The 143,556-nt window shown below is 38.1% G+C and overlaps 3 protein-coding genes and 1 pseudogene across 10 annotated transcripts in view; all 4 read right to left on the minus strand.

Moving 5' to 3' along the window:
• Nucleotides 1–19,746: 19,746 nt before the first annotated feature.
• On the minus strand, nucleotides 19,747–44,050 carry LOC149799910 (uncharacterized). 6 transcript variants are annotated; one of them, XM_089959362.1, is made up of 5 exons: nucleotides 43,779–44,011; nucleotides 39,199–39,320; nucleotides 38,609–38,755; nucleotides 23,017–23,054; nucleotides 19,747–21,930 (listed from the first exon to the last, which is right to left on the minus strand). In XM_089959362.1, exons 3-5 carry the CDS (start codon nucleotides 38,655–38,657, stop codon nucleotides 20,851–20,853), a joined length of 1,167 nt encoding a protein of 388 aa, XP_089815488.1. In that variant the 5' UTR covers nucleotides 38,658–38,755; nucleotides 39,199–39,320; nucleotides 43,779–44,011; the 3' UTR covers nucleotides 19,747–20,850. The 6 variants fall into 6 exon arrangements, with proteins under 6 accessions (XP_089815488.1, XP_089815490.1, XP_089815492.1 ...); XM_089959364.1 differs by lacking the exon at nucleotides 38,609–38,755 and having other exon boundaries at nucleotides 43,779–44,010; XM_089959366.1 differs by lacking the exons at nucleotides 38,609–38,755; nucleotides 39,199–39,320; nucleotides 43,779–44,011 and adding an exon at nucleotides 44,021–44,050.
• Nucleotides 44,051–60,912: 16,862 nt separating this feature from the next.
• On the minus strand, nucleotides 60,913–120,744 carry LOC149799911 (uncharacterized). The gene is made up of 3 exons (XM_089959368.1): nucleotides 120,710–120,744; nucleotides 65,567–65,604; nucleotides 60,913–62,960 (listed from the first exon to the last, which is right to left on the minus strand). Exons 2-3 carry the CDS (start codon nucleotides 65,600–65,602, stop codon nucleotides 61,881–61,883), a joined length of 1,116 nt encoding a protein of 371 aa, XP_089815494.1. The 5' UTR covers nucleotides 65,603–65,604; nucleotides 120,710–120,744; the 3' UTR covers nucleotides 60,913–61,880.
• On the minus strand, nucleotides 76,989–77,107 carry LOC149799912 (5S ribosomal RNA; annotated as a pseudogene).
• A 14,252-nt stretch (nucleotides 120,745–134,996) lies between the features above and the next one.
• LOC149799913 (pseudouridine-5'-phosphatase-like) overlaps nucleotides 134,997–143,556 on the minus strand; it is a 28,528-nt gene continuing 19,968 nt past the window's right edge. For all 3 annotated transcript variants that reach the window (XM_089959372.1, XM_089959371.1, XM_089959370.1), the window contains 2 exons: nucleotides 142,068–142,300; nucleotides 134,997–135,475 (listed from right to left, as the gene is read on the minus strand). In XM_089959372.1, the coding sequence (XP_089815498.1) occupies nucleotides 135,293–135,475; nucleotides 142,068–142,300 (416 nt within the window). In that variant the 3' untranslated portion in view covers nucleotides 134,997–135,292. The remainder of the gene's footprint in view (nucleotides 135,476–142,067; nucleotides 142,301–143,556) is intronic.

The following is a 143,556-nucleotide window of genomic DNA, read 5'->3' on the forward strand; positions in this document are numbered from 1 at the left end:
TTACAATTTTTATGAATGAAACAGATTTTCTGCAATACGACTGGCTGGAAACGGTCACGTGATACTGACCTGGAATGTTTTACACATCGATAAATTCTGGGACTAATTTTGGTTTTTGTACTATTTGCAATATAACTAAACACTGCACACACGTCATTGTGAAAAGATTGTTTCATCTTTTAACTTTTTATTAAGCAAATAAATACAAATTATACCCTTTTTATTCTTTTTCGAATATTATTTGATTCAACTGCATAGTTTACAATTTGGCGTTGGTCTGCTACATAGCTGCGCAAAATGGCCAATTACGGTGATTTGTCACTGCAATTTTCTGCGGATTTCTTTTTTTTACACAATTAGATGACAAGGAGTTAAAAGAAATAATATCAGCGATTGAAGCAGATGAAGATGGATTTGAGGATAATGCGATAGATGTGCCAAACGCTGAAAATGAAACAGAGCAACAGAGACTGATACATTCCCTCACACAGTACCCCATGACCTCAGTCACACTAGCCATACACAACAATAATAGCGTGGGAACTCGGCCAGTCAGTTTTAAGACCGCTGAGGGATATAAACCAAGATTCAAGAAATTATCTGAGGAGGACTTAAAAGCTATTGAATTATGTCAGTTCTCAGAGGCTACTTAAACGAAATACAAATGGGGCATTAGCGTTTTCATTTTTTTTTTTTTGATCGTTGTGCTAGTTTTGCGAGCAACTCTACATTTAATAACCGCACATTTAATTTCACATTAGATACCTGAAAGGGTCCTGTTAATCGTTAACGCTGATGAAAAAGATATAAAATGTTATTCCTGTACAGGACATGCTAAAATTAAAAAAGAATGTCATTTTTTATATGAAAAGAAATGTGCTCACACCACGGGTAGCTATTGCCTAAGATGTAAAGTATGAAGATGCCGAATACACGTAACTATGACAGTAGTTACATTTCATGTGACATTAGATACTTAACGGGTCTTCACAAGAATTAACGCTGTTGAGAATGATATAAAATGTTATTCCTGTATAAAATTTATTTAATTGTTGCATATATCTTAATAAGGCATAACATCATCTTGTTCATATTTAAATGTTGTTCATCGATAAAATCCATTATGATTTACGGTTTTATTGGAAAGTTAATCTAGCACACTTGTACATTCCGTATCAGCTGTTATTATGTAAGGTCATAGTCATATGACGTAGCAGATGGGACTGACTAAAATTGAACAAGACTTGTAAATAAGCTAAATGTGTTGAAATCACTGTTCTTGGACCGGTTCTCTTCATTCTATACACTCAGCCACTTTCAAGTGTCATAGATCATCATCCAGTGTCTCACCAATTATACCCTGATGACACCCAAATATACAAATCTAGCCACCCAACTGAAGTTGATGCTACCATCCAAGGTGTAAAGAGGTGCATTTCTGATGTGAAATCATGGATGACATGTAACAAGCTGCAGATGAATGATGATAAAACTGAGGCCATTTTGATCACAACACAAAGACTTTCTCATTCACATCCTTTACCTCAAACAATAAATATCAGCAACGTCAACATTAAATTCACACAATCATTACGAAACCTTGGTGTTATTCTGGACAGTACTTTCACATTGCACCAACATGTCATGAACATATGCAAGGCTGCATATCTTGAGCTCAGACGCATCAGCTCCATTCGCAAATATCTTTCAGCTGATGCCACTAAAACACTTGTGTGTTCATTAGTACCTTCAAGACTGGACTATTGTAACAATTATGTCTGGTTCATCTCACAATCTACTCCAGAAACTTCAAAAAGTTCAAAACAGAGCTGCTCGGATTATACTTACAGTACCACGATCAGAGCACACCTCCCCGCTGCTCTGTAACCTACATATTGAGAATCAAACACAACATGTGTTTTCTGTGCTACGTTTCACTGACGGACTCCAGTCCAACATACCTATCCGACCTCACCCATGTGTACACACCAGCAAGATACTTACACACCTCTTCTGACAATCGTATATTCATTTTTCCCACTATGAAAACAAAGTAATTTGGACAGCGTTCTTTCGCATATCAGGGCCCAGCAACATGGAATGAATTATTCACTGAACTTAGACACAAAGACATAGTGATCCCATTTAAGAGTGCTCTTAAAACTCACTTATTTCGACTACAAGAAGAAACTTAAAGACCTAATAATGTTTCCTACCTTAAATATTTCAGCATGTTTTTTTTAAAATGTTTTCTGATTTTATGGTGTTTGTTTTTGTAATCATATAATTATGTCTTTTATGTTATAGATGTTTTCTAATGTTGTAAAGCGCTTAGAGCTTCTACAGATTAAGCGCTATACAAAGACCTCATTATTATTATTATTATTATTATTATTATGTGAAGCGGCGAAATGGAGGAAAGTACGCGCTACTTAAACTGGAATGCGTTCTTGATGGAGTAAGTTGATTTGACGAAAGAAAGGACGAAATTGGAATTATACGGATTAAATGATCATGGTAGTGTATTTATCGATTTGTAAATTTTACCTAATCACTCACAAAGTTTACATAAAGTCCTTCAAACTTTATTTCATTTGTGAGTGATTAGGTAAAATTTACACATCGATAAATACACAGCCATGATCATTTGATCCTATAATAAAAAGTCGAGTTGCTTATATACTATGTATTATCAGAAATAGTTTTAAAAATAGGTATTATGGCTGTTCTAACATTATCAGGTCGTTTTTACTTTTAATTCTACAATTTGTATCTCTCTAATTGTACAATTTGTATCTCTCTAATTGTACAATTTGTATCTCTCTAATTGTACAATTTGTATCTCTCTAATTGTACAAAACCTACTTCTAACTCAGGATTCACATTAAAACTTTTTCCAACTTTTTCCAACTTCTCAGATTGATCTTATCGTGAAAGAAAATTAAATGATTTTTATCAACGCTGAAATATTTGAAAACAGTTAACGATTTTGGGACACATCCCCTAACTCCAACTGTGGTCAGTCCGATCGATTAAATACAGTTTCTTCTTGGTATAATTTGTAACAGTGCATGCTCGTTAATATCTTAGTCCTCGCCCGGTAAATATTGTGTACATGCATAATTTGAAGTTTTTCATTAGTTAATCCTCGGAGTGACATCTAGTCTTTTTATTTTCGGCTGAAACAAGTGATGTTACAAAAACTCATTTTCATGATGCATATTGATTTATCGGCATACGGAAGTGAATATTTAATGGATATACTTTAGCTGGCAATTCTCAACTTCAAAGAACATTTTCGAGATAAATAAGAAATAAGGCACTTGATGACTGAAACACACACACACACACACACACACACACACACACACACACATATATATATATATATATATATATATATATATATATATATATATATATATATATATATATATATATATATATATATATATATATATATACTCTCATTTGATGGTCTCAAACTAGTGTGGTAGTCCTTTGGTTCCTGTGTTTTATAATCCTGTGGAGTTTCTGACAGTCTGTTTTGTTCGTGCCGTGGCAAGGGGTTGGGTAAAATCGTTAAGACTTTCCTTCTCAAGAATGAGCGTCAGAATTCGACGAACTTCGTGCATATCAAGCGTGAATAATGGATGTATTTCGGTTTATCTTTTTCTCGAGTGGGCTACAACCATGCTATTTAAATCAAAGGCAACAATAGAGTAGTTTTCAGTTAATTACCGGGTGACCTTAGCTATTGAGACCAATCTAATAAAAGTTTATCGTGTATATAATTTACTTTACTATATCCATTACACTATCAATCTTCTGTGACACTTTTCATGTGTCATATCTAGACTCATGTTTAACTCTATCATTCTCTCTATGACCATGAATGGTTTAGCAGCAGAGGGGGCGAATCGGACATTTTGTCCAATCGTTATTTTGCTTAATTATTACTTTCTGCAACTCAACGATCTAGTGTCGTCAGCGCCTGGTAAAAAAAAAACGACGACGTCGTTGGGGGATCGTCCAATCGTCATTTGGTTTAATTAACACCTTCTGCGCGCCGATCCCCAGCGTCGTCAGCGTCCGGTAAGCACGTCGACGACCGCGTCGATGTCATCGCCCCCCTCTGCTGCTAAGTGGTTATTTACAATGAAAGTCTTTATGATCTTACAAACAGAGTGATCACTAACTCCTCCTCTTGCAGATCAATTAGGTTATTTGACTGATCGGTAATTCTAAAATTAATTCTCGTTAAAAACCGATTATGGCATCTCATATAGACCGGATTAATCGGACTCTCAACGATTAAAAATCCCGGAGGGGCTGTTGGTGAAAACGAATAAAGGATATACCCCTGTTGAGCTTGATTTGATTGCTTGGTATTTACCTGGTAACTCCCTTCGATAACATCACACACTAGATTAATCGCTATCACCGATGCGATATTTACGTTGTACGGGGCGATATGCCTACCACCATCTCCGTTATCGTGTTTGAGGATATAAGTTGATGGACCGAGAAAATCATTAAGAGATTTTCTTAGTTCTGGTGCGTTGTATCCTGAAAACTTTAAATCGGGTAAATCGGCTTCTGTGATATTATACTCGGTTAGGAGTTTTTGTTTATTACCATCGCTGTTATCGGATATTGTTTTAACGATTCGTTCATTGATATATTCCATGTCTGATATAAGTTGATTTAACACCTCAACGTGTTTTCGTGCTTTTGTTTGCCGTAGCTGTTCTAGTTGTGAATGGTAAATACGATTAATCTCGGCAAACGCATTAGTGATATCATCTAAATTAACTGTTAATACGACGATCGATTCAGGGGTTTTGTCATACTGAAAATACCACTGCATGGCGTCCATGTCTTGAAATATAAACCTGCTGGGTAATGACGTGTTTTTCATAATAGACAAATTATCTCGATACCCGGGATTAATCTCATGATACGATTTCTCATTCGTGTGCAAGTCCGCGGGTGGATTCTTAGGCCAACCTAGTATGGTTCTTATTGAACTGTTATAAATATCAACCATATACCCCGGTGTGTTTATTTCAATCGTTGACGATAACGTCGGTTCATGAACCGTAATAGCGATTTTTGATTCTTTTCCTGTGATCGATTTTATCCTGCGTTGAAATTCTTTATTGATTTGTTCTATTTGGTATGACCCAGTTGGTATTGTAACCTCATTCCAGTCTGGGGTCCCATCGGGCTTATTTGTCCATGCAAAAACCAGCGAGTTATTAGGTTGTTGTCCGTTAAATGCGTCTGCTCGAATATTAGGCCAACTGTGATATACTCGCAATTTTGCCAGCGCTATTTCCTTCACTGGAACCGGCGATGGGAAGTTCACACTGAATTCGGGTTTCGTTGATGTTATCGATATCATACTTGTTTGTACCGGAGTGGTGTTCTCCGCGATCCGCTGAAGTAATTGAGACCCTTCGGGGTTCAGCGACATTATTATTATTCGTTTTCTTTAGTGTCTAATTTCAACAACCAGGTGGTTTCGGCTTCCAGTTGAAAATCCTCGATTTTTGACATCGCGGAGCTATACAACTGGACCATCGTGGAGAATTCAACATCGGATACGAACAAATTATCAATTGACAACGAGATCAACCCGGATAATTTCGAGTACGCGTCGGATACTATTTGATGTTTTACTGTATACTCGTTGAGTTTTTTCTGAAAACACGATGATATCTTCCTAGTGATTGCGTTGGCAATTCCAGCAACTGTTGTCATTGCGGAGACAGCGATTGGAACAGCGATCGGGGTTATCGTGGTCACCGTGGATAAAATAACACCGGCGCCAGCTACTATACCCGACACCGAGTACACGACCGCGTCGATGGCGGTTATTTTACGACGGTATTTTTTTATTTTTACACGGTATTGTTCGGAAAGCGTTTTCAAATTCGCGGAAAATTCTTTTGCGGTATCGAATCGATATTGATGTGACGTCGGTGATACCTCTGATTCAATTTCCTTGGTGGTCATTTTTATTTTAAAAGAGCTAGTGTTTTTAATTACTTAGATTCGCTACAAATTCCACATACCATGTAATGTCTGCCCTAAATATACTGCTATCAACGGCCTTAATCACAAACCGTTCAGTTGCGTCCTTGTCTATAATTGTTGATATTGTATTGTTAAACCCGGATGAACTCGACGATGATATACTAAACTGCATCGCCGAAATCAATGTCAATCGATAAATACCCTTAACAGTTGCGGTGATATCTACTGTATTCTGTGTAGGAGTCCAATCGAATGATCCATGCTGAATTGTGTATACTGTGTTGATGATATTCTCATGAGGGATTTTTATTTTTTCGGATTTCTCTGTTCTCAATAGTTCTTTTCTAATCGCTTCAACAGTAAATTTGATTGTTTCTGTTTCCTGTCTATACGCAGTGATATCATTTATAGTTATTGTGATTTCATCCGGTTTGATATTTTTTTTACCAAAGAATTTATCAACGGCGTTATCAATCTTGTTAACATTTTTTCGTAACGAGGATAAATTGGCTGACATCGCCGTAAACTCCAAAATAGCATCTCTTATTGTTTCAAGATTTGGTTCGGTTATCGTCGTGGTTCCAAAAAAACTACTGATAATGAATTGCATACCGACGACAGATACTTGTACCTCCTCGAACTGAATTGCTTGTATGTTAAATTTGTATAATAAATTTTTTAACGAATCCGACATGGTTATATAATTGTCGCCAAGTGTACTTATTTTTCCATTTATTATCGATATATCTTCACCCGGTTTGAGTCGTCCGTCGCCGGTATACAACACGATAGCGTTCTCGGCGGCATCACGCTGTCGTATTAAAACGTCATTCAGTGACACATTACTGGATTTCAATTTACCCTGGCGGTCTTGAAATACAACTATTTCGCCCGGGTCAACACTTGTTAGATTCAACGTATCAGCGATTTCATCATCGATTAGTTTTTTTATGTCATCAGTGGCGACTGTTTCCGTGGGTTTTTTCAGCGCCGAAACCGGTCGTCCCCAAATATCAATCATTATTATCTAATGTAATTGTCTCTAAATTTCCCACTAGTGTATTCGTTTACAACCACATGAGGTGGTTTTCGCGATGATGAAATCGCCGCGAGTACGTTCAATACCTCACGGCCACATATCGGTGGGTCGCTTAATCGCTGTGTTGGCAGCGTGGAATAAAAAGCCCGGGCTGAACACGCCCGGGCTGAACACGCCCGGATATACCGCATGAACTCTTTCGGCGGGGCTAACCCGTATGAATCAAAATAGACGATTGCACGCGGATCAATCGCGTACGCAACCCAATGAGTTCCCGCTCCGGAGGACCCATCGAGGTTAATTATGCCGGTTTCAATATTCCTTGGGGCCGCCGGTAATTGATCCCTCATAAAAACACCTCTGAAGTTTTTTATCGCTAACGCGTTTGCGGCGTCTATTAAATCAAAATTAGACATAGGAGTCATAGACTCAGGAGTCATTGACTCCCGAGTTAATAAACGGTTCCCGGTAGTCTTAGACCCTTTCCCGAGTACCATGAATACGGGGTTCCCGGTAGTCTTAGACCCTTTCCGGCCACGGGTCGTTTTTTTTTGTAGCCTTTCCCGGTTGCCTTCTTCAATGCCATCCCCGCCGCGGTACCAACGGCTCCTAACGCCGCCGCCTTAGCCACTGCTGGTGCGGCCGCGGCAATCAACGCTGGAATCGCAGCTAACAGTGGAAATATCCCACCGGTCTTTTCCATGTTTTTAATTGCTGCGGCGGAAAAATCTATTTGAACACCCTTTTTATTCTTCATCGCGTCATTGAAATGTTTTATTTGACGCGCCGTCAACGATATCTTATGATTACCACCTGCCATCTGCGACGGCTTCAGCGTTATTGTGGTCCCGCATTGTTTAGCCGACTTTGATCGTAATTTCTTGACTTGACCATCAGTCAACTCTACACTGACGACACTATACGACATTTTATTGTAAACGCGTTTATGCTTTCAATTACATGTTTTCCACTGGCGCATCAACGATTCTCATTCGTCCACCAACACCTTCTAGCAGCATTGATTTATCGCTGAGAATGACAGCAACCGCTCTATAATTAACATTACCCGGGGCTATACGAGCTCGGAAGTGTATATCAACGACGGATTGTCTCGTTAAATCAAGATGTTCCAACGAAAAGTAATAAATCGGATACAGGTTTTTAAAATCAAGTTGTGATATTTGCAAACCGGTGTCGACGTTTTGATCACGACCCATATACGACAGCAATCGATGATACACACGTGCGATATGGTTGTCGCCGTAATTAAGCTGTATGTCCTCGGATGGTTCCTGTTGTCCGTTTATTCTCAGCGAAACATCCCTGACTCCTAATTGATCAAATATCATATGGCTGTGTTCTTGACTACCCAATCGATTCCTATTCTGCAGCGCTATGAATATATGACGCGGGGCTGAAACACCCTGTTTTGATGCCAGGTGCCATGTAAACGTATCGGCGACGTTATCCTCTTTAGCATCAGTTGTTACCGCTAGCCAACTCAACAGCGATTTCCCTCCCTGTTCCATAAATGCTAACAATCGTGCTTCCGTGGTAACTGATGGAGTCAGCACCGGCATCCACAATGCCATTTTAGTTAAAACGACTTTACCGGCAGCGACGCCAGCAGTACGCCATATTGCATTGTTATCATCACCCCTTCGCGTCAGCGCGATTGTATGCTTAGTCCCATAGATAACCTTCCTGACATTTCTGCAGAATCCAAATATGTGATGGAGTGGAATCGCGCATGAAAACTTTCGGCGTGGTCCTTGCAACATTCCTACTCGTGTTGCGAATCCTAGATTGAAATCATTGTTGGTGCTTTTTATAACAGTGAAATTGTCACCTGGTTTTGCTCTGCGGTCTGGGTTAGCTGCTTCATCCTGGTCAGCTGCGGTATTTCGTGGTGTCAGCACGTTGATGTACTGAATGTGATCAGCATTATCGGCGGCGTCCTTCGCAAACATCATAGATGGGCCCGCCGATCTTGTATAATCATCCGAGTATCTAGCTAGCCCAATTATCGTCGTTGCAACATCAACCTCGCGTTCTATTGATTCAATTTCTCGCCCGTCAATAAGATATCTGGCACTCTCAAATAACGCCATGATACCGTTATTGACAAAACCAACTCGAACACGATGGTCATCTGCGTATGGTGCATTATCGGCAGCATTTGTCACGAGTTCTCCCTCAATTTCGATAAACGCTTCACACGGCAGAAAGTATTTACTGGTATCTTGGACTTGAAGTTCAATTCGCGATCGTAGGTCAGGTTGCGCTGCATAATAAGAATAATACTGATAATCACGGACAGAATCATCCCTGCGCACTGGGGCGTCCATATCAAACGCGGGATCAGCGGTACGCGCAAACATTCTATTATTTATCATGTTCATGTTTTCAATTGCGATTTTTTCGTCGTAAATTCTTTGAATTTAAACCACTCCCCGCTATCGCGTTCATGAGCGCGTTGGTTGCCGCATCGGCGGATGGCTCAGCCATTGATGGCTTCGTCGCCAACGACTGAGTCGTCGCCAACGACTCTAGTTTTTCTTCCACGGCGTTATTTATTACTTTACTGACATTTGCAGGCATCACTGTCGTTGATGGCATTACCGGTGGTTTCTGTTTTTTTCTCCTGGATTTCACCAATGACATTAGTTTGTCTCGTGCGGCAGAAAACGCCCTTCCGGCAACATCTCCAATGGCACTAATACCCTTATCACGAATAACATCAATAGCCTTCATTCCTAATTGTTTGGCTAACGGCGCTACTTTTGGAGCCATTCTTGTAAATAACCCCGCAATGGTGCTACCGAGACCATCTCCATAGTACGCGCGGTAAACAGGCAATCGCGAGTTTACCACGTAGACGAGTACTGGTTTATCGTGGTTGTAGTGTATGATCATCTTTATTATAAAAACACCGGTTTTTCAATTAATCATCCACGAGCTCGTCTATGAGCGTTCGATATGCATTAATGTTCATAATACCGCCTGCAAATAACCGCTTGCAAATATCAGCGGCTTCATTGATTATTTCCGGAGAGTTATTTCCGGCTCGTTTTCCTCCAATTAGTACCTCTAGCCGTGATATATCACTGAGAACACTACCAGGACAGGTAACGCCGTAGGATTCTTTACCAACAGAGTATCCTTTTCCTTTTTTTGGTGTTATACTCTTAACTTCCTTGTGGAATTCATCGTAATCGGGATCACCACGATGTGGTAATGCTTCTTTATGTTTACTCGCTAAATACACTATTCTTGTCCAGTCCTTTAACGATTTTATATTTTTCTCGTAACCGCTATTGATATGCTTCTTATCTCGTATGCTCTTAGCAAAATTGTTGGCAGCAAAATTAATTAATTCTTCCCTGCTGCTGAAGCCTCTAATTTCATCTATTGTGTTCTTCTTGAGTACAATACGGGGTATATTCCTCTCTTTTTCTTCCGGTATTTCTTCTTCTGGTATTTCTTCTTCTGGTATTTCTTCTTCCGGTTCTTTCGCAGTAGCACCTAGTTCTTCTTCATCGGCCATTGTAACATAGGGTTCTTGTGGTTCGGTTATAGCGAGTGGTGGCGGCCTCCGTGTTGTAGCAGCCGCTATTTTTGCAGGAAGTGTTTCTAAAGACCTTTTTGTTTGTTCGGTCTGAGCCGCTATCTTTTCAAGCGCATCGAGGACGGGTACAGTTGCCGCCGTAACATCTTTGGTCGCTTTAGTTACCGGGGCAAAGAGTTGTTCGCTTCCAACAGTAAAATCGGTTTGTAGTTGCTGCCGCGTTTGAAGTTGCTCTCGGACCCTGTCTCGTAACGGTATGAACTTTTTAAGCGCCGCTAGCCGCTCTCTGGCTAGCCGAGTAGTAAGTGATTCGCCTACCATTATTGCAATTGCGAAGCAATTTCTAATTTCTCGCCGGAGTTTTCGTCTATAATCCTTCTAATGTTTTTGATCTTGCTAGAAATCTCCCGGCGTCGTTCATAAACACGTCCGAGTTTTTTTCGTATTATTTCAACGGCAGTAAATAGTCCAATGAATGCATTTACGTCATTGTGGTACAAGTTTTCATTAATCGTATGTTGTAATCGTTTTATAAAAAAGTACTCGCGGGCCAGGGTAAAACGCCCCCGTTTTGATTGCTCGTTAATAATTTCATAATCGGATAATATTTTTTCACTGTCGAGACCATCAGATAATTCAATTCCTTGATTTTTTAATTTTGAAATCTCGGCTAATATATTATTGATGTCTTCGATATTCATTATTCTTATAAAACATCTTGTTTTTAAATAAAAAAAATGAAAACCCCGTGTATCAATTCCGAGGTGTTCATACTTTGTTTTCTTCCGGAACAGACAATAACGTTTCACACTGTCATGGTGGCCTTGTCAGCGCCATAGGCGCTGGTGACCTTGTCACTCGCTAATTTCTGTTATATATGAAAATCGAATTCTATGCCCGGTCTTTTTTGAGATTGCTGTTTGACATACTCGTTCTGCAACAAATCGCACTGCGGGCATACAAATATCAAAATATTTTCCTGCCGCATTCATGGAGTGAAATGTTTTTTCCTCGTGCGTTGTTGTATCAAATGACTTTACGGGTTTTGCTTTCTTTGGGTATTTACCGGTTTGGCCTTTTTTGGTATTTTGACTCTGCGAGACAGCTTGCAGGTTTGTAAGAGAATTATCAGTCTTATTACTATTAATATGATCAATCACAAGTCCATTCTCGATTAATCCGTTAAATGCTTCAAATACCACCCTGTGAACAAGATAAATTTTTCCCCCGGAACTAAATATCAAATACCCGTGATTATTTACGGTACCAACCGGCTTCTTCAGTTTGCGGTTTCTAACAATGCCGTCGCGAGATGCCTCGTAATTGACGAGCACAGGATGCGGCTGAAATTCTTGGTCCATTTGTATAATAATACTAATTGTCTAATTTATTATTTGGTTTAATTATGAATCTTTCAACGTAGTCTTGGGGGGTTTTGATGACGAAGTCTGCGGTGGGGTCAATGACGGCGTTTTTAATTCGCTTGTCATAATAGCGTTTTAGTTCCCTGTATCGCTTTCCGCCACAATTAATACACAACTGCGATTTTCCTCTTACACCGACGTGACAAACCAAGCACGGGAGGGGGCCAAGAGAACCATTACGAACGCTTTGTAAATGATATCCGCAGAATTCACCTCTACATGATTTATTGCACGGGGTTATCGACCCAATCATCAACCATTTGCAGTGATTCATTATACTATATTCTTTCATTTAAATACTTGTTTTAATTATATGGATGAGTTCGAGAGATTAGCAGCAATTAAGCCCCGGAAAAATATTAAATTCAATCTCGATAGAGTCCTCAAGGACACACCAAAAGCGTTAATAAACGATAAAACCCTGTTGAATAAAATACGCGATTGTATTAATGAATTCAAGCGTGATGGCGCATCTCATAGTTGGTCAACATTTCGAATTGATGGTGTTGTTGATGCTACCATGAACGACAACCGCGCAGCAATGATAATATCACAACTTGACGGTAAAAGATATTTCTTCAGAGTAAAATTTATTGTCCGGGTGGAATCAGGCGATTGGATCATACGTGATAAATTTGAACCAGTTCTCAGCGACATGAAAACAGTCACTGTCAGCCGCGACTCCAAGCCGGGGTTGTTAACCGGAGTTGACAGACCATACTATGAACGAGCGTATCCTGAAACAGCAGTTGTTTATGGAATATACCCGTTAAATAAGAAACCTGATATCGGAAAACTGAAACCGATGAAACAGTCAACTGGGATAAATTGTGTAGCAGAACGAATAATAGAGCATTTTACAAATGCATGTCGAGGAAACAAATTGACTGATTTACGACGTAGCAAAATCAACCAGTGGGAACTAACCGTAAAAGAGCGTGGAGCAACCATCAGCGACATAGCGAGATTAGAAACATCGCTGAGATTTCCAATAACCGTTACAACGATAACCGGTGAAGTATTATACGAATCGAAGTATAAATCGAAGGGAGCCCCAATCAAAATTATTGATCATAACGAACACGCATGGACGCCCGCGATCACAATATTTCCACGGGATAGAACAGTAAAGTATATACCCGAAGAATTCCTGGGAGAACAATTCTCCAAGGACGGTTTTCTCGCGGAGAGGAAACTATTTGATGCTATTGCTTGCTTGTGTAAAAACGACCCTGTATCAATGTGGTTACTTCGCAGCGCTGAAAACGATGCGGATACCTTTGATCAGTTTGTAAGACCAAACGGCGAATTATATCGCACTGAAGCATTTCACAACAGGATGAAAAAAACCGCCATAGAATTTGAGGAGCATGATGAACAACTGCTAACAAATTGTTTTACGATTCCATCGGTTGTAGCTCATGTTGCAGCAAGGAAAAATGCGTGGAGACCAACGCGCAGGGAATTTCTACCGGATGTACAATCCAGTTGTTTGGAATACTATCACGGTGGACTATGGAACACTGAATACAACCGCGACGCTATGATCTCGGTTGATATGGTTGCCTGTTATCCAGCGAGTTTTCTCGGGTATGGATCCGCCGCTGAGTACTTTAGACGATTTGGACACCCCAGTCATGAAATGACTCGTGTTGCTATTAATGGACCACTGCCTGATTTTGATTTAACCGGATTCGCTCGCATAGTATCATTTGAATTCGCGGCAGGACTCCATCGCTGTTGCTATATTTGGATCGGTAGACACATGGCTGAAAAGAAGTGGCTGCCAATAGCGCTGCTACGGTATATGATTGATTGTAGCATGCTAGTTTCGTTGATTGTCAGTGACGCGATTATATCATACCGGGCGCAGACTGAAGTCTGGTTACCAGAACCGGAGCGTCTAGATAGCATAATTGACGAGTCCAGAAAACACATCGATGCCGACGAGGAATATATCGTCGAATGGTCCAGGAGGATATTCAACCAACGAAACCGCGAGGCAAAAGATCTCGGTAGAAGAATAATTGGTAAGTTCACACAAGGTGGAAAAAACTGCGACTACAAACGATATTGCTCACGGCTGATTATAGATGACGCAGAATATGATTTCGTAATCAAGGACGCAGTGGCAAAAAATAGATACGTGAACTGCAAAACAGCTTTCTTGTCCAATGGAACAAGGTTGGGTACAGTTGTTACCTACAGCGACGGAGACAGCCCGGCGTATCCACATTTGAGGGCGTCTATGCTGGGTTATGCCGCTATCAATTTATTCTCGATGATAAATAGATTCCCCGATACCGCGGTTAGAGTAGCCGTTGATTCGTTTTATGTTGACGTAGCGTATAAGGGAAACGTAGCCGAGTTTACTAGTCCGGACGAGAGTTGGGGTACATGGAGAATTAAAAACGAAATACGACGCGATTATTCCCCGTCAGCAGATGTCACCGTTGAGAACAACTACTTACGCGGTGATAAATTGTCAGAATGGTCTAATGCACCATCGTGTTCTGATCCAATTTGTAGACACAAGACGGTTTATTTAAGCGGCTGTGGCGGGTCAGGAAAGACGACTCGGGCAATTGAATTATTTCGAACGCGGGCAAGTATAATCGTGCTTACACCGACCCATAGACTAGCGCGAGAGATAAAACAACGAAATGTTGACGCCGTTACTTATCACAGCTTCTTTCGATACAGCGGCGGTGAGTGGACTCCTGATCGAATGGGTGAAAAATTTATTCCCGACATTATCATCTGGGATGAGATATGTACTGTTTCGTTAGATACTTTACAAATGTTTCTTGAGTGGTTGCTGCGCGCGAATACAGCGGTAATCATGTGTGGGGACCATGGCCAACCACCACCATTTGTCGGCGAGGGTCCACATGATTGGTTAAGGGGTTTTGTGGACTATTATGAAGAAACCGATACTGATTACCGAGCACTTGATGAACAACTGCGCGAGGTTAAGAAACTAATCAGATTACAGCCGGATAGAATTCAATGTGAAATAATCCGCGAGGTGATTCCGGAAACGCCGTTGAATGAATTCTGGGAAACATGGAGACCAAACGATTTGATTGTAGCGAGTAGAAAGATAGTCAGAGACACACTTCAGCGGAAGTTGTTTACGTTGCATAAGGAAAAGTTTCCAACGCGTCCAGTGCCGTTATGTTATAGACCCGCGGACACACGGCGGCAGAACATTGAAGTTGAAATTCCAGCCCCGACAGCGTCGGGGACAAAAAAACAAATTCTCGTGCTGAATGATATTGTGCTCGTTGATATCAGCGTCGTCGAGGACGCGCTACGTGCTGATAAATCCCCGTGGACGCTAGGATACGCAACAACAATACATTCCTCGCAGGGACTAACCATCACGGACACAATTGTTTGGATGGTTGATAATCGCATCGAATGGTCGAATCTAGTCTATCTTGCAGTGTCCAGAGTACGAAGGATAAATCAGCTTCGAAGAATTGTTATTGACGCAGCCGGTGACGGAGTCACTGACGAAGCCGGCGACAAAGTCACCATCGATGCAAGCGTCATTGATAGAAAACTCTCGGGTTACCGCCAACAGGATAAAAAAAAAACAGCGGCGTTTTGATATTGATGCCGAATTAATAATTGCGTTACGACAACAACAGAATAATCACTGCGCGAGTTGCAGTTGTATAATGAGTTGGCGCTATTCGGATAAAGACGCTCGCCAATTTACCGTGGACAGGATCGATAACAGTCTCGGTCATGTCAAAAACAATGTGAGGTTGACATGTCTTGAGTGCAATAGACGCAACGGCGCTAGTTAAGACCACGCGGGGGTAATTGAGTATCGTCAGGTATCACTTGTAGTTGCTCGCGTGTAAATCCGCGCTGAGGAGCAGTTGAATCCAGTCTATAGATCGGTGGTCTACCAGTTGATCGTGTTATCGTTGATATGTTATGTGTGGTAACACTCCAGATAGGATCAGTAGCTCTTTTTTTACCGCCTTCAAGCTCTCCTGGTTCATACAGATATCTAACAGTGACATCGCCGAGAATCGGCTTGGAAACGCTATCTATTTTTGATCTTCCGGGTATATACTTTTCTTTAATCGCGTCGCTGGGCTTCATGTTGATTGCTCGGGTAATCTCGTTATTTAACGCGGCAATTACACCTGGCAACCTTTTGACCCATTCACGAGATCGTTTTTCTTGGATGAATTCCTTCGCGTATTGATATCCAAATAACCGTTCAGCAACAGTCCGATTGAATCGTTCAACAATTGCCTGATCACGATGTAGCGCAGTATGACCTCGTCGTATCGCGACGCTATGATGTTTCAGCGTTGATAGAACAGCGCCGCGAAATTCACTACCGGGATCAACTTGTAATAGATTTGGCCAGCGCAGAGGACCTCTTCGATAAATTCTTTCAAACGCATCGGCTACTTCAGTTGCTGACTTTGTTTTTAACGGCTCCGCTTGTTTATATCGACTCGCAACATCAACTACGGTTAGCGCGTATTTGTAACCGTTGTCATGCGGCAGAAATAGTATATCAGCCTGATGAACTTCATTAGGTACGCTGACATCAAAGCGCGAGAAGTTGATTTGTTTAGGCGGTGGTAGATAAATTTGCCATATAGCCTGTTTGGATAACCAATTAGCCGCGACGGCCCTCGTTACCTTTGCAGCGCTTGCAAGCTTACCAATTGCGGCCTTCCCCTTCCAGTATCCTCTCGGAGAATAATAGATGGATTCCATGTTGTTATTATAAACGCTATCGTTTTCAATTACCAGCGCCAGAAGCTCCGCTTCCAATCATTAATTTACCTTTCATAGCCGATTTTACCAACCATGAGGCCAATTTTTCTTTGACGGATTTATCAGGAATAGCATTTAATGCGTGAATTAATTTTACATCCGCGATATGACGCTGTTGCAGATCGCTACTTTTGTAAGCAACATCATGAGCATGACACGCCTTATCGATAGCGTTTATTGGATACTCACCGGGTTTGGGCTGATTTTGATCATCGAGTCTAATATCTAATCGTGTTCCGGGGCCACAGTAGTTATATCCTGGGAGGTGTTTTTCTCCTGGATACTTTGCCCACGGTGTTCCGGGGAGTTTTGCCAATTTGGCTGCGATGTCACCTCCTCGCTTTTTTTTAAAACATCTCCGGGTCTAATAGAAATAAATCTAAATTTCTTTGTACCGCATTGTACACACTTGCCAGTAAGGGCCGATCTGTTATTTCTTGTCGTAACGGTTGTCATATCATTTGTGCCAGTACGTACTCTACACTTCACACAATATAGATCCATAATTTATGTATAGAGATATGAATATAATTGATTTTTCGGCGACTAAAACAAGAGAACCAGTTAAGCATGTTGCAGCGTTACCAAACTCGATCCGGATGATTATCATCGGACCATCTGGATCCGGCAAGACGCAATTGTTACTCAATTTAATAATGAGATGGATGAAGTGGGATAAGTTGTATTTGGTTGCTCCTAGCGTAGATGATCAACGATGCTACGAGGTGTTGAAAGATTTCAACGAGAATGCATCAGCGATCGCTAAAAAAAATGTTATTGAGTTTATTACGGATATCAATGATGCACCGGGTATTGATGATATTGATGGCGACGTTAACAATCTAGTCGTGTACGATGATGTTATGTTAGACAATCAAAAAAACCCAGCTAGGATATTTTCCAGAGGCAGGCATAAAAACACTGACGTGATATATGTCACTCAACGATACACTCAGATTCCAAAAGTAATTAGAGACAACTGTAATATTCTTGCTGTGTTCAACGGCGTTGATACACACACGCTACGAAATATTTGGCAGACATGGTGCGGCGGTGACATGGACTTTAATGTTTTTCGAAACTTTTTTAGTCATGCTCAGTCGACCCCACATGGATTCGTAACGATAAATTTACATGATCCTCGGACACGATATCGTATCGGACTTGACCAAATATTCGGTTAGTTGTAAATAATTTTCATTGTAAATAACCACTTAGCAGCAGAGGGGGGCGATGACATCGACGCGGTCGTCGACGTGCTTACCGGACGCTGACGACGCTGGGGATCGGCGCGCAGAAGGTGTTAATTAAACCAAATGACGATTGGACGATCCCCCAACGACGTCGTCGTTTTTTTTTTACCAGGCGCTGACGACACTAGATCGTTGAGTTGCAGAAAGTAATAATTAAGCAAAATAACGATTGGACAAAATGTCCGATTCGCCCCCTCTGCTGCTGGTTTATATACCTCATAAATGCAATTACAAATACAACTATCCATACTGCGATAAATAAACAGTACATATGAAAGAAATGATCATTTATTTGTTAGAGTTTCGTCGTTAATGGCGAACGACTAGTTTCCAGTTAATCACAAGATGGCAGTGGCAGTGAACTACTGAGCAGAGTTGGATGAAAATTTCTTTGATTTCATTTTGTTTAGAATTGTCTCTACTATACTAAAACACTTTAAAGACACTTTTGTTTAGAATTGTCTCTACTATACTAAAACACTTTAAAGACACTTTTAATGTTACCTATCTAAATTCATATTTAACTCCAACTACAGACCCTGAAGTTGATAAAACCAATTTAGTTTGAGGTCATTAATTTAATTAATTCTATTATTTTCCAGCTCGTGTCTGCCATTGTCGATATCTGTCATTGTCATGTCAATATTTTCCATAGCTAGTTTTCATGGGGTGCAATTGTAGGCCCTCTTCCCTAAATTCCTTATCCTCTGTTACCAGTAGAGCTAACAATTGTACCGAAAATCAACTGGATGCTGAAAAGCCACACATATTTTCTAGCCTGTCCTTTATTTCTTCATTAAATGTCTCATATGTTCTACCATTTCTCCCTTTAACTAAGGTCCTTAGAAATTTTCAGCTTTCGAGAAGACACTGGTATAGAAGTTAGAGATATTACTAATGATGCAGTTTTATGATGTTTGGGCAAATATATTCGTATGGAGAACCACTATGGCGTTTTTTGTGGATAATGAAATAACAGTATTAATAGTAGTTTCAGACACACTACTTGTGTTCTTGTGGTAGTTATCTAGTATAGAGGATATTATCTAAACTCTGGTTGGAATAAGGTCTCGAGGTCCGTAATTCAAAACGTTTTTTTTTTTTTTAACAGCGTTTATATATTAAGTAGTAGTTTCGGACAAAATTGCTTGTGTTCTTGTGGTAGATATCTAGTACGGGGGATATTATCAAAATTCTGGTCGGAATAGGGTTTAGATGTCCATAATTAAACAGGTTCTTTTACAGTGAGTATAGCATGTGGAGATTTTGTAAGTATAGGATGATGTCAGGTTCTATTTTTCTTATTACAAAACAAAGATATATAAATGAAAGTTATTCTGTTTATCCCGACAAAGACATTAATATAAAATAATTTCAGACCAAATCTCTACGAACGTGTTTGACATACGCGTCACTTTTTACTGATGGGGGTTACAAAAACGACGGAAATTTTCTCCATTATGGTGAAACGTTTTTTAAAGTAGATTTGTAACTCTTACACGATCCCACCTGAGAAGCAATTGCTAGACCAAGGTCACTGAAGGTGAAGTGGAAATCTCACATGTGCTCTAATCCAACGAGGAGAGGAAAATAAAAGGTTAGTCATTTGATCTTGTCTTTCATGAAAATTTGTTTTAATGCTGTTCTGTTTATATGCACTATATTTCCTTAAATACTTGCGCTTCTAAATAAAAGATAATATCGAAGATTGTTCTATTGCTCGGGACAACCAAACATTATTTCGGACAACTAGCATTTGGATCCAACTTGCCTGATGGGGCTAGTGTTTATCCAAATCAATCAATGTTTGGCAAAAGACTTTTACCATCCACATCCCCAAATAGACTAGTGATTCTGACTGAGTTACCTCTAGCACTACTCACATATATAACGGGAAGGACAAGTATAGCGAAGAAAGTTCAATTGTAAGCCACACTTTCAGACATGGAAGCAGTACTGAGATATAAGAGATCGTTTAAGCTTTAACATAAGTTTTTCACAAGGCCCTAGACGAACACAAAGAACACCAATGATTTTCTAATTTTGTGAGCAACCCTTCTATATAATCGCGGCTGCGTTTTACTTGTACTAATACTAGCAAACGTTTATTTTTCTGAAATCTTGTTGAAAAATATAGTTCCTAGATCCACATTCCAACAATATTTATCAACAAAACAAATTGAAGCTTTCCATTCATTTCATACAAAACGGTTTGATCAGTTTTGAATATTCATTATGAGTTTAAGTGTACACTCCAGTTGATATATTTTGTGGATACGGAACAAGGTTTTTGCTTATACTAAAATTCTCAATATTTATCATCAAAGTCAGGTTTCAAAATATCTTGCTTATCGAAAGAGTCCGATAGTTGAGAGATCAAAAATCTTAAATTACATATAACAGGATCGGTATAATTCTAAAGAACCTTAAAACGAGGGAGTTATGGAGTATGCTTGAGTTTTTGAAATCAATTGTCATCTAGACCTCTTTTGTAAAGACATCTGGTGGCCTATCAAACCGCTTTTTATAGTTTGATATGTTTCTTATATGTTCATTATTTCGTTAACATTTATAACAAGACATGATTTAAGTTAGGTCATAATTAAGGCTAGAGTATGGCCTTTTATTGAATTATAAAATGATGTTATATCATGAAGCAAAGTGCAAAAAGAGAAAAATTAGATTCTAAATTATTTCATCTCAGCATAATTATAGAACTGCTTCATGCAGCTCATGAAATACTTCCATACTACAGGGGAAAATTCGATTTTTGAACAAGCAGTATAATCCTTCATTCGTATCCCTTATATAAGCAGCTGTTATACCAAAACTGCTACGCGTAAGCAATAGGATATTACATTTTGTCAGAATGATATGTTCAATGATTGCATTTTGAAAGGCAGTGCAGGATACATTATAATGCATGAATTCAATCGGGCCCTTTATGTCGACAAGTTCATTTTTGAAAAGTTGCCTTGCTTCTTCTTTTGTCTCATTTTTGTCCGTTGCTACATAGATGGCATAATTGGACGAATTTTTGTAGCCGCTGAGAAAATTCCAGATTGTTCCAACTTCATTTGTCTGTGTTCTTATATTTTCAACAGCTTTGAAACCTATTCGTACGTGAGCACATACAAGCGTGCGACCCCTGACCTCTTTTGACATAAATTCTGATATGCGACTTTGCATTTCATCAGATGGGGATAGCAGGTTTCTCAAGACAATCCCGTAAATGTTACTCAGCAAAAGCTTATGCAGCCAGGGGATCTTGTCCGCCGTGTTCATATTCCTCCGAATGGCCGTCACGTAGTCCTGTGTAGTATGGAAATAAATGACGGGTTCGGAAAATTCTTTATCTAGATCAGCTGTTTCAATCATCTTGTGAAATTTAAAGTTGTTTACCTGATCATTGTGCATGTAAAAGTCTCGAGACTTCATGTGTGCTATGTCATGTTTTGAAATGTTCCAATTAATTTTATTGGGAACCATAGTCTTGGTCAGCTCACAAGGCGTATCCATCAAGATGCCATAGGTTCTGTTCGTAATAAGGGAGATAAGATAGGTTGTAACCATCGCTCTTTGTCTGTCTCCCCACCCTTCACACTGGTCTATCCCCGTACATGTATTGATGAGGTAACGATGTGGATCTGGACGATATCCTTCTAAGAAGCTTGTCTTACTGGCAGGTAAGACCTTTTGTGATTTCGCTATTTTGCCTATACTTAGTTTCTGTATCGGTCCAGCATTATGAAGAACAACGACGAAGCATATTGCCATTCCAACTAAGACCTAAGGAAAATAAAAAATGATATCGTGCGAATATTAAGTCATTGATGGCAAATTACAAGTGAAGGACTTTATTTAGGCCCATATCGACAAACGGTAAAATCATGTGCAATTGACACCATTCAATTTCAGCAGAGAAAAGGAAGCATTAAATGAAGACAATACAACGATTGTTTTAAATTGCATTTCTATAAATCTTAAGGATTTAGGATTTATTGAAACTCTTTAAATCAACGAAAAAATAACTTGAAACATTTGTCTGTAGAACAAACTTTGCATCGGGCCTGAAACCATTAATAGGTCTCTACATAACCATGAATAGTATAATACAGTTAACATATAAAGTACTATAGATTTCTGAACATCCGTTCTGAGTCTGTTAAGAGAAGGGCATAAGTTAGATCTTTCTAGAGTAAAAGACCTTAAGTAGGTAGGTGCCCTAACACAGCGAAAAAGGATTACAGTCTCAAGCTATTGGCGAACTCAAGGAGCAATACGTTTATTTAAATAATGGTCTTACATGAGAATAATGGTCTTACATGACAATCAGAAATCTTCGCCGATCTGAACCTTGCAGATTATTGTAATGGCATTTACGCTGAATATCTGACTTGGCTAGATGATTGGAAATTAATTTCTAATGAATATTAGTACCGTGCTTAGTATTAATTTTCAGCTTAAGACATGTAATAAATGTATGTATTACAAGATAAACAAGCTCTTCAAAACTATATTCCATATATGTGTGTATTCAGTAAGTTACTTTCCTTTCTGGCACGGAAATGCTTCCCATCAGTTGGCATTTTGTTATAATGTACCTAGCTGAAAGAGCATTTGTCAGTTAACATTGATTAAAAGCCTACTTTTCAATTAATTGATACAAACGTGTCGAAAATAAAAATAAAAGTATGTTTGTTTATGTTTCACCACATAAAAATGAGTTGATATATTTTCATTAAGGGGATGGTAATTCTTCGATTGAAGGGAAGCTAAAGAGATGATACTTAAAGAGAGTAGTTACATCACCAAAAATGACTATACTACCTAGTTTTCAGTGGAATTGACAATAGACTTTGCAGCCATACTTACAAAGAAACTGATTCTTATTCTATCTCTAGTTGTCATCTCTGAAAAAAAGACAATGCATAAAACTTGTTAGAGACTTTTAACAAGTTGATGGTATCTTCTTTGTAAATTCAAACCAACGGCTTTTTTGAAGCAATGTAGTTTTCCTATATACTTTATATTGAAATTGTATTGCACTGATAGCTTCCCAAATGATGTTATTACCAGGATAACATTATTCCAAATGATGTTATTACCAGGATAACACTATTCCAAATGAAGTTATCTCCAGGATAACACTATTCCAAATGATGTCATTACCAGAATAACACTATTCAACACTTCTTAATAAGCATTTAATTTTTAAAATATTTTATCATAGTTCTTTCTTAAATGGATTACAGACGGTTTGCCAAATTTAAACGTTTGACAGAGATTGGTTTCATTAAAATATAAATTTCCGAAGAATTAAATCAATGACGAATACACTAGCAAGTAGTTTGGTAAATAAGAAACAAAATGAATAAGAAATAGCATTTGGAATAAGCTTACATGCCAGTTTTATCAAATCCGGAAATGACAAATACAATCAGCGGTTGAACACAATCGTTTTCAATATTCCTGAACCTTGCATAAAGTGAAGTCTCTAACATAATCCTTTACCAAGATTATTGTAATGGCATTTACGCTGAATACTGACTTGGCCAGATGATTGGAAATTAATTTCTAATGACTATTGGTACCGTGCTTAGTATTAATTTTCAGCTTAAGACATGGAACAAATTCATGTAGTACAAAATAAACAAGCTCTTCAAAACTATATTCCATATATGTGTGTATTCAGTAAGTTACTTTCCTTTCTGGGATGGGAATGCCTCCCATCAGTTAGCATGCTGTTATACTGCACCTAGCTGAAAGAGCTATGTTGGAAAGGTCAACCACTAAAATGCTAGAGTGCCTGATTCTAAAGATATAACGAGTTCGGTACAAGCCAAACTTTCATGACGGATAGAAGATCTACACATTTCTTAGACCCTGTTCATGCCAGAATCATACTACTTGATGATTATATGCATGTCTCTTATTATCACACCATTATCAGAAATGTCACTATGATTAATATCTTAGTGTATTACTGGCTCAATGTCACAATTTTATGAAGATCTGTTGCACCAACGTTGACATAATGGATCTCCAATAAGAAAAAAATGACATTGTCTTCGTTGTTTAGCCTTATGTATAGTACTCAAACTATTCCGCAATCGTAAACCGTCATGAAAGGTAATGTCAGGAGTCCGTTCTCTTGATTGAATTGTGTAACACGCTTTGGATAGGTGAAACGTTTCAATCCGTCTCGATCCAGTGTTAAGCTATTAAGCTATATATAAAAGCGCATGGTTCCATTGTCTCACCAATTCTCAAGACAACTTAATGCTATATATACAAGCGCATTACTTCATTGTTTCACCTATTTTCAAGGAAACTTAAGCAAAGACATGGACTACTGTATAATCTTATAATACGTTTGTTTCTAACATGCTTTTTAGCCCTTACTACCCAGTCTATGTAAAGACGTCGTGGATTATTTACCCAGCTAAAAGACAGCAATAAGGAAGAGAAGAATGGATGTGGAGTTTCCAGGGTGCCTGAAACGGGTTTTACTCTATGAGATCATTGTGAGATAAGGTATAAGAAAATCTGTCACTTATCTCATCTACATATGATCAACAAACACAGCGGCTTATTAAAAAGCCAACCAGATCTCTATAAACAGAGATCATAATCTTGTTTGACCTTATGAACACTTTTGACCCCCCAAAACCATCTTCACGTTAAACCTATGGCAGCTATCATCAGACCCCAAAGTGGCATCCCCATATAATTCTTTGGCACCATTATTGACCTGATATGACCCCCAGGTGCCACATTTAATTATTACTGTACCATAACAAATGCACGCATTAAAACGTTTGATTTCCACGAACACATTTGAAATTTCTGTGACGAATATGATCCTCAAAAATATGTAAATAACACAAATTCTAAATTCATGAAAACAAATCTATTGACATGATACAATTGCAATAACAGCAGATTAAAATTTCAAAAACAAAAAGAAAAGAAGATAACTGAACAGTTCAAACAATGACTCTGCTTCACATGCGATTTTTACAGATATAATGTTAAGAGGCGTTACGAAACTTCATTACTGAAAACTGCTGTGATAGGGGAATAACACCGATCTGAGACGATGAACATTCCCTTAGCAAAAATTAAATAGCTGACATTTATGTATATATTTGAGGTTTATTTTTTTAAAAATATAAAATATTAGACTTGGGAAAGTATGGCTAAACATTAGACAATCGCAAACATCCCACTTCCGGCATTACAACCACAAATAATGTGGGACAAAAAATGGGGTTTTCCCAACTTGGAAATATCATCCGATGTACAATGTTGATTTTACAATGTTGTGGCGGAGGGGATTTCGGTAACTGAGAACATGTTATTTGATTTTGTTTGCTTGTGTGTGTCGAGGGGACGGTTGTTGGCATTGTAATGTTTTTGTGCTTCTCGACGGCACGTTTAACGTTTGACTCGAGATACGACGAGAAGCTCTTTCAAACGATTGTTTTTATATTTTACAAAAAAACATCAGTGAAAACGATATATATATATATATATATATATATATATATATATATATATATATATATATATATATATATATATATATATAACACCGATCTCAGACATTGAAAACACATTTAGCGTAAATTAAATAACTCACACTTATGTATACATTTGAGGCTTCTTTTATAATTCGAAAATATTAGATTTGGATAAACCTGACTTAAGGTTTGGGAAACACGAATATTTCACCCCTGGCATTAAAACCACAGAAGAATGATGGAAGTACGGTTTTCCCACCGTGGAATGTTGAACTAAATATTTTTTACAACTTCGGGAATTGATTATGATGTTGAATATATATATATATATATATATATATATATATATATATATATATATATATATATATATATATATATATATATATATGCATACAGAGACAGACAGACAGACAGACAAAGAAGTTGAGAGATCACACGTTTTAAGTAAGAGCTGCTTAACAGAGTTGCAATCATATCACCAAGTTGCATGGTTCTATCATAATCAGTGCATGGATATGACAATGGCTTCAAATGTCATGGAAGTTAGAGCCAAAATTCCTTATATGATTACAGTAGAGACGACCAATAGAAAGTTAAGAAAAACAGACTATATATCTATCTATCTATCTATCTACCTATCTACCTACCTACCTACCTATCTATCTATCTATCTATCTATCTATCTATCTATCTATCTATCTATCTACCTACCTACCTACCTAGTATATCTATCTATCTATCTATCTATCTATCAAACGTTGTGAAGGGCCGAAGTTCGATAGAAGTTTTCTTCGCGACTCCATATGTCTTTGTAAACTTATCCAGTCAGAATACGTAGCGACACACGGACACCTAATGAGAATAAGCTACTATAAATAATCCATGCTCGTTGTAATTTACTGGAAGATCATACAACAATCTATGTATGCCCAATAGCAGCTACATCTTCAATACCATCTGAATCATTTCTCTCCATCAATTTTCCGATGACGTCATGGAACGTTTGACCTACTTTTTGGTCTACAAAAAGGAAAGGTTACTTTAAACGAGGCACTGGACTCGTTTAAAGAAAACACATCAATGGAAATTAATTTTTTTAAGTTGCACCTAAACATCAGTAAATGGAAATTAAAATTGTTAAGTTTCACCCAACTGAAATGTGAATATCAATTAAATTAGACGAACTGGATTTAAGTTCCATGTTACGTCTGATAACTTGTGTTTGATTACATGGTGTTGAGAAAATCGAGTGATGATAAAAAAGAAGTTTGTTAGGAAAATATTAGACATCTTAACTCGGAAAATCGGTCCTAGAAAAACAAATGAAGCGTGCGTCCACTGTGTACAAATGAATTTAATTAATGAACGGTTATTACATGTTTGGAAGGCTATTATGGCTTAGCACGACATTCTTGATCCTCCAGGAAAAATTAAATCTGGGACGACTTTCAAATAATAAAGTGTTTTGAAGGGAATTGTTCGGCTTTCAGGACCCTTCCTGATAGAAGAAAGGCAACGAAAGATAGTTTATGTTATAAAATGTGGACAAACTAAACATAAAACAAGGGCAATCATTGTCACAGTTTTTTAATCTTTTTTTCTTTATAAGCATGGCATACGCCAAGTACTGAATATTTCCTCACAATTTCGAAACTTCGTTTTCTCTATATGGCCAGTTAAGCAATAAAATGAAGATATCGTGAAAATATAACTATTTATCTTAAACATCTTTTGCAAAATGGAACTGAACTTATGTCTATAGGTCAGCATTGAGTGTTATACCTCTGTATCAAACTTTAATTTAAGAGACATCTGAACGTTTCCGAATTCAAAAAGCACATACCGTCTAAAATAATTTATCCAATAAGGTTTGTTGCATGCCTGTGGTATATGTACATATATATAGATATATGTTTATAACGTATATTTAATTTACAAAACGAAAAAAGTAATTCTTTCTACCCATCTGTAGACCTCATCAGGTTGTGTCTGCAACTTATAAGTTTATCCTCTCAGTTGCTACAGATTTACACCAGTTCTTTTGTGTGTTTTTGTGTAAAGAAAACTATTTCCGTAGTGTTTCTATCACCGATCACGATGTTGACACATATGCACCATGGTAAATTGACTCACGTAAAGTTCATCAATGTGGTGAAAACATTCTATTTGTTTTTTTTATGTCTGTTTCGATTTCTTTTTATCTTCAGAATAACAAACAAATACCTTACTCGGGAGCAGTTCTTTGTAATGTAAATCACTAAGCGATTCAGCTTCTTTTCTCATACCCCATTTGACCAGCTTGACTGTGAGCGTATAGCATTGGGAGTTAAACAGTAAGAAGTTTAGAGGACGACACCTGGTTTGATTGTTTCACAAAGAAACTGTAAACAAGACCTGGTAATTTTTGAAAGAAACTATGTTCATTTGTTTATTTGACAGTTTAATGGACAAACAAATCTATCTGTCTATCTATCTACATACCTATCTATCTAACTATCTATCTATCTAACCTTGTGAAGGGCCGAAGTTCGATAGAAAAGAAAGGTCTAAGTATATCTTACATACTGCAAAAATGTGGAATGGAGCTCCTACAGCAATCTATCTATCTATCTACCTACCTACCTACCTACCTACCTACCTACCTACCTATCTATCTATCTATCTATCTATCTATCTATCTATCTATCTATCTATCTATTTATCCATCTATCTATCAAACCTTGTGAAGGGCCGAAGTTCGATAGAAAAGAAAAGTCTAAGTATATATTACATACTGCAAAAATGTGGAATGGAGCTCCTACAACAGTATTAGGCACCAGGCTGTATAGCCTTCTTAGCCCATGGATTAATCAGACCATGTTCATAAGCTAAACACCAAAAACGTAGCCAAAGCCAGTAAAAAAACCCCAGCAAATTGAGATTACAGTGACTTTATTTTGTCATTAGCGTATGGTACTAATATAAATGTATACTGTCATAAATATTTACGGAATGCAGTGAAACACGAAATATGGATCATATTGGCCCTCCTTTTAATAAACGTAATACTTATCAATATGCATTCTGCTACAAAGTTCCATCTATATGTTATTCAAAACACCGATTCGGTCACGAGATAAACGCAAAACACTTTCTGTGAATTAATGGAGCACAGGGTCGCCGAGTAGTCTAAAGCGCTCGCCTGTATAGTGTGCTGACATCTCATCTCTGTACGCTTGGGTTTGAGTCTCGTCTGGGCCAACACGAGTATGTCAGAAGGTTTCGCAGTAGCTTCACACGGTGGTTATCACTGGAATTTTCCCGGGATATTGCTCCACCTGATATACTGGCTGCCATGCGTAGTCTATCATGTGTTCAAAAATGACGTTAAATCCACAAAACGAATACGGAATGTCATAAGGATTCAAAACTTTGTACATGCTATCACATCAGCTCTTTACTTGTACATGTAAGCACATGTAGGTCATAACTGCAGCAAATTGCATCTACTTAAGTGAAGCTGACGTAAATATGCAATCCAACGCATAATACATTCCATATATACCTCTTACAAGAATTATTAGTTAGCATAGAACGTTAATTAATGTAAACATAATGGAGCGAAAGCTGTGAATCAAGTTGAAAGGAAATTAAAGCTGAATAGTATTCAAATTCCGTTTGGTGAATGCAGCGATCATTTTCTTTCTGAACCACGTGACTACTAATACTAAGAATATCTTTCAAGAATACATACCAGTTGATTTCCTACAAACTGAATAAAAGGTTTTCTTTAACACACAAAATACGTCGTCGTAATACAACTTGGTTCAAATTGTACCTCTACATTCGTTATCCTTCAGTAACCTGTTGACACCAGTTTACGTCTTTCTATCATCTATTACCTTAATAAAATATTTCAAGTAACTCGAGCTTATAGGGATGTATATGTTTCCACAATATATAACCAGTGAACCGAGTACAGTTTCAAACAGCCTTACCCGCAGTTTGGTCATATCCTTTACGGTTGACTTAAACACGTATCTACTTAACGCACCTCTTCAATGTCTAAGTCACACGTTTAGCCTTTTTACACATACACAGACAGAAACACACACACACACACACACACACACACACACACACACATATATATATATATATATATATATATATATATATATATATATATATATATATATATATATAGGCTGGAACATTGTCTTATACCCAACGCTGATAACGCAATTTTCGGGCATCACTGGCCAAACGTAGGTGTGTGTTTTCTGTGTAATGCATACATTGCAATGAACACAAACTCCACTAACTTGGCATAGGATGAGGGTCTTTTACGTAAGTATAATTTATATTTTAAGAAGGTAAAATTAAGACATGAGAGGGGGGAAGCAAGAGAGATAATCGTTATTTGAGTAAGGATTTGAGTATAACCGAGAGGTAACCTGTAGTAAAAATATGATGACTGTACCAGAAGGCTGTGTGTATTTACAGGCTTATTTTGTACGTAGAAAACATTAAACTTAAAGAAAACTAGGCCCAACGAGGGTCACACGCATATCTTCCAACGTCGACATTTTAAGCTCAGAACTAACTTTGCCCCAAATGTCCTTTTCCCAATCGGAAATACAACCGAGGCACAACGGTGCCGAAGTCGTGCTTTTCCAACTTTGGGAATGAATGCTATGTAGTTTTTGTTGCTGTTGTTTCTGTGCGTTTTAACTGCACTTTGAACACAATATTGGCTATTGCATGCCAAGGAAATTAGTGATAAGTGCCTTTATTTAAAGTACACTGAGACAGAAGACTTCGGCTGGCCTGGGCAGGTATCGAGCCCACGCCACTTGGATTACGAGACCGACGCTTTAACAATTTAGTTACCATGGCGCCCAGCAATTGGAAAAGCTTTATGACGCGGTTCTAACCACATATAGCCACCGCTGGCCATGCGATTTCCCATCGTTGAGCAAACGTGAGTGTGCTATCAAGACGAAGTATGGCAATGAACTATTCATCTGACTTGACATACGATGAGGAGCTCCTGCGAAAAGATGTTTTCATATTTTAGGAAATGAAAAAAAAACGAGAGAGAGAGAGAGAGAGAGAGAGAGAGAGAGACAGAGAGACAGAGAGAGATAACGTCATAAATGTGATTTTTCCATCTCTGTCATGATACTGAGGGTCGCTTACTATTATACATTAGACAATCACACTCACCGTTCTCTGATACTTTACCTGCATCGTAAGCTGAAAATAAGTCTACTTAAGCTTGTCGTTTCCAGATCAGTTCCTTATTATTAATAACGATGCCTAATGCATGATAAATCCGATATAATCATAGTTTTTGTGATCAGGAGAAGAAACAAATGCATGCTTCTGGTCAATAAGTTCTCTCACTCTCTCTCTCTCTCTCTCTCTCTCTCTCTCTCTCTCTCTCTCTCTCTCTCACACACACACACACACACTTTATAAGTTGCTTGCGTGTCAGACTCTTGACAAAAATGATAAAGGTTAATTTGACCAGTCTAGGTCAATTATCATAGTGTGCACCTAGTCAATGCACTTATGTTTACTTGCTAAAAGAAGAGACCGAAAATTCAGAAACTCAGATTGCACTATATCAAAACAGGACAAACTAAACAAACACAACTGATTAAATTTGTTGATTTATGTTATGTCTCTATCCATCCTTCATTCCGTTTAGTTAAAATATCACTGCAGATCAGATCTATTTCACACTTGATTTTCGTTGGAACCTCTCTATGAACATATTGTGGAAAAAATTGCATATAATCTCTATCCCCCCCTCTGTGTCTGTATGTCTGTTTGTACGTCTGTCTCTCTGCATGTCTGTCTGTCTGTCTGTCTTTCTGTCTCTGTCTCTCTCTCTCTCTCTCTCTCTCTCTCTCTCTCTCTCTCTCTATATATATATATATATATATATATATATATATATATATATATATATATATATATATATATATATATATATATTGCCTTTTGCAATTCGTCTTTGAAGGCCGTAGTACCACCTTCAATTTCTTTTACATGATTACCAGAGTAACATGATTTCAGAAACAATCAGAAGGAAGAGATGCTATGTCAGGAAGATAACAACAGCTAATGCTACAACTACCACATCAGTAGCTGAACTAGCTCTTGACCCTGGAATACAGCTACAAGGGTTTTGCCAAATGTATTCATGTTTGTAAATTGTAGTGATTATGTATAGCTAAATGTAGTATATGTGCATATTCTCCATGTTAATATATTAAGAGAGCAAGACTGTGTATGACCTATAAATAGATGCTTACGTATATATTTACGGTTACTAATAATAATATTAGTAACAAACATGGTCACAAGTTTAGTGTTGTTTCCCAGTTGACAAATCGGTCAGGTGGGTTCTTACAATAATTAAGATATTTCTCACTGGATTGGCTAGGTCACGTAGGTTCTTTTGCCAGTCATTTGGATGCATCAGGGCTGTTTTCATATCCATAAATTAAAGGATTTGACACTCATTAGGAGCATTTGATTCTTTTGAACTTGGACTAAACTTTTACAGGGTTATTTTTTATTCATTTTGTCATATCAAACGTTCGTCTTACGTGTTTGCGTACATTATTTGTCAAGGTTTACAAAACTTGCTGGATTTGCTTTTTCTGTTATCAGTTTATGAAAATTGAGTCGTATCATACCATAAATCATAACGAATTATGTAACGCATATCAAACTCAGTTTTCCCCTTTCTTTTCTCTCTTTTATTCTTTGTTTTCTTTCGTTCGATGTCTTTTTCTTTTGAATACATTCGCTGGCATGGGGTCTTCTGCTACAGTTTATTCAACTTGTCTTGCATTCTTGAATATCTTTACTGGTGTTGATTTGTATTCTGTTCCTCTGTTTCTGAAGCATGCGATATCTCCTTACACACTTGAAAGAAAATAAAATATTGCTCCCCTTGCATGCGAACATTTTTCAGTTCAATGTGTTACCAACTAAATCGGTTGGAAAATTCCAACAACAGAACAGTGATTATGAGTTACTGAAAGCGTGATGAACTTGTTGAAATCTTGTTTGAACGAATAACCAAAAGCCACACACTTGCCAAGGAAAAAAAATTATGTCGTGTTTGTGACTACGTTATGGATTTCAATCATCAGTGTTACGTTCAAATGTATGAGAATGAACTTGAGATATGCCGAATGGAGCTTAGACCCCATCTACGACACTTGGAGCGAAGAGAAAATCTAGCGTTAAGTGAACTGTCATCTAATCATTGCAACCACGTCTCACATTTTCTCAGGATAAGACAAGTAATTTCTTTAATCAAATGGATCAAAAATAAGGATTGAAATTCCCAGAAGCAGCCTTGAAAGTAGCCACAATAACTTAAGTGAAAGTAGGAAACCTAAATTTAAGGAATCCGTGACTTAGTTTGCTATATATTAGAAAGGAAATTTTAAAAAAAAAATTGTTTGGGGTGACAGAATTGCCCAAAAAATATTTTTCACACATTTTCAGTACCAATACAAAACGACATGGCATGGCCACACATGTGCCATTGAGTCTGGCTACTACCCTAATGGTATGCACATGAAACGAGTAGAACATATCCAGTCTATTTACCAAACTTACCCTTCAGACTCGGTTGACTCTCAAGAAGAAATATTGAAATATTGTCAATCCAATCAAGACATTGTACGACAGTTTTGTGGAAAAGGTCGACAAGTGTTTCTGGATCATGTTTGTATTAATCCCTTGAAGAGAGATTGTGCCATTGCCAAAGCGTTCGGATTAGAATACCGAAAAATGTTCCTCAGTCCTATCTTTCTGCTTGCCGTTGATACTCCGTCCAAGCTTTGCGTTGTCTCCATTATTTAATGAAACTCAAGACAAGTGAATACAGCTTTCAAGAAACCGTAGAGTAAAGAAACTCATAAGCCTTTTACTGCATTTACCTGTAATGTCCTTTCTCAGAGTACACCTTGGAACGTCAAGGATAGCAAGTGGTCGAAATGTGGGATCATGACTAAGATCGACGCTTCAAAACCAATGCAGGAATTAAATGTTTCATACAATAATACAATAGGTGAATATCGAAAACTTAAACCCACACCGATAGTGTGTTTGGAGGACAGGCCAGCGCGACCTTATTGTTGCGGACAAGTTTCAAGAAATACATTTATCTGTTCCTTGTTGGGGGTGGAAATGTGCTCGATTCCACTCCGGTCGCCCTGAAATGTTGACAGAACACATCGATAAGGAAAACATTTGCCAATACGAAAATTTGATCAAAGGCAAATTTTAACCACCAACGAAATTGTACCATGATAACTTTTACACCATCATTGCCACGGAAAACTGGTGATTCTGTTATGCCCTACGTATGCTGAAGCATGTAATCAAGACAAACCTTGTAGCTACAATGATCGAGAACAAGCATTGGCAGGAATATGGAAGCGTGTCAAATTGTTTCATGCTATAGATCGCAAATACCAACTAGATGAAGGCGACGACTCCAATAAAAGGGGTTTGTTCAGGTAACGACAAGAAATTATAAAACTGAAGCAACAAGCTAACGGCTATCCTTCATGGTGTCAGAGTAAAGAGGCATTCAAAGAACTGTACCGATCCTTGCAAACGTTATGCGGATTGTTCGTGGGAAAAATTGGCACATCTGATCTTGTCCAAAGAGTGAAAACGTGGCATATCCAGGTCCATACCTTAACTCACCGAAGAAGTTGCATTTCGCACCCCCGACAGCCAATGGCCTTTACAACTGCATTATGTCATGAAACATTTAGGAAACTGAGCTCTCTACCTTAACATTGATAAGTCTATCCAGATCGATTGCACTGGAAGCTATTTATCACACACACATCGAAGATGAAACTACCAGCGGTTGGACCGATGAACATCATGAACACATTGTTTACATGTGATGCGGCAAAGTAGTTCGGTTACTAGTACCAAGACTGACAAGGACAACTCCATACCAAATGTGAAGTGAACGGACTGACGTATAGTGCAAATCCAATTGTCATTACTGACTTCATACAATGAGCCGTAAAACTAGATCAAAACTAAGAATTTCGCGTGGATACATTGAACCCTCACAAAATGATACGTTTTCAAATCACCAAATCGTCGACTGACCCATGCAAAAAAGTTTCAGATTGTCTGCCAGAAACGAGTGTGACTTCACAACGGCAACCCTTATATTTCGGACACGCCAATCTCAGTATAAAAATAGAAAGTTTAAAGGCTGAAAGTTCATTCCAAATGCAAAACTTAACCTAGAAGAAGAATTTAATGCAGTAACATTATGCGGAACCTAATTCGTACCCAATGTTCAATGAAACTGAGTGGGATGCTTTTACTTTCGACTAAAGTAATGACATACCCTGTCACATAAACATTATAGCATAAACTTCCTGCTATATTTAGAAAGCGATACTGTGCTTGTGCCTATATAAATGCACTATACGAACTCACAAGTATATCAGCGATGCAGCACAACTTTTCCACTGTACTAGAGAAAGCGATGCGGTGCGTGTGTCAGTCTATGAATCTCAGCCATGCACTCACATGCCACACAGGAAGATGAATGAATGCAAATATTTCAAAAAATTAATCTTTCCTGGAGAATGCCAGATGGTTACCATGATGTCACTGCCTTTCCTTGACGGGCCATGCTTATTTTCCGTATAGACAGTTTACAAGACGGAATATGCATTTTAGCTTTTGCGCTGTAAGAACGCATTTACATCTTGTACAGTTTCGAGTGAAATACAAAGAACGATTACATCCATTACGACTAAGAAGTTGTAGCCACTGGTATCGAATTGCTATTAAGTGGGTTCATTACATTGAAAGGTTCAAATGGTCAGACATTGATCAGCTATTCACAAACAAGAGTTTTGATGCTATGAATTCTGCCTACAATGTTGAAATACTGCAAAGCACTTCAGGAGACGCGGTAAACAATACAAACTTGTAAAAGATGTGCCCGTCAAGAAGAGACTTCTTCACTACGCGTGGAATGCTGTGAGCTAGATACTGGCAAATTTATTTTAAAGTCTTTACCGGTTGATACAGTTTGCAAAAGGTGAGACTCTTTCTCACAAAAGGAAATTCATGTGGATGACTAGTCCTGAAAAGTACATTTATTATTATTAAGTGGAACGCATTTACAAAGAGTTTCTCAAGGTTCGGGTGTAACGTAATGAACAATTGCAAATGGCACGCAGCTTCGAATAATTGGTATCTGAATGTTATAAAGAAAGCTAACGTGTCTTTGAAAATGTTCAATGGTCAGACGTTTTTCGACTGCGAAGATATTATAATGTTTACCATGTACGACTTTTGTTGTCAGTGTAGTGCCAATGTCCATGTAAAGAAGCCAGTGGCAGAAATCAAGACTTAGTGGATAACCAAATAATATTAGAAGAACTGATTCCACAAAACACGTCACGATTCCACTTACTTTTGGACGACGTGCGATGTGTGTTATCGACTACCTTTCAGAGATGTCTTATTCTGGCAGAGTCATTGTAGACAATTTATGAACAATGTACAGCAAGCAATACATACAGCAAATACATGACGACGAATCTTTATCCAAGCACAAAAAAATTCAGTGTGCTAACAGTGTTGCGAATAGCAATGAAAATGAGTTGTTTACCTCCGCGTGAAGAAGAGTTTCATCTTATTTTATCAACTCTTTTTACTTTCCATGAAGTGTGGGAGAGAGAGATGGAGAGCGAGATTTGGACTTTTAACGTAGCTTCAACAATATGTCATTCGTATCGCTACAATGTCTGCAGTGTGGCAGGATATAGTGATGTTTATCACTGGGCATCATGCCGCAGACATGTGACATCATGTCCCGCCCAGTCGCATTATCTTGACACCAAGCCGACCAGTTCTAACACTAACCTCTTAACGCTGAGCTCCTTGCGAAGCAGCTGTTTTGTACCATTTGTATAAGTCTTTGGTATGACTCGGTCGAGGTTCGAACGCGCGACCTTCCGCATTTCATGAACTGTGTATAGCAAGTGGTAAAGCAAACATATTTACGACATGATGTGACTGGAAATGTCTTGGATATAAGTCTTATATAATAATTTGACGTATAACACAATGACATTGACCTTGAGCATATGGCTCACAATGAGGTACAAAACAACCTGCCAATGATAAATGCGTGTATGACAAGCTGCATCCTTTAATCAGAAACAGCTTCAAACTTATTGAGTAGAACAGTGTGATGGAAAACATACCATAATGAGCCATTACAATGACTTTGAAGATAGGACTCCAAATGTAGTATGCAACACGCGTTCTGTTGATGCTGTACAAGTTCCATCCCTTCATCTTAAACAACTGTTATATATAACCAGTGTTAGTGTGACTGTGAAAATTCAAATAAAGCCTGAACTCCCTGATTTCACCATATACTGTGTTGCCTGGAGCAAAGATAATGCCACCCTCCTTTCGGTCATCAGGCTGGCAAATTCTGCATGTACTCACTGTGCACTGATGTGTGACTTATTCCACTACCTACTTCGGGAACATGCTGAGTGAACATAAATAACACGTGACTTTGCTTGCCAATTGAATTGCTTGCAAGAGGACAAATTATCTGACTATGGGGTACTTACAACAATAGTGTAAAATATTAATACTCTTATTTATAGAAACAGGAACTTATTACATCCACATTGTACCTAAGAAAAAACAATCATGTGGTAAAAGAAAAGAAAAGTCATGACTTAAAAGAAAATCCAATATACCTTTCCCTTGAAAATTAAATGGTCAGTTACTAACATGTATAAAACGTTATGACTAGTATGGCCATGGCATGTTTGACACTCCATTAATGATATGCGACTGGAGAAAGTTCCTTTTCCATAACAGTCTTCGGGGAAGTTCGAACAAGTACCAGCCTGATACTGGCCAGTTCAGAGATGAACCTGAATTACATTTGTATCAATTTTAAAGCCCCCACTAAACTATTAGCAGAAAAGACTGCATTAAGATAAGAGCGTACTCCACCTTGAATTGTATGTTAAAATCAGAACAATACTAAACAAAGTTATGCCTTGAACTCACATTTCAGTGAATATCTTCTTCAGGGCTTATAATTGCGAAACAAATCAATTAGGCACAGCCCAATCCAGAACAGGTATCACTTCTTCTACTATGTTGTTGTAATCCTCAATATGTTCATCCTGCGAAGAATTTTTATCTCGTATTGGAACATTACAAGTAGAAGTCGTGACATCAAAGGTCTTCTCAGTAGTAGATAGCTGTTTCAATTCTGGCCGTTTGAACACTTTCAAACAAGTCAATCATCTTATTACTTTCAGTTACCAGTGTTCAAAACGTCTATGTCGTAAAAGATGTAAGTGTCCATTGCGTTTCACTGGTACTGTAACGCTCCTTGCAAATGTGTTCTCAAAGCCAAACTACGAATGTTCTCTTGTGCAATATCCATGAGTAAAGCTTATTTTAAATGATCAAAGATGACTACTTAGCATGATCGACAGATGAGTGTCAGTCCCTTGACTATTCATGCAGCTAAACAATCCACTTCGAGTTTTGGGTGGTAGCTATAACGGTGATGGATGAACATACAGCTATCGATGTCAAAGTGGAACACTCGATCTCCTAGATGTTCTAAGCATCATCCAGTTTTAAACGATGATTGGTTGTTACTTACGCTGCGATAATGACATTTCCAAAGGCGTCGGGTATGAAAATTACGTTGCTTCCTCATACTTCACAAAGATCAAATTTTCACTGACAATTTCCATGCGTTTCATTAGTTTTCCTTTGTCGTCAATAATTGAAAGTAGCGACTAAGATATTACAAGTATATTTGATGAATGTAGAATCATTTGGCCTTGTGGCGCAAGCTGAGGGTGATGGACTAAGCTTACCATCTTCCAAATCACTGGCATGTACTTGGGTTAATACTTCCATTAGCATATGAGAAAACACGGAATGTCATCACCTCTTGGCTTTCCTTTCTGGTTTCGCCTCAGCAAATTGTGATCGTTTCAGCTTCATTCCAAATTCTGATGTCACTACGTTTAAAGCACTTGCTCCATATATATATATATATATATATATATATATATATATATATATATATATATATATATATATATATATATATATATATATATATATATAAGGAGAGTGATAGATAGATAGATATATTGATAGATAGATAGATAGACAGACAGACAGACTGATAGATAGATAGATAGATAGATAGATAGATAGATAGATAGATAGATAAGAGATGGTTTCAGACTGTGAAGTAGTAGATATAAGATATTGCTCGCCTCCTCAGAGGTTTCCAGAGAACCATTCGAATTTATACTTCAGATAAGAACACAGATTACTCTGTCGTTATAAATGTAAAGATACATGCTATATCTGATGAAACAGAGGGTATTATCATCCAAAATGTCCGCAACGGAAAGACAGAAGAAACGAGAGATACCTGATATTATGAATATACCTGATTATAAAGATGTCTGTTTTCATTCTCATCTGTCTACAGGTGTCCTAATAAATCGAACAGCAAGCAAGGGAAGAAATGTTGGGAGATGCGTTCGTCATATTCAAAGAAGAATCCGTATCCTTCAAGGAAATCAAGAAGTCAAGACAACTAGAAGACAATGAAGATAACGAACACATGCTAGTGAAGACAATTAAAAAAGAGACAGAAAGAGAAAGAGGAAAATGAACATTTGTGATGTGTTATGAAATTACCATTTGGATGCAAATGAGAGTATACTAAAATAAACGTAAATACCACTTTGTTGTGATGTTCTGCAATGTGAATAATAGACTTATCACAAACTCATGCACGCAGCACGCCATTAGTAATGGGAAAGTAATTTAGGTTTTACTTGATTGAAAATCACTGAGTATAATCTCTTTTGCACGATATATAAGAGGCTATGGAAAAGACCGTTGGGTGTTGTGGCTTTTGAAAAACAACTTATAGACTTGATAGTATCATCTGTAACTGTCTCAGTCTCTTTGCAAGGCCAAGTATTGCTCTTCTTCCTGTTGCTTCTGCTACATTGGTAGTAGTAGTAGTGATTGCTACTGCCAGCATGACAGTAGCTGTGAACGTTGTTGTAATGATGAACGGTTTAGAAACATTGGCACACAATGGTCTCTATCTCTTACGTGTAGTTAATGAAGTCTTATAGATTTGAGTAAGATACGTTAACTACGCCGAAATGTTTTGCATCATACATAGTGTTTTGTTTTCAATCTCTTCCTTCTGTCCTTCACGCTTCAAAGTTTTCTTTTTATCCTCTTCTTCTCGTTTTATTCGTTCCTCTTCTTGCTGTTGTTGAATAAATTCAACTTCTGCTTCTTTCAGAGGCTGTAAACAGTTTCCAATTCTTCATTCTCTCTTTATCAGAAATTATCCACCAATGGTAACGATGTATAAGTAAATGTAGATGGTACTACTGTTACAGGCAAACATTCTTTAGAAGACGATAGAAAGTCAGCAAAAGCCAAATTAAAGTTATCGTCGTTTGGAAGAAGACTTTTTGTTGTACTACCCGCAGCAGGAACACCACAATACATTGTCTTCGTTGTTTTAGCCATATATATGGTACTCGAACTATTCCGCAATCGTAAACTGCCATGAAAGCTGTTGTTACCCGTCCGCTCTCTTGATCAGAAAAGAGACCTTACTCTCGGACTGAACTTTGTAACGCGCTTTTCGATAGGTGGAACAATTCAACCCGTTTCGGTCCGGTCTTAGGCTGTATATTCAAGCACATTGCCCAACTGTTTCACCTATTCTCAAGACAACTTAAGCAAAGACATGAACTACTGTAGAATCTTCAGTCTTGTTTCTAACATGTTTTATTTATCCCTGACTATCTAGTCTATGTAAATGCGTCGTGGACTACTGCCAGGATAAAAGAGACAGCAATATGGAAGAGAAGAATGTATGTGGAGTGGCATGGGTATAATCAAGAATTCCTTAAGAGTTGCAGCTTATTATAATTAAGCTTATCGATTGCAGATATTGTAAAATATTACTGCAATCGCCCCTTTTTGGTTTAAATTTGATTCTCAAACGTTCGATCGGAAATTCCATTTAATATTATGTTTGCGTTTTCAACTGGTATAATTGTGAAGATGCCATGTGAGTGGATTCCATAGCTTGAAAGAATATATATCTTACTCTGTGAACCCATTGTGAGATAAGTTTAAGATTGTATTCATGATGTGTTGGATCGTTTCTAAAAATGTTCCCGTACAACCCCATAGTTTATTCAACAGAGGTACGGCCTATAACTACCAGAAACTGTAATATTACATTTTCCATTTACTTTATCAATACTTTTGGCCCCAATTACCATCCTCATGTTAAACCTCTGGCACTTATATACTTACGACACGACCCATAAGTGTCATCTCCATATAATCATATGACATCATTATTGACCCGATATGACCCCTAGGTGCCAAATTTAAGTGCTGCTGTACCATAAACAGTGAACGCGTTGAAATGTCGTAGACGTTTGATACAATATTCATAGCTTGCATAGTAGCCGCGCCATCTGATTTTTACGAAAACATTTGAAATTTCCGTGCTTAATGTTTCTCAAAAAAATAAAAATATAAAAAATTATAAATTCATTAACACGAATCTACTTACATGATAAAAGTCAATAACAGCAGAGTAAAATTTCCACAAAAACATTAACTGAACAGTTCAAACAGATCTAATTTCAAGAAGCATTATGAAAAATCATTTCTAAAAACTGCAGTTAAAGGAGATCAACACCGATCTGAGACAATGCAAATGCACCTAGCATAGATTAAATAGCTCACACTTATGTATATATTTGAGGAGTATTTTATCAATAGAAAAAAATTGGACTTGGCAAAAGGTGGCTAACCGTTGGGCAAACGCAAATATCTCAATAACGGCATTACAACCACAGAACAACGATGGCAAAAATGGGATTTTCCCAACTTGAAAATTGCACCCGTTGTACAATGTTGACCTGATTACTTTGTTTAACTGCAGCAACTGAAAATATTTGGTTTCATTTTTTTTGTGCTTGTGTGTATCTTGAGACAGGGTGGGGTAACGTTGGTATTATGTTTTTGTGCTTGTCAACGGCACATTTACCGTTTGACTAGGGATACAATGAGGAGATCATGCATAAATATGTTTTCACATATTTTACAAAATCACCATGAAAACAACAGGGATACATGTATGGATAGAAAATATTAGATTTGGAAACACCTGTCTTAACGTTGGTCAAACGTAAATATTCCACCGCCGGCATTACAACCACAGAATAATGGTGGCAAAAATAGGGTTTTCCCCACGTGGGAATTACACCTGTTGTACAATGTTGACTTAAATATTTTTCCAACTTCGGTAATTGAATATATATATATATATATATATATATATATATATATATATATATATATATATATATATATATATATATATATATATATATAGGGAGAGAGGGAGACAGACAGACAGACAGACAGTCAGAGATGGAAAAATTACGCTTTTTTAAGTCAGTGTTTCTGACAGAGATGCAATTCTATCACTAAACTGCATGGTTCTATCATACTCAGTGCATGAACAGGAGCGTGGTTTCAAATGTCATGGAAGTTTAGTCCAACATTCCTTATATGAATACAGTAGAGACGACAAAATGTATATATCTCTCTTATCTCTCTATTTAATGTTGTGAAGGGCTGAAGTTCAATAGGAAGGGGAGATCTAAATATATATTACATACTGCAAAAATGTTCAATTGAATTTCTACAATAATATTAGGCGTAAGGCCTTATTAACCCATGGGTTAATCCGACCATGTTCATAAGCTAAGCACCAAAACGTAGCTAAAGCCAGTGAGAAAGAGCAAATAGAGATTACAGTGACTTTATTTTGTAGTTAGCGTGAGGTACTAATATAACAGTTTTGAGTCATATCGCTACGATGTCTGCAATGTGACAGTTTATAGTGATGTCTATCACTGGGGCATCAAGCCACAGACATGTAGCATGATGTCCCACCAAGTCACATTATCCTGACACAAGGCCGACCAGTCCTAACACTAACCTCTTAATGCTGAACGCCAGGCGAGGCAGCTATTAGTACCATTTTTATAAGTCTTTGGTATGACTCGGCCGGGGATCGAACCCACGAACTCTGAGGCGGACGCTCTAACCACTAGACCACCGGAGTGGTACTAATATAAATATATGCAGCCATATTTTTTACGGAATGCAGTAAAGCATGAAATATGGATCATAGTGACCGTCCTTTTTAATAAACGAAATACTTATCAAGATGCATTCTGCTACAAAGTTCCATCATTGTAGGTATGACAGTTTGATAGTTTCTATACATTATTCAAGACACCTATTCGGTCACGAGATACAGGCAAAACACTTTTAGTAATTAATTGGAGCTCTGGGCCGCTGAGTGGTCTAAGGCACTCGCCTGTACAGATTACTGACATCTCTCCTCTGTATGCTTGGGTTCAATTCTCGCCTTGGCCAGCACGAGTATGTCAGAAGGTTTCGCAGTAGCTTTACACCGTGGTTATTATTGGAATTTTCCCGGGGTATTGTTCCACCAGATATAATGGCTGCCATGCGAAGCCTATCATGTGTTCAAAATTGACGTTAAACTCAAAAAACGAAAAACGAAATTTTTTAAATATTGAATATACATAATGCCATAGGCATTCAAAATTGTGTACATGTTATCACATCAGCTCTTTACTTGTACATGTAAGCACATGTAGGTCATAACTGAAGAAACTTGCATCTATTAAAGTGAAACTAACGCAAATATGCAATCCAACGCATAATACATTCCATATATACCTCTTACAAGAATCATTAATTAGCATAGAACGTTAATTAATGTAAACATAATGGGGCGAAAGCTGTGAATCAAGTTGAAAGGAAATTACAGCTGAATAGTATTCAAATTCCGTTTGGTGAATGCGGCGATCATTTTCTTTCTGAACCACGTGACTACTAATACTAAGAATATCTTTCATGAATACATACCAGTTGATTTCCTCCAAGCTGAATAAAAAATTTTCTTTAACACACAAAATACGCCGTAGTAATACAAATTGGTTCAAACTGCACCTCTATTTTCGTTATCCTTGAGTAACTGTTTACACCAGTTTACGCCTTTCTATCATGTATTACCTTAATAAAGTATTTTAAGTAAATTGCGCTTATCTATATGTATATGTTTCACAAAATACAACCAGTGGACCGTTTACACCTTCAAACAACCTTACCCGCAGTCTTGTGTTAGCTGTATAATGCATACACGGCAATGAACACTAACTCTGAATTGGCATAGGATAATGATCTATTACGTAAGCATGTTTTATATTTTAGTAAGGTAAACGTAACACATGGGATGGGGGTCGGGGGGGGGGCAGCAAGGGAGATAATCATTATTGGTGAAGGATTTAAGTATAAAAGAGAGGTAACCAGAAGCCAAATTTGATGACTATACCATACCGTAAAACCGTGTATGGGTTCGTACGTCATGGAAGTTTGGTCCAAAATCCAATGTTTGAATAGAAACAGTGGCATCACTCGGGTTGGTGTCACCCAGTGCGGTAGCTCATGGTGTCACCCCCATGGTCCTCCTTCCGTAACAGACCATACAGAATCCTTAGTAATGTCATTTTGGTGTCACCCCCTCTGATGGTGTCACCCGGTGCTGTCCGCACCCCCCGCATCCCCCTAGCGACGCCACTGCTGTGTCTGCTAGTCATGTATTTAACTATGATCAGTTTTCCGCTTATGAAATCCGACTAGACCGAGCAGTGTGTGCTCTGTAAAATTTGCAATTTTTCATTTTGGTGTCACCCCTCTGAAATGGTGTCACCCGGTGCGGTCCGCACCCCCAGCACCCCCCTAGCGACGCCACTGAATAGAAACCATGCTGTCTTTGTATAAAATGTTATTTTAGTAATGCATTTAAAGTAATTGGAACTTATGGAGATTTTACTTCCTTCACGTTATCCTACCCGTGAATCGAATAGCGTCTTAGATAAGTTTGTTTTTAAACGTAAACACATACATTACTGCTGACCTTAACTAACGTGAACAGATAACCGCATTCACCAATGCACCTGTTCTAAATCTCAGTCACTGGTTAACCATTTTTACTTATGTGTGTATTTAGAGGTTTATTTTGTGCGTAGAAAATATTAAACTTAAAGAACACTTGGCCCAACGAGCGTAAAAGGCATATCTCCCAACAGCGGCATTTTAAGCTCAGAACGACCTTTGCCCCAAATATCCTTTTCCTCAATCGGAATTACAACCGCGGCAGAGCGGCAGAACGGTGCCGGAGTCGTGTTTTTCTAACTCGGGAATGAACGATATGTTGGTACTTGTTGTTTCTGTGGGTTTTAACGGCACTTTGAACACATTATTGGCTAGTGCATGCCAAGGAGATTGGTGCTAAGCGCCTTTCTTTAGAGTACACTGAGACAGAAGACTTTGGCTGGCCTGGGCAAGTATCGAACACGAGACGCTTGGATTACGAGACTGACGTTGTATCACTTTAGCTACCATAGCTCCCAGCAATTGAGGAAATGTGGTATGAAGTTGGTCTAACATCATATAGCCACTGCTGACCATGCAATGTCCCATCGATGGGCAAACGTGAGTGTGCTATCAGGACAATGTATGGCAATGAACGACTCAGCTGACTCGACATACGATAGGGATCACCTGCGAAAACATGTTTTCATATTTTAGGAAATAAAAAGAAAACGAGAGAAATAGAGGGGGGAGATGAGACAGAGAACCTCATAAATGTGATTTATCCAAGTCTGTCATGACACTGAGCGTCGCGTACTATTACCATGAAGCCATGATATTGTTATTATGATTTATTCCTTTGTTTCTTTTTCAAAGTAACTCTGAACAATAACAGTCACCATTCTCTGACACATTTCTTGCATCTTACGCTGCAAGTAGGTCTATTCAAGCCTGTTGTTTCCAGATGAGTCGTTTAGTATTAGTTTGGATGCCTAATGCATGATAAATACGATATAATCATAGCTTTGTTTCTGGTGTGATCAGGATATGTTTATAAAGAAACAAATGGATGTTTCTGGTAATTAATTTCTCTCTCTCTCTCTCTCTCTCTCTCTCTCTCACACACACACACACACACACGCGCAAACAAACACAAACACACACACACACACACACACACACACACACACACGCAAACAAACACAAACACACAATTTATAAGTGGTTAGCGTGTCAGATTCTTCACAAAAAGGACAACGGTTAATTTGAATCAGTCCATATCAATTATCATAGTGTGCACCTAATCGGTGCACTTAAGTTTACTTGCCTAAAAAGAGACCGAAAATTCAGAACCTCTAATTGCATTAAAAGAAAAAAGGACAAAACAAGACAAACACAACTGATTAAATGTGTTGATTGATGTTATTTATATGTCCACTCATCATTCAGTTAAGTGAAAATATCACTGCAGATCAGATTTATTACATCTTTGATTTTCGTTCGAAACTCTCTATGAACATATAGTGGAATTCCGTGTAAAATGTTCTCTCTCTCTCCCTCGGATATATATATATATATATATATATATATATATATATATATATATATATATATATATATATATATATATATATATATATATATATATACATATACATACACACACAGAAGTGTTTGCTTTCAATTTATATAGCTATTAACATGAAACCAATATAATGGTGTGTTCCTGACTCGGATATATCCTGTACGTGAATTGATAGTTCTGCTGATTCCCGCGTGTAAGGAGTATTCTGGCTTTTTACGAATTCTTTTCTTCTTTAAAAGCCGTATTATCACCTTCCGTATTTATCACCTTCATTTCCCTTTTCATCATTACCAGAGTATCATGATTTCAGAAAGAAACAGAAGGAAGAATTGTTATGTCATAAAGAAGAAGGACAAACGTTTGCTCAAGAACAACAAGAGAAAAAAGGAACCAAGAAGAAGAGGAGGTTAAAGCTTTGAACAGCGAACAAAAGGAAGCGAATGCAAACAAAACTGTTAGTCTGTTTTAAGAGACTATGTTGGAATTAAAACATCCGAGAGAAATGGATCAGATTTGTTTAGCCCAACATACAGTAATGTGGCATTCGTAATCTTTGTCTTCAAAACCATCTACGACTACATCAACTTTAACAAGTGAGACGACAGAAGCAGCAGCAACAGCAAATACTACAACAACTAAAGTACTTGGCCCTGGAACACAGCTGCAATTGATCATGTCAAGTCTCTATGGACTTTGTTATTGAAAATACCACAACAAAATCATCCCTATGGCCAACTAGATCTCTTAGAAAAGAGTTGGTACTCAATAATTTCCAGATCAAACAAAACTTAAATTCCTCCATGGTATAATATGTGCATGTCTGAGTATCCACACTAAAAGCAAAACTGAAGACAAAGAGAAGTTTTGTTTCTTTTTGTTATAAGTTCATGTGAAATCGTATATATATATATATATATATATATATATATATATATATATATATATATATATATATATATATATATATATATATATAAAAGCAATAAACATGATTACAAGTTTTGGGTTGTTTCCCACTTAGCAAGTCGGTCAGTCGGTTCTTATAAATATGAAGTTATTTCTAAATGGATTAACTAGATCATGTTGGGTCTTTTACGATGTTTGATATTTGTCATTTGTAACACACGAGTTGGTGCAAAAATGCGCGTTTTTCCTCTTATGCCTGGATATAAATGGCAAAAGCAGGACAATTTTCTCATTCCTTTTTCTTGTGTTCTTGTTGTAACATGAAGCCTGCAGACATAATTTAGGTTGTGTCTGGATATTATTTGAGATGAAACATATGCTAGACTATACATTATAACTACAAAGTGTTCATTGGACTAAAACAATATTCTGTGACTATTGTGAATTATTCAAAGGAGTTCTGAATATTGCCAGTTGGATGCATCAGGGCTGTTTTCATATCCGTAAATGAGAGGATCTGATACTCATTTGGAGAATTTAATTCTTTCGAATTTGGACTAAATTTTACAGGATGATTTTGGATTCATTCCGTCATATCATACGTTCCTTTTACATGTTTGTTTTATAACGTGATAATCACATTATTTGCTGAGGTTTACAAACTTGGTACCTTTTGCCTCTTTCTGTTATTAGTTTATGAAAATTGAATCGTAACATACCAGAATCATTAATTAATTATGTAACGCATCTCAAACTACGTTTGTTTCTTTCTTTTCCTCTTTTGTTCTTTCTTTCATTCACTGTCTTTTTTCAAAATGTCTTTAATGGCATGAGGTCTTCTGCTACCGTGTATTCTACTTGTTTAGCATTGTTGAATTTCGTTACTGGTGTGAATGTTTCTTCTGTTTTTTTCTGTTACTGAAGCTTGCGCCATCTCCTTACAATATTGATTGACAATAAATAATCAATCGCGCTTCTTACAAGCGAACAGTTGTCTGTCCAATGTGTTACCAACTAAATAGGTTGAAACAATTACAACAACAGAAAATAAATTATGAGTTATTGAAAGCGTGACCAACTTGTTGACATAATGTTTAAACGAATAACCAAAAGTCACACATTTGCCCAGGAAAGAAAATATGTCGTGTTTGTGACTAAGTTAAGAAGATTAACTGTTTCACTGTCCAAATTGTAGTGTAATTCCAGGAGAAAAATAATACAGATGTTACAGGACTCTCCAACTCTTGCTGATTTTGCCGAATGGAGTTTAGACAGCATCGACGACACTTGAAGCGAAAAGGAAATCCAGTGTTAAGTGAACTGTCATCTAGTCATTACAGCCATGGCTCACATTTTCTCAGGATACAACAGACAAACATTTTTAAAATATTGCTCAGAAGTAGAGATTGAATTCACAAAAGTAATCCTGAATGTAATTGCAATAATTTACATGAAAGGAGGAAACGATCAATTGAAAGATTCCATGACTTACTTTGCAATGCCTTTAAATAGAATTCAAACAACAAAACAAACAAACAAACAAAAAAAATCGTTTGGGATGACAGAATGGGCAGAAAAGGTTATTTTCCACACATGTTCAGTACCAATGCTAAACGACATGGCATGGTTACACATTGCCCTCTAGTTTGGTTACAACCCTAAATGTTTGCACACACAACGGCGAGAACATATCTTTGTTTCTAACACTTTCAGACTCGTTTGAATCTCAAGAAGGAATCTTGTCACACTGCCTATCCAATAAAGACATTGTACGACAGTTTTGTATAAAATGTCAACATTGTATTGTGCCTTTGAACATTTAGGAGATTTAGTCCTTTTCCGTGACACCGACTGATCCATCCAAATCGATTACCCAAGAAATTATCACCCACGCATTGAAGACGAACGTATAAACGCTTGTATCGATGAACATCCTGAACACGTCCTGAGGACAACTTCATACAAAACTTTAAGTTAAAGGGCTGACCTGTAATGCTAGTCCAGTTGCCATTCATGGCATTTTTGGCATCATAAACGAAACCGAACAGTCAGCTCAAGACTAAGACTTTCAAGTGGAAACATTTGACTCCCACACAATGACGTGTTTTAAAATCACCTAATCATTGAGCGACCCATGCAATAAAGAAAACCATATCAGATTGTCTGCCAGAAATGGGAGCGATTTCCCGACGACAACCGATACGTTTGGGACATGCTAGTCTCCAGTATAAAAAGGAGAGTTCAAAGACTGAAAGTTCGTTGTAAATGCAAAACGTCAACCTAGAATGACGAACTCAATACAGCAACAATATAAGAAACCTAAAGTAACAATTTTCTAGTCATATCGCTACGATGTCTGCAGTGTGACAGTTGTTAGTGATGTCTAGCACTGGGACATCCTGCCGCAGATATTGTAGCATAATGTCCCATCCAGTCACATTATCCTGACACCAGGCCGGCCAGTCCTAGCACTAACCTCTTAATTCTGCGAGGCAGCTGTAAATACTTTTTTCACAAGTATTTGTTATAACTCAGCCGCAGTTCAAACCCGCGACCTCCCGCATAGGAGGTGCACACACTAACCACGTAACCATCTGAGCAGTGTTATGTATTCACATGTATCATGCCAGACTATATCTCCAACAACATTTGAGATGGATACTTCAAACCCTTTGGATTGGCATGGTCTGAATATGCATCCAACATATTTAAAACTTCAATCTGAGCACATCTGATGGACTTATATACCCTATTAATCATGTTGTAATGGATCAACCATTTATTGGGATGGGATGAGTGGGGGATTAATTTTGTAGCAATAATTCTGTCTGCCAGCTGTTCAAATGAATATTCTGGCTTTGATTCTGAAGAAGAAAGAAATAATTGTATCCATTATATTAGTTACAACAAATTAAAGAAAAGAAATATCCTGGTTGGAAAGAAACAAAATCCTGACCCTAATTCTTCCCGACCCATTTAAACCAGCCCTAATGCCGCCTCAACCACCAACATTCAATGCTTGGTCACTGATGGGTCATGCAAGCGTGGCCATTTGATCATTAATAAATCTTCCCTATATATAACCTTCTACAAATCGGCAGGCATGAAATACTATTTCGATATCTAGAATGCGTGCAAAATATGAACAATGGGAATTAATATTCATACCACTTGTAAGACTTACTTTATACATAATGTTTACATTAATTAATTTCCAGTGGGTATGTAATTGTAAATATTCACAAACCAATCTACCATCTAACCTGCTAAATTGAAAGAAGTAAACCAATCATGTGATAAAATGTTTAAGTGACTCAGATCAATATAAGTCATCCTACAACCAACTCCTTGGATCAAGTGCAAAGAATGGGATTGTGACAAAAACATCTTGGTATTTCTTCCAAACGCATTTTAGTTGCATTGAAGGTTGTCAGCTCTTTTTGTTGGACAATATAATTATTAGTTCTATTTTAGTAAACAGAGTTAATGATTTTACGAAACTACACAAATTGTGAAACTAAGTAATGCAAATTGCTGACAATATGTGCAGTTAAAAGTGGGGCACAACTCCGTCTATGGTAAGAACAAGTCCATGAACTTTTGGATTCCTTCCCCTAAAGACATGTTCCGTGATAAGCTAAGTCAAAATCACTCATTTAACTGGTTTGTAATATAGCGGACAAAGGGAGACAAATCTTTTATTTAACAAAAAAGGAGCCAAAGACGTAATTTCCGAAATCAACTGTACCGGTTAGACCCTTGACTTCTGAAACCGTGATAATAATAGCCGAAACCGGTGTCTACAGAAGCAGTTTTAAGTTGACTCAAACTTTACTGAATATTTTGCGCCAAAGGTAGTTGCATAATTGGTTAGTGTAGAACACTAGTATTTCACAAATAACATTTACCAAAATAAATAAAAATTGTTAGTACCTAAAAAAGTAAAGAAGAACAAACAAGTAAATTGAATTCAAATTTTATAGTAGACGACAAAATCGACTCGTCGAACAATCCCTCAAAACAATGAACAAGAATAAAACATGTTTTCGTTTGGGCTAATCACTCCACTATTGATAATGTTTCTTTACTTTTACGTGGCTTAGTGTGCACGTTTTGAACAATAAACGCGCCTTCTTGTTTTCTAGTATGTTTCAAAGTGCAGTTCGAATGAATTCGGAGGGTTCCTGTGAAATGTCTTATTTTCCCTTTCTTTTTACAATATCTGCCAGATCCGGCATTTATTATTATCTATCCCGAATTTCATAATGTGATACAAATCTTCGGGTTGAACAATGATATTATTGTAATAAGGTTTGTAAAATTTGCTAACTAAATTTGGTAATCTACACGATATATTGGGGATTGTTTTATTTGTATGATTGCAATTCCTCCTTTGAAATAATCTTTAAATTTCCAAGCCGGCAGACCTAATGAATAATAGTTTAAATGAACTTAACGCCGTGCAGGCTTAAAATAGTACGATGGGAATATAGCTAGTTCGATAAGCAAACCACCAGATGTATACACTTAAAAACGCTTAAATGTGTATCGTTGATAATGATATATCAGAACATTTATTGTCACTGTACCTATTCCCAGGGCACACCACCAACGGTATTGTTACTGGAGGTAATCTTAAAGGAGGAGATCGTGTCACTATTTAACTCATTTCAATAGATTTCACTCACAAGAATACACTTCGACGTATGTGCACTGCATTTCATTATAAAATGTTCCATAATACAATGACACCAAACTTGAAACTAAAGTAACAATTACTGTAGTTAAATAAATCAAAATGAATACTTGAATATTTGTTATGTCAATGTTTGAAAAGAAAACAAATAATTTACTTCATTTTGTGGAGTAATTATGCTAATGAGCAATACGTACAATGATATATGATACTGAAGAACACATGAGTGCATTTTAATATAAGGCATCCAGTTTAGAGTGAACACACGTGGAAAATATTTAAATATAAAGTGAAATGCTCCTAGCTAAATAAATCACAATTTACACCTCGTTAATTCCAACCGTAATCAAAATGTTTCTGATAGAAGAATCCGTTCAATAGTGATGAAATGGATAACGTCATTTTTAAAAAATACTTGATCTGTTCACATTTCATTACCATAGCTGACCATTTGTTTTACATTTCCCTGCGACGTCGCTTCATGGTATTAGTAATAATAATAATAATAATGAGGACTTTGTATAGCGTCTAATCTTTAGAAGCTCTAAGCGCTTTACACATTAGACAACACATATAAGATAAAAAAAAATATAATAATATTATTACAAAAACAAACATCATGAAATTAGAAAAACATTAAAAAATAAAAAAAAACATGCTGAGAATATTTCAAGTAGAAAACATTATTAGGTCTTTGTTCTTGCAGTCGAAATAAGTGAGTTTTGAGAGCCCTCTTGAATGTGATAAGAGTGTCTTTGTGTCCAAGTTCAGTGGGCAATTCATTCCACGTTGCTGGGCCCTGGTATGCTGTCAATATGACTTTGTTTTCATAGTGGGAATAATGAGTATACGATTGTCAGAAGATGAGCGTAAGTATCTTGCTGGTGTGTGTACACATTGGTGAGGTCGGTTAGGTATGTTGGACTAGAGTCCGACAGTAAAACGTAGCACAGAGAACAAATTTTGTGTTTGATTCTGGATCGAATGGATAGCCAGTGTAGGGTACAGAGCAGCGGGGAGGTGTACTATGATCGTGGTACTCTAAGTATGATCAGAGCAGCTGTGTTTTGAACTTTTTGAAGTTTCTGTAGTAGATATTGAGATGAACCAGACAACATTGAGTTACAATAGTCCAGTCTTGAAAGTACTAATGAACACACACGTGTTATAGTGGCATCAACTGAAAGATATTTGCGAATTGAGCTGATGCGTCTCAGCTCAAGTTATGCAGCCTTGCATATGTTCATGACATGTTGGTGCAATGTGAGAGTACTGTCCAGAGTAACACCTAGGTTTCGTACTGATTGTGTGAATTTAATGTTGGCGTTGCTGATATTTATTGTTTGAGGTAAAGGATGTGAATGAGAAAGTCTTTTTGTTGTGATCAGAATGGCCTCAGTTTTATCATCATTCATCTGCAGCTTGTTACATGTCATCCATGATTTCACATCAGAAATGCACCTATCTACACCTTGGATGGTAGCATCAACTTCAGTTGGGTGGCTAGATTTGTATATTTGTGATTATTCTGATTTTATATGACATTTTCCACGTCACTTAGATTTATTTGTAGATCTCTTGCCTACGCCTTTGTCTTTTCTTCACTAAGTTGAATATATAAATGTAAATGTTCTGGACTCATCTCGAGTAAACCGTTGAAACGGCAACATTTTGGGTGTAGTTACCGTTCGTTGCCAATTTAATTTCGACGTAGACAAATACAGTTCTTCGAACGCGACCACATTATAACCATACAAGGTAGCGGTGAATATTTTTACTTAACTCTGGTCAATACCGCTGGGTGTTTACCCGTAGCAACGAGATTAAACTAATGGGATCATTTATTAAGTATATAATAAGTATAGGTTACTGACTGAGTATTGAAAATATTGGTTCCGGGTACATGTGGTAAAAGATGCCCTCGCCAGATCGGGCATCCTACGCCACATAAACAAAGGACTAATATTTTTTAATACTCAGTCAATAAACTTGTTATTATATACTTAATGACAATCATATTAATCCGTATCCTATAATAAAGGAATAATACAACTGAAACATATTTTACATGATATTCAATTTATAAATGAAACCTGGCACAGCGCATTAAAATGCAGTTTTAATACTATAAACGCGCGCGTAAACAAAACTTAGCGTCAGAAAGAGAATGTAATGTTATGTAGCCAAAAACAAAGACATTGATACGATGAATACATATTTATGAGGAAAGTACGATTCGGTTCATCAATGGAAACTGAAGGTACAATTTAAAAAGATGCGCAAGAAGAAAGAAAAAAATCATTGGATGGGGTCATTTTGGGCGACTTGATCGTCTTTAGATGATGCTGTTTAGCCGAAGAAGTACTGTATATGTAATGTGGGGGTGTAGATTTGGAACAGTAGCGTTCCTAGGATATTGTGTCTCATCTGCCTTTGGTATTGCCTCCAAATAAATATTGCTTTTCATTTTGAAGTCGCTATGTTTCACAAGATTACAAGTATGGGATAAAACAATGTTATTCTGAAAGACTAAAAATGCACCGTTTATGTGAAAATGCTAAAGTACCTGCTAATTGATACACTGTATCAAAGGTTAGTGTGACGTGATCTCTCTCCCTTTCACACACTCTCTCTCTCTCTCATTTTTTTTTCTTCTTGTAATTTTTTTCTTTGGATTTCGGTGGTGGCTACAGTAGGTATTTTTTTTTTAAATTTTCATTTTGGATGAGAGCTATATCTTGCCGTCACACTTGCACAAATAAACAAAAGGTTCACTAAGAGTCATTCAATAGGTGTGGATGGATAATTTCTATTGTCTATTTACCTCCTACATTCATCGCTGAACATTTTTTTTTACATCTCGCTGCATCGCCGCTTTTGTATTGTGCTTTTTCTGATTTTCAATGAAATTTTCCACGTCACCTGCATTTATGTGTAGATCTATTGCCTCCACCGGTATTTCTTCCACCAACGGTTGAAAAATTTAAACGTTCGAATCGGCAAAATTTGGACGCGGTCAGCAGAGAGCGATTACGTGCCCTGGGGTAAGAAACACCCGGGCCTGTCGTAGTTTTTGTTTAAAAAAATAATTTAATTTTCTTTTATAAAATTAAAAAGTGTTGTTCGGTCTGGGCCCCCTTATGGGCGCAGGCCCCGGGAATATATCCCCGGTTGCCTCCCCCCCTCCTCTTTTTGACCCTGGCGGTCAGCGTTGATTTCCATTTTTATTTCGACGTAGACAAAAGTAGTTATTCTAAAGTTGGCACGTAATAACTATAGTGACCCGACAAAAAGCGCAAGACAAATGCGCGCCGATATAAACGCACAGCGACAAATGCGCGCCGACATAAGCGCGCCAAAGAACGTGTGAACAAATTTTCTTACAATAAAATGCATTAAATAAATAAAACGTAAATTTGCTATAAAAATGTAGGTTTATTTACTTAGAATGTTTATTACTCTAAACACGGCATGAATGGCGTTTGGGGGTGGTAAGTGGGGCGACCGCCCCAGGCCCCGTGCTTCAGGCCTAAGGTCGTCCTTATGAGTTTGTCAGGCTATATTCTCCGGATTTTTTTTAATGAATAATGAAAAAACTAAATTTGTGCGCCAAATCGCGGAAGATGATCTAGTTTAAACATAATCAGTGTTTGCAGTAGTTTTCATTCATAATCGAGATACCGATACTCTGGCCCCGCGCTGTCATGGTCGGCCCTGGGCCCCGCGTACTCCTAACGCCGCCTCTGATACACGACAGGCGCCTTATACACACTTATGAAATGTTAACAAACCTATTATTGACTTATTAAAATATTGAGAAAAGGAGAATATTGTGCAAAACTTGCCTGATTTGTGTATAAATCATAAGTAGGAATGTCCTCTGTTAATGTTATGTGCTATTCCTCGCAAATATTTTCTACTTAGTTAACATTTTTGTATTGTCTCCTCAACCTTATATATATATATATTTAAGGTAGAGAAGGATCTGTTTTCGGAGGCTTTCGTACAAATGAATGCATAAATTAAACTGAACAAGGATATCATCTGTTTTGGTCCTCAAGGTTTCGTATGGATGTTTTGGAACACCGCTACAGATGATGATGGCAGAGAGCAATTGTTTGTCCTACAATTCTCGCGATGTGAAAAAAAGTTAACATACACTTAGATGTCTCTTTCAAATGCCTGGATTTACATTTACTCTTCATCACTGTTAGGAAACTGTCGGGTGTACGCGGACAGCTAATAAAAAGGATTGATTTTGTGTGCTAATGAAATGTATTTCAAATAGCGCAAAGTCCACTATCATTATCTGTCGATGAAACGTAGAAGGAATTTTCAGAGTGTATGCATTATTATGTCATGAGACTTCGCACAAGGAATTTTAAAGTATCAAATGTCAAGAAAATGATATTACATCTTTCTTATAATTTTCCTATGAAGTTCAGTAAGTACGAACAGTCAAACCACGCTAGTGATCTTCTATGAGATGAACATAGATACAAGGCTTAAGGCCTAACCCTTTACTCTCATACCCAAACAATCCTGAGTACACTAAATTAAATTATTTTTGTTATTATTATTATTATTATTATTGTTATTATTATTGCCTAACACTTTCCTCTCATACCCAAACAATCATGAGTACACTAAATTAAATTTTTGTTTATTTTGTTATTATTATTATTAATGTACTCGGGATATACACATTTACTTTTCATAACGATTGCCAATGAGTTTTACATAGGGACATACCTCATTCGAGGAAAAAACGCAAAGCTCCGAAACAAAACCTTGTTGATTCCAAGCTAACATCTCCACCATCCACGCAATGATCAGCCACTATCGTAATATAAAATCGTGGCTTCGGGATCGAAGCCTGAAGCTGGAAGGATCCATTAGGAATAACCTGATTCTGAAATTCATGTTCGTCGTCGTCAAAATCTGCAAACACCATTCACCATTTGCGATTTTCGGCAGTTTTCGCAATCTTTGTTTTTATATAAAATGATTTCCTCATTCCGACAATGGTTAACGGGTACTGGCTCTCACCTACCTGGTATGAAGGTGGACAAGTAGAAATGTCACTCAACACAGGTATGGAAGATATCCGACAAAGGAACTTTTGCGAAAACAATAAGTAAATAAAATTTGTATGTCAGAAGAAAGAAGTTAAGGAATTGAAATAGAATAAAGATTTATGAAAATTCATATCCCCGAAGGTTTGAGAGCTGTCTTGTCTTAATGAAGAATGTGCTTCAGCCGCCCAATCCAGATCAAAGCAGATTCGTTTACTTAGGGCAATTACCTACTTTTATCCGATTGAACTCGACGAGCGTAATTTAAAATCAAACACGAATCTTGTGCTCTGTACATAGAAGGATACAAATTCTTGGATTATGTTTGTGGCCTTGATCCGAGTCTATGGATATGTGTTTAAAGAGGGATAAGTTATATGAATACTACAAAATGTGCATTTTAGAAAAAGTATATAAGTGTAAGAAATACACTCACTTTAAGATAATTTAAATTTATTGATTATAAATATTAATGAGGAATAATATTGTGCCGTGTTAGATTTTCCGATTTTCTGCTAAAAGCTTTCTAGTGATTAAATGTTCCTTGTCGTTTTTACTCATTTATTATTGTTTGCCATTTGGAAATGTCATCTCTGAAATAATAGAGAGGTTTATGCTGCATTATTAAAAGTAAAGATTTTCAAATTGGTCAATAATCGACTTCAGTCCATAGGATCGGGGGAATACAACATCGCAATACGTGTACTATACATGACTAGAACATAATTAAATCTTTACATAACTTCAGTTCGTGAAGATAATATACCTGGGACTCCATTCATTCAAATACAGATATTTGACGTCACGTTCGATGAAACTGGAAAACATTATAGAGAATCAATAGGAACAGTTAGCCATGAAAAAATTCCAAGGCGTCGCGACACAATACAAGAGTTAGAGGATCTTAGCCTGAAGCTGGAGTAGACTCAAGAACTCTGCGAGAAAATGGTAATTTAGGGTCTTTCTTAAGCAACAGAACAGTTCGACTGTTTCTAGAAAACTTATGTCCTGCAAAATATAAACCATGCATCTGTCTCACATAACATTCAATACTACATGTATAATACCGCTACAACTCTATATTAGGGTGAATGCTGTTCGTAAGTTCCTGATTAGTAGTCTTACACGACAATCAACTATGTCGACAATGTTCCTTTTATATTTATATTGATTATTGTGCCATAATGTACTTACATCTATATTGACAGCGTGGCTGACAACTTTCTTCACAATCAAGGATCGTCTAACCTGGAGGCTGTTTACATTCTACATACATACACATTTGACTTAACCTGCCTGAAACCGACAGGAAAGTGATTATACACATACTAGTAAATTAGAAAGCACGTTGTAATATGTACTTCCACGAAAAAAAGATAAGACCATTTTATTTTACAGCTGTGTGTTGAAACTATCTGATATTTTTGTGCGATATGATTTTCAGATTAGCCATTGGAGGAACTGCGTTATCAAGCAGAAGAACGGATGTAGGAAGTCTGAAGAGGACTGATGGATAACATGCCATCCCATAAGATCTGTTAATTTATTAGCAGTAGACCCATAAATTGACAACAGTACATAAGTATTTTTCTTTTTCAAACGAACTTATCCGCTTTCGATTTCAATCCTTCTTTGTTATAGCTACGAAGAAAGAATTAGACAAACAATACATACAAAATAAAACGATAAAACGTTAAAGTTACAACACAATACTTGAATATGGACTAATAGAAACACTCTTTCAAATTAAAGTTAAAAGAAGACAAACTAGTTTGCACACACACACACAGATATATATATATATATATATATATATATATATATATATATATATATATATATATATATATATATATAATCGCGTGTGTATGTGTGTGGATGTACACCAAGAGAAAGACAGAATAGAGATACCATTAGAGGAGAATATTTTCTGGTTTATTGAGAACATTATTTATTCCTGCAATAATATGTAAAGCAGAACTCAGTCTTATTAGTTTGTCCAGTATCCCATTTGGGCTGGAATATTTACTCAAATTATTTGTTCACTGGAAATACAGAGTGCTCATCTAAAATATTATTATTATTGATACTTGCTTATTATACTGAAATTCAAATAAGGCTATATTTGTTGATATTAGTATTATGATTCAACAAAATCATGTTGTCACACCATTACTATTCACCATTACTATTCAGGCCAATCCAGGCACATCAACACATTCAGCATTAGATATATTTTGAAATACAACTGAAGTTTATTGAGAACTTTAATTATCAGGGCTTGTTTTAGAAATTATAGGATCATGTGAAATTTAATTTGTAATACCATAAGCTCTTTTCCCATTTTTCACTTTGTATTATTTGACAACAATTTTTTTTTATTTTACAAAACTTGTTGGTTTGCGCTCTTTTCTATTACTTAGTTTAATACCATAGAGTCACAATAATAGATTGCTAATATTATAACATATGATTCAGGGCAGATTAAATTGTTCTCATTCACTTGTCCGAGACAAGTGGTTTCAGAAAATTCACTTATCCCACCAACATTTTCACTTGTCATGCTGACAATCTTGCTTGCTCCAAAAATTCACTCTCCTGCCTAGTTCAGATGAGATATATGCACTTGAATGCATTAGAAGCACAATGAAATAATTATGTACAAACATACTATGTTTTTTCTTCAAGCCGCTTAACTATATAATGTTAGGTATCCATCCAGCAAGAACTGAAATTAATTTACTGAAATTTTGACTTTCCCTAACCTCTCTTGAGACATTTTAAATTGACAGAGCCAGCATTAAGAGGTTAATATTAGGTCTGGTCGGCCAGGTGTCAGAGAAATGTGACTGGGTGGGACATCGTGCTAGATGTCTGGGGCATGATGCCCAAGTGCTAGACATTGCTATAAACTGCCATACTGCAGACATCGTAGCGATATGACCGATTTTTGTTTTAAAATGTCGTTAAAAATACAAATCACACATACACACACACACACACAATTGACAGAGCAAAGTCTCTTCTCCCGATTCTTTTTTTTTAATAATTAGACTAAGTGTACAACTGTTCTTTTCCTGTAGAACGCACTGCATTTCCATATCGGAAAAATGTTTTCTCCATATTGGTCCATGATGTATCCTGTATTCAGGAAAACAGCTCGTTTTATTTAATTTTTCATTTGATTTTCATTTAATTTTGAAATAACCTTTCAGAGAGGATTATTTGCTAGCAACTCCAGTTTCAGTTATTTTCTGCATATCCAGGCTAGTTTCGTGCGTACTATGTGCAATACAGGCTTTAAGAGGCTTAAAACTGTCATGAGATTTGATTGATTAAGCATTCAATTTGTCAATTCCATTGACAGTGGTTGAATATCCAACCAATGCCAGATTAGGATATTATAAACTGTCATGAGATTTGATTGATTAAGCATTCAATATGTCAGTTCCTTTGACAGTGGTTGAATAGCCAACCAATGCCAGATTAGGATATTGTTTACAATAGTTTCAAATCATCTTCCGTTCAGACTCATTGAGTTCAAGCATGTATACCTATGATCATAAAGTGGCTAAAATTTCTTTGTCTCTTTGGAAAAACAGTTACCTCAAACTAAGTAGCAGACATTGCCTTTACCCCTCTACTTTTAAGGAAATTTTTATTTCCCTGAACTTTTCTTATGACCATCTTTGCGAGAATAAATATTTGGAAATAAATGAGAGGTAAAAATCACTCTTTCATTTTTAAACTGAAAACTTAGTACATAATTGTTCTTAAAGAAACGATTTGAGAAAATAATGTGTCTTTTTATGTAATTTGCCTTCTTGGCAACCAGGACTTACCTCGCATAATGAAAAGAATATGTAGCTCTAAAAATTTCCTGGTTTATTTCTTTGAAACTTTGACTCGCAACATAACATCTACGAATAAAATGTTACGAGTTCGTAAAATGTTTGACCCATATATTTGTAAGTTATATTTTATAGTTTATATTGTTCATATGAATTTTAAACTTAAAACACAGTAAAATCGATGCATGTGATTTAAAATCGATTCCCTATTGAAACTTTGGAATAAAAACAACTTAGTTTTCGCAACCAGCTATAAAACAAGCTTAGATTAGAAAACTTAACAATTACTTCAAGAGACAAAATTACAAGATTTACGTTATTTTCATAGAACTGAATACATACTAATATACAATGAAATCTCCATAGCATGAACTACACGATACAAAGAATTATACTGCTGAATAATGAAATCAGATTCAATAATATAGACGCCTTACAACCGGATCCGTTTTCTACCTATAAGCCTTTAAACAGGATCCGTTTTCTATTGATGAGCCTTATACTTGGATCTGTTTTCTATTGATGAGCCTTTAAATTGAATCCATTTTCTGCTGATGAGCCTTTAAACTGGATTCGTTTTCTACTTATGAGCCTTTAAACTGGATCCGTTTTCTATTGATAAGCCTTTAAACAGGATCAATTTTCTATTGATGAGCCTTTAAACTGAATCCATTTTCTATTGATGAGCCTTTAAACAGGATCCGTTTTCTGCTGATGAGCCTTATAATGAGAGTGCCCTGTATTATGCCAGAGTTTCTGAAATTATTTGGCATATAAAATTGTATTTTGATGACCTCTTACATCCCATCAAATATCACTTTATAGTTTCATATGATGATGTAGTGTTCTTTATTTCATTTTTTAAGTTGTGTCATCATGAAGACGAGTCTATAACCTTTTCTTAATTGTAATATTATAATTTGCGATAAAGTAAAAAAAGGTATAAGTGGGGTCTACGCTACTTTGTGTCGGATGGACTAATTACAGAACTCCTTCCTGCAACTCATGAAGCACTTCCATACTACAAGGAAAAATTCTATTTTTGAACAAGCAGTATAACCCTTCGTTAGTATCCCTTATATAGGCAGCTATTACACCAAAACTGCTACGCGTAAGCAACAAGATGTTGCATTTTGTTAAAATCATCTGTTCAACTATTACCTTTTGAAAACCATCGCAGGTCGCATCAAACCGTATATGCTGAATCGGTCCCTTTGTGTCGACAAATGTGTTTTCAAAATGTTTCCTTGCTTCTGCTTTGGTCTCGTTTCTGTCTGTTGCTACAAATAGGGCATAAGCGGACGAATTTTTGTATCTACTGAGAAAAGTCCAAATAGTTCCAAGTTCCAAATTTTGTGTTCTTTTGTCATCAATTCCTTTGTAACCCATTCGTACATGGGCACACACTAACGTGCGACCCATCACCTCCTTTGACATAAATTCCGATATCATTCTTTGCGTTTCAATAGATGGAGATAGCAGTTGTCTCAGAACAATTCCGTAAATGTTACTCAGCGGAAGCTTATGAAGCCAGGGGATCTTGTCAGCCGTGTTTATATTCCTTCGAATGGCTGTCACATAATCCTGTGTCGTATGAAAATAAATGACAGGTTCTGAAAATTCTTTATCTAGGTCAGCTGTTTCAATCATCTTGTGAAATGTAAACTCTTTCGTGTGATCATTTTGCATGTAAAAGTCTCGAGACTTCATGTGCGATAGCCCATGTTTTGAAATGTTCCAATTAATTTTATTGGGAACGATGATTTTAGTCAGATCACATGGCTTGTCCATCAAAATACCATAGGTTCTTTTGGTAATGAGTGAGATCAGATAGGTGGTAACCATCGCTCGTTGTCTATCTCCCCACCCTTCACACTGGTCTTCCCCTGTGCATGTATCGATGATGTAACGATGTGGATCTGGGTGGTACTCTTCTAAGAAGCTCGTCCTATAGGCAGTTGTGACCAATTGGGACGTTTCCCTTCTGTCGTTGTTAAGTGACTGTATAGGTCCAACAATGTGATAAACAAGGACGAGGCATATTGTGATTACAACTGAGACCTACGGAAAAGGAACAATGATTTCTTAAGAATACGTAGAGCATTGTAAAAGACAAAAGATACAATCTTAAAATCTCATACAAGTGACGGTATTCAATATCATGAAATAAAACGATGCTTTAGTCGAAGACAATATAACGATTATTTTAAGTTACAATTCACTAAACCATCGTAATTTGGAATGTATTTGAACCTATTTAAATTGACTAACAAAAATCTTAAAAGATTTGTCGGCAATGCAAAATTTGCATCGTTACTGAAGCCATCAATATTATCCTGAAGTCAATGAATATATTAATAGTTAACATAAACAGTACTAAAGATTTCTAAAGTAACGATCTGGTTCTATTAAGAATCACATAACAGAGTGAAACCGAAACAGTCCCGGGTTAGTGGTGACGTTTCCTTGAATAACGGTCTTACGTGAAAACAAAAACCTTCTGCGGATAATCACAAATCATAATCTATCATAAGCTTGCCTAGTGAACTCTGTAACATAATCCTCTGAGAGTACTTGTGATCATGCTGAATATCTCACTTTGCTCTATGATCTCCAATTAAATTCTAACGACGATGGGTATTGTACTGAGTATAATATTGCAGCTTGAGGACTTGGTTTTAAAAACAATTAATTTGCTCGAGCTGTCTAATACTTTATATATGCGTATTCAGTAAGTTACCTCCATTTATCGCATGGGATTGCATGTCCTCAGTAGGCATTTTGCTGCGCTCAGCTAAAACAGCATACGTCTTAGTTTAATAATATTTTTTTTCAACCAACTGGCATAAAATCTTCGATTTAGATACAATAAAAAATAGATTTCATGTTTCTGTATCACTACTATGATCGAGTATCCTAAACGAAGAGCTGACAAATTTTATAAAAATGCCTAATATAAGTAGGTAATTCCTATACTGAAAGAGAAGACACATATATGATAATTAAGTAGTTATTCCCATCACCAAAATTCTATTGTATGTAAACCTAGATTTTATTCCCATCACCAAAATTCTATTGTATGTAAATCTAGATTTTATTCCCATCACCAAAATTCTATTGTATGTAAATCTAGATTTTATTCCCATCACCAAAATTCTATTGTATGTAAACCTAGATTTTATTCCCTTCACCAAAATTCTATTGTATGTAAATCTAGATTTTATTCCCATCACCAAAATTCTATTGTATGTAAATCTAGATTTTATTCCCATCACCATATTTCTATTGTATGTAAACCTAGATTTTATTCCCATCACCAAAATTCTACTGTATGCAAACCTAGATTTTATTCCCATCACCAAAATTCTATTGTATGTAAATCTAGATTTTATTCCCATCACCAAAATTCTATTGTATGTAAAACCTAGATGTTATTCCCATCACCAAAACTATATTGTATGTAAAACTTACATTTTATTCCCGTCACCAAAATTCTATTGTATGTAAAATCTAGATTTTATTCCCATCACCAAAATTATATTGCATGTAAAACCTAGATTTTATACCCATCACCAAAATTCTATTGTATGTAAAACCTAGATTTTATTCCCATCACCAAACGTCTATTGTATGTAAAACCTAGATTTTATTCCCATCACCAAACGTCTATTGCATGTAAAACCTAGATTTTATTCCCATCACCAGAATTATATTGTATGTAAAACCTAGATTTTATTCCCATCACCAAACGTCTATTGTATGTAAAACCTAGATTTTATTCCCATCACCAAAATTCTATTGTATGTAAAACCTAGATTTTATTCCCGCCACCAAAATTCTATTGTATGTAAAATCTAGATTTTATTCCCATCACCAAAATTTTATTGTATGTAAAACGTACATTTTATTCCCATCACCAAAATTCTATTGTATGTAAAATCTAGATTTATTCCCATCACCAAAATTCTATTGCATGTAAAACCTAGATTTGATTCTCATCACCAAAAATCTATTGTATGTAAAACCTACATTGTACTCCCATCACCAAAATTATATTGCATGTAAAATCTAGATTTTATACCCGTCACCAAACGTCTACTGTATGTAAAACCTAGATTTGATTCCCATCACCAAAATTCTTTTGTATGTAAAACCTACATTTTATTCCCATGACCAAAATTCTATTGTATGTAAAACCTAGATTTTATTCCCATCACCAAAATTCTATTGTATGTAAAACCTAGATTTTATTCCCATCACCAAAATTCTGTTGTATATAAAACCTAGATTTGATTCTCATCACCAAAATACTATTGTATGTAAAACCTAAATTTGATTCCCATCACCAAAATTCTATTGTATGTAAAATCTAGATTTATTCCCATCACCAAAATTCTATTGCATCTAAAACCTAGATTTGATTCTCATCACCAAAATTATATTGTATGTAAAACCTAGATTTGATTCCCATCACCAAAATTCTATTGTATATAAAACCTAGATTTGATTCCCATCACCAAAATTATGTTGCATGTAAAACCTACATTTTATTCCCATCACCAGAATTATATTGTATGTAAAACCTAGATTTTATTCCCATCACTAAAATTATATTGTTTGTAAAACCTATGTTAAAGCGGAACAGTAGACTTTGCATCCATACTTACAAAGAAGCAAATTCTGATCCTTTTTTCACTCATCATTTCTGAAAATAAAGACAGGAAATGTATAAAACTGTTTTAGTGGTTTTTGACAAATTGAGGCGTCGTCCTGGCAAAATTAAAACAACGGCTTTTTATAACTTTCCAATATGCTTTACATTTTGATTTATCGTGCACTGATAGCTTTTCTAAATGATGGTATTCCAGACTAACGGAGTTAATGTCTTCAGACTATGTATCTACATTGTAAATATCAAGCCAATAATGTTATTTAGTTTTATTTTATTTTTTTACTGAAGGAATTCTTAATGGTTTGCTAAGTTCAAACATTTATAAGAGTGGAGATGGATTAGGTTGGAGGATGGGATTGATGTCATTAAAATAGTATTTTCTGAATAATTAAAGAATGTACTACTTACATGAAAAAGTTGCTGATTAAATAAATAGCAAAGTAAATAGATAAATTTATTTGACAAGCATACGTAACAGGTTTAGTCCACGCCGGAATAGAAATATGTCCTTTCTTGTGGATGAAGGTTCAACCAATCAGACACCAGATGCCTTAGTTTGCATCTGCAATTGCTCAAATCTTACTGCATATACACGAAGGTATCAAACCAGCACTGCACCCAAATCTTATCTAATTACAAGCTATTATATAAAAGATGGAACCTAAATGTTCAAAGCTATACCTGAATAGAAACAATGCGTCTGGTTTTGTAATTTCTGTGCCAAATATAATTCTCAAATATATGCAAATAAAAACAAAATCCAAAAGTCATTAAAACAAATCTACTTACATGAAACAAGTAGAAACAATATTCAAATAACTACAAAGTGAAATTATACTAAATGAAACCTTATCCTTTGACCGATCACAAGTACTCTGACGCAAGGGTTTCGTCGATTTAACATTTCAAGGGATGCTATCCGAGTCTTCGGCGGGAACCGAGATTAAAGGAAGAAAGTAATCTAAGTGAATGAAGTATATTTATTATTTTCTTTTAAACACACACGCTTGTGTATATATTATGTGGCTTATTTTGTGTCCGAAACAAAACCAGGATCAATTTGAAGAAGAAGAAAAAAAACACTTAAAGTTAAGGCCAAACAGATATAAAATTTTCAAGCTTATATCAAATAAAGAGCACAAACAGACCTCATGATATAGGTCACGCTTCAAACTTAGCTTCTGGGAATAAGGGAAGAAAACCTAAACAATATACAATTGTCTGGAAGGAGGGGAGTATCGAACTTAGACCTCAAGCTTGACTAAGTAGGAAACATGTAAATAACGTACATAACATTACTAACCTTTTATAATCATGCAATAAATCCTTTGGGTATTCGGGATGTTTGAAAGGAGCATCTCAAAAGTTCTAACAAGCTATACACACTGGGACGGACTAAGAGTTGCCCCCAAACAAAGAATACATTACCCAGAGGTGCACCATCCCCAGCCCGTGGGCCAGATCCGTCCTGCGAACGCGTTCTGTCCTGCCCTCAAGGCAAATTAAAACAGCACATAAATCTTTAATGTGAACAGTAATTATATTAAAGAAATTAGTGTTTGTGACCCTCGAGTGGTCTTAAAAAATACAATGTGGCCTTTGGCCGAAAAAGTTTATGTACCCCTGACCTAGACTATGTGAAGATGTCCTGGATTAATACCAGGATAACAAATACAGCAATATGGAAGAGAAGAATTTTTTGTGGAGAGCCAAGGGTTCCTGACGCGCGTCCTACCCTGCAAACCCATTGTGAGACGAAGTTTAAGAAGAATAAACCAGTGAAAAGATGCCACTTCCGTTAACCACTTTGGTTAACATACCCCAACGGCCCTACTCAGGGCCGTCCAAATCTCCCGGAAGTATAGGTACTAGTCTTGTGATTATCTATGTTGTTGACAACTTTAAACTTAAAATCCTATTCTACCCTTTCTTTTGTGACAGTAAGTGTATGTATGAAAGGGTAGAGTAGTGCGTCTTTAAAGCCTTCCTATCCTTGTGCGTGGTACTATGTGATCATGTGTTTGTGTGACAGTGTGTGTTTGTGTGAAAGTATGTGTCTATAAACACCCCAACCATTTTCGTTCCATGGAAAGTTGTGTGTTTGGATAGTAATATGAAAGCGGGTGCTGAATTGTATATGTGATGTGTCGGATTGTATCAAAAACATGGTAACATTAAAATCTCCGCATGGCCCCATACATTATTCAACGTAGAAACGGCCTATAACGATCATAATGTTATCGTTACATTTTCCGTTGACCCGATAACTACTTCTGACCCCCAAGTACCATCCTCAGGTTAAAACTATGGCGCCTATATTGACCTGACATGAACCCCACTAGTGTCACGCTTAACTACTGTACAATAAACAGTACATAGGCTGTAACGACATAGACATTAAGTTCAAAGTTATTGCTTGAATAAAGACCTCGCTATCTGGTTTCCACGTGCTTATTTATAATTGATAACGTTTCATTATTTTAACATAAGTAGTGAGTTACAAATGAAAACAAAACTTGAACGGAATGCAGTGAAATGTCAAATATAGATCACAGTGGCCTTTCTTTTAATAAACGCTAAATCATGTATGCAATTAACTGGAGTTTGTGCTGGAAGACGAGTGGTTTAAGGCGCTCGCCTCGATATTACTGCCATCTCATTTCTGTCCGCATAGGTTAGAATTTCTGCTGGGCCATCACGGGTATGTCAGAAGCCTTGCTGTATATTGCCGTGGATCTTTCGGTTCGTTTTGGCTGTTTAATCAGGGTTATTTTACCACCATGCATACCCTATTATGTGCTGAAAAATGGTGTTATACCCACAAAATGAGCAACCAAAAGTTGTTATTATTCACCATACTAAATGGCATAAGCGTTCAACTTTTTTTCATACAGTATTATCATATCAGCTTTTTATTTTTATATGTACCTAGATGTAAGTCATAACTGCAGAAAATTGCATCGATCGCAGGGGAACTAACGTAATTATGCAGACTAGGACAGAATAAATTCAATCTATAATTCTTTGAAAAATTAATAGTTTAGCATGAAACATTAATTGATATAGCCAGAATGGAGCATAGGCTGTGAATTAAGTTGCAAAGAAATGTGCACTGACTACTGATGAAAATTCATATTGGTGAATGCAGAGATAATTTTCTTGCTCAACCATGGTCCTAATGATGCTTCGCGTATCTTTCAAGAATACTTACCAGTTGATTTCATCCAAAGTGAATAAAATGTTTTCTTTAATACACAAAACATATCGTACTAGGGCAACTTGGTCCACATTTTATCTCTATCTTCATTACATTTTTGTAAGTTCTGAGTACTAGTTGCCCATTTCAATAAATGATTACATTAGCACATCATTTAAAGTTAATCTCGTGAATGAAGATTTATGTTCCTTCACATAAAGCTGCATGTGCACCGAATAATATTTCAGACTGCATTGTTTGCAACGTTGGGCACATACATTACGGTTCAATTAAACTGTCTTGGAAGGAAATCAAATCCACCAATGCACATATTCTGAGTCTCAGTCGCACGTTTAGCCTTGTTACTTACGTGTGTTATTATTTAGATGTTTACTTTATACGTAGAAAAAAAATTAAGCTTAAAGAAACCTTGGCCCAACGATAGTTGAACGCATATATCCCAACGTTGGCCCAAAGAGTCATTTTTCATCGTCAGAATTACAAACGCTGCATGTCATTGGCCTGAGTTGTGCTTTTCCAACTTCGGGAATTGATTGGATAGGGGCTTATTTTTTCTTGCTTATGTAGGTATTAACGGCACTTGTAGCACGTCATTGGCTATATCATGCCGATGAGAAGGGTGAAACAAAAGACCATGGCTGACATCAGCAGATGATTGGATTACGAGACCGACACTCTGCCAATGAAGCTACCGGGGCTACTGGCGCTTGAAATACGGTGTAACGCTGGCCTAACGTCATAAAAGCCGACGCTGACCACACAATTGTTTCCCAATATTGGCCCAACGTATGTGTGATATCTGGGTGATGCATAAACGGCAACGAATACTCACTCAGCTGACTTCACAAACAATGTGGAGCTCTTGCGTAAGCATGTTTTCATATTCGGAGGTTACGAGATAATGATTCTTCCTTGTTTAAGGATGTGATACTAACAAATGAGTAAAAAATAACCGTAAACGGTGTCTGATGATCCAAACTTAATTGCTTGAATAGAAGGCATAACGAATGGTTTCCAAGACAGTAGAGTAAAATTTCGCCCCCTCCCCCAAAGCGAGAGCTAAACCATTCAAACAAGTACACTGCCACGCGCAAGTGGGTCATATATCTAAAGAGATTAACACCAGTCTCAGACAATGAAAGCATATTTAGTTTAAATTCAATAACTCACGCTTATGTATATATTTAGTAGGGGTGAAACGATTCATCGATGCATCGATACTTTTGCTGGAATGATACACATATCGATACAAGGAGAATCGATACAAACCAATACTTTCTGTATACAAGTTATTTTAGTCTTCAGCAGTTATGAATAATTATTATTAGCTCGCTTTCTTATTATTTAAATACATAATTCATCTGAAATAGCAGTTGCAGTCCTAGGCACTCATTTTTATTAGTAAAAACGAAAACGACAATTGAAAATACTCGCTCGCCGTCAGCAAGTTCGAACAAAGTGACATGGTTTGTAATGTGCCCGCCACCCCCCACCCCCCCCCCCTTCATGCTAATTATCTTATGCCAGCAGCATGTTTAGCATAAAGGATGCATTCTAAATGTGTTACACGTGCATAATGAACATAATGAAGTACTTTACCCATCATTTAATAGCCAATTTTACGCGATGTTTCTACACTGAATTTGGTCTTGTCTACTTTGGTCGATTTGAAAGCTACACTACAGGTGTGTCACACGATGAAATATGTTACATTCAAATCTTATTGGTGGTTACTTGTTCCGGTCGAGGTTAAATAATAACTACCAAATTAGCAATTAGTGTAGCTTATTCCCTGCGCGACAGACAGGAAATACTAGCAAAGCAACAGAGAAAATTCGCTCTAAGTCATTGATATATAAAGTACTTAAACAGAGATGCTGCCAGAGTGTGCGATTGGGTGAATCGTGCAAAATATGTACGAATTCGCACACTTGGAGAACGGTAAATGCGCGAGAACTCCCGTAAATTAGTTGAAAGTCCCACATATAAAAATGTGCTCGACGAAGTATACCATTTTTATCTAACGATTCTTGTCGCAACATCTGTCTTTCGGGTAGGCAACTGTTTACACATCTGAGGTCTTCAAGCATGACAAAAATGGTTTTTAAATGTTGTGTCCTGAAATAGGCGTTATGACGTAGTTTGAACCCTCCGTGTAGGAAGTTTTACAAATGCGTGTATAAAATGCAGGCCACCTAGAAAACCCAAAGTGCCTGATTGCCAGCGTGGTTCATTACGTTTTCGCCAAATACTGACTGGTGATAGTGATGATGACAATAATTTTTAAAGTTATGAAGTATATTGGATTGTTGGAGCTGGGAAATTGTTAATGGAGATACCAGTGAGTGATTTTGATCCCGAAAATGATGCAAAATAAGAGTCAGATGTTCATGTTGGATGGACAAAAATAGAGGGCACTGACGGTCAGTCTCACTTTCAGTTATAATTTGAAATTAAATGTAGACAGGGCAGAAGACAGACTAATTAAAATACAGACACTTTTAAAGTAGAATCCAATTTTCATTTTTTATCAATCAATTTAGCCCTGTGAATCGTATGTTTCAAAACCATGTATCCATATCAGCATTAAGATAAACTGAATAAATAAGGATGAAAAAAATAAAATTAAAAAAGTAAAGATATTTATTTTAAATACCTCTGTCTGCACAAGCAGACTATGGCATTGACTGACTAAAACCCCTAATACAGCATTATGGAACAGATACGAAATCTGGCATAGTAGTCAGTAAACGACTGATTCAAGAAGTAAATTTGTGTTAGTGAAAAATCCTATTTTGGTGCAGATGTATCCAAAATACAATAAATATGAGCTATGGAAAATTCTAAATAACAGCCACCAAGATCAGTTTCCCAACATCTTGAAGCTGACAAAGCTAGCTATGCATATGCCCTTTCAGAAGAAAGCACAGAAAAATATTCATACACAGATAAAGAACAGAAATTGCTCAGAAATAATTAACAGATTAATTCTTATACAACTACAGGTGACATCTTTTAAAGATTTTCATTTCGGTAGACCTCTAAAAAAGTGGAGTGTTTAAGTGTTAGGTAAATACTGAACCATAACTGTTTCCTCCTCCCCCTCCTTTTCTACTCTCCCCTTCTTTAGGTGACAAAGGGTGGAGTCTCCCTTAAGATATATTCCTGACAGTATCTCTCCTTAAATTCTACGTGGGGAACAAATTTGGAATTTCTATTTCTATGCAGAGATATTTAACCAGGAAATCAAGGTGTTGATGGAATAAATAAAATTACAACAGAATCTACAAGGGGGCAGACTTCAAACAACTGAAATTTATCAGCTTGTGAATTTTTTCAGTATGACTGGGTGTTGTCAGTAGTTTTCCTTCTTTACTAATAAATACAAATACCACAGGCCATACCAGTCTTCTGCATATAGAGGAAGTACAATGTGATAGATTTTTATTTGGTACTCATCCTTACTCCCATGCCCGGATTTGTTCTAGACGAGATTTTCTTTGCACGAGGAATTTGCTTTATTGCTTCTGTCTGAGTTAAACATGAAATTGGTAATAACTTGTTTTCAAAGCATTCACGCAGTGTAAAACAAAGGGCCTGGTGGCTAAAGTGAGTTAAATGGAGCTACCATTAAATAGCCTAAAACGCTGAATAAAACTCACTGACAACCAACAAGTAGTCTGCTTGCAAGATATTTATTTTTCGGTCACTGATATGAACTGCATATATATATATATATATATATATATATATATATATATATATATATATATATATATATATATATATATATATATATACATCTGTAATCTGCATACTGGAAATACAACCAGTATGTCAATATACATAAAGGGACACCACCTACCTTTCTAAAATGGAAAGACCATCAGGTGTATTGATATGTATCGTATCACATGCTGTGTATCGTAAATCGTATCGATATGCGGCACAGGTGTATCGTTTCACCCCTAATATTTATAGGCTTAATTATAAGTAAAAGAGAAATAACTGACTTGGAAAAGCTTTGCTCAACGTTGAGTGAACGCATAATAATCCCATCATCGCCATTACAAACTCAGAGCAACGTTGGCACAACAGTATTTTTTCAACGTCAGAATTACAATTGCTTCACAAAGTTAGCCCAGCACGTGTTTTTCTAATTGCGGCAATTGTAGATTTGTTTGCTTTTCGGTATCTTTTTTCATTTTGTTTTTGTTTTGTGTAAATGGCATTCAACTGCGCTTTTAATACATTATTGCGTGCATCATGCCAAGGATATGGGACTTAAGATCTGTTCTCAAGAACTCACCTAGGCAGCCGACTGAGGCTGGCCTGGGCGGGTACTGAGGCCAAGAGCGTTGGATTACGAGTCCGACGCTTTACTTTTTATGGGAGTGGTGTACTCCCCCGGATCAGATCTTTCCGGACCATTACAGGAGTCCCCCTGCCCTAACTGTATTGTTGCCGAAGCTTAATTGTATCATTATCGTGTTTTTGTATGTGCTGCTATATTTGTAGTTGTTTTATCTCTTTTTTGGTATCTATGATACAAGTATCATCCCTTTTTTAAATTTCATTATTCTAGATATTCATCATTTTCAAGGAAATATTTCTGCATTGCCTCATCGTCTTCCTGTCTTCTGCGTCTTTTCTTTCCTTTTTTCTTGAGTCTTTCTTTTCTCTTCTCTTCTTCTTTTTCAATAAGTGTTGTGTACTCTTTTCCTCTCCTTTCTATTTGTGGAATCCTTGTTACTTGAGCATTTTCTTCTAGCGGTTTTGTTTCTTTAGTGTTGTTCTTGTTTCTCTTGGCCTTGGTTTCTCAATCATTTGCAATACTGTTCTTGTGTAAGATTCTCTTCTTGTTTGCGATTGCGTCATTATCATTGATGCTGTTTCTGTTGGTATTTCATTCAACTCTTGCTCCATTCCCTGTATATTTGTTGTCGTTATTATGGCCTCTGTAGTTGTTTCTACTCGTTTGCGGCGATGTCAATGTTGTTGTTTTTGTTGGTGGTGGTACTCTGTTTAACATTTCATGTACTGTTGTCATTGTGGCCTTTGTGGTTTCTCCTTGTATCTTTTGTGTTCTCGGTTTCGGCGAAGGCATCATTGTTGGTGTTGTCACTGGTGCTTCATTTAAATCTTGCTCTAGCTCTGGTACTTTTGTTGTTATTTTCTCTGTAGTTGATTCTTGTATCTTTTGCGTTCTTATTTTCTCTTGTATACTAGTTTGTCTAGTAGTTGAGTTTGTTGCTTTCTTTCTGTTAGATTTAGTCTTCTCTGGTTGGATATTCTGTTGTACTTGCTGCTGTTTTACTGGTAGTTCCTGTTTTTACTGATCTCTTTGTCTTTGATTTGGATCATTTGTCTTTCCAGTGCCTTCATTCTTACTCTCCTTTTTGTTGGTGGGACAGCTGTGTGGTGTGTGACCTGTATTCCCATATTTATTTCATTTCCTGTGGTTGTAGTTGTAGGGTTTAACGCCATTTTTCAGCACACGATAGGCTATACATGACGGCCAGCATTAACCCACATTAGCCGAATCCGAGACTCGAACCCACGCAGACAGAGGTGAGATGGCAGTGATCCGTAACGGAGAGCGCTTTAGACCACTCGGCCACTCGGGGCTCCCATTTCCTGTGGTATATGCAGCCTTTATACCACGAATTGGTAAGGAATCCATGTAAAAAAAATTTTTTAAAAATGCTAGTTTTATCTTCGTTATATCCGTCTTTTCTATCTCTAAAAGTCTTATACCGGTTTTGATTGGGGGTGAGGGATATGATGTCCATTTTTGCGTTCATCACCTTCACTTTCAGCTTTTCTTCGAAGTGTTTGATCATAGCCTTTAAGGGGATATCTATAGGGATATCAGACAGGTGTAGTTCTGTTGTCTTTTTTTGATCTTCCTTAATACTGGTTCCGGTTCTTTTATCAGTACCTTTTCTCCTCCTATTTCCATTTCGCCAAACGGTAGTATGGACTTGTTTCCCTTGGGGTCATATAATCCATCATTTAAATCCTTTTCTATTCAAGGAGTCTGCCAATTCTACAAAGTCTTTGTTGAACAGTTGAAGTGCTACCTAGATACGTGACATACTAGGTCTATTTTCAATGGGTACTTTGGATACATCGATCTCCTGTGTACCCTCTTTGTATTTACATTCTAGAAAATCTCCATTGTCTGTCTCTATCCGCTTTGTGTTGAAGTATTTTTCAAGTTCAGAAATTTTGGACGCCATTTTTCCTCGTGCAGTGCGTGCTGCTCGTACTCCTCACTAAGATATTTCCCAAAACAGTTGCAAATTTGCATTGCTTTTTGATTGTAGATTATCCGAGTCCGACGCTCTACCAACAAAACTAGCAAGTGAAGTATGGTGTTAGCCCAACGTCATGTATGTAACACTAACCATGCGATTATTTGCCAGGCCTAGCCTAAGTGTGCTATCTTTGTAATTCATTCAGGGCAATAAGAGTACTCAGTTTACTGATTCGAGATACGATAAGGAGCTCCTGAATAAGCATGTTCTCATATCATATTGTATGAGGGCAAGCTGATATATATATATATATATATATATATATATATATATATATATATATATATATATATATATATATATATATATATGACAAACACATACATATACAGACATACACACACAGAACGGGGATGAACTCCTTCGTAAACACTAGGGATGACCAATACAGTAAGGGAAAAAGGAGCGTAAGGGGCCTACCAGTCTAGTCTAGTCAAGTATACACGCTGTATTAATTTACAAATAGACCCAGTATCTATCCATACATCCATCTATCTATCATGCAATACATACATGCACCGATTTAAAATGTTTATAAAAGTCAGTTTGTCCAGGGGAGGCTGGCTAGAAAACTGAACCTGCCCTGGGGAAAGTTGATCTTGTCCAAAAAGAAGTTAGGTATAAAAGGGTTTCGAAATAGCTAGAGTTTAAAGAGACAGACAGACAGACAGTACAAATAATCAATAATACAGCTGCATTAATTTAATCTTAATCATGTTTTCAAAACATAAATTTTCAGTACCGGTATATTTCCAGCTGACCGCCCCTATGTCTTATGTGGTTAGAGCGTCCACATGGGATGCAGGAGGTCGCAGGTTTGAACCCCGGCCGAGTCATGCCAAAGATTTATATAAATGGTACTAGCAGCTGCCTCTCTTGGCGCTCAGCATTTAGAAGTTATTTATAGGACTGGTTGGCCTTATGCCAGGATAATGTGACTGGGTGGGACATCATGTCTGTGGCATGATGCCCCAGTGCTAGAGATCACTATAAACTGACACACTGCAGACATAGTATCGATATGACTGGAAAATCGCTAAAGCTACGTTAAAAATCCAAATCAACACACACACACACACACACACACAAATCTTTCCAATTAAAGTTGCAATGATTATGCAGATTTAAGTACGCATCCAGAAAGAAACAAGGTAAAATGAACCCATCGCTGAAATATTTACAAAAGAAATAACTCACTCTACCTCAGTTCTCCTTGAGTGTGGTTAGTCCACCCACATGTCTGCTTATTATCATTTAGTCACTTTGAAATCGCTGACATGCATCAAAATATTTGACAATTTGAGAAAACTTATTTTCATCATTTAAGTGTTTGCTAAATGTTTTCTCAAAGTGAGACAGTATCTATTTAGGTATCTGGTCTCCTGTTAACTACTATATAAACAACAGATCATAAACGTCACCTGTGGGTGTTACAGTTCCATTGATCATGAGATCCTAGCGGTAATCATTTAGGCCGAGCACCGTTTACTTACCGACAGTAATATTAATAATTATGCCTTACCCTAAAATTGGCGACATACATCAAAACAGTCTTTAGAGTCGCCAAACTAACAAACTGCCCAAAGCTAGGTTAGGGAACTGAAAGTCGGCGATTTCCGGATACGTACAAATACTGAGATGAAATTGTAACCGATAAGATAGAATATAATTATTTATTCCTTATTTGTTGAAACTTGCTTCAAACGGAATTATTGAAGAAAGTTAAGGAAAAAGAGATAATGAAAGTCGAGAAATTGCTCTATTTATTATTTATATTGAAGAAAGTAAATTTAGTTACAATAAAAGAAAGAAAAACAAAACTTCAACTGTTTTTAGTTATAAAATAAGAAAAAGAAAAAGAGAAAAAGAAAAATGGAATCAATCTATAGCACTCTGTATTCCCAGGCGGTCACCCATTCAAGTACTAACCGGGCCCGACGTTGCTTAACTTCGGTGATCGGACGAGAATCGGTGTTTTCAACGTGGTATGGCCGTACACAAGAATGTACAAATTAGAGACTAATATAGGTTGTCTCTTCGTCGTTATATACACTACACACATACATTTAATAGATACACACATGGATATATATATATATATATATATATATATATATATATATATATATATATATATATATATATATATATATATATATTAGAGATAGGGGAGAGCTCTGCCTAAGACAATACATCCCTGCAGTTTCAATCTGTAAAGAAGCAAGGGTCTATTTGATCGCCGATGTCACTGACATGTAGGTTGCGATATTTGTGCAGTCATTTGAATAGTAATGCAATGGCGAGTTCCGTGTCAAATTTATCGTTTCCTGTCGTCAGTCAGCTTCATTAACTACAAATAATGTTATACTCGCAATTATTTCTGAGAAAATAAATCATATTTCTCTCGATTTCATGCAGGTATATCTCGATGAAAGGTCGGTCAAGTTTGCATGGCAGGCTAGTAAGCACAGGGGCTCGCATCGTTGCTTACAATTTAACTGACAGTCATACATTTTATACTATATGTACGACTGATAGTTTAATTGTAAGCAATGATACGAGCCCCTGTGGCTAGTAAGCAGCTACCCTATGCCGATACCGCATGGTGTCGGCGATTTCCAACGTTTTGATAAGCAAAACAAATATGTTCATAAACCCTAATACAAATGTCCAAATATCAAAAATCGCTATTTTGGGACTATTATGAATTCATTCAAGGACATTCTGATATATATATATGACAGAAATAGTATTTTCAATCTTTCAACTTTGTTCTGATATTCTGGTTTAATACTAAAAGTAAGTTTCAATATATATAAGGAATTTGCAAATTTTATAAAAGTCAGCTTGCCTAGCAAGTAGTAGGTCAAAATGAGACAATGTAGAATTTAAGAAAATGTCATTATATGTATTGATGTTGTTGTTGTTGTTGTTGTTGTAGGGTTTAACGCCATTCTTCAGCACAAGATAGGCTATACATGGCGGCCTGTATTAATGGTGGAGGAAGAACCCGGAAAAACCCCGGAAAGAACCACCGACCCACGAGAAGCTACTGGCAAACTATCTCACATAACCACATTAGCCGAATCCGAGACTAGAACCGACGCAGACAGAGGTGAGATGGCAGTGATCCGTAACGGTGAGCGCTTTAGACCACTCGGCCACTCGGGACCCTCCTTGGATTACGCATCTTCGCTAGCCAATGTTCCGATATGATATTCCTAACTAAAGCGTTGCGGATCGACCTGATATTTTAGTGCTTTGTACTAGCGATATCTATCGGATTTCATTAGTTGCCTCTCTTAGAATGTAATGCCAACGAACGAATAACGTTTAACAGCGGTGCATTGTACTTCGGCCAGAAACGGTGGAGGCAAATGACTTAAAAAGGATACTTTGTAAGTTTAAATTCGAAAGTACGGCTATATACTAGAGGGAAGCCATTATATGTGTATTTGACTGAAAGGTATCTGTACAAACACGGACCGGCAGTGGAAAATTGCTTATTTATCAGTCCATTCAAGTTGTGTGATCCCCTTGTCTCGATCATGTAGAAGCAGTATTCAAATTTGAACAATTTAAGTTTGATTGGATGCGGTGGCTTGCATCTGCATCCAATGAAATTCACAAACCCGAATCATATAAATATCTGCTCGATACGCCAAAGTGTAGATAGGGTTATCATCTCAGAACCCAGGCTAGAAAAGTTCTGACGCTCTGTATACAAAGTTACTGCGGCTCCCAGCAACTGAAGAATGGTTTCCACACCGATCCGGTGGCCTAAGTTCTCAGAGGACCTGCAACGGATGCGGGAGGTCGCGGGTTTGAACCCATCCGAATAATACCAAAGGATTTTAAAAATGGTACTAGCAGCTACCTTGCTTGACGATCAGCTCAGTGAGGTCAGTGTTAGGAAAAGTCGGCCTGGTGTCAGGAAAATATGACATGGTTAGACAAGATGATACACGTCTGCGGCATGATCGATAACCCACTGCTAGACTTAACCATAAATTACAATACTGCAAACATCGTAGCGATATGACTTAAATTGTTAATGCTACTTTATAATTCTAAACACTTACGTACACACACACACATGACGAATGGTGTGATAATGGTTTAACGTCTTATAGCAACACTGATAATGCGATTATCTGCTAACATCAGTCAAACGCAAGTATGTTCTTTAGTTCGGGATGTGAAACTAACACGGATGTAACCATTAACCAAATTTTATGACTGTACCATAAACAGTGGCTGGGTTCAAACGTTATGAAAGTTTGGTCCGAATTTCATTGCTTGAATAGAAACCATGCCTTCATTGCAGAAAGTTTTACTTTAGCATTTAATACAATTGGAGCATATGGAGAATTAACTTCCTTCACCTTCACATTATACAATCCGTAAAGCCGGATAATGTCTCAGATAAGTTTGTTTTTAACCATAGACATATACAGAACGCTGACTTAGGCAAATGTATGGAGATTACATCCTCTACATAACGTTGGTCTAACTACTGCTTTTCCAACTTCAGGAATGAACGATTTGTTTTGCTTTCGTTTGTTGTGTACTTGCTTCTGTGGGTTTTAACAAACATTTTGAAACATTACTGGCTATAGCAATTATAGGACATGGGACTTAAGTGCCTTTTCCAAGAGTACACTGAGGCAGAATATCTAGACTGATCTGGCCAGGTATCGGACCCGCGACCCTTGGATTACAAGCATCACGTTCTACCTTTTAACCTATCATAGCTCTCAGCAATGAAAAATAGGCTGACGACGATCTAAAGTCTTTTATCCAACAATGACAATGTGATTACCAAGCAACATTAGCCAAACGAGAGAGAGAGAGAGAGAGAGAGAGATGAGCGGCGGGATGATCATCCTTTAAGAATGAGGTTCTAACATAGGTGCAACCAATAACAGCGAGTTATGTCTGTACCATAAACAATACATGGGATGAAACGTCATCGATGATTAGTCCAAGTCTCAATCACACATATTCTTAGAGGATTATATTTTTAAAGAAAAGTTGTTTTTTTAAAAATCGCAATTCCGAGGCAGTGTCTAATAGCATTATCATAAAGACTGAACTGTAGCCTAAAGGCATATATCAGGGGTGCACAATCCATCCGGCCCTCAGGACAAAGTAAAACAACTCAGAAATCTGGCCCGTGAAAAGCAATTTTTGTTGCGCCGGCCCTCAAGTAGTCTTAGAGGATGCAATCTGGTCCTTAGCACCCCTGGTATACATGTATATAGTCTCTTTCTGTAACCTCATTATCTGCCCTTTCTTTTCGAGCTCTTTAGTATATGGAGGTTGCGCTAGATGCATTTTCGGTAGGTATTGACGCTGATTGACATTCACTCATTGCACACAAAAAAAAAAAAACGAAGTGAATGAAATTATGCTTCGCGTTATAGGTAAATATTCAGATTAAATGCCCTTAATAAATGCGCGATAAAGTAACTAACGAAAAAGTGTTAGGCACAATGGATACAATTTTATATCAATGGTATGTAGATAACATGTGCACATGTGCAGATTCATGCAATTGAAAGCTGTTAAACAAAAGGTAGAAGATAATTTGGAATAATAAAACAGTGCACGCACAATTCCTTGGCAAATCAACAATAATAACAACACAAAAATATAAAAACAAAAAAAAAAGCAATTACAGTTAAACTGAATGTTGAAAGTAACATTTTATTTATGTAAGTAAATTACAAACCTTCATTAATTATGATGTTCTATATTATGCAAAATGCTTAGAATTTGCACGTGATGATGAAATCCTTCCGTTAACCTTCCTTAATCAAATCATTTTTAAAATGCCATACCATTTTCCCACGTTACTGCTCGACATGGCCTGGATCGCACCCGCTCAATATGCAAGAACAACGCTGAAATGGAATATTGCTTTCTCATTGACCAACTGAAATTAAGTTATGAAGAAATGCAGGACGTCATTTTATTTTACTCAATCTGAGGCCAGTCTTCCATTCAGCGGGATTTCAGTTCAATATTAAGTGGGCACGATTATGGCCATCGAGCAGTAGCGTAGGGAAATAGTCTGGCATTACTTAAAAGTATGATAGTAAGCCAAAGTTCGGACAAGCACACAAAGTCGAGTGCCTGACATAAACATCGGTACCAACTTTATTACGCTACACGAAATGTAGCTTGAAATATCAGCGTTTATTTTTAAATAGGTCGCGCGGGAAAGGAGAGAAGTTCCCTCCCTTGCAGTTATTATATAGTACATATATGACAGGCAAATTGTAAGCAACGATAGGAGCCCTTGTCAATTTGTACAGGCGCTTTTACAACTTTCGGCTGATGATTTTCGTTTTATTTTATTTGTATCGATACCAAGATAAATCTTCAAGGCAAGTGCTTATTTTCGTACAATAATTTCCAATTAGCACAAAGTGACTTGATCCACGTGAAGCAATCTGCTGTCAAAATATATCTTTATTACTTCCCTTCTTGCTCTGCTCCTGTTTCCTAGGGTTCAACGAGGAGATCAGGTTTTAATATCATTTGATGAACAGTAAATACTAAGTTTATTGCCATTATTTTACATACTCGACCCACACGTTGCTTGCCGCCACTTTTGTATTAATGTGGCATTAACGGCCTCGTGTGTGTACACATACAATGGTCTATATTTGACTTTCATATTCTACTGAACGCGTAATTCTAGCTCTGCAGACCTAGATATAGTATAACTCGCATAGCTCATGCACGCGCTCTAAGTCACTTCTGGGAGCTACATGTATCATTTTGGAGAATTTGATTACATATACCTTTAAATAGCGTATATTCTCTTTATTTCGCGCCTTGTCAATCAAAATTACTTTATTATTTGCACTGGAAGTTAATAGTTGCCTCTTATTTTTATTAAGTAATAATTTCACTTTAACTTTAAGAAAATGAACCATCTTTCTTCTCTCTGTCACACAGGCATTTGATTCCGGGGTAAATTAATGTGTACACGCACCAATTGGTAAGCGTATACATTAGTTTATCCCGGAATCAAGTGCCTGTGCTCTGTCATTCTACTTTTAGATCTCTCTCCCTCTCTCTCTCTCTCTCTCTCTCTCTCTCATATCTAAACTATATTACTGAATACCCTTTAAAAAAAAACGAACCTGGGTTAGAATAAATGAAATACGTGGGGACTTCCTGAAGGATTCACTTCGTCTGTTCGCCCGCTAACTTCGCTGATTTGCATCAGCCCCCATCCCCGTGGCTTCACCCTCATGGACCTCCTTCTTGCACAAAAATTCAAAACTTCTATACAAAGCATTTTGGTGTCAGCCCCTCTGATGGTATCACCCGGTGCTGTCCGCACTCCCCTAGTGACGCCACTGACCCCCCCCCCCATCAATCAGGTCAACTTGTTATTGAGGTCAAAGCCTGAGAAAATCTAAGTTTAGTAAAGAATCGCCCCCATTACATCTCTTATGCCCTGACCAGGATATTCGGAGAAATTTACTACTGTTGTTGTTTGATATTATTTAAGTTTTACGGCAATGAAACTTAATTATGTCGTCTGCCCATAGATTATTGGCATCAAATTGGGGTAGCAGAATTGTTGATGTATTTACACGTAAAACCGCACAAATTATGGTTGAAAGTAGACCAGCTGTGCCTGAAAGAGCGATTTATTCTCTCGTATTTTATGATACGAATATCGAAATTGTGGACGATGGCGTCCAGACACCCGCGTGTACCTATAGTTTCGACACGCCTACTGTGAAACAATTCGGTATGAGGTCAAGGCTTGATTTAGATACTTGGTCATATAATGTCAAGGTTGAATCTCACCACCACTACCACCACCACCACCACAGGCGCAAGGCAGCATATCTTCATGATGAAATACATTTACGCGTTCCTGATAGTGAATTAAAGAATAGGAAATACGACATGTGCTCACCGACTGAGAATAAAAATGGCATCCAAGCCAGTAATCCACGTGAATCCGTTCAACATGTAAACACTAACCGTATTGCATGTGTACTCACGCAAACCAGTTCCGAAATTCAGTCGCACACAAATGTATACATGCAAACACTATCAAACGCGATGAGCTGTATCGTCAGGACACACTCAATGAAAATAAACATGGATGTTTTGAGGAAAACTTCGCCAAAAGGTAGAATGTACACAATCCGCCATGTGGTAGCACTGCTTCCTGGCTCAAGATTCAAATACCGCTTCCTTTCGCAAAAAAAAACAGACAATCTAGTCTCTTTTCATTAATATGCAACAAATCACTCCATAACTCGAGATGCTGCCTGCAACAACAGTATTTTCTGGTGAGGGTGATCTCTCCTGGTTGATCTTTTCAGACCATTTAGGGAGGACCTCCTGCTCTACTATTATAGTTACCAGGCGGCATGTGTGTTGTAGATTTTGATTTTGTATGGTTTAGATTCATTAATATTTTTTATCTGTATTTGTGTGTGTGTGTGTGTGTGTGTGTTGTATTTTTAATGCTCAATATATTCTAGGCATTAGTCATAATCTAATAGGTATGTTTCCATCATTTTGTGCTCTTCTTCTCTTTGTCTCCTTTTTGCCCTCCTTCTGCTTCTGTCTTGTTCTGGGGCCCCGAGTGGCCGAGTGGTCTAAAGCGCTCTCCGTCACGGATCACTGCCATCTCACCTCTGTCTGCGTGGGTTCGAGTCTCGGGTTCGGCCAATGTGGATATGTGAGAAAGTTTGCCGGTAGCTTCTCGTGGGTCGGTGGCTTTTTCTGGGGTTTTCCCGGGTTCTTCCTCCACCATTAATACAGGCCGCCATGTATAGCCTATCTTGTGCTGAAAATGGCGTTAAACCCTACAACAACAACAACTGTCTAGTTCTTTTATTTGTTCTTCTGTCATGGTTGATTGCTGTGGTTCAGTTGTTTTTGTCTCTGTTGATATTCTTGTTGTAGTTTGCAATGTTTTTGCCTAGGTTTTATAATCTGCTTATCTTCTAGTTCGTCTTGTTGGCCCTGCCCTGTCTTCTGTTGTTTGCTTTCTAGCTTGGTGTTCATTTGTGCTTGCTTCATCTTAGTTTCTTCCTTTGCTGTTTCTCCCATTCTTTATTGTTGTTGTTTCTGTTTTCCTATCTCTTGTTTCTATTTTTGTTTTTGTTTCTGGAATTGCTTCTGTCCTACTTGTTGCTGTTGTTTTTATATTTGATGTTGTTTTGAACATTGTTTTTCTTGTTGTTTTATTGTTGTTGTTGTTGTATTTCTTTCCCAATCAACTGTTTCTGTTTTTCTTGTTGCTGTTGGAGTTGCTTTTGTCCTCGTTGTTGTTGTTGTTCTTTTTGTTGTTGCTCTGAGTTTTGTTTTTATTCCAGTAGTTGTTTATGTTGTTGTTGTTGAAGTTATTTCGTGTGTTCCTCCTGTTGCTTTTTGTTTGGGAAGATTTCTAACGTCGCAGTGTAGATTCGTTCATTTTGTTCTTTAGCCTCTTCACTTGTCCTTACTTGGATCTCCTCCTGATTGTTTGGCATTTATGTGGAGTATGCCCTATCTCTCCGCATTTGTTGCATTTTCTCTGGTGTATGCATCCTTTGTACGACGATTTTGGTTAGGAATCCATGTAGGTAGAAGGCTCTTTTCATTTCTTTACGTTTGGTCTTTTCTATTTCTACTATTCTTATTCCATTATGTATTGTGGATCCTGGGATGGTAGCTAGTCTTGGTGTTACTACCTTTATCCCGACATTTTTCTTTCAAAACTTTCCACCGTTTCTTATAGTGGTATTTCCATTGGGATGTCCGATACGTCTACTTCATCCGTTTGCTTTATGAGTTTTCTTAACAATGGTGCTAGCATTTTTACTATAACTGTCTCCTCTGAAATGTTTATTTCGCCGTATGGTATAATCGACAGAGTTCCCCTGGGTCGTAGTAGGTATCTTTTATACCCCTTTTTGTTTATGGAGGAAATTTCTCATATGTAGTCTGAGTTTTTAACTTTTAGAGCTATCATTATCGTCGATGTTTCTGGTATCCTTTCTCGTGGTGTGTTTGACATGCCCAGTTCTTGAGTACCTTCTTTGTACAACAGTATATTGTGGAATATGTGCCGTTGTTTAAATGGTTGTTGCACAAATGAGTCCGCGCGTGCGTAGCGACAGATAAGCGGTCACGTCATGTCAGACGCCGGGGAATCCCGTGATGCGTGTAACAGTGTGCATAATTCAAGATCAAGTGAGCGTGGCGTAAACTCGCAATACACAATTCTAATTGTGACTTCAGTCACAAAGATTCAAACAAACTGAATGAATTTGGACCCTATAAATTCTTGAGAGGTATCAGAAGGTTCAGGAAAGCAAAAGAGCCTGACAAATTCGATGGCAATAACGTGGAATGGCAGGATTATATTGTATATTGTGAGAAAGTTGATTATTTGAACAAATGGAACAAAAGTGAATGGGCTCAACAACTTGCAATGAGCGGTAGCACAACGGTTACTACGTGATTTAGACGGAACTAAAAAAAGGAATCTGAGTTTCTTAAAGCTGCTTTAGAACAAAGATCCAGTCCGATAGAAAGGTAAACTGCTTATAGATGCGAATTTAGAAACGGACGACGACAAAAGATCGGAGTCCGCTGCAGGCTATGGTTATGTGCCTGTTCCGCGTTTCCGACGATTCCCATTTACACTGGGGCAGACATTGATACACACACACACACACACACACACACACACACACACACACATATATATATATATATGGGCTAGGGAGTCAGGAAATTAGAAAGCATGATCAATTTGAACATCCTAAAACTATCGCTGATGCAATAGCCATTGCCATTGAGTATGAGGCCTTTGAAGGGACTTGGCCAAATTTACAGAAGCCTGTAAATAAGGAGATGCCCGTCAGTCTAAACAAGACCTGCACCAGCATAATGCTAAGCCAGGTAATAAGAAAGAAAGCAAAGACGATAACGCGCGTTCGATTATTGATAACTTTACACAAGCAGTTAAAGTTCTCTTAGAATATGTGGACACTAACGAAACTGTCGACCGAAAATACAAGGCAGATAAATATGGCAATTGGGAATATGCTAAGAAGGATAGGAATGCTACCTATGGATCAAATTACCAGACTACCAGAGCAAAGCAGATAGAGTGTTATCCTTGTCATGGGATGGGCGACATTAGTAGGGACTGCCACAAGAAAAAGACCCTAAAAAGAACCAGTAATACGTTAGATATTCAGGTCAAGCCGGAACAATCGGTTAAAAATGGTGTAGAGTTAAACTAGAACTGGGTGATCTTGAGGCCAAAAGTTCGGCCCAATATTATGAATGCAATAAGAAGAGTAATAAGGACCCTGAAAGGCCAACTTTAAGAATAATTGCTATTTCTAACATCTGTTAGTTTGTTTTTGTCGACGTGTGTCAATCGTCTATGAGAATTTTAACAGATACTGGGTCCGCTGTAATACTTATTTCTAAACAAGCCTTTGAAACTCTAATGTTGGGAAAACTTGATTTTAAAACTAGCATGTTCTCAACTGATCGATTCAGATGGAGGTTATTAAACATTTATGGGCAAGCAGTATTCAAAATTTAAGATAGGTGGTCGAGATTTTGAAAGCAGCACAACAGTTGCTGATCTCGACCGATTACCCGGAATAATTGGTTTTGATTTTTAGGATAAAATTAATGCCAACTTAAATTTGAACAAGGACATTCTGAAAATTGGTCAGCTGAAAATCATCAGTTTGGAAAGAGAAAAAGTTTTCCTGTACAAGAATACGTGTCACAAACTCGAGCTCTATCCCTCTGAAATCAAATGTGTTAAGGGAAACCTAGAGGGAGAATGGAAAATAAGCGGAGAAGGCATCGTCGAACTTCTCATACAATTATCAGAATAAACTGGTTTGATTTTGCCAAAGTCTTTAGTAAAACCCGAAAATTCTGATATCGAATTTTACTTTTGAGCCGGTCACACTGAAGAAAGAGACACAGATAGCTCAGATACATCTTGTGCAGATTGTTTGCTCTGGAATTGTTTCAAAACTTGATAACCTTGCAGTTCAGATAAACTAATGCCAAATCATCTCAAACGTTTGGTAGATGGAGTATCTGCAAAGGTTTCAGACAAACAAACGAGTTTGTAACTTAAACTCATAGCTGAGTACGCCGATGTTTTTGTACGACCTCATGGTAAGTTAGGGAGAACCAATAAAACAAACCTACATATAATGGACACTGGTGAGAGTAAACATATAAAACTGTCTCCTCGTAGATTACCATTACCTCAGAAAGAAGTTGTGGAAAAAAGTTTGACCAAATACTTGCTGAAGATGTAATGGAACTAAGTGATTGTCCTTGAGCTGCGCCTATCGTATTCGTAACTAAGAAATATGTAACTCCAAGATTTTGTGTGGACCATAGGAAATTGAATGCAGTAACTCGTAAAGACGCGTATCCGCGTCCTAGATGGGGATCTCTCAATTTGCTTGATTTGTTTACTGTGTAAAACCGGCTTGGTGTATAATTTTAAAAGTTCTACTGAGTGCGGCCACCACCATCACCAATTAAAATAGAAAAAAGGAACAGGAAAACAAGAGCAAAGAAATAATACCAAGAAGAGGAAACGATTAGCAAACCGCCAAGCCGTGAACAAAGGAATTGTACAGAACAAAGGAACTCTCAAACAAAGGAACGATAGAAACACGTAACAGAAAACAAAGGAACAAAGAAGAGACTTCTAGCGGAGGAGCAGACTGGGTTAGGACAAAAACAAAAGATAAGTCATCATTCAATGCTATACGCAATTTAAGTAGAAGAATGCAAACTAGGTCCAAACAAATGGCTCTATTCAATCCAAACACGCAAACACACAAACCACCAAACAACCCTCTCAATAAATCAGTAAAAATATTGGATGTATCACAACTCCAAACAGCACCAATAAAGCATGTAAAACAAGCAAGATTAACGCAAGTCGTACCAACCACAGCAAACTCGAATTCAACCAACATCACACTGGGACCCCAAATTCTGGTCACAAACACAGACCAAAGAAACCACAAACCAGCAGACATAACTAACACACCCCACCCCACCAACAGAAACTACTAGAAATACAAAACTACACTCCAGAGAACAATATAAATACAATGCCAATACTATCGCCAATCCTCTTCAAGGAAGCGGAAAAACCAAACACAAATGAAGATATAGACACCACTATTCCAAACCTAACAAATGAATTTGACAGTAACCGACATACCTTAAACTCCCCACAATTAGACCACATAACCATAACCAGCACCCCAAAATTCATCAAAAATGAAATAACCAATTCTAGAAACATGCAAACAAACCAACAACAGGAAAGCAAGCAAACAACAATAAATCAAAACATTAGGAAAGAAACTATATACTCAAGCCAAACTCCTGGACCATCTGGGATAATAACAGCAAGGGAACCACAAACCTATGGAACAAATCCAATGAATTAGTCGCTACAAAACTACCCAGCAGCATCACTAATATGGCAACCCAAAGACCCCAAACAACCCAAAACACCCAAAACACATACCTAGGTAATGGCAAGGACCCGCTAAAACCCCAAAACAACCAAAAAAAACCACAAGTAAGGTTAACTTAAAACAGGAAATAAAACAACAACATAACCCCCAAAACAAAATTTACAATTATCATTCCATCGAGCACACCATATACATAAGCAGCAGGTGCAACAGAATTACAAGTCTAAGTACCAATAGTATTATGACAGCACTGGCCAAAATTCACACTGGACAATTCAAACTGATAAGACCAAGGCGAAACTACCTGATTGTCCAATGCAGCACAATTCAACTGGTGGAAAAGTTCATCCAAATTGAAACTATAGGCCCAATAAAGATCAAAGTTGAGAGACACCATAGCACTCAGAGGAAAACACGAGTCACTTCGAACTCCAAACACAGTGAAACCACAACTAATCTGGCTGAACCCACTAAAACCACTATCTTTAAAAAAGTAATAGCACTAAACGGATACAACAAGGACATAAGCAATGAACTCCTACTTCATAAACTTACAGCAAATGGAACACAGACCACCAAAGTATATCGTCTTAAAAATCACAAGGGACAAGGAACAAACAAAGCAGTTATAGAGGCTATCGAGCCAATACCCTCAATAATAAAACTAGGACAGTCAGGAGTGTGCCGTAAGCTGGAAAACTACATAAAAAGGCCAAGATTTTGCACCAAATGCCTGCACTGGGGACACTATGCCCTCAGATGTAGATTCAAACCAAGATGTAAGTACTGCGGAGGTCAACACAAAGGAGAATGCCACACAATTAAACAAAAATGTGCTAACTGTAAAGAAAACCATTATCCTAGATCAGCAGAATGCAGATTTGCAATAAAAGAGAAACAAATAGTGGACTTAATGAACGAAAAACACCTCACCTACCATTCTCCCAAAAACATTATTTGTAAAAACAACCCCAACACACCAAAATCTACCTCTGAAACAATCAATGAGCACCAAAACTCTCCACGCAGAATCAGAAGGGAAAACATTGCACCGCAAAACATACCCTCGAATCAGGAAACAAAAGAACCAAAAACTACAACCCACATTGTAACAAACCATGACCACCCTGATAACACTCCAAATACAAACAAAACTGTCACCCCAAACATCCCCAAACCTAATACACACCCCAACACAGAATTAATACAGGAAGTAATGAACCTAACAACAGGAACCCTAATGCAAGATCTCAGTAGCATAATGAGAACCCTCAAAACCATTTTCACCATACTAGCTGATTGGACCACACGACTAACAGAAAAAGACAACGTCAAAAATGAATAGTACAAAAAATAATAAAATCACCATCTTGCAATGGAACTGCAGAGGAATCTTTAAAAACCTATCAGAACTGCAGAACAAACTGAATAATACGGCCGTAAAACCAGACGTAATCTGCCTACAGGAAACCCCCATAACACAAGAACACAAACGCCTGCCCAAACTACAAGGCTATACCCAGGGAATCTTTAAAAACAGACCCATGGGGCAGAAAGGGGGTGGATTAGCAATTTTTTTAAATAGATACACTAATCTACTATGAAGTAATAGAAGTACCCCATAACCTAAACATCAAAAATAGCATCGAAATAATGTCAGTAATAATAAATATAGGAACCACAAACATTCAAATAATAAATGCATACGACACAGGGGGTACTTTCTGCCCTGCCAACCTAATCTCACTAAAGACAATCACTAATAACAACAACAACAATCTAATGATCTGTGGCGACTTCAACGCACACAGTGAATTATGGGGAGGTAAAAAGAAAGATCAAAGAGGGAAAATGGCTGGAAAATGGATAACTGAGAACAATCTGGTCATCTTAAATGACGGATCGAACACTAGATTAAACCCTAAGGATGGCACTCTCTCAGCCATAGACCTAACCATCACTACCCCAAAATTGGCTCAAATCACAAATTGGTGGGTGGATCAGGAAGATAGGTTAGGAAGTGACCATTTTCCCATCACAATCAATATTCAAACAAAAACTCAACACATTCCAAACGAAACCCCACCTAAATGGAGGTACCAACAGGCACACTGGGACCAATTACAATTATTACTAGCTAGAGTAAATCCAGATAACTTAGAAAGCCCAAGTATTGACATGTATTATGATAACATAACAGACACAATTATAGAAGCAGCTAACAGATGCATACCAAAGACAACTAATATCCAAAATGAAAACCCTGTACCATGGTGGACTAAACAGTGCACTACAGCACATAAAGACAAAAGAAGGGTCTTAAATAAATATAAACGCACCAAAAATTCTATCTACTTCCAGCAATATAAAGATAAAGAAAAAGCACTAAAGCAAACTATAAAAACTGCTAAAAGTTATCTATGGCAAACCTTTTGCTCTAAACTGAGTCTAAAATCAAACTCAAAACAAATATGGGACAAGATAAAAGCCATCAAAAGGAAAGCAACTACCTCAGCCCCAAAAATTAAAAATGCCATAGCAAATAAAGATAAGGCAGACCTCCTAGCGAAGCATTTTTCGAACATGAATAGCAGCAATAATCACACCAGAAACTTTGAAGAACACAAAAACCTAATGGAGGGAACCCAACCTCAAATGTTTCAAGATTTGGAACAAAAGAATCTCACCTAAATAGCGACATCACAGTACATGAATGGAAGATAGTCCTACGATCCAAAAACGAAACATTCACTGGTAAGGATCAGTTAGGTTACATTATCTACAAAAAACTACCTATCAATATAACAATAGCCATAATCACTCTTTAATAGGATATGGGATAAAGGTCAACTATCCACCAAATGGAAACAGGCCATAGTAATACCAATCCCCAAGCTTGGTAAAGATCCTAACAACATAAATTCGTACCGACCCATCGACCATACAAACAATATTTGCAAAATAATGGAGACAATAATCGCAAATAGGTTAAAACACCACCTATAGACCAATAACCTACTCTCTATAAATCAATGTGGCTTTCGGAACAAACGGTCCACCATTGACCAACTTCTCAGATTGGAAACAGACATCAAACTCGCTTTTAACGCACATAGGAAAACCGATCGCAACCTCATAGCGGTTTTTTTAGACCTAGAAAAGCGTTCGACCTAGTATGAACCAATGGACTAATGGCCAAATTAAACCAATTTGGAATAACTGGACGCTTGTTCAATTGGATTGGCGATTTCCTCACAGGCCGGAAAATTACCACAAGAGTAGGCAACACCCATTCGGAAGAATTTTCACTTGAACATGGAACACCGCAAGGCAGTGTAATAAGTCCCTTACTATTTAACCTAATGGTAAACGACCTTGACCTCAATGCAGCCTCCACAAAAATAAACTTGTCACAATTTGCAGATGATAGTGGCATATGGAGGAATGGAAATCCTGCCAATAACACAGTAGTTAAAGAAATCCAGCAGAGCCTAGACAACATAGGGAGATGGGCGGACAAATGGGGTTTCAAAATATCTCATGAAAAAACTGTGGCAATCATATTCACCCCCAAACGAAATAACAGCCTAGTCTATCCAAACTTCTATGTACAAAATCAATTAATCAAATACGTTACAGTAGTAAAATTCCTAGGAATGTTCTTTGACAACCACCTCACATGGAAACAGCACATTGAACAACTCACCCAGAATTGTAACAAAGATCTCAATTTCTCAGGAACATCACAGGGTCTGACTGGGGATCCAACCAGGAAACCCTCCTCACGATATATAAAAGTCTAATTAGATCAAAACTGGATTACGGGTGCCTAGCATATAACTCGGCTAAGCAACCTATACTACAAAAACTTGACACTATCCAGAGAAAAGCCTTACTATTATGCACAGGAACACTCCCCTCATCATCATTACAAGAACTACAAACACTAACAGGAGAACTACCCTTAAAATTACGTAGGCAAGAACTGCTCCTCCGATACTCCATTCGATTAGATACCCACCCAGACAACCATCCCACCAAAATAGCTAAAATAAGTGTAAAGTTGTCTTCAAACCCAAAATCAAACCCATCACACCAAGTGGCAAAGTAATCCTTGAACTAAGAGAAAAGATACCTCTACTAAAAAAACAGGTAACAAACAATACAGACCAGAACAAATCACCATGGTTACAAAAACCACCAAGAATTACCATTGAAGCTACCAAATTAGGCAATAAAGAAGGACAAGAAAACTTACTAAAACCTGTACTGGTAAACGAAATCAAACAAAAATACCCGGACTATGTTAAAATATATACCGATGGATCAAAAACAAACAACCCACCAAGAACATCAGCAGCAATAGTCATCCCTGAATTCAGTATACAAACTGGATTACCTGACTATTGCTCCATTTACACCACTGAATTCTGGGCTATACTTGAATCACTACAATGGATCAAAGACAACCAAATACCTAAAGCAGTCATTATAAGCGATTCCCTAAGCGTTATCAAATCGATCCAAAATCGCAATACACACTCTAGGGAACAATTCCTCAACAGAGCATGCCAATTAATCGACGATATCACCACAGCACATCAATTAGTCGAGCTCATGTGGATACCGTCGCACATTGGAATCTCTGGCAACGAAACAGCAAAGTTGCAAAAACCAAACTAGGAGATCAAAACTCTATCAAGCTTAACTATAGCTCTACAGAAGCAATAAGCTTCGCACAAACATATATAGACCAAACATGGTAAGATTTTTGGAACTCCTCCACAAAAGGTAAAAAGCACCATGAAACCCAAAAAAACGTAGATAGGAATATACAGTACCTATTTAGAACAGAAAACCATAAACAGGATAATAACTGGAAAAACTAAACTAGCAAGCAGTTTTGGAAGGTTTATAGGACCCAAACCAGCAACCATTAACTGCTTTAACTGACACACCAACGAAGATCTACACCACGTATTCAATATATGCCCAAAATATCAATCCGCTCGGAAAATATTTATCAAAAACTAAAAAGAGATTGGATCACCACACACATACCCAGAGTTACTTATGGACTTTAATAAAAATAAACAATCAGCATATAAAAATATAAATCAATTCATAGACTCAGCAGGACTTAGGAACAAAATATAATTACTATCCCCACAAAACCAAAAGACCCAGTAACTAGCTAAATAAACTTAGAAGCCACCACATAAAAACCCATAACATATCATTCAATTTTATAAAAGTATTAATAAATAATTCACTTAGGAAGCACCTATAAAAAAAACTAAGGAAACCGCAATATCGGATGTCCTAGATGTCCTTAACGAACCGAGTAATCAGCTAGGATTCCGGTCCTAGATGTCCTTAACGAACCGTGTAATCGGCTAGGACTTCGGTCTCTTGCTAAATAAAGTATAAATAACATTCAATCTCTAAAAGCATTAATTAATAAATAACTTAAAGAGGTAATATCTAAAAACTTATAAATAACATAACGTAGGAAACACACCCTATACACCTCGACTAGTAATACCATAATAACCTTGAAAATCTCTCTTCATACATGATTTCTACTAAGAACCTCTATAAACAGCATAGAACATTCCCCCTCCTTTTAGAACATTTTGAAGAAGAAAAAAAAATCGAAAAAAAATATTTAAAAAAATATAAAAAATCGCAAGAAACACCAGGCAAATGCAACAAGAAACCAGCGATGTAAAGCAAGCAGGACCGTTCCCGAGCTCTCCTTCCCACTAATGACAGCCAACCATTCAACTGTAGGGACCTTTATCGACCCACAGATTGAGGCCAATCTATCAGGGTTCCTTGAATCCATAAAAGCCTGGGGGAGGTGGCACCATCAGTAGTGTATAGGGTCACCCTAGGGACTATGGAATTACCATTCAAAACACCCCTGGGTCACTCTGGGGACTATGCAAATTTAACATGGCAAAAAATCGTGGGTCACTCTAGGGACAAGGGGAATTAGCATTACATGGGAATAGAGTTTGGGTCTGTCTAGAGACAATAGAGTTTGGGTCTGTCTAGGGACAAGGGAAATTGAACATGGTAAATAGAGTTTGGGTCTGTCTAGGGACAAGGGGAATTGAATATGGGATTGTTTTTTTTTTTTTAAATTTTAAATTTAAAAAAGGGGTAGGCAATGGAAAGTCATTCTCTTTTCGAGAAATATGGGTGGCCCTGAAAAGGGCCTTTGGTTTTTCTTCTTCTTCTTCTTCTTCTTCTGCTTCTAATTTCTTCTTTTTCTCAACCAACTTCTTATTTTCTCTCCTACATTCTTTCTCTTCTTTTCTTTCTTTTTTTTCTCCTCCTCTTCTTTCTTCTTCTCTTCCTCCTCTTCTTTCTTCCTCTTCTCATTTTCTTCTTCTTTTTCAATTTTTTCATTCCATTTTCGTATTCTTATCCTTTCCTCTTCATCCTCCTTCTCCTCCTTTATCTCTTTCATGACACCACTTATTATGTCCTTTACTTTTCTTAAGTTCTTAATTTCCATCTTTAGTCGATGGGGACTATAGAAATAGTGGTCTTCATTGAGTCTCACTAACATCTGCTCCATCATTCCTAAATTGTCTAAAACGTCTTGTAATTTTTGCATTTGTCAAGTTGGTTCGAAGCCATCTTCTTTGTAGAATGGTTTGAACGACGAATACTGTGGGTTCTTAAACGAAAAGCGCGGATGTGATTGAAAACATCCCCCCAAGACATAAAATTGATATTACCTAGATCATGACCAAACAACGCGCGGACGTGAAGGAAAACATCCCCCTACTTTTTTCATTTCATTTCATATAATAAAACCCAAACTATACTCTTCACATACGCTAAGAAACCCATAATCTACTATTCACACAAACATACCTGAGCTCTTACAAACACTAACACACAAACACATACCCTCACATTTTTTAAAAAAAAGGTGTTTATATTCACACTACTCTACCTACACACATTGGAAAATTGATGGTTATTTCTTTTCTAGAGCATTGGGGTAGCCCTGAAAAGGGCTGTTTGTTTTTAACTTCAGAGGCCCATGGTTAATGGTGGCACCTTCCGGGTCTGGCACCACAGACACAACGTCTACTCCAATCATTAGTCCAATTCACATTTCTCGTTTGAAGAGCAGACGGGGGGTAAGTGGCTTCACTATCCCACTCCTCCGTTTGCGGAATAGTGAACACTTCTTCTTCCCTCTGTCTTCTTTGTCTTTGTCTTCGTTGTGATTCTGGTTCAGCTACAGGCTGGCGAGATGTCCTTGACTCAGGTGTCACCTTGCACACAGGGTTCATCATAGGGTGACACCTGATCTCTCTCTTTCTTTCACTCTCTTCTTTCATTTTTCTCTCCTCCTCCTCCTGTTCTATTCTCACTTCTTCCACAAGGGCCTCCGCAGTCAGCTCGTTCAGTAGGTATCTGGCATACTCCAGATGCATCTGAAGTTCCATCAATTTAGTCAGTCTGCTGCTCATTTTTTACTGTTGATCAATCAACAAGGGTAGCTAGACTGTTCAGCGAGTTTCAATTTATAGTGAAAGTGCGGACGTGAAGGAAAACATCCCCCTAAAAACATAAAATTGATCTTACCTAGATCATGACCAAAGAAACAACGCGCGGACCTAAAAGAAACACTCATTTTTTATGCTACCCATTCCTCTTCTAAAAATTTTTGTTATTAATCACTTCAATAGACTATCCACATACGCAAAGCAATCCAATCTAACCCCAAATATACACCTCAAACACCAAAAAAAGACATCATTTCAATCTACTATCCATACCAACTTACGTGAGCACTTACAAACACACAAACACACAAACACATACCCTCACATTTTTAAAAATGAGTTAGTGTTTATATTCACACTACTCTACCTACACACATTGGCAAATTGATGGTTATTTCTTTTCTAGAGTATTGGGTAGCCCTGAAAAGGGCTGGTTTTTTTTGTTTGCTATGGCAATCTTTTTTAGTTTCTAAGAATGCGATGTCCTCTGAGGATAGACTTTCTGGCGATAGGTCTGCTTCTTCGGAAAGAGAAGAAGAACTCTTTGGTGTCGATACGACAATCGACAAAGCCTCTGTCAGCTTCAGGTTGCTGCTGCTGTTGTTGTTGTTGTTGCTGCTGTTGCTGCTGTCTCTGAAGTCTGTACTTCTCTGTCGATTCTTCTTTCTCCCTGTTCACTTCTTCTCTGAAGAGCTCTTCTATCAGGTCTTCAGTGACTTTTAACATTCTCACATTCTCTATTTCTTCTGGCTTCGGTATCAGACTGTGTCTGACCCTATGCAAATTCACGTAGGCTTCGTTGAGCTTAGCTAGTTTGGAGCACATCTTCGTAGGAGGATGAGTCGACAATGGATGGTTAGACTGGAAACAACCCCGGTTCTTAAAGTCAAAGCGCGGACGTGAAGGAAAACATCCCCCACACGGATTTCGAGTCGCAACGTTCAATGAGTGTCATGAGAGGGATAGTAAGAAATTAAAGAGCATCAGTCAAACATTCTTATAGCTAAACAAAAGACAAAGGCATTTTTTTCAAAACACAACATTTTTATTCAATAATCACTTAACACTAAACAACAACTCTAACATTTTTTAACAATAATCCAACATGATAACATCAAACAATTTTTTCAAATCACAAACATTTTTTTCAATTTATAGTCTACCTTAAACAGGGCTGACAACGTTCTGAATGAAATTGTGATTTCCACTGTTGGAAATCATTAGGCCATTGATGGACACTACGTTTCCTAGCTTGAGACAAAAGATAAGCATAATGGTCACAAAACCATCGATCTACTTTCACATCGTTTCTTGAAGAAGAACGAGGATCAATATGAGTCACTAAATGTTCTAAGGAATAGCCCAGGCTGCGATGATGCAGAAAATACACGCAATATTGTCCACACACCAAGGAATCTGTGCCTTGTAATTTCACATTATTGAATCGGGTGGTTTGAGCATTTCTTCTCATAAAGTCAATAATATCGTCTTCCAAAGGAGGCAATCCATACGAATCGAAATATTCCACACATCCTTCTTGAGGAAAGTATACGGCTACCCAGTGGGTTCCTGGGAGATGACTGTCGTCCGTGTTGATCACGTAAGCTTGATGGTCTTTAGGTTTGCGATGAGGGAGTTCATCTTTAGCACAGACGACAGGATTCCAAGAAGCCGTATACGAACTGTGGTTCAAAAGGTAATAAAGTTCCCAGGTATCCATGTTTTGTGTGGTTTTTTTCTTCTTCTTCTTCACAGGTAATAATAAGTCGTCAATTCGATCCTGACTTTTTGCTTGAAAATGTCTGACAAATAACCGTTTCTTCGTTTCGTCTCCTCAATCTGATTCAGGAGAGCTTCGATACGATGGATCTCTTGAGTGGTTAATGGTGGACAAGAATGTTCACGCAAGTCTTTATACCACTGGTGCCACACGTCTTCGTCCGAGATGAGACTCCAAGCCTCGTCCAGGAACTCGTCCAATTTTTCTTCTTGACTCAACATCAGGCATTTATCGTGTTGAATTTGACTGTGATGATCGTTTTGACATCCATAGCAATTTTTCTTGATCAATTCCGTCATTTTTTCGACCAAGTGTTTGGCAAAACAGCAGACTAAATGGGCTTCTTGTTCTGGCCATCTCGACTTCATCATGATCACTTCTTCTTCCACAGTTTCCTCACATTTCATGTCCAAAGTTTCTCCACTAGGTAAAGAGGGATAACAGTCTTCCATGACTTCTAGTAATCTAGAATGACTTCTCTCAAACTGTTGATTTCTATGGTATTATCGAATTCTGCATGCAGGATGACGTTCACTGTCTCGTCCAGTGGCTTTGCAAACTGAAGTTCCACACGAATCTGGCCAGATTTTATAGGGTGGAAATGTCCCTCGTCGCTGCCTTGGTCTGGAGTGAAATCGAAAGCCCACAAAGCATAACCTCCAGCGTAATCCTCGTACGTAATGCCGTGACTGGTGTTGGTTCCTAACTGTCCAGTGGCTTCGTACAAGGACAAGTACGACCTCAAATAATTCCCGTCACCAAATTTAGGTTCGAAAGGTCGGGTACACAAGGTCTTGCCATCGCGACTGACTTCGATCTTGTACACGTCAAAGTGTTGAAAGTAGAAAGGATTTTTAGCGATAGCTCCGTTGAAGGCTGTATTCTCAACCATACCAACGATTAAACGTTTGGGTAACTGTCCTTGGAACAGATGATCTTCGATCATGGATCGCTGTCCCCTAGGAATGGTGAAGGTTTTCACTTCCACAAGTCGGATCGGATACTTGGCGGTCGTTCTGCTCAACGTCTGACTGATGTCGTTTCCCACTTTAGGTAACACTTCCACACGGCGTACGTTGAGTCTGGCTTCTTGGATTTTGGTTTTGTAATTATCGTCAGTATCAGCCAATAAATGGAAAGCGGTACTACTCCGATTCAGTCTCAGGCGGACATCCACCCCGTTTAGCAAATATTTCTCTTGCAACCACATGTCCAAATGCAAACGATCCATCAGTTCTAAACTCATTCCATCTTTGATTCTGTCTCTTCGTTCTACAAATCCCGCATTGTTGTCTTTGTCTGCAGCACCTTTGAATGTTTCAAACTGGCCTGCATCGTCAGCTTCCCATACCACACAGGCATTCAGATGAGTGTTCTTGGCGTCTATTCCGTACGTCAAGAGATTTTCCAGGTACGCTCGGTAAGGGTAAGTATCCATGCTGCTACTGACTAGTCTGTTATTCAAGTACAAGTCCACTCCACTGAACAAGGAATGCATGAAATTGTTGACGGGAGCTACTAGCTCAGTGTCTATATCAGTTCCAGTCTTATCTAGAACTTTGACTTTCAAGTACAAGTAACTGCTATTCAGATGGATGTAATCTTCGGGCTGTCCTTTGATTTCAAATTCGATGGGAGCGGAATCGGTCAATGAGGAGACGGGGTGAAATTCCACCCATTGGGATTCTTGCATCGTCATCATGGTGGGGGGCATGGCAAACAGATCCAGTTCCGTCTTGGAACAGGCGCAAGACTCTCGGTGCATCATTTTTTTTCTGTGTCTCAATAATCGAAAACGTCTAAGTCTCGAACGGTTCTTCTTTTCTTGGCCTTTCTAGCTTGAAGTCTGGTGAAAGGGTGTTTTCTTCGTCGTCTCTTTCTGCCTTGTCCTTGCTGAATGCCTGACTCGGTAGCGTGCAGGGTATTTATAGGTGTGTCTCGTCGTCCCAAAAGGTCTTTGCCGTTTGCAGCAAGACATTTTTGCCTGCCCTCATGAAGGCTTCTTTAGGGTTTTGTTTGTCGATGATGACATTTTGGAGAAATTCTTTGCCTTGCGTCAGTGCCGCATCTTTCAAGGCGTGCAATCCGCGTGTCACCATCGGTTTCAACACCGGGGCCACCGAACGAAAGGCCGATTTTAACATATCTCCTAAACCGTGTCCTCGCTGTCGTGCAACCCCTCGGTACACTGGATACATGACTTACGAGTCGTGAGAGAACCGTTTTCGAAAATGGAGTTTCACCGTGACTTTTCCTTTGGTGAATGGAATATTTTGTCCCAAATCTCCTTTTATAGTAATGCTGACCGTGTCCAAATACGACTTGGTGACGGGCAAATAGTGAGGATGGACAAATTCGCGGTGAACGTGGTAAGTGTTTCCACCTTTCTCGTCAGCGTTCGTGGCAGAATCCACTTTGAAAGGAATGACACGCAGTAACGGCACGGAGGTGTGTCCCACCACGTTGTACTCCACCACATCGGAATACACGAACATCAAATTCAGTCCTTGATTCAGTTCTACTGGGGTACGAAATAACTTGCTAAACGTCTCGTTGTCATAAACGATGGGTAATTCACTTTTGTTTATTATGGTCATTCTCATGTTCATGTCTCCGCCCAACATGTCAAACAATTCAGGACAAAATAAGAAAGACAGGATTTTACGCCCCTCAGGAAATTTCATCAGGAAGCGACGAGCTGTTTTGTGGTACTCCAGGGTGATTACACCTTTTTTGACATCCTCCAAAGCTCTCAGAAACACGCCATTAAACCTGGTGGCTATGGTGCTGACCAAATGTTGACCACTAAAGTAATAGCCTGGGGGAATAAACAAGTGGTAGGTCCACGTTCGAGTTTTGTCATTATAGGTTTTCCTGTCATATTTGACATTATTCAAGTTCTGTTGCACTTGCTCGTCATGAACTTCCACATCAAATTTATTTTGATTGGGAAGGACATTGAGGACTTGGGTCGGGTGAATCATTTCTACTAAAGCCACTTCCCAATGGGCTTCATGATCTAAGGGGATGGCCTGAGGTAATTTGGCCGTGTAACAGCACAACGTGTTGTGGGGAAACACCTCCATGGAACTGTCACTGGGTAAGGTTAAGTAAAATTGGTTTTGGTGACTCATAATTCCAGAGTTCTGTGGCTCTCCGAGGGGTTACTGGACGTCAGAGGCGTGTCTCCGTCTAAAATGGGGTTCTGATTGTGGTTGGAGTGGTGACTGACACTGGCACTGGACACAAGGTTCCCGTTCGAGGAGAATTTCAGGGAGGGATTGGGAAGCAGGTAACCGATGCAACTGCTCAATAAAATGGTCCACAATTGTTTGTCTCCTTGTTGCAAACTCAAATTGGCGATGGCTGCCCCGATGACACAATACACCACGAAGATTTGGCAGAAAAAGACGATTTGCGTTTTAGGCACACGTTCTCCACACCACACCCACAAGGGTTGTTTTTGTAAATCTTGCACAGAAGAACTAGGTGAAGAAGGAGTGGTCGGCGTAGCTGCATCTGCTGTGTGAAAGGGCATGATGGTCACTTCTTTTTATAGTCGATGACTTGCGAAGCGTCGATCCAAGAATCAAAACTAGGTGGATATCCTTTCCAACGTACTTTGACTTCTTTGACACGTCGTTTGCCCACTTTACGGGTTCTGCGTTCGAGAATGCTTTCGATGTCGTACACGTCGTCTTCTTTTTTGGTGACACGTTGTAACTCGGGCAAATAAAACGTTCCTTTGAGCACTTCTCCGTTCATGTCTTCCAATTTATAGACGGTAGGATGACGGCCATGCACTCGTCCAGTGACGCGAAACAATTCGATCGTCCATTTAGGTAAGTAGCCTCTGTCGAAAGTGCGTTTGGTTTTGCCAATGCGCACCCAATCTCCTACGGCCAACTCTCCACTTTTCTTGGAGACAGCCCTCGTCGGGGACGTACCAAACAGACGCTCAAACACCAGCACTTCGTTGTCGGGAGTCACGTCTTGCGGGGCACGTCCAATGCTTCGATGGTAAGATTGGTTGTACGCTTGCACCAGGTGCGGTAAGATGTCGATGTACTTCAGAGTGTGGTGATACGTAAAATATTTCCACATGCGTTCTTTCAAAGTGCGTTGAAAACGTTCCACGATGCTGGCTTTGGTTTCGGGATTCTTGGTGGTAAAAAAATGAATGTCACGTCTCTTTAATTCTTTTAGGAAAGCTTGGTTCAGAAATTCGGTGCCTTTGTCCGTTTGCCATCGAAGAGGGTGACGACCGCTTTGTTTCAACACTCGTTGCAGGGCTCGCACTAACTCGCTGCTCGATTTGGAAGTCAAGGGCACGACCCAGGCAAATTTGGAAAAGACGTCGATGACACAAAACAAATATTTGTAGCCACGATTGTAGCTGGCCAAATGAGAGACATCGGCTAAATCGGATTGCCATTGATGATCGATGCCTTCCACTCGGGTGCGACTTCTGGCAAACTTGCGTCGAATGGGTTTGTGTAAAGTGTAGGTAGCTTGTTCTTGTAACCATCGTTGCACCTGAGGTAAACGGAGACTTTTCAGTCGCGTTTTGGCAGCACGATACAATTTTTGAACTCCTGCGTAACCTGCAGGATGGGAGGGATCATAGTAAATGCTGGCTAAGACTTTTACCATTTTTTGTGTGTTAATAAGTCACCCACTCTTCGGTGATGCTACTTTGGGTGGGTCGAAAGGGTGGTTTAGAAACGGATTTACGTGTCCGATTGGCTACGGGAGTAGAAGTCGAAGGTAGTGGTGGTGGAGGTGGCAATGGAATGGCTTTGGTCTTCTTTTCTTTTTTCACTTCTGGTTTCCCTTCTTTCTTTTTCACTTCTGTCGAAGGAGGAGTGGACATCATCTTTTTAACCCAAGCTTTCATTTCTTCTCGTTGGGGTGTGGGGGACGGGGTCAACAAGGATGCTGCAATCTTACTCGAAATGGGAGCTACTGACGGTGTTTGAAACACTTCTCGCATCTCTTCTTCCTCAGGTTATTGTGGGGTAGAATCTCTGGTGACCCCTGGGGATGGTAGTAGTGGTGGTGGTGGTGGTGGTGGTAGTGATGATGGAGCTGGACTTTTCATCAAGGTCTTAAAATCTTTCAAAGTGGGTAGAGCTGTTTCGTCTAAAGCTTTCTGGTGAAAGAATTGCAGTCGTTGCAAGAGTTGACCGTACTTTTGCGATTTTTCTGTTTCGGACAAATCTTGGCGATCCATCAAGGACTGCAATTCGTGTTGTAACTGCGACATCTCGCTCAAATTGGGATTGGGAGGTAAATGCGGGGTGCGTTGTTCTTGCCACCGATGGTATTCCATCCATCGTTTGTAAGGCATTAAAGCCAGTTTTCGTCCTTCCATGGGGTTGTCAGCGGTCGATTCTGAGATCTTGGGACTTCCGAGGCCTTTTTATCTTGCTCCCACCAATCCTCCCAACATGGTTCCCAAGACTCCTTTCAGTATGGGGCCTAACAAGAGAGGTAAAATACCTCCACGTTGGACCAACATCTTCTTTTTTTGACGAATGGGAATTTTCTTTTGAACCATTTGGCGAAGAACGTGACGATGTTTGCTTAAGCATTGTTTCTGGTGTTTGGACAAAGGGATCGTGCCTTTCAAGACGTTCAAACAACATTCGCACACGGTATCGATGACCTCTTTGGAGGCCGATTGAATGAGTTTTTTTCGTAGAGGTGGAGAAGCTTTGGACAGGACAGATAACATGTCCCCATGTTTGACTAAACGTGGTGGTAGTCCTTTCCTTTTCTTTCCTTGGGGTTTTCTGGAGGGTGACATCTTTGAGTCTTCAGGAGCACCAAAAAAACACTGATACCCTACTTGGTCAAACACCCTTTTTTATACTGGAACGCGTCGCCACTGATTGTCTTTACGTCGTATCAATTTGAGGACAGGCATGACACGTCGTGCAGGGGTACGTAACGGACTAAATCGAGCCAGTTCTTGCTTGGACAAATCCAGTAAACTCTGTAACATGCCCGATCTTTCTTGGACTATGATTTTGGGAGAAGGTACTTTGTGAGCAGCAGCCACTGCCACTAAATTGGAGGGTCTTGCCACTGGGGAAGTTCTTTTTGGGGTCATCAACGGAGAAGTTCTTGGTGTAATGAACGCATCCAAGTACTCTTCAGTTCTTGGTGTCATCAACGGAGAAGTATCATCAACGGAGAAGTGGATGAACGTGAGGCTGCCGGAGACGTAGTCACCGCCGTGGCAGGTCGTGGTTTGCGAGTGTAAGGTTGCGTCCTGGCCGAAGAAGAAGCGCCTCTCTTGCGACTAGTTTTCTTCTGTGGACTTTTCTTTTTCTGGGGACTTTTTCTCTGTTTCTTTTTCTGGGGGCTTCTTTTCTTTTTCCGGGGTGGTGTCTGGTAAGAGGAGGGTCCCGCCACTGGAGAAGTTCTTCTTCTTCTTGGGGACCTGGTCTTCTTCTTCTTCTTGGAGCTTCGTTGGACTTTTTTCTTGGGGAGAAGTTTGGGGGCATTAGGTTCCCATCTTAAGAGAGAGCGAATGATGACCCCTCCTAGAGTACCGCTCCCTCCAGGTTTCAAAATGATTTGTTTTTTGGTTTGAGTGTCGATGCGGGGATCGGCCAGTTGGACCAAAGCGACTTTGTTTCGATCGAAAAAGCGTTTGGTTTGATGAGGAATCTGAATGATTCCTTGGAGTATTTGACGTGCCGTCACCGTGAACCATCGTAAGACTTCTTTGAGACTAGCTTCTAAGACACGAGCTCGTATTTGTGGATTTTTTTCTCGACTGATGCCATACAAGGCACGAATCAATTTGACGGGAAGATGCGACTGAAGGGACGTCATGTTGACGTTGTGTGAGACAGACGAAAAAGGGTCTCAGGTTTTTATAGATTTTTTTATGTGGAGTGAAATTAAGTCGAGGACGGAGACGTGTACAGGACAGGCCCTCCGTCTTGGCACCAGTGGTGAAACAAGTGGGTACGAAATCGTAAATCCTCGGGGTCGTAGGTTTCAAATCGACGAGTAAATAGGCGTGTGGAGTTTGAGTGGCATCGTCGTACGCCTGCGTTAGCCAAGGCGTTCCTAACTGTTTGGCTAAGACTTGCACTTGCGATTTATCTCGAGGGCTTTTAAACAAGACCACGTAATGCGCATTGAGACTGACGTTGCGATGGGCTTTACTTTGTTGAAACAAATTTTGGGTGATGTAAACGACACTGGCATTACGGTGATGCCCTTTGCGCGTGAACCACAATTTAATTTCTTCTTCGTCTTCTCCTAACATGTCGTCGAAAATAACCAAATGGGTTTGACAGGAGTCAGAGACGATGCCGTCGTCTTCTTTAGGAATGCCTTCCACAAACACGATGGAATCGCCTTGACTTTCTCGCAAGAGGCTGTACGCCGATTGCCACTCTTTGTAACACCACACGATCCGCTGAGGTGGCCGATCGATCAAATGATGTTTATGTTCGATCAAACGTTTGACGAATTCGGTTTTGCCTGAACCGCTAGGTCCGGCAATGAGCATGTTAAAGGGATGGCGAAGATACAAAGCCTCCCAACTGGCACGATCTAAGTGTTCGTCGATGACTTTGACAGTAGAGGAAGAGGGAGCAGAGACAGCAGAGGTAGCCATAGTGTGAGAAATGTCACTTGTGACACAAATACAAACAAGACAAGTGTTTATATACTTTTTTCAGAACACGTTTATTGAATGTTTCAAACATGAATACCAAAGACAAAAATACATAAAAGCCAAAGGCTTAAGTACAAGGATAAAAGGCACATGATAACCATTAACGTGGAATAAACACAAGTGTCTGTACAACAACATGTTTTGGGTAATGTTCTACCCAGTTCTATAGTAGGGGGTAAGGTCACACAAGTGTCCTCCCGAAAGGGTCTTTCAGGCCTGTCCACCACAGTCCCGTCCTGGGTGACGGGTTCTTCTGGCACCGTCACTAACACGGGTTGAAAAGTAACTTTTTTCCCTGAACAACTCTCGTGCATACTGGGCCACTTCTTGGGTCCAAGCCTCAAAACCCCATTCTTTCCAGGCACGGACATCTGTCCAATGGGGATGTAAGTCACAAGCTACACACACATCGTCATACACGTCTTGGGTAGGTAAAAGTTGACGAATCTTTTTTTCCTGTTGAGGTCGAGAAGTATCCAGATGAAACCGCAAGGCTTTGAGCAAAAGGAGTTTTTCGTGACCATTTAAGGCCATTGAGGTGGTAAGTACTGATCGTAATGAGTCCACAAAGAATCGGCTGGTAAACGAAATCCCAGAAAACAAGTCACTAAGACACACACCACTTGTCGTCACAAATTGAATGGATACAGTTCTTGTAATAATTGATGGTAATGATCCACGGTTTGAATATGGTCATTGAGTTCCTTCCACGGAATCTGTTCAATAATATGTGACAAAATCCGTGGCATGGCAACTTGATTTTATAGTGTCTTTGTTTCGGAAGCAATAAAGGTAATTTCTAACTAAACATGTTCGTTCTCCAGTAGGGAATTTAAATGTTACATACTGTAACTGAAACGTCGGAGTTTGTCTAGATGTTTCGTCTTTTTCTAAGCAGATTCCATGTAACAACTGTTGGCAATCCTTTAACTCGTCTTCCTCAATACGTTGCAATAAGTGAATCTCGAAGTAACCAAAATTACGAACGTCTAGTTCATCATCATCATTCACAAACTGAAAGTGTTCAACAAGGTCTGACCACTGAAAAAATTTCTGACGAATCAGTCCTCTTATACCATTCAGGTACCAGTGGTTAAAGATCTGATGACGTAACGGATGCAACTGTTCTTTACGTTTGACTTGTATTTTGACCAGCTCTCGGTAAATCCTTTCTCTCAACTCCTCAGGCAAGCCCAAAATGTTCTCTTGTAAAGTATCCATAAGTATATACACTGTTTTTGGAATCCTTGGGTGGTGGCCAATAGCCTCGTTTAACTTTGTGCCTAATGTAATATCCACTCATAATCAGTCTTCTTGTACTTTGGAACAGAGCATAATTTAAAAACGGTTGAATAACTTTGCGTTTGCGTTTCACTTGTATTTTGATCAGTTCTCGGTAAATGCGTTCTCTCAACTCCACAGGCAAAGCACGAATGTTCTCTAGCAAAGTATCCATGAATAGGTCATACTAAATCCTCTTTGGTCTGACACAAGAAATGTACTCTTTGCATAAACATGGTTTTACTTCAGTGTCGAATTTAAATCGTTTAGTCACTAATTTACACGTTACAATTCGTTCAAAAGTTTCCTCTTTCACTAAGTTGACATTTTGTTGAAGATGTTGGTAATTCGTTAACTCATCCTCTAGAATTCGATGCAGTACGTTTACAATGATGTAGTAGATAGAATCGTCCATAACAAACCAATCCTTTTTAAAACTAGGGGATCGTTGATCAATGTCTGTCCAATGGAACACTTTCAATTGAATCAATCCTTGTATAGCCTTCAGGTACCAGTGGTTCAAACACCGGTGACGTAACGGATGCAATTGTTCTTTACGGTTCACTTGTATTTTGACCAGTTCTCGGTAAATGCGTTCTCTCAACTCCACAGGCAAAGCACGAATGTTCTCTTGTAAAGTATCCATGAACAGATTATGGTAAGTTACTTCAATGTCTCGGTCCCACTAAGGGTAAGTAATGACAATTCGATGACCATCAAGCATGTTCTACGTAGGCCGAATCTTGCGGTTCCCAGTAATGAAGTGACACACCGCAGCTGAAGCATTTGACTTTATCTCCTTCGCCCAAGTAGAAAAATCCAGCTTTGGCTAATTCTTCGGGGGTCGGTCCTCCCAGATTCTTAGGCCATTTTCCTTTGAACGATTGAAGACGATTTTCAAAGTCGCAGTATTCCGACAAACGCACAGGAAACGAATATTCGTCTTTCACAGGTTCGTTTCGATGAGGGTTGAGTGACATGGGCAGGAGTTTGCTCAGAGCTGGATGACATCCGTAGTAGGGTAGACGTGAAGGTGAAAATTCCCCTTTAAAACGAAACCCAGTAAAATGTCCAAGAGGACGAGCGGCAGCACTTTCGCATCCCTCAGGTTTGACACACACAGCATCCCTTTCCATAATAGGGGTAGTGACACTAAAGTTCCCATGATGCTTTACGGCATCGCTAAGGTCACAACGTACAGCATCGTACCCATCGCAAGGCTCACAATCGCATTCCACTTCAGAAGCCTCACACTTGAATTGTGCCTTTCTAAACAACTTGTTTTGTGTTTCTCTGAAAGTATTCATCTTGTTCGCTCGGTCTTGGCAGTCACAATGAACTATCGATCTTGACCATAGCCCCTTTTTATACTAGTCGCAATGCAGTCTCAAGCTTGTACATTTTTCCTTTTTTACGTTTTTTATGTCCTGTTCTGGAAGGTACCGTCTCTAAGGTACCGTCAACATTGTACCGTAGTGTGATGGGTGGAAAGGCCATAGAAAGGTAAGGGCAGTGCGGAGACCATCGAGTATGTTCCAGAATAGCTGAATCTTTATAGATACATAGATCCATTCGTAACTTCAGTTCGCAAGCGAAACACTGTACCTCGTATCCCAATCCTGACTCAGGTCCCAAGTAGACAAATCCTGTTCTAGCTAAAACATGCGAAGAAGGTAATCCTTCCCTATCCGTAGGCCATTTCTGAAACGTGTCCAATCGACGGGCACAATCACAATAGTCAGGTAAGAAGACTGGAAAATGGTAGGGTTTGAACTTGGAGTTCTCATCGGGTTTCTCACTCGATTCTTGTTGTGGCGAAGTCATCCTTCTGGTGGGTGGCTATCCGCTTACACCCAAAGTTTTATACCAACATGTCCATACGGCAAAGTGAAATGATTGGGAAGTCGCACTCGCTTCTGGTACACGATTTGATAGACTTTTTCCAAGGGCCGACTGACGATGTGGTGAGTGGGTAAACGTACAATCTTGTTCGGATGATAGGTGGTCACTTTAAAGTTTCCATCCTCTCCCGATTGCAAGGCTTCTTTCAATACCCCAAAGTTGACCACTCGACTGGTACGATAATTCAGAGTCAGTCCTTTCACTTTGCACGTCGTGTGCACTTCTCCTTGTTTGTCCCGGTATTCGTAGCCGTAATTTTTGGGACCGCCACTGACGAAACTTAGAATCTTGTCGTCGGGATGCCCGTCTGTCCAGGCTCCTAAACGGTCTCCTTCGATGTCAGGGTGCTGTTGACTCGGGTGATGGATGTAAATGCAACTGTCCGTGTCAAAGTACAGGACGCGTTCTCCTAACAGTTCTAAAGCTTCGTACAATTTTAAGCGAGCATGAGCTGTCACGTAAGCCGCAATGATGACATTTCCAAAAGGGTCGTCTTGTACAAAGTCCAGATCATCTTCGTAATTGACCAAGATCAAATTCTCTCGAACGACGTCCACGTGTTTCATGTATTTGGTTTTGTCGTGAATCATCTGGAAGCAGCGGGAAGGTTCTGTCAAATATTCCGTCTTTGGTAAACACGGTCGTTGTGCCATTTTACCCCACAAGCAATTTAACATCACTTTGGCAAACGATCGCCTGCCTTCGTTTTTCTCGATGTGGTCTAAAGAGATGTCTTCTTGTTCATAGTATCTCTCTTTGAATTGTATTTGGTCTTCGCGAGTGTGACACCAGGACGGATAGCCGCTGGCTTCTTGTTTCAGTTTCAAAAAGGCATCCACGTAGTCAGCGAAAATGCCTTTCTGACTGGGATCACCCTTGTGGTATTGTTGTGTCTTGGGAAAGTGGCAAATTTCGTACACTTCTAACAGTTGGTATCCCATGTCCAGAGCTTTGAACAATTCTACGCTGACCCAGGTTCCCGTCAAGGCACGTTCTTCCTGGGTGTGATGGCAAGGCTGATCTTGGTTGCACGTTTCGGCACAAGTACGGCACAATGGAAACATCAGTTTGCCTTGACAATGGTGAGGTAAGACGGGATGGTATAGGTTCGTGGGAGGCAAAACTTTACACTTGATCAAGCCTTCGTATTGTCGAATGTTTTTCAGGTCGATGTGTTCCGTTAACAATTGCGGGTGCCCTACAGGAAAGCGACAATATTTGCACACGTAGGGATACAGCGAACACACGTCCAAGTATTTGATTTCTTCTCCTTTCTCTTCGTCGGCTTGGTACATCAAACAGGTGGCATTGGTCCTTCCTCCGTACAAACTATCCCTCGGGTTCAGCGGGTCCATCAACTGGTAACTTTCCACGAGGCGTTTAAACTCGGGATCGGTTTTCATACGGTGATCGTACTCGTGTTCCCACATTTCCACCACTTGGTATCCTTGCTGTTCTAATTTTAGGCGTCGCTGACATGTGTCCTGGTACAGGTCTTCCATGGTTCGTTGCAAAAACTGATTTTTAGTGCTACGATCAGGGTAACAGACGGGACATCCGTGAAATAAGCAACCGTTAAACTCGTACACGATCTTGGGGTTTTCTAAGTCCCAACCATCGACCGAATACGTTCCGATGGTCTTTTCACCCCCTCCGTTGCGGGCATGCTGAATCCACTTGTCTTCCTTGTCGCACAAGTAATGTAACCAACGTAGGGCTTTGACCGAGTATTGACGCTTGACAAAGTGGGTCGTTTGAGGGCTGATGGCAGCCACGGTCCTTTCAGGCATGAATCGTTGCCGGTACACTAAGGAACACGCTTTGGCAATGGTGCAAGCTTCTTTCAAAGGATCGACCCCTCCGTGTTCCATGAACAGTTCTCGAAATTTTCCACAACAACGTCGTAAAATGTCCACGTCGGAACGACAATACTTTAGCATTTCTTCCTGAAAGTCGAAAGGGTCCGAGGCGTGAGCCTGGTACCAAGCGTAGAAAGCTTCTCGTTGGTCGGTACGCATGTTGTCGGGGTCGTAATAGTGAGCCTCAGGTAAATGGGGTAGAACGGCATGTTGATTGGCTTCCGTATTGAAAAAGTGTGGAAAGTACCCTTTAGCCATTTCTGTCATTCCAAACGTTTTAGGCATTCGACTCAAAGGCATGGCCAAATAGCTCATCGAATCTTTAAACTGTACTTGTCCCACTTGCATGAAAATGATTTTGGCTCCGTTCAAAGTCACTTTAGGACGTTCGGTGCCATGTTCCGTATAGTATCTGAGAAGAAACTGTCCATCGTATCCGGAGAAATTGTGAGCCATCACCGTGGCATGACGATGACAATCTCCGTAACGTTCGATGTCCTCTTGGTTCCACGTCTTGTCGATGGGGTCTAAGACCCATTGTGCAAAATCGGCTAACGTGTTCGGTCCCCGAAAGATTTTTTCACGCTCTCCAGGAATCTTGCTGCAGTGAGGGCAATAAGATAGGTTCTTGAATACACTTCTCACACGCTCGATGAGCCACGCAGAAATTAGGAATGTGAATGCCGGTCTCTTGCATTCATTCGAAATCGAAAAAGATGAAATTGCCTTTCTTCTTGTGACCGTCCTCTTTCTCTGGTGGGGGTTGGTATTTTTGCACGTAGCATTGGTGTTCCAAGTCCACGATGTGGTGACAAATGTGACATTTTTTCTTTCCTCGACATACGTGTGCCTTGGCAGCATTGGTATATATGCTTTGTCCACAGGTAGGGCACAATCTCAGCAGTTGACAAGCGCATTTCTTCTGTGAACCTTGCGTCTTCAAATGCTGTTGGTAACAGGCAGGACTGACAAACGTGCGCAGACAAGTTGAACAAGGCACTGGTCCTTCGCTCAGACAGGGTGGAGAGGCCAAACATCCTGGGCATTTCCATCCACAACGTTTGTGTTGCTCTCGATTGTTATAACCATAGTCACATTTCTCACAGTAATAAACATATCACAGGAATGCAGTGATACTGGTAATGGTATCGAAATGTTCATCGTGATGATAGACGTGAATGTATTTTCCATCCTTAAAGTCTTTCCCTCGAAACAACAGAGGCCCACGCATTTCTTGAGGGTGCACTTTCAAGGTGTAGCGTGGAGCTAGTGCATCTTGCAATTTTTGCATCTCAGGAATGCCACAGGGTGTGTCTTTGGACAGTCCGGCTTGTTGTAACAGGAGTTCTGCTTCGTTTCGTTGTTTGGCTCGGTTCGATTTTCGAATGTTCTCCCAGGTTCTTTTCCATTCTACCGTGTCGTTCTTGTTGGCATAGGTTCGTCCCACCACGATGGCACGGGCTAAACACATCTGGTCTTGAGGGTTGTTAATTCGAACGAGACTTGTTTTGGTGTTGCGAAGGTCGTTCACCAATAACATCTTTTTGCGTCCAGTCCCTTGAGGAGGAGAGACGTGGGTCATGTCCAGTGTGGCTTTACCATCGGTGATGTGAAACTGATCATTAGATTGTTGTACGTGTTGAATCTTGTCCATGACTTTGGAAGCAGTCAATTCTGCAGGGGTGCTAAACTCGATCCAAACAGGGGATTTCAAACCGTCGTGTTGTATGGAAAGTCTCAAGCGATCGTCTTCTTTGGGTTGACATTGTCGCTTGAGTGCGGTGAGCAAAGAATCCCACATCCCAGTGATAAACACTTCTGCTTTCTCTAACGGCACTTCAGCCTTGAAATCTTTAAACTTCACTGTGTATTTGTAAGCCGTGGTTCTAAATTTTCTAGAGGAGCTCTTTTCCGTCTCTCGAATGGAATAGTATTTTTCAGGGTTGACTAAGGGTGGTGAACTTGGTTTAGAGGGTTCGGATTCTGGTTCACTCATGTCCTCTTCAAAATCACTGGCATGAATTTGTGCCAAGATTTCAGCTCTGGTACGAGGCGATAGATCACGTTTCTGCCTCTTACTTTCTTCTTCTTTCTTCTCGAATGAATAGGATCGTTTCATCTTGAGTGCAAAACGTCAAATGACTCAAGTTTAAACACCATAGACTAATTTATAGTCCTGGCAGACCAGCGTATATAAAAAGGGTGTGTGTCTTGTCCTTTCACTATTCATTTCACTCTCAAGCCGAGCACAACGATGGAAGAGACCAGCCAAATCGAACGTTTCGTCAGAGCTTTGCGAGGAGTCATTAGAAAATTCTCTTCAGACCAGCCCACGGACTACTCTCCTTCCTTTCGAGATAAAAGTCAAGATACTTGCTATATCTGTCAGAAGAAAGGGCATTGGTCTTCAGAGTGTCCAGACCGTCAAAAAAGAAAAAAAAACAGGGGCTAAAAAAGACAAAAGTAAAGATACATGTTATTATTGTAAAGAAAAAGGACATTGGTCTCCAGATTGCCCAAAAAAGAAACAAGAGGAATCAGAAGAAAAGATGAATTCTTCAGAAGAAGAGAGGGATTCTTCAGAGGAAGAGAGGGATTCTTCTGAGGAAGAAAGAAGACAGGTGAAGAAAAAGAAACAGGAGAAGAAAAGAAGAAGGGAAGAAAGCGAGGAAGAAGAGGAAAAGAGTGTGACGGTGAAGAAATTAAAAAAACAGAGAGACTAAACAAGGAGAAAGAAGAAGTCAATGAACTTTTAATTAAAGTGTTCTGTTGTGAATTGTGAATTGGATTGTAACAATGGAGAAAAGAATAAATTAATTATACAAGGTAAGTGTCTTTGAGTTTTGATTTTAAAATAAGAAGCTACACTCACGCACTCATACACAGACACGTACTATATAAGGGTAAAATGGGTGGGTTTTTTTGAGTTATTGGCAAATTGAAAGGCTATCTCTTTTCGAGAAATGTGGGTGGCCCTGAAAAGGGCCTTTTATTGGTGTAGGGGTGAGTTTAAGCAATCAACTTTAACTGCCTTAAGCCTTTGCCACGGCCAAGGCCTACTTCTGGACTGCGTAATGTTGATGATGATTGGGTTGAAATCACTAAGGGTGGTACGGTAGGCTTAGTCACAGGGTTGACGTGTTTAGCTCGGGAAGGTCGTATTCTCTTCGGAGGTAATAAGGAAGTCTGATACATTTGTTTCAGACTTCTTAACTCCGCTAAAATGTCCAACAGTACCGTGACCGTTTGATTTTCACCCTCTTGTTTCTTTGCTGCTACTTCTTCTTGCTGTTGTTGCTGTTGTTTTTTTTCTTACCTCTTCTTCTTGCTGCTGTTGCTGTAGGAGAAAAGCTTGTTCCGCTTCCTTTTGTCGTTGTATAAATTTCTCCAATTCTTCTTTCTGTCTCTGTCTAAAATTCTCCACTTGCGGTAATGAAGAAGGTAACGAAGGTTCCGGAACAAATTCTTGCGAGGTAAGAAAATCCACAAAATCCCAATGTACCTCTTCTGAAAGTAAGTCCGGGTTCCCTTGGGCGGTCTCCCCTGCTGGTGCACCCCAATGGATCGTTTTCTGAGTTTCCGTCATGTTGAATCACTGTCGCATAGATTGACTGCACACAAACGCTAGCGAATCTATATAGACTACGTGACGTCACAGATTGCTCTCTTCGGATTGGATGCGGGCTGACTGAATTTTGTAACGCGTGTTCGGATTGGTGAATGAACTCAATCCGTTTCAATCCTTCCTCTACCTATAAATAAGCGCAGTTCACTGCATTGATTCACCTGTTCTCGTCGCTTCAAGATGTGGACCACAGTCGAATCATCCACCCTTGTGTCTTCCATGATGTTTAGGACAGACATACTCATGTATGTCCGGTCCAAGTGGACCGTTGTCGACAAGTCAGACACGAGTCTGTGGATACGAAGAGTGTACGTAGAAAGACAAGGTTGCCTCAAGAGGACACTGATTTATGGCCCTCGAGTAAGACGCAGCTTGAGGACAAGAAGATGCCGCAGATGCCCTTTATGTTAATGGACACATTAACATAAACCCAAAGGCCCTTTTCAGGGCCACCCATATTTCTCGAAAAGAGAATGACTTTCCACTGCCTACCCCTTTTTTAAATTTCAAAATTATTATTTTTTTTTAAAAAAAATCCCATATTCAATTCCCCTTGTCCCTAGACAGACCCAAACTCTATTTACCATGTTCAATTTCCCTTGTCCCTAGACAGACCCAAACTCTATTGTCCCTAGACAGACCCAAAGTCTATTCCCATGTAATGCTAATTCCCCTTGTCCCTAGAGTGACCCACGATTTTTCGCCATGTTAAATTTACATAGTCCCCAGAGTGACCCAGGGGTGTTTTGAATGATAATTCCATAGTCCCTAGGGTGACCCTATACACTACTACCATCCCCTTTCCCAGGAACAACTAGCAGACTGCGATGCAGTCAGAAAAAAGTGGCACATGCACAATTGTGCGCACGCCACTATAATTAAACTCAACAACAAAAGAAAGTCCTAGAATGGATTGTTCTCTAAATGTACTCTCTGGGGCGAAGTGGTTTTCCACTTGAGGTCGTGCTAGTGGATACTGGCGGAAACGCAGATAAATAAGTAGGATCCCGCATAAATGTAAGTGCAGCTTTTATCAGGACTGCGTGAGTGTTAATGCAAAGAAAATGACCCTAAACAAGTCTGTTGTGGGAACAGTCTCAACAGTCCGAAGAGACTGCTGTAACGAAGGAGCAGACAACAGCACGTGGGGCGTACGGCTCCAGCGGTAATGCCGAAAGCGAGTCGAATTGGTTAGGCACTTGGAGTATGGAAAAACTAAGGTTAGTGTTGAAATTAAAGGAAGATGGTGCTGAAAACCCCTTCCCTCTCAGTTAGTTGGAAAGAGACAGGAAACAAAGTTCCTGCCGAGACAGTGGACTAGCTTGGAGATCCAAGACCGCCTGTAATATAAGCACTGGGAGACCACTCATAGTGAGCAGTCAGTGTTGCTGTTTGTGGCCCCTCCTGAGGTAAGGTGTCATATTTTAAAGAATCGACCTGAGTATACGATTGGGGACACCTAGGCTGAGCAAAGACTCTGAATGTAATTAGACATTAGAGGTTTTACTGGCCTGATCAAGTGGATGAAGTGGCAAGATGGTGTCAGATGTGTAATCTGTGTGCATCCATAATAGTTTTTTTGGTATGAATTTTAGTCAGGTGAAAACTCCTCCAGTAAAGTTCAAGGAGAAATATAAAGCCCCCAGCTAGATATTCCCCTGAATATATATCAGAATGATTTCTTTCAGTATACTGATTCAGTAGCATAGTCAGCTAAATATGCATGCTGCTAACTGGCAATTGTTTATCAATTAATATGAATATTTTAGAATATACATGTTCATAAGAATTATTTTGCTTTTTAAAGAATTTGTATCAATATAAAAGAAGCAACAACAAAAAAAAGAAGAAAAAAGAAAGAAAGTTGTAGGCATATATTCTCTCTAAACTGAAATGATTGTACAGCTAAAGATAATTTACCAAGTAGATTACAGTCATTATTTTTTCGTTGGGAATAATATCTTCTTCATGAAAATTAGTCTCACAGGAGTCAAATATTTTGAATGTAGTAAAAGTATTCTTAATATGTCTGCGAGAGACTTTGCAATTAGTTGCGGCTGTTTCTCTTTCATAGACTGACCAGAATGACGTACATGTAGACGATGAAGAAATGGCGGACTTCCTGGCTCAACAAGGCAATCCAGAAGGCGAAAAAAAAAGTTCAGTATCCCAGTAACAAAAGAGGGCATTTCTTGCCTCATTGATGGATGCCATCACTGCATGTACAATCGTGATATCCGCAAATACTTACGCCATTGGGAGGAAATACATCGTCCCATGTTTACATACATACAATGTCCAATCTGTCAACAAACATTCAAGATGCCCAGCGACCTGAGTCGGTAACAGCGACGGTTACACAGGCTGGGTCAGGATATGACCCAAAAATTGGTCGGAAAATCATGGACGAAGACGAGGGCCAACAAGTCCTATGTTGACCCAGGATTATTTCTTCCTACGAGAATTGAAGACAACTCTAGTGGAGACATTTACTCCTCCCCCACCCCCAATTTTCAACAGGAAGTGGTTAATTAGGCTCTGTATATGTTGGACTATTTTTACCGGTAAGTGCACGCGTCCACTCTCTGCGCCTGTTGGATAGTCTTGTCGCGGCGCCTATATGCATTTCATTGGCATTTTATATATGCTTTTCGACCAGTCCAGCGTCGAGTCGGACGCAATTGCTGTTCGCGGTTGTTGATACTGGTTAGTACTGTAGACAGTGTTTGACGTTATATCAAACTTGTTTGTCTGAACAGTTTCTTTAACGAGACGATGTAATCATCTATTTGGTTTACAAGATGTTAAAAAATTCAGCGCGGCCCCATTATTTACATCATTGATCAAATTCCTTGATACTTCCCTAATTTTCCTCCAAAATTGTGTCTCCATCCATCAAAAACATATCAGTGTAACTGCTTAATTAACTATTTACTTTACCTTATTATTTTCATTGAAATTTAATCTTTGCTTCATTTTTTCAGTAAGAGTAACTTCACTTTAAGGAAATAAGCTTCCTTTTTCTTATCTCTGTTGTTCTGTTTTTAGAACTTTCTGCCTCCCCCCTGTTTTTAACAGAAACGAACCTGGGTTAGAACAAATAAAATACGTGGGGACTATCTGAAGGTTTCACTCCGTTCGTTCATTAACTTCGCTGATGAGCATTGGCCTCCCCCTACCCATGTATCATGTCAACTAATTATTGATGTCTTAAAATCTGAGAAAGCCCTAACTATGTTTTGTAAAGAACTGCCCATGTTACAGTATTATCTGACATTACTTTCCGCATATTCCGCATCCCTCCACCTCCCACACACATCCAAATAGAGAGGCCGGAGTGAATATAATTTTATTTAGAATCCCTGACTCACGCCTCATTGTGTAGTTGCTAAATACCATACAACGAACTTGGCAATTAAGGGAAAATCATTGGCGGATCCATATATATTAAAAATAACATGGCTTTTAAAGTGTTGGTATAAAGTAATTTGATATACCAATATTATTGGTATATCAAATTGTGATCCGCCTATGGCGCAATACCATACATATATAAACATTCTTGCAACTGTGTGCTGTCGATTCTAGGCCTATAGATCAATTCTGAATTTCCACTCATTAATCATTATTGTCGTATCAAAATAACGATAAAAAATATTAATAATCCCCATATTATAAATGAATTTAATATGGTACACAATTTCATCTCAATCCTTTCTGCATTCCGCACCCCCCCCCCACCCCACCCCCCGCCCCGTATAAGGGATATAATACACAGATACATGGAGTGAGAGAGAAACATAAATTGGGCTGGATGGAAACCTTGAAACTGAACTTACATTGAGTAACCTAAAGAATATGGTTCGTCGTAAGGTATTTGTACACTTTCCTCGGGATTTTTTTTACACTGTTTATATAATCAATGATACAAAGTTGCAATACCTGCGACACTATAAATGTATGGTTAAGAGGCAAACATACTACAAGGTACTTAATGCTTTGTTGCTGTTGTTTTTGTTTCAATTTTTGTTGTTGTTTCTTAAACCTATTATAATGTTCTAATACTCGATTATTATGAATTAAATATGAAATGTCAAAAGGCCTGCCTCTCCTCCCCCTCCCCCGTCTCTGGATCATCGTTGCAAGATACGGGCAAAAATCCATGAAAGCGTAGAGAACTTTCTCTTGTGTCATACGACGATGTCTTAAAGGAAATGGAGAGAGAGAGAGAGAGAGAACATTTTATAATAATAATAATGAGGACTTTGTATAGCGCCTAATCTTTAGAAGCTCTAAGCGCTTTACAGCATTAAACACCTATAAGATAAGAAACATAATAATATTATTACAAAAACAAACAACATGAAATTAGAAAAACATTAAACAATAAAAAACATGCTGAGAATATTTCAGGTAGAAAACATTATTGGTTGGTCGTAATTTAATTAAAGCAAAATAATGACTGTAAATATATTAAAATATTTAAATAATCTCTTGTTGATTCGTCCTTTAGCAATTTCAGTTTTTTAATACATAAAGAAGTGAACAAATAAATATTTGTATCGTTGCATGTTGACTATAACCTACTTTGAAGTGTTTTAAGAAAGAAAAATAAATGTCCACGAGCAGGAATTTGTTTCTTTATAAACACCCCCCACATCAAAAGTCATGATTATATCGTATTTCTCAAATAGCACAAAGACAGCCTTACTGACAATACGCGACCCATCTTGTCGGGACAGGCGTGAATAGTCGAACAGTCTCAATTTCAGCACAAGATTCAGGTAAAATATCAGGATTGGTGACAGCATTTGTTCATAGGTAACTTAAAAGAAATGTAGAAAGAAAGAAAGAAAAAGAAAGAGTCAAAGCTAAACAAAGGCAGTGTGGCTTCCAAACTAATAGTACTTGGCCCTTATTGTCCTGGCTTACTCTTCTCTCTCTCTCTCTCTCTCACACACACACACACACACACACAGAGTATATAAGAGGTTAGCGTGTCAGACCCCTGACAGGAAGGCTAAGGGTTTATTAAGGTCAATTACCTTAGCGTGTCGCTAGTTAATACATTTTACTTTATTTGCCTACACCGACACGCTCAAACAATTTCACTGCAGATCAGATTTGTTACATCACCGACTTTAGCTGCCCTATAGTGTGAATGCCTCTATATACATATTGCTAGAATGACGTGTACATAATCTGACTGTTGTTGTTGTTGTTGTAGGGCTTAGCGCCATTTTTCAGCACAAGATAGGCTATACATGGAACCAGTATAAATGGTGGAGGAAGAACCCAGGAAAACCCCGGAAAGAACCATCGACCCACGAGAAGCTACTGGCAAGCTTTCTCACATCACTACAATGGCCGAACCCGAGACTTTAACCCACGCAGACACAGGTGAGATGGCAGTGATCCATAACGGCGAACGCTTTTGACCACTCGGGGCCCCACATAATCTGTCTGTATCACATTCAAATCATTCACCAAAGTCGCAAACTGTCACTACATTCCAGTATTCCACTCTATTCTAGAGCTCTACTCAACATTTAGTATATACCAGTCTCGAAAGAGGATTAACAGTGTTTATGAATCAGGGAGAATGTTTCTATGCTGCAGTTCCTGAATGTGCAATGCCGTGTTTTACGCATTCAATCTATAATTTCCTTGCCCAGTTAGTAGACAATCTTATTCCTGTATAGCACTGTGCTTTCAAGTTTATTGCAAATATCTTCAGACTTAAGATGAAAATATCAGCCCCAAATAAAGAGTTCAAGTTCTGTAGTCAAAAAATCACTCTGTTGAAATATTAATTTAACTGCTAACTGAATTGCGAGGAATGCATATTAATATAGATAATATAGTGAGTCCACACTTTTACAAATATATTGTTACGAATTTTACATGAATACAAATATACTAGTTTCATGTCCAGATGGGTATTTTAAGACTATGTTAAAAAAGATGTTTTGCCAAAGAATGTTTATATATTTATATTATGTACAACGATCGATGTGTTTTATGATGTCCGCCATCTTTGTTTTGGAGGCAATTTATGTATTGGAGGCACCTCCAATGTGTCATACCATTTATTTATATTCTTTCAATGCTGTAAATCACACATATAATAGTTTCATGTACAGATAGATATTTTGAGACTATGTTAAGTTCGATGTATTACAAAACTAATGTTCTGTATGATTGATATTATGTACTACGTTCAATGTATTTTACGAAGTCCGCCATCTTTGTTTTGGAGGCAATTTATGTATTGGCACCTCAGATTTCCACTACGTGGTGTATACAAGCATTATTGAACACCAATAAACCGTTGATATAACTAGTTTTTACGTAGAACAAAGTATGCTGAACAATAATATAATGCACGTACCGTCTCCTGTAAGGATAACGCATATGGATAGTTCATGTTCTATTTTTCCCGCATCACAAACTTATTTGGAGGCCAGTGTTTACATACGTACGACACAATGATTTTAGTGATTGATCATACGTTTGTAATTAAGAGTGTAATAATATATATATCATTCAATATTTGTTTTGAATCTCAATATTTTAACGATATTTAATATTTATTGAGTCTTAAATACTTGTTAGCAATATGTACTATTTTGGCGGAGTGTTACACTGTGTAGTGCAACCGAAGGTTATAAATATTGGTGTCGTGCACATCAGTCAGTTTCCTTCAACCAGCATCGGGTTCGTATGGAAATTCAATACATAATGAATATTCGGCTTCCAAAAGTGATGGGGAATGTTATCGTTCTCTAAATAGAAATTAACTGAAAATAATCATATTAGAAAACGCACATTCATTTCTGCAATATAAACGTTTAGTAAATGTCGGTACTAATGCAAATCAAAGATAAAGCGTTGAGTACGTTTACGCAGGGATATAGGACCGCCATAACGCTATTTCAGTACATTTCTATGACTACATTTTTTTCGTAACAAAAATGGTCATCCGTTTCGCATGGTAAATCTATTCATTTGAATCCGTTTGTTATTTGGATTTTAATGTTATCCCTATGAATATTCTTAAATCATTGTAGTAAATTATATTTGATCAATATTATTATTTAACACAAATTGTTGAGACTGTTGGTTATAATTATATGTACATACTGTTATATTAAATTATGTATTGACTAGGAAGAGAATATGTGAATTTTAATATATTAATTTGTTTATTAACATGTTAAGACTAAAATAAATTCTCCATTTTTCTCATTCAGATTTTTTTTGTTTATATACCTATATAAATAATTTCTTCACATACAAGTAACTAGTATAAGAAGCCATTATTTGCACGGGGATTTCGTCTGTTATCAGACGACTTTCTATATACTACCAGTACATTATACCACTGCAACCAAGCCAAGGTCTCCATTTAAGGATTGCCGAAGTTTCGAAACTGGAAGGAATTTTCTAAATATGTGAGCTTACGCTGGGAAATTAAACTGGGGTGATCACGTTGCAATATATTAAGTACATAAATTACTAAAATCTGTCAATAGTAGATCCAAATCAAGACTAACATTGTCCAAAGAGTCAGCATAAATCCCAACTTCAGGTCACCTTCAACTCATTTTCAGTCCTAAAAGCCTTTTCCATCATAACCAGAATATAATGATTTCAGAACGAAACAGAAGGAAGAGATACATCGTCAGAAAGAAGGACAAGTATTTTCTCAACAACAAGAAGAGCAAAAACAAAAGAAGGGTACAATTTTGAACAATTAACAGGAGAAAGAGGATGAAAACAAAAGAATCTGGTACAAGACACTTGTGTGGAGTTCAATCATCCGAGAGAAATGTATCAGATTTTATGAATCCCAACAGAAAATAAAGCGGCCTTCACAATCCTAGACTTTAAAACCTTCTTCGACTACATCTACGTTAACAACTAGGACGCAAGCAGCAACAGAAACATTTACTATTACAACTACGACAGCAGTAGCAGGGATAGATATAACTGTGCCATGAAAGACAGTTGCAATTGATCATTTAAAGTCCCTTTAAAAAAATTATGTTCAACCAAAAATCCTTCCCAAGACCATCTGTATCTCTTAGATACAAACTCAATGATTTCCAAATCAAATAAAACTTAAAACCTCCATGATTAAACGTATGTGTGAATGAATATCCATACGAACAGAAAAAAAAAACATGTTTCTTCGGCTTGAAGTTCATGTGAAATCAGGATCAGAATGAATTGTATAAACACACAACAAAAGTCCATTTTCTTCTTTCTCTTTCGTTTCTTTCTTTCTTTCGCTTGTTAATTTCTTCATGGCACGGTTTCTTCTGATACAAATTCTTTTCTTTGTCTTACCTTGAATTTCTTAAATGGTATGGATTCACCTTTTGTTTTTCTGCTTCCTAATTATGACCCATCTCCTTGCACCCATGAATGCCGCCCCCCCCCCCGAAAAAAAAATAAAAAAATAAAAAAATAAATAAGAATGCAATGCTTTACATACAAGCGAACTGTTTCTGTCCAGTCTGTTGCGAGGATGATGGGCCAACCGGACTGATACAACGATTACGAAACGATTTCTCCAAACGACATTGAATGGTTCTGGCGGGGACAAAGTGACATTGTGGGAAAATTGGTAAGAATACTAGAGTGGTGAGAATCCATCAGTCGAAGACGGGATGCAGTTTATATGGTAGGCAGCAGCAACGCAAATATTCATTTGGTGAGACGGTGGAGGCAACCAGCCAGGAAGCCTCTTAGCTCCTGCTTTATCAGTGACATACAGCCTAGATGTGATAGTAGAAGATCACACTGAAGACGTGTTCCATAGGGAACTTTCAGAGCAGAGGATAGAAAGAGGCACATGTGCTGACTGAAGAACCCTAACAACCAGCAACAAGGAATGGAAATATGACAATGGAATGGCTGAAGATGACAGAAAGTATTTGGCATCAATCTGACGACGATCTGGACCAAGCTCTTGAAACAACATTACAGGGTAGTAATGAGAAGGAAAAAAACCCTACTAACACTCATGACGATTATGCAGTCGGGAACGACAGACATTTCGAAAGACAGAGAAACGAAGAAGCGAGTGTGCAAAGGCCGAATAGAAGACAGCTAGAGATTAAGAGGATATGGAGGGAGCTACATCTGCTTAGGAAACAGTTCAGAAGTGTAAGTGAACTGGAAATGGAGGGTTTGAAGCAGCTGAAAGAAGGTCTTAGATCAAGAATGAACACACTGACAGCAGCAGAAATTATTAACATGAAGAGGAAAGGGAAGAGCAAGAAACCATCAGCCTTTATTTCCACTCCATACAGATTCAGTTCAACCTGAAAATTGGAGAAAAATCTGGAAAAATGGAGAGCAGCGAAGAGGAGGTAGAAGCATTTCTGAAAGTTTCCTACTCGAATCATAAAAGGGAAGAGCCCCTTGGTAACGGTAGTTCCTACAGAGCCACCAAACAAACTTCTAGACGTGAAAGAACCGACATGGAACGAGATTTACGATGTTGTGAAGAACGCCCGATCGTGTTTAGCTCCAGGAGCCAGCGGAATACCATATAAGGTGTACAAGAAATGACCGAAGCTGTTGCGACGTTTGTGGCAAATTCTCCGTAAAGTGTGGAGAAAGGGGAATGTTCCATGTTGTTGTCAACATAATGAAGGATACTTGACACCAAAGGAGAAGGATTCCAGATCGATGGAGCAATTCAGGAAAATCTCGCTGCCAAGCGTTTAGGGGAAGATCTTCTATATCCTGGCAATACCAGGATAGTTCAGTACCCAATCAACTGATCGAGACAGCTCTACATCACTAGCATGTCCTTAACCATGCCATAATCAGGAGCTACTTCAACAATGTACACTTGAGGTTCTCAACTAACATGTTCACAGCTGCATAGCTAAAAATGCAAAAAGGAATTGTAACTGGGTGTACTATCTCAGTAATTTTGTTTGTGCTGGGAATGAATCTCATCATCAAAGCTGCCGAGAGTCCCGAGGTTCCAAAAAATTCAGGCATTCGTCTCACTTCCAACAGAGAGAATATAGATGATATGACGATACCAACACAGACCCACATCCAAGCTAAAAGGATTCTGTCAGCATTAAATGAGACAAGTGAATGGGCAAGGATGAAGTTTAAGCCGAAGTTCAGGTGTTTGGTGGTAAAGAAGGGGCATGTCACAAATCAGTTCAGACTGATGATACATGGCGAAGACATATCTACATTAGCAGATGATCCCATTAAGTGCACTGAAAATGGCTTGACTCAACCCTGAGAGAGAGGAATAATTCTGGTAGACTCGGGCTGTAGGCAGAGGAAGGGTTGTGGATGACAGACAAATCAGGACTTCCAGGGGAGTTTAAGGCATGGATCTACCATAAAAGTGCTTAGGAATTATTGAGAGTATGTTCCACTTATAGACTTCTTGTTTGAATGAATAACCATAAATTACAGGATGGAAAAGATGTCGTTTTTCTGATTATGTCATGGACTTTCAATCATCAGTGTTTCATTCAAAGGTATGAAAATGTACTCGAGATAATATTTAAAGACAATCACAACATGAACCATAAATATAAACACATGGATTTTATATTTATGTGACACTGACTGTTCACAAGAGACTGGAATTTACATCCCTTATTTTTATGTAGCATCAAGATGCTTGTGAGAAGTGTATACAAGAACCTATGTTTCCTCACCGTCCATAATGTATTGTAATTCCAGGAGGACAAGAACAGATCTTTCATGACTCTTGTACTCTTTCTGATTTTGCCGAACAGTATATTTATCAGAATCAGACAATTTTATTGTATACAGAAATGAATTCATCGGTAAAAGTCTACAATTAACATGAAAATGAAACCAGTTATTTTGAATTTCTTGTTGTTTTTAAAAATTTAGCATATATATGAGGCCATATATCCATATTTAAATTGAAAATTTCAATCCATTTATATTTACTACCTAGATTAAAATCCTTTTTAAAAAGTGATTTGTAATAGTCTTCACCTCATGGATTGTTATAAATACAATTTCTAAATGGAAATAGATAAATGGCCTGAGCATTGTCATTATATCCAACTGTATTTTTTTTTTTTTACATAAGGACTTTACACATCGAACTTTACCTTGAAAGGCAAGGAAATTCATATAGTGACCATATCTAGTCCAAAAGCTATCAAAGTCAATAACGTTTCCTGATGTGTAAGCATAGCACCAATATAGAATTCATTATGTTCAAACAATTTCCTATAAGAAATGGGTTCATTGTTCCCCCTTGTTAGGGAGTTCACCCATAAACGTTTTCATAACATCTCCTCCTGTCATGGGTATATTTTTCTCAATTAAGTTTCCATGCCAGTAAAACATCAAGCCAACAAACATCATTTGTAATCTTGGAAAAAGGTGATCACATTTTCATCTCCTAATAAAAATAGGCATTTAATCTCGCATGTTTCATATTCAAATAAACTGGCCAACTTTCTGTGAGGTATAAGAACCAAATACATGTTATTTTCAAAGAAAAAAAAAAAATACCAATATCCATCATTACCAAGCCACCTTCAGAAAAAGTTTGAATTCTCAATTCTTTTGGCAATACATCCTGGTGCTAATTTTATACAACATTCAGTAGCGAAATTGCTTAGGTTTATCCCCTTGGGTATGCAAGTTATGTCTTGTCTCAAAACAGCTGAAAATGATCCAGTTTTACATGCTTCATTAATTGTTCTAATTAAATCTTCCCCAATGTCAATTCAAAAGACTTTAAACAATTCAGCTGTGAAACCATGTGATCTTGGGCTTTTGTTTTTTTTTCTTCATACTTTTTAACAATCCATCTGTTTTGGTCATTTTACCTTATCTTAATGATTGCTCTTAATTAAGCTTAGGAATTTGATAGTTTTTGAGAAAGTCCTCTACATGTATATTTACATCGTCTTTTTCCTCATTATACAGATTATTATAAAACTCTTTTACTTCCCCATAGAATATCAAATTGATCAGTAATAATTTCATTTTCATCGTCAATTAAATTTATGATTTCTTTCACACAGCATGATTTCTACATGGCAAAAGAATGTGGTTGGTTTCTCATTCTCTTCTATCCATTTTACTCTGGATCTAATAATACTTCCTTGGAGCTTTTCTTTTTTCAAACTTTCAAGTTCTTTCTTTTTAGACTCCAATACTTCTGAATCAGAAGATCTGATGGAACCATTCTCTATGGACGGTATATGCTACACAAGTTGTATTTCCTGTGTTAATTTACATTTTGTTTTACGATTCATATTAAATAGTTTTTCCATGAATTTCCAGGTCAATGAATTTGAATTGACCAATGGAACCCTGTTCTAAACATTATCATGAAAATAATATTATATTAACATAGCCAATATTAATCATTCACAGATGTGATCAGGAACAGCAAAGGAACAAAACAAAAGGAGTACTCAGGGAGTGAAGAGCTTCCTTTCACCGATATGGTTCATTATGGAGTAGCAAGTTCATAAAGTTTGTAGTGAACTTACAATTCCCAAACTGGCTGTTTGCTGAATGATGATCAGAAATGTCACTTTTACTTTTACTTGCAATTAAATCAATATTTTATTGCTTTATTAAAATTAAAAAAACAATGTTTTAATGCCGATGGATGCAGTTTCACAAAATAATCTTTTTTTTGACAATCAACCATAACACTTGAAGATATTATAGGAGTGCAAAGTTTTTGTAGATGTTTGTTGAACCATATTTTGTCATGGTATAACCATTAAGATTGACGTATGGACTAGGCTCGCAATAAATTAACAACTTGCAAAGGGTAACCCCTCGCTTGCAGTGCATGAGTGAATTTTAATGACAGTCATTTTGGGTAATGGTCAGAGAAAAAATGTTAACGTTGGGTTAAACAGTGGAAAATGACAATGCAGAGACAATTTGTGCCATTTGGAAATAAGTGTGATATGATAAAATTCTCTAGGAATGATTATTAATAAAGGCAGGCTAGAGATAATTATTCTAACTTCAATCAAGTGTTAAAATTTTGGCAGTTAGAGAAAGTTAATTCTGATTGGCCAAACTAAATGAGGGTAAATATTTCCCAGATGAAATTCAATGTTTAATTTGCCTTGCAAAATTCGGCAGTCCAAAAATTTCTGCTGAAAGGAAAATCTGAGGGAGGAAATTAGCAATTAATTTTTCTTGTTAAATAAGTCATTCAAGTGAGTGAGAGAGAGAGAGATTCAGCTGCATAGAAAGAGTGGGTCTTGAAAAGGCTCAATGGAATTAAAGTAGTTCCATACCTGTGCTATACAGTGGGAAGGAGTGCAGACGAAACCAAGTTACGGTAGTTGACCTGAAGAGGTTGGAGAGAAAGAAAGTTGTTGTTGTTGTAGTATGGTTTAAGGCCCCTTTTAGCACACGATAGGCTATACATGGGGGCCAGTATTAATGGCAGAGGAAGAACCTGGGAAATCCCTGGAAAGAACCACCGACCCTCGAGAAGCTACTGGCAAGCTTTCTCACATACCCATATTGGCTGAATCCGAGACTCAAACCCAAGCAGACTGAGGTGAGATGGCAGTGATCCATAACGGAGAGTGCTTTAGACCACTCAGCCACTCTGGGCCCCAGAGAGAGAGAGAGAGAGAAGTAAAAGAAAATACTTTGCTCAGATCTGTTATTCCATCCATTAATTTCATATTTTATGTTATGAATTACTTGATCTGGGTAATATCATCTCCTTGATAACAATAACCAAAGTGACGGAGGATTATGTCATTCACTTAGAAATATCTACATTCACATGCCAGCATCCAATTTCAAAGTAAGGATTTAACTGGATAGAGACGATTAACTGATTAAAATGATCAAAGGTAAAGATCAATTGGGCTGAGACTAAATTTCCAGCATACTATTATCATACAATGTAATAGGTATTGACATCGCTGTATGAATTTGGAGTTCCAATGGTTAAAAGACAAGGTCAATAAAATCCAAACTTTAAAATTTTGGTTTTAACACAAAAAGGAAAATCTTCTGCACTCGTTATTGTCTAAAACCTTAAAAGCTGACTAGACATGCACAGTAGCAGCTCCTTTTTCAATTGGATATAAACATCAAGTCAATGTTTAAGGTAATAAAAAAAAACTGTTGATTTTCATTTCAACAGAACAGGTGAATATTCCTATATACAGATTTCATCGAAACTTCTTAGGTACTCTTTGTGTGTGTGTATATATATGTGTGTGTGTCATATATATATATATATATATATATATATATATATATATATATATATATATATAGATATATATACATACATACATACATACATATACCTGTGTGTGTGTGTGTGTTCAATATATTTTGGGATAAGGTCAAAGGAATATTTATCCAGGTATTATTCTGACAGTGATTTACAATACACACACCAAAGAAGCTAATAGGTATACACAATAAGTTCTGCAGTGCCCATAGGTCTAATACTGAAGTCAGAAATACCCTTAGGTCTAATACTGAAGTCAGAAATGCCCTTAGGTCTAATACTGAAGTCAGAAATGCCCTTTGGTCTAATACTGAAGTCAGAAATGCCCTTTGGTCTAATACTTAAGTCAGAAATGCCCTTAGGTCCTATACTGAAGTCAGAAAAAAGTTGGACTAAGTTCTAATACTGAGGTCAGAAAAAGTTAGTTCTAATACTGAAGTCAGAAAAATGTTGGATTATGTTCTATTAATGAAGTCAGAAAAAGTTAGTTCAAATACTTGAGTCAGAAAGAAGTTGGACTAAGTTCTAATACTGAAGTCAGAAAAAGGGTCTGGTTGGATAATGGAGAAATTATAAATGCAGTATACACTGGTCACTATCCCACATCAATAAGAAAGAAGAAAAAAAAACCACCCTGGATAATTGCAGTTTGTAAAAGATCAGATTTGTAGTTCGTTCAAAGCATCAGACTTCTAGTTAGGGCATCAGACTTACAGTCAGGGCATTTGATGTGTAGATGGGGCATTAGACTTGTAGTTAGTTTGGGCATCAGACTTAAAGTTAGTTATGGCATTAGACTTGTTAGGGCATCAGACTTGTAGTTAGTTAGGGCATCTGACTTGTAGTTAGGCAATTTGACTTGTAGTTAACTAGGGCATTAGACTTGCAGTTATTTTGGGCATTAGACTTGTAGTTAGTTCAGGCATCAGACTTGTAGTTAGTTATGGCATTACACTTGTAGTTTGGGCATCAGACTTGTAGTTAGTTAGGGCATTACACTTGTAGTTAGTTAGGGCATCAGACTTGTAGTTAGTTAGGGCATCAGACTTATAGTTAGTTAGGGCATTACACTTGTAGTTAGGGCATCAGACTTGTAGTTAGTTTGGGCATTACACTTGTAGTTAGTTAGGGCATCAGACTTATAGTTAGTTATGGCATTACACTTGTAGTTAGTTAGGGCATCAGACTTGTAGTTAGTTAGGGCATTACACTTGTAGTTAGTTAGGGCATCAGACTTGTAGTTAGTAAGGGCATCAGACTTATAGTTAGGGCATTGCACTTGTAGTTAGTTAGGGCATCAGACTTATAGTTAGTTAGGGCATTGCACTTGTAGTTAGGGCATCACACTTGTAGTTAATTAGGGCATTAGAGCAGCAGACTTTCTGAGTATATCTACCTAAACTCAGCTTGTGTTGGTGGTAGAAATGACTAATTATTGCTATTTGCTCATTGTTGATATACTAAGGAAAGAAACTGTCACATTAAATGAAAATTAAATACTGGTTTTTATAACAACATTGATACTAAAAAATGTCCAAATGTTATCAATGAACCTTTGTTGGTTTCCATATGCACAATTATAAAGAACCTGTCTTCTTTTTGAAAAATGATGTGCATGAATGCAAAATTACTAATCTGGCAACATCTGTCACAGGTGCAATTCAAAATAAATCAAAACCTGGCCTGAATATCAAGCCCACAATCAAAGTTTTTGTGTAAAACATGCGATGTTGACTTGAAGGTCAAAAGTGGACAGTTTCAAAGAATGAATAGTTTGTAATTTGGATTTTTAATGATGCTTTCAAACAAATTCAGTCATAAAACAATGATGTCTGCAGTGTGGCAGTTTATAGTGATGTCTAGCACTGGGGCATCATATCCCACCCAGTTGCATTATCCTGAAACAAGGCCAACCACTTGTAACACTAACCTCTTAATGCTGAGTACCAAGTGAGGCAGCTGCAAGCACCATTTTTATATGTCTTTGGTATGACTCTGCCTGGGTTCTAACCCTCAACCTCCCCCATCTGAGAAAGACACTGTAACAACTTAGGCCATCGGAGCGGTCTAATGAATAGTCTTAGTTTCAAAATGGTTTGTCTCATGTACAAACAGAATCAATCACAAGGTTTTAGAAATAGATGGAAATTAAATAAGTTAATATAGACCTTCATGCATATTTTCTATGACTGTGACCTTGACCCTAAAACCAATGGGGTGAATGCATGTCACAAAATAGATTGTCTTCTCTTTATAATGATTCCTCTTATATATGAAGAGAATCCATCAAGGAGTTTAGAAAACATAAGAAAATAAACTAGAAAACAAAACCTTAACACAAATTGTCTGAATGTGACCTTGACTCTAAGTAAGTCACCAAATGAATCTTCTTAGCTTCATCATGATTCATCCAAAGTATGAACAAAATCCATTGAGGGAGTATGGAAATGTAATCAAATAGAAGCTGTAACCAAAACCATAATGAAAGTATTCTATGACTATGACTTTGACTACCACCCCTCCCCCGCAATGTCTAAAGAGCAAGTATATACATCACTGAATGCTTTATCTTCATAAATGATACATCACAATCATGAAAAAATCCATTAAGGGGTTTAGCAAATGAAACAAATCTCAACAAAGACTAGATCAAAAATCATGTATGACTGTGACCATGTCCCAAAGGTCATAAGAGCATGCAAGCATGTCAAAGGAAAATTCATCTTAGTTTCATATCAATTCATGCCAAGTACAATGAGAATTATTAAGGGTTTTATGAAATAGATGAAAACTCTTTAACCAAAACTTTAACACAAATTTTTTATAACTGAGACTTTGACCAAAAGGTAATAGGGGTGAGTGAGGATGTAATAAAATAAACTGTACTAGAGTCATAATGCTTTATGCCAAGTATGACAAGAATCTAAAATGAGGTTTAGAAAATATATGTAAATAAAAACTTTTACCAAAACCTTAAGGAAATGTTGATTCTGCTGCCACTGCTATGTGTTGCTTCCCACTAATGCTGACATGACAAAATGATAAAAATCTCACAAATCTTCTATGACAATGACTCCAAGGTCAAAATGGGTGTGTGCATATTGCAGAATGAATTGTCTTACATTCATAATGACTCATGCCAAGCTTGACAACAGTCTCTCAAGCGGTTCAGAAAATATATGCAAGTGAAATAAACTGTAACAAAAAACCTTAACAAACATTTTGTGCTGCAACTGGAAAAGTGACTGCCATGACTCAATAACAATGGGTTCAAAGGACACGAAAACACCAAGTAAGGGTCCAACAACTTTATGTAAACTCAAAAGCCAACATCTACACAAACATAAAACCCAGTGCTGCATACAATACCAGGTCCAATTATACAACTGCCTGCTCTCCCACTCTGCTCTTGTTTTAGTAAGGGCCAATAGATAAGGGATTTTAATTCATTTAACATTTGTGCCCCATCCAAGGGCATGAACTGGTCCAGGCTCAGTTAACCATTAGAACAGAATGGTGACTGTTAACAGTCTCTAGTATCAAATATGCTAAATGCTGGAGTTAATGTCCTGGGCAACAGTCACTACGAACAGCAGGAATCTGATATGCAAAGAGAGTGAAAGTATGCTGATAACAAATCCTCCCTTCTTAAGAGAAAACTATGTTTTAGATACAATGTTTTTAAAAATATTTTGCTGGCTAGGTACATAAATTAAATGATAAAACATGCATAAAGCTTATGCCACTACTTAAACACATCAAGTTGAAAGTCACTAGTTTTAAATTCAGTAGACAAGTCCAGAATTTCATCTGTAACCATCCTGAATAATGATAATCCAACAAGCACTTGGTGTCTAGTATAACCACATAAATTCCATTATGATTCTCATCTGAAATCCAGTGCAACAATGACTTCATCACCTGGGCTAAATTCCTTTGTTTTTGCATGACAATCATACAGTGCCTTGATTTTTCTTTTGGCAATTCAACTATTTATCTTTGACAAGAGATCCAATGTCAGCCAACTTCTCATGCATATTCACCACATGTTTAACAGTTGACTTCTTCTTGACATCCTTCAGTAAACAAACCTCATAAAATCTGCACTGCCAATGACATCCATCTCTGCTTGTCACTTGTAATGTGGAGTGTCGATATTTACCACAGCCAACTGTACAGTAAATGGCCGACTCACTGCGCATATGATGTTTCCATGTGCCCCTCCAATTTGCAACTCTTACCAATGAGATCCCCTCATATCAAGGTCATAGTCCAGAGTCCTTCACAAACATGATATTGAGCCCATTTACACTTCCTGCATCCAAAATAAGCTTTTCACCACTTGCTGGCTTAACAAAACAAGTTGCAGGATTACCATGATGTTTCCCCTTATCCACTGAACAATCCTGTTCAATATGACCCAATGTTTGCATCAGTAACAATGCCTGTTCTTATGTTCAGACTGGTCAATCTTCAATGTCTGGTTTGCTTGCTGCTGTAAATGCCAAACATTCATCTTGTTAGTGATCTCAATTATATAGTTACAAAAATTATTATTCTACCCTTGCTGTTGCGCATTAGTTGTAATAATAATCTTCTGCAGCCTCAACAACTGAACTAGAGCATTTTTTCCTCCTAATCCACTGTGCCTGATTTAGTTGCAAGGCTCTCAGGAAAAATTCCTCATGGAGACAGAAAAATGCATCATGATCATCCAAGAAACACTTTGTTTTGATCAATCCTGGCCATCAGACCTTGTTATGTCACAATACTTTCCTTCTTCATGCTCACCAATGTAGCGAAATGCTCATGTGGTCATTTTCCAAAGCAATCAATCAATCCTTTCCTGAGTTCCAGGTAATCAACACAAGCCTGAGTTGCAAAAATCTAGCCTCGCCTGTCAAAAAAAGTCCTTAGCTGGAATGCTTTCGAATCATCAGAACGCTTAGCCTGCTTTGCAACTGCATCATAATCTGCTAGGTAGGTCAATATATCTTCTCCTCACTCATGATCCTATGTCTGAAGCTTAACTCTAAATGGCAATGTAGGTACAGATTTTTCATTTTCTCCATCATCTGTCTTGATGGTTTACTCTTTCTAAATCAGTTTCCGAGCAAACGCTTCATTTCAAATCCGTGTTCCATTCTTAATTTTCCTCTTTCTAATTCCATTTTTTAAAGTTCTATTTCCAATTCAAGCTCCTTCCATCTTAACTCCAATTCTCTTTCATTCTTCTTTGAGGCATGTTTTCGCATTGTTTCCTTGGGTGGCAGCATGTGCTCAAGGTTAAGATCCTCTTCATACTCTGGAGTCTTAGTATCTGTAAATTACATTATATTCTGTACCGCCACTTTTCTTCGACGTTGTCATGAAGCTTATGTTACTCCCTCAATTTTGACATGTGTGTGTGTAATCTGGATTTCTAATGTAGCTTTAAAAAATTTTCAGTCATACTGCTACGATGTCTGCAGTGTGGCAGTTTATAGTGATGTCTAGTACTGGGGCATCATGCCACAGACATGTAGCATGATGTCCCACCCAGGGACATTATCCTGACACCAGGCCGACCAATCCTAACACTTAACCTCTTAATGCTGAGCGCCTAGTGAGGCAGCTGTTAGTACCATTTTAATAAGTCTTTGGCATGACTCGGCCGAGGTTTGAACCCGTGACCTCACACTTCCAAGGTGGACATTCTAACCACTAGGCCACTGGAGCGGTCCTAATTTTGACATAACCAGTAACTGACATACTGACAAACTATATGTGTGTACTGTAAGTTTTATGACTGTATTCACAGCCACTGGAATAGTTTCTTGACATGATTTTCTGGGCTTTTACATGTACACCTATTACAGGGGTACACACATTGCACTTAGCAGTCAAAAACTGCACATTATACAATACAGTACAACCACACACTTCTAAGAATGACACAGCATTGTCAAATTTAATTCCAATGTAATGAACAATTGCAAACATTTCATTCCAGAATTATTGGAATCTCACTGTAGCCACCATAAATGTAACATTCAGGTTCAAAGGACACACAAGCACCTAGTAAAGGCCCTACAACTTTATGTAAAACTCAAAATACTAACATCTACAAATACATTAAAAAACCAGTCTTGCTTACAGTACCAGGTCCAGCTACATAACTGCCTTCTCTCCCACTCTGCTGTTGTTGTATTAAGGGTTAGAGATAATGGATTTTAACTTATTTAACATCTGTGCCCTTTCCAAGGGCATGAAGTGTTCCAGGTTCAGTTAGCCATGGGAAGATAAACAACAGAATGGTATCAGATATCCAGAATGCTGTAATTAATGTCCTCAACAACTGTCACTGATAACACCAAGAATCTGATATGCATGGAGAGTGAAAGTATGCACATAAAACATGGGCTTGACAAAAAAGATAAACTTCTTTATTAATAAGCTATCAGTGACAAGACAATGAATCCATTTCTTGTGAATATTTATAAAATATCACTGCTATTGAAGAATTACCTTTTTCATTTCAGCATGAAAGTACTCTGAAATATCGAACGCTCATCAGGTAGTTTTCCATGTGGTAGCATACTACTGTTTTATTCCATCTTAGGACATGTATTTCAACTCACAAAATAATGTAAATAATATTGCCTTAAATGTTAGGTGTACAGATTATGTAAAACAACGATCTAGGACAAAAAGTCAATATCAACTGTTATATGGTGGTAGACCAAAGTCCTCAGGAACAAACTTCTCTAGGCTGTCAAGTATTACTGTGGCCTTGTTAGCAAGTGAATCCCTGTCAGCCTGGGGGTCAGGAACCCACACACAAGGCATTCCAGCTGCATGGGCTGCTTCAACACCATTTGGTGCATCCTCAAATACCAACACCTGTATATGATACACATATATTATTATCATGTCATGTGATCTTGATTGCTAGATCATGTACAGTTATCCATATATGATACACATATATTATTATCAGTCATGTGATCTTGATTGCTAGATCATGTACAGTTGTCCATAAATGATACACATATATTATTATCAGTCATGTGTTCTTGATTGCTAGATCATGTACAGTTGTCCATATATGATGCACATATATTATTATTAGAGTCATGTGATCTTGATTGCTAGATCATGTACAGTTGTCCATATATGATACACATATATTATTATCATTGTCATGTGATCTTGATTGCTAGATCATGTACAGTTGTCCATATATGATACACATATAGTATTATCAGAGTCATGTGATCTTGATTGCTAGATCATGTACGGTTGTCCATATATGATACACATATAGTATTATCAATCATGTGATCTTGATTGCTAGACCATGTACAGTTGTCCATATATGATACACATATATTATTATCATTGTCATGTGATCTTGATTGCTAGATCATGTACAGTTGTCCATATATGATACACATATATTATTATCAGAGTCATGTGATCTTGATTGCTAGATTGTGTACAGTTGTCCATGTAAGATAATCCTGATCATTATGAGACATAAAGCATCACAGCATGGTCCAGATTTTCTGATGCTGACAATATGATATGATCTTGTAATCAAGATCAAAGTACTAATGATACCTATCAATTTTCAGATAAAAAATAACATCCCATAACCTAAGTGAAAAAGAGATGAACTTGTTAAAAATTTCAACCTCTCTGATACAAATTCATCTTAAGTCAAACACCAAATTTTAATGAAACAATGAAGGTTGTGTAACAACAGTCATTGATTTTTACTACCATCACTGTTAATAACATGAATTCTTCAATGTATGGGGACAGCAGACCCATATATGTGATCTGCAGCTACTTTGTAGTTGTCAAAGTTTGCATCATAAGAGATTTCACAAGCTGAATAACCCGGAAAGTTTCTATCAGAGGCTCGGCTGAAAGTGTTTGAACTGTCTGGCAGGACATTGTAAGAGACTGCAATGGGGACTTGACATTGAAGTGACAGCATTTTTTGGAGTTATTCAAGGTAGGACTGGACAAACTGTGGCAACCTGATGATATAATTTTTTAAAGGAAATGCTAATCATCTGTATGTCAAGTGAGATAATGACATAGTTATTCATGCTTGCTTGGTTTTAACCAGCAAAACCCCCGAGGAAAAAGTAGTCCCATCCTCATTTGAGAGTATAATAATATAAGATCAGAAATTACAGCATCATTTTCCTACATTTGATATTTGTGGGTATAGTTCTAGCTTACTAGGATTGATAGGTATATAATAAAAGTAAAGATTCAAAGTATCAGACTAAAACCTGCATCTTTTGAATAGTAGCAAGTATTATGTAATTCAAATTAAAGTCAGTTTTATGCACCCCCCCCACATTTTAATAGCAATAAAACATTTGGGTTTTTTAATGGTCAGTTTAATGGTCAGAAGGGACAATGATGACCTCAAAAACGAAAAATAAATGTGCTTACTTTTACTGTAGGAGTGTTTCCAACAGTAAACTTGTACATGACTTGACCTTATATGGTGCTGTCACAAATGGACCCAATAAATAAATGCTTTCACTGTGGTGCACCAAAGATCATAACAAATAAACGAAATCAACCAAATAAAACTGGTTTTGAGTCCAAGATGCAACATTGGCTATAACCTCATGAATGAAAGATCACTCTCCATGAGGGACTACAAATCTCTATTGATAGTGAGGGCAATCCACATGGAAATGGTGGCAAAGAAGCCTATCTTGGTCATCTCCAGCACTGATGCCACTGAGACATAAAATCTTAGTCGGAATTGAGAACACCGATGGTAGCTGATTCTTAACCTGAACCAAATGATGTCTAAGAGAAGAAACTGAATCATAGTTACCAATGAACCATAAACAATCCTTTTCTAACGACATGGCATGAATTTCACTTCTCCTCACTGATGTTACAGAGATAGGCAAAAGTGTCTTAAAGGTAATGTTCTTGAAGGATGCTTCACTCAGAGGCTCATAAAGAAGTTTTGATGATACCCAAAGTACATACAACATGTTTGATCTAGACATTAATGAGTGAGATGCCAGTCTCTGAACTTCAGAGTATTTGAAGAGATCAGAAAGGTGATGATCAAACCCTCTGGCAGAACCCAAGGAAGACTGTAGAGTATTTGATGGGGATGCCCTATAACACTTAATGGCATAAACAGAACATTCTCTTTTCTTGAAAAGGATGAGAAGGTCTGCACCTGCAGTTAAAGGTGGAAAGATAGGTAGAACACAATTTTTAATGCCCAAATGACAGAAGACTCAACACTTTACATCATAAAGTTTTAAAGTAGATTACCCCCTAGCCTGGGCATTACAGTTGGTATCTTTGTTCGAAAAGCAGTCAGGGCAGATTGATGATTTGAGATGAGCCAAGTGTGAAGGTGGAGCATCTTTGGATTTTCATGTAGGAGACCCCACTGTGCTACATAGTAGGTCCCACCTATGATAATCTCTTGGGCTTGTCTACCAACAGATCAACAATATTAATGAACCACAACCACTGTGGCCACAGATGAAGGAAATCACAGAACCATGTGACTATGTGGAGGGGGGTTGTTGTTGTTGTTATAGGGATTAACACCATTTTTCAGCACAAGATAGGCTATACATGGCGTCCAGTATTAATTGTGGAGGAAGAACCCGGGAAAACCCCGGAAAGAACCACAGACCCACTAGAAGCTACTGGCAAGCTTTCTCACATATCCACACTGACCGAGCCCGAGACTCGAACCCACGCATACAGAGGTGAGATGGCAGTGATCCGTGACGGAGAGCACTTTAGACCACTCGGCCACTCAGGGCCCCTCTTGTGGAAGGGGGGAGTGTGTCTATAATGATAGCATACATGGAGTTTGTTGTACAGTGTTATGGGAAGCAAGTCCACTATTGGCCTCTCCTACAGCTGAAAAACTGCTTTGCTACTGGCTGTGCGGAGTCCTTTTTGGAAAAGCTGTCCACCAAGATATACTTCTTACAGGGCATACGGCAAGGTCTGAGTAATCTCCTCAGACACTGTCCATCAAAGAAGGCTCCAGACTTCCATGCAAAAGAAGTAGCAAGAGTACCTCCAAGACACCTGAGGTATGCCACAACTGATATTTTGTCTGATGCAACAATAGGTGGTGAGAAAGTGTAGAAAATGCAAATGAAGCCTTTCTACAAAAAATAATTAAGTAGCTGCATTCAGAGTTTCTGAGACAGAAAGGTAGAGGTGAGTTGATAACAAAGTCTTGTCCAAAGAACCAACTATGAGGGACAGAATCTGGATGATCCTGTGTAGGGGAGCTCAAACCTTCCTTTATTGTGGAAAGGTGCCAAACATCATCTGACCAAGCCTCATAAAAGATGTTAACGAGGCACCTATCAGGACAATGGAAAGAGGAAGACATTGCTGGTGAGGCTGAGACTCCAAAGAGAATGGGGACCCTGAATAAGTCCTCCCATGGTATCTACGACCACTTCATCCTCGAAAATGACCAGTTGGAGGGAGTTTTGAAATGGGGCAGCTGTTGAAGCTGACTGTTTGAAAAGCATGGGATCATCCCATCAACTGATCAGGATGGGCACACTGCCTGGCCTATTCAGCCAAGCATGGAGTTGAGACCAGCAGTACCGTTGTTGATCCCTTAAATAAGACCTCTGAACAATGTTGCATATAACATGTTCCTATTGTGGTCTACAAAGCCATGAAGCCTCCAGAGCAGTATCTCTATAGAGAAGAAGCACAATGATGCTTGACAAAGACATCGAAAAGGCAGGTCCTGATGTTTTAGCCACAGCCTCAACAAGCACTGTAAAGATGCTGAAGACAATGATTCCTCCATCAACAAACTAAATAAGGAACTTAAAAAAAAGATTGACATGTGAGGCTTTTGTAACTGGGATACAAGCTTTAGTTCCAATGCCTCTAAAGAATCAACAGGGATACAAGCCTTGGTCACAGATTATATCCACACCTGGCAAACACATAAATTCAAAAGGGGGTTGGTGGGAAAGGGGCAAAGCTGAGGAATGGACCCAATAATTAGATTTTAAAATCAGCTGCTGAAATCTAGAAGAGGAGAGAAACAGTCCATTTTGCTGCCATGCAGCCTCTTTTTCCTCTGAGAAAACTATCACTGAACACAGGAGCAAAAGATCTAATTAAGAATGTGCCCTGGTTAGTCTCTCTAAACTGGTGTGACTCTTATTATACTCAGCTCTTAATGATTTTGGTTACAGCGCTTGGGGAAATGGGTGGTAACATTGTATACTGCCTTATCAAAAAAAAAGATTTTCTCCTCCATCATCTCACCTGAAAAGTGGCATGAAAAATGGGACACTAATGGAAGGAAAGGGCCTGTCACTACAGGTTCTTTTGGAAATCCATTTGGGTCTTATCAAAAATGAAAGGGCATCACCATCCTGACCTTGCCCTCAAGCCCAGACAGGACATGACCTAGACCCCTCCTAGAAATGGATGGTATCATTCTGTGAAGAAAAGAAGGAAGTGGAATCCTCCTACCTTCGTCTGTAATTGCAATGAATTCTGCTTGTATATGCCCAAAGACATCAAACAGGACAACTATTAACAGGCATATACTTAATACAAAATAAAAAGTTGGGTGAGTTTCCCATAGGACCATTTTATGCCCACATGTACCCCAACCTTTCAACATAATTTTAAACTGAAAGAGAAAGAAAAAATAATCACAAAATGCATTGAGCCAGGACTAAAAATGGCATGGAGATACTTACCATTACACCCGTACTATGAAGAGGCAAAACTTTGCTTATGCACCACTTCGCTATGTGCAGCACAAAAAACATTAAGATGGATAAATACAAATTAAAACAAGGACTGAGATTTAAAACATCACCCCTAAGGCCAACAACAAAGCATTCTGACACATGAATAAACATGAAATTCCATGGAAAATGATTCCTTTTTGGCCCTTCAGTTACTAGCTTCAGCTGGGAACTTGGCATCCTGGAAAACTGTAGCAATGCAACAGTGGCTACTGTTATTAAACTGTATATTAGAATGTTCCTCTGTTGATAAAGAGCACAACTCCTTAACTTGAACAGACAACACTCTTTTTATGGAACTTAGGATGCTCTCCTAATACATAATACACATCTCGAACTTTAATTCCAGCACAGAAGTTACAACAATGAAGACCATGGTTCCATTCGATATAAGGCAATATTTAATAAATAATTCCTTTATACATCCAGCAGTCATACTTGACCCTTTACCTCATGCAAACGTCTTTGGATGCCTCTACTCCATTCACATGGAAGCACCTTTTGACGCCTCTACTCCATTTGCATGGACGTGCCTTTTGACACCTGCTGTAAACATCAGCCATTTTGAGCTGGTTTTCATAGCACCACCTTCAGGGAAAACCCCCCTATTAGATACTACATTCATTTCTGCGAATCACAATTGCGTCAGATCACACGCTCGCTGTTAAACCTTTACCTCATACAACCGTCTTTGGACGCCTCTACAAAAGTCGCATCAAAGCGACTTTTGACGCTTCTACAAAAGTCCCATGGAAGCGCCTTTTGACATCTGCTGTAAACATCAGCCATTTTAAGCCGGTTTTCAAAGCGCCACCTTCAGGGAAAACCCCTTTTTAGATACTACATTCATTTCTGCAAATGACAATTACGTCAGATCACGTGGTCACTGTTTATGTACTGGTCAATATCTGCTATTTAAAGTAACTGGGTTGTAATCTCCACTCTCCAAAATGGCGGTCGCGGATTTCATTCAGTACTTACGAAGTTTTCATGATTAAAATCACAACTATGAAAGATTCAATAACCTAGGTAAAGGCTCTGATATTGATATAGGCTGCAATTAGTTTGTATAAATTATCAAATTTAGATGACTTAGTGATGTAGACACAGGCGAAAAACTTGTAAATTTCGAGTATGAGAAATGGCAGCTACGGTTGGTCACACAGCCTCACTGACATGACGGTGAACAAGTTCTCTCCAGATTTTAAAGCACATAACAAATTCTTCCGTGATAAATAATTACACAGCTATAACAATCGGACTTTACTCTTAAACTGTTCCACATATAATAGATGTGTACCAAAAATGTAAAATGGTTAAAATTGCTGTTAAACGTAACACACTACATTGCTTAACAGTTCACAGGCAAGCTATGCGTATGCTGTCGGCTAGGTAACAGGTGTTCTATTTATAGCGAGCTGCACTTTGTCACTATGCTGTATGAGGTAAAGGGTTAAACCTCCAATGATAACATTAGAAATGACTAAAATATTCATATAATGTAAAAATTATGAACTTGTTACACGTAACTATAGTATATTACTCATACATAAACCTCTGGGATAGTACTAACACAAACAACTATTTGTTCTGATGGAAAAAAAAAGCTGCAAATTTTTTCTCGCCATGTTTTGCTAACTTTCTAACAACTGTGTCAACTCTAAAAGGCTCACCCTGTCTGGGCTTGGATTATCAGGAAACCTTTTTGCTGCCACTAGAAAACAATCTGGAGCTGGTTTACCATGTCTCACTTCTGGGTCCTCCGAATTCAACACAATGTGTTGAAACAATCCGAATAATTCTTTGTGTCTGGAAATTTTCAACTCAAATCCATGACTATCAGATCCTGTTGCTACAGCAATAGGTACTTTGTACTTGTGAAGATGCCGTATCAATTTTTCTGCACCTAAAGTTGACAAGAAATGCAAGAAAATTAACAACTCCAAAATCATGCTATCATTTCATTTATCATGACAATGTAAGTCGTGCAAAATAATTTCAATTAATTGAAAATGGAGATTATATGCATCAAATATTCAGAATTGTATGCTTCTGACAATCAATATAACAACTAAACATAACAAAATAAGATCAATAATGAATTGAAAATTTGAATGTAATGCTGTTACTATGTACTCTAGCTCTATGATGAGAAAGATTACATTGGTTACCTCCCTTCACTGCATATACTAAGCAAAGAAGGAAAACAACCATTCTTCTCCTGCTCAATGTAAGGTTTACATCTCACTAATAGATTTGTTATGCTAATGCCACAGACTTCTTTTTACAACAAAACATGACCTTTTGAATTTCAGGTGGTGTTGAAAATGATGATCAAGTGCAAGATTGGGTTAGTTCAAAGTCCAAATATGATTAAGCACATAATTGCTTCCAGAAGCAATTATGACAGATTGAGTATTTCTTATGAAAAAATTTTCACTCATAATATTAGCATGGAGCAAGGTTGCAGTGGTCCCTAAACTTCTAGTTTTAATGTCTATGTAGCGACGGCATTTTTTTGTATCACTGTGCAGCTTCTGCCTACATATGAACAGTAAGAACTGCATTTTCTACAGTTATATTTTTTTTGAGTATAGTACTGAACATTACCAAAAACATCTAATCAGATCTTCCATTCATCTTTCCTTCTTTATCCTTTCTAAATCTGAACCTGCCTTGTGTATAAAAGTAATATTTTGGAGACATACCAGCAGAGACTTGGAAACGTTTAAGGAAAACAAAACAGAAAATGAGTGAAGTCAACATTACCTAACATTTTCTTAAACGCTGCTCGTATTTCACAAAAAGAGTACTGTACCTAATAGGATTCAAGCAGATCTATTTTTATCTAGCAAATAAAACCTAATAAAATGGGTTAATGTTTTTATGTTCATTTACATTACAGTACTTAACCTCTTAATGAATGGAAGTAAATAATATGCATATGGCACTCAGTATAGCATTGTAGTGTATTTCTTTATGAACACACACATACAAATGAAGAAGGTAATTTTAAGAAAGGTCAAAATGAGCATGTTTTTAAAAACATTTTATTGACTTGGTCTTTCTTTAAATTGTATCCTCTACAGATAAACCAAAAAATAGTCAGCAGTACATGTATAGAAAATATACTTTACCTTTAAAATGCAATTATTAAAGAGT

This window comes from Sinohyriopsis cumingii, chromosome 5, assembly GCF_028554795.1.
Source record: "Sinohyriopsis cumingii isolate HCF-2022 chromosome 5, ASM2855479v2, whole genome shotgun sequence".
Classification (NCBI taxonomy): domain Eukaryota; kingdom Metazoa; phylum Mollusca; class Bivalvia; order Unionida; family Unionidae; genus Sinohyriopsis; species Sinohyriopsis cumingii.

Bases quoted from the DNA above. Each gene is read 5' to 3' on its own strand.
- LOC149799910 (XM_089959362.1), bottom strand. From the start codon at position 38,657: ATGCTAATGGAAGTATTAACCCAAGTACATGCCAGTGATTTGGAAGAT. The intron at 23,055-38,608 runs GTAAGCTTAGTC...TCTTTTTTTCAG, and splicing joins TGCCAGTGATTTGGAAGATG to AGATGACAACTAGAGATAGA. The intron at 21,931-23,016 runs GTAAGTATGGCT...TATTTTCCTTAG, and splicing joins GAATAAGAATCAGTTTCTTT to GTCTTAGTTGGAATGGCAAT.
- LOC149799911 (XM_089959368.1), bottom strand. From the start codon at position 65,602: ATGATGAGTGAAAAAAGGATCAGAATTTGCTTCTTT. The intron at 62,961-65,566 runs GTAAGTATGGAT...CCTTTTCCGTAG, and splicing joins GGATCAGAATTTGCTTCTTT to GTCTCAGTTGTAATCACAAT.